Raw genomic sequence first — 139,050 nt, forward strand, 5'->3', positions numbered from 1 at the left:
AACTGTTTGTGCAGAGGCAGACACTACATTTCACCCTACACATGATCCACCGCCTGAAGACAAACTGATGAAGTTTTTAAAGCCTAAAGAGACTGTAGTTTGAGAATCATGTTGATTCAGATTGTATTCACTGCAGTGGATTCCAGCATTTATTTTCTTATGCATGTTTAAACAAGCCTCAGTACTTTATATAGATAGATAGATAGATAGATAGATAGATAGATAGATAGATAGATAGATAGATAGATAGATAGATAGATAGATAGATAGATAGATAGATAGATAGATAGATAGATAGATAGATAGATAGATAGATAGATAGATAGATAGATAGATAGATATGAGGAGGTGAGAAGGAAGCAAGCAAACCAGACCAGAGAGTCTTACAATGCCAACGGAATACATCAGGTTCATGAATTTATCAATCTTGAATCCAAATTTAAGAAAACAATTATCCGGAACATCTTTCCTAATTGGGATAAAAATAGTCCCTCCAAATTGCCCCTACAAGACAGCTGTGACAGAAAAGAGCAGGGTAGAAAATTTCAGGTGAAAGCACCATCTCGAGATCCTTCATTATCAGGACGCCGCAAGGAACAGAGCTACAGTGGGGAGGAGGAGGGGAGGAGGAGGACGAGGAGGAGGAAGAGGAGGAGGGGAGGAGAGGGGGAGGGGGGACTCTGACAAAAACATTGAATCTTACAACCAAGGAGAGACAGATGGTAAAATTTCAGCAAGAGCCAGAGCATCGCTGTTCTCAGAGCAGACAAGGTGCACAGCAGTCCTCAACAGCACCGTCTGTCACCCTGAAACATGCGCTGGTGTCAGTGACTGCAGCTCCCACGAGACGCAGAGATCCTCCATGCAGTGAGAACAAGGAGGTCACAGACCGCAAAGACTTAAAGGACATACTGCTCAGAATACTGCCGGCCTTACAGCAGCATTATCTGTGTGACCTTCAACACTGTAAAGCACCCTGAATGGACAACACTCATCTTCATCACAGACAACGTCACTGATTGGATAGTGTGAGATATGATTAAGATCAAAATACCTTCAGCAATATAAGACTATAAGTTATAGATTAATATAGACATACCAGCCTGTACTACCGACTCAATGATTTCTTTCTTCTGAATATTTTTTGTCAGTTTCTCTCATTTTTAATAGCTATTTACAATCAATTTGGATTAGGATTATGTTACTTTCTCATCTCCCTTGTCATTGCAGATCTTTCACATCTTTTTATGGTGATATCTTAGCACTCGTGCATCAGTATCCCAGACTTGATTCCAAACTTTGGCGTCTTGAAGTTTGCTCACTCTCCCTGTTCCTGCCTACATTTTCTCTTTACACATTACAGATTGAATAGTGTCTTTAAATTGGTTGTAAGTGTGAATGGGAGTCTGTGTGGTTGATAATCTGTGTTACACAGACAACCTGTCCAGGGTGTACTCTGTGTTTTGTATATGCATTGCTTTATGAAATTCAGGGTCACAGGGTTCTGCAGCTGGTCCCACCTGACCATGTGTGAAGGTCATGTGACAGATTATTACCAGTCGATGGCAGTACAAATACAGAGAGACAGACAACCACATACTGACATTGATAACTTTGGGCAAGTTAGAGTCAACAATTAGACTCAAACACATCCTTCCAGGGTGTGGGATAAAAGGATGGTACCTGGAGACAATCCATCTAAGTACAGCAAGAACACACTACAGAGAGAGGGCTGGTCTGTCTTTGAAACCATGTGCTTCTCAATTGTGGGCAGAGAACCAATCACAGCACCACTATGCAGCCTTTGCAAAAGTACTTTTCTTAATTCTTTAAATATTTAGCGTATAGGTGAAGGAAATGTGTGTGTGTGTGTGTGTGTGTGTGTGTGTATGTGTGTGTGTGTGTGTGTGTGTGTGTGTGTGTGTGTGTGTGTGTGTGTGAATGAGAGAGAGAGAGAGAGAGAGAGAGAGAGAGAGAGAGAGAGAGAGAGAGAGAGAGAGAGAGAGTTGTATGTTGTATGTTGTGTAGCTACTGCAGAAATCGATACTTACTAATATCCTAATATTGTTGTATGTTTTTTTATTTAGCTTTCTTTTAAAATGTAGATAAATTTTCTTACTGTTAAATGCTATGATTATTATAAATACAGTATTTATTCATACGGTTTGGTTGGTAGTTAATATGTCCTTATTGTAACCCAAAAGACAGCCATGATTATTATCAAAATTGTTATTATTGTTCAACCTTTAACACGCAGTTATAGTTAAACTTTGACTGTAGCAGACCAAAATGCATTTAGTCTATTTGATTGTTCTGTTTCTTTAGAAATGATCACATGTATTATTTCACGTGTATTACGACGAGTGTACTGCACATTGCACACGAGGGAGAAAACACACCCATAACGAGTGTGAACACACAAACACACACAAACACACACACACCGTCTACCGGAAAATTACTGGCATCTTCCCCTTACGTCACTATAATAGCTCTTTACCGTAAAATCAGTTGTTCTATTTTATTGGTGTTTCACTTCCTCCAAACCTCATTTTTAATCTCATCTCTTTACAGCAAGGCCACCTTTTAGAGGGGGGTTGCAGTTTTGACTTTCATTTGGGTTGATCTTCTCCACATGAGCGTGTATCTCTGGGTACTGGACAGACGAAACTCGCGGGATTTACGGTAATAACGGGAAGTGACGTCGCAATGACGTCATGGTGGCAGCCGATATAAGGACGTGGTTTGTTCCGGCGAAAAGTGGATTTCGCTGCTTGAAGACGGTCTCCTTCGGACGGGGTTTTTATCATGTTTTAATTTAAAACATGAACACATCCGGGGCTTGGATGGTTCGTCGCGACAGTACGATGTAACCTCGGTGTTTCTCCTGGGGGATCTCGGCGCCGCGACGCTTCCTGCTGCTGCTCGCCTGCCGTCGACCGAAGAAACAATGCAGGCCTAGCTAGCATCGGCTGCTAATCGGATAACGCTGCTCCAGCAGACTGCGGTGGGATTTAAACCCGGGACCACACCGCTACGACGCCGTAATAACGCCAACCTCAGTGAGTCGAATCTGTTTTTGATATCCATTCTGGGTTTTCTGCACCGTATTCACGGTGCGACCGGAGCCGGGAAGTGTTTGACGTCGTATTTTCAGAAAGTTGTTGTGTTAGCATGTTAGCTTCAGCGAGTTGGATAATACTGTTGATCCGAGGGGCGTTAATAACCCCGAACAAACATGTAATTACCATCCTTTATTTATGTGGCTGCAATGTGTTCATATTTTATTAACAGTGTTAGTCAGCGATGTAACCCAACAGTATCCAGAATGAGGCCTGTTTTCAGCCACTGTTTCCGTGTCGAAACTTTCCTTGTGGAAAAGGAAACTGGAGCTCAAGAGTTTTTCGGAAAATACAGTGCGTACATTAGACTCTTACCCTAAAAAGACATACTACCCGAGCAATGGATTTCTTTAGGCGTTGTTATATGGGAGTCATTCCTCCCTGTATAAAATCGGTGCCCATCGAAAGTTTGAACAAAACACATTTAGTGATTTTCCCCCTCGGAGATATTTCCATGTCTTGTCCTACATCTTACTGAAGAGATAATGTGAAGCATTGTATTACCTAGTGCTGGGAACTAGCCTCTTCGCTTCATGTGTTTTCCAGTTATACATACTTTATTCTCTGGGTGCAGCCCTTTCCTATTGAAGTAAAATAGGCTGGTTATAAATAATTCTGTAGAAGGCTTCGTCATCCAGAGCACACCCAAGCTGAGCATGTTAAAGAGTTCATAGTCAAACACCAAATTTGCCTAGAAGAAAACTAATGCACCCTTTTGTATAGTTTTTAATGATTAGTTTAGACTTTGCACTAGTTTGAACTCACTGATATTGACGATGGGGAGTGTTTGACAATATTTACTCACATCGTGTCGATGTAGGTGTTTGCATTGTCTGGCCATTTTCACAGTGGAGAAAGAAAAGCTTGTTTTATTAGGGTGGAACAGTGGGCTTTGAGCTAACCTGTCAGCAGTGGGCTTTGAAATTGCAAACCTTCTGGGATTTCAAAATTAGGGGAAATTACCATATCTTATCAATTAATCAAACTACATTTTCCTATCACTTTAAAAGCTTTCATTTGTAATCCTGTTGAAGTCTTTGACTTTATATTGTGACGTTTTCATTAAGATCTAAGCTTTGGTTGGTCCGTGTGTCTAATCCTCCTCAATTTCTTTACAGCGATGAGTTCTCAGCTGCAGGTCTTCTCTCCGCCTTCCATCTCCTCCAGTGCCTTTTGCCGAGTTAAGAAGCTCAAGGTGGAGAGCAATGTGTGGGACGTGTCCACCACTGAGGCTTACAGCTCCATAGCGGGTCAGCCTGCATACACTTTCACCCCGGCCATAGCTGTGCCGCCCTTTGCACCATCCCTAGTCTTTCCCCCGACTGCACCCGTCTCCAGGGGGCAGGTGGTGGTGCGGGCCGCCGATAGCACCGGCAGTCTTCCCCGCGGATCCAGTCGACGCATCTCTGAGCAGGCGACTTCCTCGTCTTACGCTCATGAGACCGTCGCAGAAACCAGGGGGCATCGGCACGGCCAGAAGAGAAAAGTGGAGGAGGCCAGCGAGGGCAGTGGAAGCGGGTGTGGCAGCGTCCAGATATTGGAAGAGCTCTCGGCTCCTGCCGCAACTTACTCTACCCGGACAGGTGGCGGTGGGGGAGGGGGCACCGGCCAGTCCATACCTCACTCAGCTCCCACCACCAAGAGCAGCAGCTCCAATGGAGAGGGGGATTATCAGCTCGTGCAACACGAGATCCTCTGCTCAGTGTCCTGCAGCTATGAAGTGCTGGAGTTCCTTGGAAGAGGCACGTTTGGACAAGTGGCCAAGTGCTGGAAGAGGGGCACCAATGAGATTGTAGCCATCAAGATTCTGAAGAACCATCCTTCCTATGCTCGTCAGGGCCAGATTGAGGTAAAAAGGCATTCTTTCTGTATGTTCAGTCCATGTTTTATCTGAGGCGTTGGCTTTCCAATCAGTTAACCTCAATGAAGTAATAGAGATGTAATGAATCCTCCATAAAATCTACACTACATATCACTGACTGTCGGTATTGAAATAGCGCCCAACAACTTTCAGATCAACATAACACGTAACACACAATAGTGGGGATTACTTTACAGAACCTGGTTGCAAAGGTGAACTCGGTTGTGTGATAACACGGGTGAAGCATTTCACTAAATTGCTGTGACTTGATGAAGATTGATTTCTGCAGTCAGTTGTGATGTAATCTTGCTGCATGTTATTTGTCTTTTCAGGAAGTTTAGTTGAAGCGATCACTTGCTATGATAGCAATCATTACAAAGGTAGCTATACATTTATGGTTAATGGTGCTCAGTTTTATCAAAATATGCTGAACAAATATTGAATGTTTTTCTTCCAGCTGAAAATCAGTTTTATTACCACATATGTTTTCAATGTCTGGTCATGATATTATTTAAACCCATTTCATTTTGTTTGATTGGAACAAAGAAAAATGACACTTTGTTAGAACTGAGCCAGCCTGATCTGATTCTAGGTTATTACTTGGTACATTAAGTGCCAACAGCTTTATACTTTATACCAGAAAAGACTGGGATTTTATGACCAAATTTGCATGTACAAATAAGTACACTAAAGTGGCTGAAAAGAATGTTTCAAGTGTTCTAAAGTAGTCAAGATTAGGTAAACACGAGTTGATGGATTATCACAGGATGGTATCTGGTGAATGCTGTGGTGTTCTGTCTAAAGGCGACGACACACTGCAATTTTAGCCTGGGAGGACAAAAGATGAACAATCGCGACTTTATCTTTGTTGGTGGTTTGAAATCTGTGGGACAAATTCATAGATGACTGATGTTCCAGTCATGCAGCCACAGGCTGCCTGAGATTATTTACACTTTTAGAAATGACCAAAATCCCACTAAAACACACTGCCTGACTGCTTCTGCACGTTAACAACTAATGTAATGCAGCAGTAAATAACATGACAATAACATTGACACCATAGCTGCCTACAGATTACCACAGAGGTAACATTCTCAACATTCCCCATTGTATTCCGAATCAAGTATTTCCCCTGTTTGTAGTTGCTCCCTGAACAAAGGCTTAATCCTCTGTGGGCTTCATTTATGCACTTCCTGAAGGCCCCAGTCGTGTATGTAGATTACGTACAATTCAATAAAACACAACGTGAGACAGTAATACTCTTTCTAAAGCTCGAGAAATCAATGGAAGTACTCTGAATACTACAGGATTTCTTGTAAAAAAAACAACAAAACAACTGATCTGTTTATGCGTTTAAAATATTCCATTCACTCGTGGCCTTTAAGACGAGTGACAGGCTAGTTGCCGCTTCTAAGTCGGATGTTGCAGAAGTAAAAGTTGTAACGTTTTACATGGTAGCCACATTCGGGGATAGCACCCAGGTCGCAAATTACTCACCAACTTCTAAACTCGTCAATGTACAGTAAAAACCACAGAGTAAAACTCCAGTGAACTGCGAAGTCCTCATACACATCTTGTATCTTTAGTTTACTTCAACTGCTTTTTGTGGTGTGAATGTGATGTTGGTTTGGCAAATTCTGCTCAACAAAGGTTGAGAGTATCGTTGGTGAGCGGCCAGAAGAGTCTGAATGGTTATTGTGTATGTGTGTGTACGTGAGTGTATCGGAGCTGTTTTGGGGTTTTGGTTGAGTTTTTTCAGACTTTTGTCCGTTTGGAAGGGCCATAGTTGTTGTGGTTCCTCACAAACAACTCAGTTTAATTGAAAACTGATTATAAATGCCAAGCTGGTTTCAAGACAGTCCACTAACAACACACAAGTTTGAATCAAGGACGAGTTTTTATTTTGTTTTTGTATATTGTTATTTAGCCACAGGGCAATACTAAGGGATTTAAAGGGTTCATCAAATCATCAAGAATCAAAATGACAATAGAGGAATGTTAAATTTGAGTTTCAGATTGCTCAAAAGCAAGGCAACCTAAAAGAAAAATACAGAATTTGTGTGGATGTTTATTAGCTGAATGCACCCAGAATGATCGCACACACACACACACAACCCCTGATTGGATGATATTCTTGCTTCATCATTTATAAACTCAACGTACCAGCCAATGCGATCGAAAAGGAAATGTTTGTCTGTCGGTGTTGTTTTTGTGTCGAGCAAATTGCAGGTTTTTCCCTTCCCTTTTTTGTATAACAATTATAAAACAGTTTTTCCCAGTATTGCCTCAGAAGTAAAATGTTATTGTGAGTTTGGGAACTTGAAATCAAATTCATCTCACTTTTTGTTTTTTCCTTCATACCAAAAGGTAAAAAGATTAGCCGTTGTATTTTGGAACAGCAATCCTATTTGTACAATATGAAACAGAAGTTAATCTGCCTTTATTATCACACTAACGTGGCGCTGTTATCTCTTTTTAATAGGTGGGCATCCTGAACAGACTGAGCGCTGAGAATGCAGATGAGTACAATTTCGTGCGGTCGTACGAATGCTTCCAGCACAAGGGTCATACCTGCCTGGTGTTTGAGATGCTGGAGCAGAACCTGTACGACTTCCTCAAACACAGCAAGTTCAGCCCGCTCCCTTTACGGCATATCAGGCCCATCTTGCAGCAGGTATGTCGATCAGAAAGTCCACCTGGAAAGAAAACATGGCGGTTTTTTCATTCTCTGTGTTTGTGTGTTCGTCTTATCAGGTGGCTACAGCACTGATGAAACTGAAGAGCCTGGGACTGATCCATGCAGACCTGAAACCTGAAAACATCATGCTGGTCGACCCCCTCAGGCAGCCGTACAGGGTGAAGGTCATCGACTTTGGTTCAGCAAGTCATGTGTCCAAAGCAGTGTGCTCAACCTACTTACAGTCTCGCTACTACAGGTGGGCTACAAGAAACAACCGTTTTCGATAGATAAATGTGTGTTATTCCTATGAGTGAGTGGAAACAAACAAACTCATTGCTCATCTTTGTGTTTTCCTTCCAGGGCTCCAGAAATCATTTTGGGCCTGCCGTTCTGTGAGGCCATCGACATGTGGTCTCTGGGCTGTGTGATTGCTGAGCTGTTTCTTGGTTGGCCTCTCTACCCTGGAGCTTCGGAGTATGACCAGGTCAGTACAAACAATACAAACAGTGATGTCTCTGGCCTCCTATCTGCCAATCAAGTGTGGCTGCAGCTGATCAGTGAGTTGGAACAAAGGAACAGAGTGTGCTTTCAGCTAAGAGATTCTGCAGCGCTGAAAGAAAACAACTATAATTGCGAAGAGTAAGCAGATTGTTTTGGAGTTTTTGTACTCATTGAATTTGTGCGCTTTCTTTTCTTTTTCTTTTTTGTATCCAGATCCGTTACATCTCTCAGACTCAAGGCCTGCCTGCTGAGTACCTCCTGAGCGCCGGCACCAAAACGAGCCGCTTCTTCAACCGGGGCCCTGACTCCAGCTACCCGCTCTGGAGACTTAAAGTTAGTGTATACTCTTACAAATTATGCTGAGCTTCAACTCATAAGCCTGTAGAGCAGTTTACTCCAAACTGTGGAGCAGGCCTCCTCTTGGGAGCGATGGAGAGCTTCATCTGCAGTAAAATCAGGAGGAGGCCTTTTCTGAAGTCTTTCTTCCACACTTTAAAAACCCTTGCTGTTGAAGATTATGATTCAAATTGTTCATTTATGAAGCAGCCTTGCTTTTTAACATTTTTTTTAAGAATTGGATGACCGTCTTTAATGTGTAGGAAAACAGCTTTTCCTGAAAAAGTGAATATTGTGTCTTATCAGACCCCATCAGAGCATGAAATGGAAATGGGCATCAAATCCAAGGAGGCCAGGAAGTACATCTTCAACTGTCTGGACGACATGATGCAGGTACATGGCCACACTGAAAGGAGGATTACTGCGACTGTACCTCGTATTGTTTTTAAACTTTATGTCGTGTACTTCAGGTGAACCTGTCCTCTCACTTGGAGGGAACAGACATGCTTGCTGAGAAAGCTGATAGACGGGAGTTCATAGACCTTTTGAAGCGGATGCTCCGGCTGGATGCTGACAAGAGGATCACGCCTACAAAAACTCTGGGTCACCCCTTTGTCACAATGAGTCACCTCATGGATTATCCCCACAGCTCCCAGTAAGTGTGTGAAAAGAAATTCTTGTGGTTGTTAATTTGAAGTAGAATTGTTAAAATTGTCATTTCTGGATCTTCCTCAGCGTAAAGTCGTGCTTCCAGAACATGGAGATCTGCAAGCGCAGGAGTTCCTATGACAGCGGGAAATCCCTGTACTCCACCAGCGCCGTGCCCAGCGCTGCAGCGGGAAACCTCACTGTCACCTTCAGTAGCCAACTCAACCAGCATAATCAGGTGCCACCCCTCCTTCATCCACACACAATCCCTCGCAGTGTCTTAACCTCGTTGTTCACGTCATTAACCTGCGGTGTAATCTCTAAAGGTGCCTTCTGCGGGGGGTGCAGTGCCTTTGCTGAACTACCAGCCAGCTCTGTACCAGCAGGCGACCATTAACATTCCTGGACTGGCTCAGCAGAGTGTCCCGATTCCAACACGTCCCGCTGGGCTGTGTAGCCAGACGGAACCCTTCCAGCAGACCCTCATCGTCTGTCCTCCCTCCACTATACAAGGTAAAGAATGCAAGTGTGTCATCTTCATCATCTTCATCATCTTCTTTCAATGAGAACTTTGACACGATAAACAAATTGATCTGTTCTTGACTGTGTGACGTCACACACAAATTGGGGTTTAGTAAATTGTGGAGACCTGGTTAAGATCTTTTATAACCATCTGTGATTACTGATATCAAACCTCTCTGAGGTCATTTCATTAGTGTTTTAACCTTTTCTTGTGGGTTTGTTTCCAGGGCTTCAGTCATCCAATAAGAGTTCCAGTTTCCCAGTGAGGGTGGAGAACTCTGTACCGATAGTACCTCAAAACCAGTCTGCACAGTCACTGCAGCTCCAGCCAAGTATGCTCACACAGGTAAGCCTCATCACATCCCAGACTCGGGTTAATTAATCTGAAATACTTTCATGTCATGAGTTCATAATGTAAAGAAAACAGATGCAATGTTTTTCTATTGTTGTGCTCTTTCCCTTTTCCTGTTGGTCGACGCCGTCTGTGGCATCACGGTGGAGATTTGCTGACCTTGTTGGAAAAATGATGCATCAAATGTTTGACCGTTTGAACCCTTTTCGGGCTTTACCTGATAATCTTGCTGCTTTTGTGTTGGCAATAGCTGGAGCTTAAGCCTTATGTGTAATCACTTGTGAAAATGGCAGGAGTTCCCATTTGAACAAACGAAAAGTACAATTAATGCTTTCATATAATTGAGTCCCTTCAGTCTTATTTTTGAGCTCGCTGTGGCTTATGAGGCTCCGAGTGATAGCCATTTTAAATTTATGTAACACTCATTGATATATGTATATATATATATATATATATGTATTTATTATTATTTTATTTTTTTCTAGCTTTTTCGTGTTGAATTAAATTCTAAACTAGCGTGTGACACTACATGTTGACCAGCTGTTGCAAGTGAGGCCTCTTGGAAGTGAACTAGGCAAAGAAAAGTGGAGTTCAGAGATAGACCTTGAACAGACTGAGGCTAAAAGGTAGAGTGTCAAACAAGATAAATATGGAGTTTTATGGGAAGCCTGTCCACTGGAGTAGCTTTTAGAACTTCTGTAAGGGAAGTAAAAAGTATTATCCTGCTGTGGACTTGATATATCAGCAATGACTTCCTTCATTGTAAATACTGACATAATATAACATTCATCCACATGCGACCTATACAGATCTCTGGATCCAGTGCACATGGGCAATTTTTCTTTTTTCAAGTATCTTCTAACGTTGAGTCACCTAAACTCCACCTTTCTCAAAAATATATCAGCATTACTGTATCGTTATCACCAAGATGAGAGCAGCGATGCCCTCTGTTGTTCATTTCTGATACTGAGAGCCTTCAGCACTCTCCTTTCATGCCCCTCTTGTTTTATTGCCAACAGAGCAGCTCATGTTTGATAGGGGAGAAAGGAAAATTATGACAGTGAGCTTTCATATTTAGTGACAGTGTAGATTATTTAAATGCAAAATTAAATATTGAAAAAATAACTGAAGACTTGGTGTACCATGCCCTCTGTTCCAGATGATTGTATCTCGGCTTTAATTCGCTTTCAGAGATGATGGGGACTCCACCATTCCCCGTCTCTAGTGTGGGATGGCTGCCAGATGTTTAGTGAGGGAGGCTCATCTGGCTCAAAAAGCTAGTTAATTGTCGTTTGTGAAAATGTGGAATGATTGGTGCGCACTGCAGAGGTCTGGGGTCCAGCTGGACGCCGGTGTGGATCACTTCCTGGGTTTCTGCTCCCTTCCTTGGTCTGCATCGGCCTCCGAAGCCATTACTCTTCATCATGACCTAACATTGCCCTTCGCTATCCTCCCTCCCTCCCTCCTCCAGGGTTCCTGCACACCCCTGATGGTAGCCACCCTGCACCCACCCCCAGCAGGCATAGCCTCCCAGTATTCTCTGCCCCTCGGGCTGGGCACCGGGGTGGGTCGGCCCACCCTCCTGGAGCACACAGCCACAGTGCTGGTAAAGCAACGACCACATCCCGGAAGAAAAACATGCACCCGCATTTTCCCTCTACCACTAACATTACCATCTTCCTCCTGGCACACCTTTCTTTGACTTTTTTTGTTTTCATTTGCAACTTTCCCCTCTCCTTCTGTGCCACTTGTTCTTTGGGGCTGGTTTTTGTTTTGTGCATCGTACTTCTACATCTCCCGGTTCCACGTGTGGACTGGTCATGGCTGTCAGAGTCGCAGGGCGAAACTTGGGAAATGAAAGCGTTTGCTATTGGTCTGGCATTATGGAAATCCTCCTTTTTGAGATTGGGTCATGATAAACAAACAACACAAAACAAAAAAATGGTTTCCCGCTCTTTCTACACCCGGGAACTCCTTCTCCACACACTCTTCTCACTCTTCCATCTCCCACTCTCTCCCACATAGGTGTGCTGAAGGCATGGAGCGCATGTGGTGCTGAGTTGGTCTGCGCTTTGCTTGCAGCTTCTCTTGTCCCGTCCCTCCCTTGGTTTCAGCTGAGGAGGCTGCAGCCACCAAGTCTACTAAAAGTCCCTCTCCGACAGCCTGCCTGACTCTGACACACATCTTTTTGTTTCAGCCCCAGAACTTGTGGCATGCCTTTTCCCCGGTGCACATTATCAACAGACTGTTTGGCATCAGGGAACCAAACTAATCTCTTTCTTAAGTGTTTCTTCTTTAACAGGCACGATGGCCCTTTTTGTATACTTGTCTTTATACCTGATCTGACTGTTGACAGTGCTCCATTGTTTGTGCTTTGCATGATATCATCTCGTGGATTTGTTGCAGGGCTATGCTATAATAAAAGAATGGCTTGGGGAAGGTTGCTCGCTTATCTAGCTCTGTGCTTTTGCCTGTAGAGGAGATTGGCCACTGGCTTGCCTCTTTTGTATTCAGTCTTTGGATTTATTTCTCAGCATGGCTCGATTTGTCTGACCCATTTCAGCAATCAGATGAGTTGTGTTGCTTTCGACATATCTGATTCCTCTTATTACTTGTACTGGAGTGTGTCTTTCTTCTTGTTGGTCTCTCAGCAGGCCTGGCCCACCGGCACCCAACAGATCCTCATACCGTCATCATGGCAGCAGGTCCCGGGCGTAGCCATCCACAGCTCCGCTCACCAGTCCAACGTCGCCGAGTCCTCGCATGAGGCGCCTCAGTCCGACGCGGCCCTGCAGCAGGGACACAGCTGGCGGTGAGTCAACACGCACATACATCAATTTATGTCTTTTTAAGTGTGAAGCGGCAGATTTCCGTTTTTGCACTGCCAGCAGCTGCACGTGAGGGATTTTGAATATCGGACGTTTCATGGTCATTATTTAAATGTTCTTCCACACGTTCACCTTCACTTGAAGACAAGCTGATTAGATTCTGATGGTCAGAGGTCAAAGTCACTTTAATCTTTCTAGTAAAACTTTGTGAAGAACGCGAAGCCAACCTCACATCCATCCCACTTTAGTTTTCATATCTCTTAGTGTCTTTTGTGTTTTGATTTTGACCCTAATAGGAGCATCACTCAAACCAGGACTCAGCAGGAGAGAAAGAAAGTGAAAGCTCGGCGCGGAGAGAACAGAAACAGGTTTGTGAAGTCGGGTAGTTTTCTCCAGATTTTCTCTTGATTTCATTGTTTTTATTATTATTATCACACCAAGTAGCAAAGAGGTTACAATTTGAGCAGTAATGTAGAAAAACAACTTGTATTTCTTTTTAATTTGTGCTTATAGACATTTGTCATTACTACGACAAGTACAATACCTAAAGAGATAATGTATTGTTAAGTAACAGCGAGGATAAAACCCATCTCGTTTTCACGAATTAAAAATGTACAGATTTTCCTAGTTTGAGTGCCGCATGACATTTACACATGCTTTTATATTTGTGTTTCTTGTTTAGGGGTACATCGTTGCTCGGCGGTGTCTGTGCGAGCCCACCCTCTTCCAGTGCCGCTTTGTCCCAGCCAATCATCATCTCCGACACACCGAGCCCTGCGGTCAGCATCATCACGATTCACAGCGACACCGACACCGAGGACGAGCGCAAGTTCCATCCTGCCAGGTGAGGAGAGCGTCTTCACTGCACCGCGTCCGTAGCGGCGGCTGTCGGGCCTCCCTCCCAACATTTCTCATGTCAGGAGAAAAAAAACATGATTTGGTCGAGGACTCTGTCTTTAACAGAGACAAATGGAGTTCACCTTTGATGCGTCTCTCAAATCTTCTGTTGTTCTTTCCCTCTTCATTGTCCACTTAGTGTTGGACTGAGCCAGCGTACGAACGTCATCAGCTGTGTGACCGTCCACGACTCGGACTCCTCCAACGCCAGCCCCCTGACACCGCTGCCTCGCACGCTCAATGCAGGCAGCGCTGCGGCGGCGCGCCAGGCCAAATCGCTGGCGGTGGTGGCGCCTTCGGTCAAAACGCAGGCGGCTGACAGGGACGCTTCCCGTGGGGCCGGTGAGATTTTAAATTGTGCTGTTCAAGCATCAGCCATAACTTTGCTTCTATGCAAAAGCAGCTTAATTGAATAATTGTTTACTTTGAATCTCCAGTGAACTACATGAAGCCCAAGAGATCGTCCAACAGACAGCCCTGCAGCTCCGGGGAGAGCCTGGAGCGTCATGGCCTGGCACCCAGCCAGTCTCACCCTTTAAACCTCAGCCAGGTGTGCTTTCTGTCAGCTTTAAAAAGGTTAAATTGCGCCTGCTTAACCGCCTTCAAAAAAGGACATACCTAATGCTTTGTTTAGTTTCAACATGCCGACAGAAGATTTGCATTTCTATTCTCTCTGGGAGAGCCTGTCGCACTCGTCAGCATGCCAAGCACAGCGACTCACCCTGCTGGGAAAGTGTACCCTGGCAGCAGTGAGGAGCAGGTCAGACGCTGAGCGACTCCATGTCAACAATACCAGAAAGTTGACTGGGCTCCAGCTGTGTTAAACATCTGTTTTCAAACTGCAGACACAGTGGAACGACAGTCGTGTCACAAAATATCTCTCCCAAAGGATAAGGGAAGTCATGAAATGCTGCCTTTGCTTATCCATTAAAAAAAAAAAAAAAAACGATTCTCATCAAGGGCAGTGATGGCAGTATTGTTTGAGTGCAGAGCTCCCTGCTGGACATACGGTGTAACGACAGTCACAAGTTGTTTTTGCATAGTTTGTAATAACCATCCACAAAGCGACCACACAGTGTAGGAGGAAATGATTTGTAAAGCAGAGATAAATACTTGTTTCGAATGTGTCACGAGTAAAATCATGATTACACTCCATTAGATTTGATTTATGGTGTTAATTAAGATACAAATCCAAAAGTTTGAACTTGTGATGAAGCTGTTGTGTCTGGTGGGAAGATTGCATCTTTGCCTTTTACAAAGAAAAGAGAACATGTCATATAAATAATCTACAAGTTAATCTCTTTAAAGTCAACAGCTCTGACCTTCAGCATTATTCACCGTCTAGCCAAATGTCATTTGATAATGATCAGATAATAGTTATACTGTTATATAACGACTGATGGGATATTTCAAATTCATCTGACTAGCACAATAAAACAGTTAATACCTTAAAATGTCACTGATGTGTAGAAGTCGGCAATGTTGTTCAAGCTCTGAGAGGGACGCTTTGAAAAGTCTGACCTCAGAATATAAAGGCAACTTGGACTAATGGAATGTGTTTTGAGGAGGAGGAGGAGGAGCTATTGATGCCATTGATGCCTAATGGCTTTCACAGGTGAAAGGTCATGCTGAGAATAGCTGTATAGCGACTCAGAAAAAACGTATAAACACTGGGGAAAACATTTTTCTTTGAACATCTATGAAACTAATTCTGAAAGTTAAAGTGTGTTTTGTTTTTATTTCTCCTCCAGGTTCAGCCCGTAGTTTCTTCATCTCAGGAGCGTTCGTCCCACAACGACTCGTCCTTACGCCGCCAGCAGACGTTCCCCCCGGTGGTCTCTGCCTCCCACTACAGCTTCCCAGAAGTGTCAGCCCTGGCTTCGGGCGCCGCCCCCGCCCCCAGCCTCTACACCTACCCTGCCTCCACCGCCCTGTCCTCAGCTTCTCAGGCCATGGAGCAGCTACTGGGCCGCGGCCACGGAGGCCACGGACACTCCCCCTCCACCTATGCAGCAACGTACACCTCATCGTCCTCGTCCTCGTCCAGGAGAGACTCGGCCAGTCGCAAGGATTCGGTCAGCAGCCTGCTGCACGGCCTCCCCACTGCCTACCAGCACCAGTTCGCCACCGCCGGTTCGTCCTACGTCAGCGTGCCGCCCCGGGCCGAGGCCTACAGTGCCTACCAGCTGAGCCCGCGGCGCCTCACACAGTACCCCTACTTGTAGAGAGTCTCTCACTTCAACTAAGATGTAAACATCTCTCTTCCCCACATAGTGGCACAAAGGGACATTCAAACTGTAGAGTAAGTCGGTCACTCGCTCGTTTGCTGCTTTTAACTACAGAACAGCATTTCACCTCCAGCTCATTTATATGCTCTTCTGGACTGTGTTTTTAGTGTTTCTAAAAAGTTCTTCGGTATTATTTGTAATGTATCATTTAACTTTATGTTTTAAAAAGTAAAAAAAAAAAAAAATAACATAGTTTAAGGCCCATATTTTATCCCCAGTGTATCCGGTGTAGGCGTCGTGGTAATTGTATTTCCCACTTGTTTATCTTGAGGTTACTGTGTGGAGAGAGATTTTTTTTTTTTTTCCTTCTGTCACAAGCTGCGGCGCCTCTCAAGGTGAGCTTTTTAGATGCCTGACTCTTAAGACTAGTGAAGCTGACAGTCCTTAGTATTTAATGAGCCTTACGACTACGTTGTCACACTAATCCACTGAGGCCCCGTGTTTTTAAGACTTATCTTACCCATGTCTGTTTACCTGCAACTATGTCTCCGACTACGTTTTTGAGTTATGTGTCGTCGGTGTGAGTCCGAGGAAAAAGGAAGGTTCCATGAAGAGGCGTGGTTAAAAACTGTGATGGATACATGTTAATTTAAAGTGCACATGTGATGGTCTGTTAATGTCGTGACAGTGTTTAGACAGGAGTGAGCATGTCCTTATGCAATAGAAACCATTTTTGTTTCCTCTTTTTGACCTCCATTAACTTGAGTGCTGAATGTATTTATGAAGTGGGATCTCCATCCTGAGGAATGACGTGAAAAGCTTTTGTTTTTAAATGGTTTACTCCCTCGCATCTTAAAATATGAGTTTCACATGAGCCGGGAAAATATTCTATAGATATATATGTGAATCCTGACAATGTAGGACCTGCTATCATACTGAACTCATGGCCAGTCTTTATTTGAGTTATTTAAAAAAAAAAATAGAAATAAGAATAATAATAACATTGCAAGTTGCATTTTAATCTATTTCCTCCCTTCAATACTTTCGGAGCTGCTCATAATGAGTCCGTAACAAACTGTCTGTCATGCTGGAAAACTGATGGAGTTTCGTGTCTAAATACTGCAAATGTGCATTCGTATCAGTGTATCAGTTGCCCTGCGTCTGATTAGACAGCTTGTCAATCGTTGGATGGTTTCTGAGGGTTATGGAAGCTTTTTTTTTTTTCTTTCTTTTTAATTGAAATCTTTGCTTGTTGTGTTTGCATCCATTTTGTGTTATGTCTAAATATTTAACTGTATCTCATCTTAACATAGTATAGTTATGAGGCTGTTTGGTAGAACTAATTCAGGGAAAAGGGTTTCAGCTCAAAAATAATCCACGGTCACAATTTCCAATAAAATCACCACAAATCCACGGCGGCTCCTTTCATTCTTTTACTAATGAACAACTGGGAAGTAAATGCGCCGCTGCGATTCTACCTGTTGATGTGTGTGCAGGAGCTGACATGAGCCGTCGTTACACAGAAGACTATATTTAGGACTTCGGAGGTACATGTTTTGTTGTGTACTACACGGATGAAGAAGAGCTGCATGGCTGCGACAGAATGCAGAGAGGAAAGACGTGCACAAAGTCTGGATATCTAATAGCCACTTTATAAAATTAGATATCAACAGGTTGGATAGCATTTACACAAACAGTGTGTGTGTACAGGAAAACATCTTAACACAGGAAGTTAACGTGGCTCAATCAATGGACTTCACTAACTCAAGTATGAATATTTGTGACACATCTTTTGATTTGTGTACAAATAGAGAAATTGAGCCAAACATGAATAGAATTGAAAGGAGATTTAACTTCATCAGTGTCTCTCTAACGTCTTTGGAAGTCATCTCAGGCGCCACAGAGACACCCTGGAGGAAACCGGATGAGAAATTAGCTGTCAGGGTTTTGTTTTTGTGTATCGATTGTAAATTAACCAATAGATCATTTTGCGTAACAACTGAAATGATGTTGATGAGCTCTGAATGATTTTACATCTTAACTGTTTGAAACTAATTACTCAGTTTTGTCAGTGAGCCATAACTATTCAGAATGGACAGTTTTTTGTACTTTTGGGTTTTTACTGACCCAATCAAGAATACTACATAGTAGACATACTAAACAAAAATTTAATTTATGAGGCAAACCTTTCGGATAGGTGCAACACCGAAGCAAAGTCACTAAAATATATGATTCACGTTTTAATGGTTTTATGTCATTTTATTCCTTCTGCTCCACGTGCATGTCTACTAGTCACTGTGTGTTTGGCTTTGACCTCTTATGAAACGGACGTTTTTGGAGCCAAATAGGAAAAGATTAAAAGTCTGCATTCACTTTCAGTCTGTGAGGTTAAAAAGAAGTGAAACGTCAACGTGGCCGCGGCCTCCGACCTGAGTCTGAACTGCCATATGGAAACTATGACAAGGACAAACTGTATTACAACCACCTGAAGACTAGAACAGGAACTGGAGAGCTGCTATCTTAGCAATTCCTTTTCTCGAGGGGGCCACATAAAGAATTACAGTATTAGGAATCCAGCCTAGGTTTATACTCAGTTCTGCTCAATGTGAAAATACTGTATTTCATGAAAAGCAGTCCGACGCACGGATCTGAATTAACAGGATTTATAGAAACTGATTTTTGTTCAGACCGGACTCCTGTAAGGATCCTCGCAGGTCTAAAAGATCCATCGGATAGCTCGACTCGAGTGTTCTCAAAGAGCAAGAGCACTGACCACGTCACTGCATTGGCTTCCTGTCCCAGAGAACCGACTTCAGGAACTACTGATTCTACTGAATCTCTTTGGTGAAATCTGCTTTTCAGATCTTTCTTGTGAACCGAATCAGTCCCGTTTCTGTTCCCAGAGTCACAACAGAGTCTGCTTTCAGCTTTTATGCACCTGGATATTCAGATGTATACTGCATTCATCCATAGTCAGCCGGGATCGGCTCCAACCCCCACCGAGCTGGATGAAGTGTAAGATTGATGAATTGAAGAACTAAGAAAATCTATGTGGCTGTCAGTTTTTAAAAAGGTTAAAATGTTTACCCACCTGGCAGAATTCAAAATCAAGTTTGACACCCATTACAAGTTTTTGTTTTTTTTTAAAACAATTTCATTTTATTGAAATTACATTTTTGTTCATGTGTAAATATTGCTCATGCAAAAAAGAATAAAATATAGTCAAACTGATCCAAGCATCTGGATTTCACAGTATGGCGTACACACACATATATATCTATATATAAATAAACAAACATTACAATAGTTTACAGAAGTTTGAATCACAGCAGGCGTAGTTCCAGCTTGTCCGACCGACAGAAGAGCTGAGGTGTGGACTTCACAGTATCTCGGTCTGCAAGCTGCAGCAACATGTGGCCCTTTGGAGTTGCTCCCTGAGGCTTTCACTAAATTACACATCGAATCTTTTTTTTTTTTTTTCCATTTACACACTCTTGTCATTAAAAAAGATTTAAAAAAAATAGGTATGATTAGTTTCAAGCCCTTTTTCTTTCAAGTTCAATAACTAAATTGGGGAGGAAAAAATTACTTTCACAAAAAAATGGGAAATGAGGAAAAAAAAAAAAAAAAAGCTCAAATATTTAAAATGACTAAAATGTCCTTCGGTCATTAAATTCTACAACTCCTCCCTGTAAATAGCGTTTGCTGTGTTTTAGTTCATTTCCTCCTTTCTGTACTTATATTAGTCACCGTTAAGCCTCGCACATGTTACTTGAAATTACTCTTGATTTTTTTATCCTGTCTTATTTGATATTCAACTCTTTGTATTTATTCTGTGCGGGGCAACGGCTACAGAAACTTCTCTTTCCACTGTAAAAAGTCCCAATTGTCTGAAACCTGCTGGAGCAGAAGATAAAATCGTGTTTGGACGAGTTTTAAAACTTCGGAAGCAGCATGTGTCAGCCGAATTCGAAAGGTTAAACGTGTTTCGTGGCTCCAAGTTAATTTGATTTAGTGGGATAAAAAAAAAAAAAAAAAAAGTCACAAGAGAATGTCCGTGTTGGTGATGGAGGCAGCAGACCCCTGGTCTAGGAGTGCACCGCCGCACAGGTGAAGAGCCTCTGGAGGGCGCATCTGAAGCCGGAGCGCTTGGAGTGAGATCTGGAGGGGAGCGGAGGGACAGAAGTGGCTTTAGTACCGGGACTCACGGAGCTCCTCTGGAGCGGCTCGCGGTGGGAGCTGGACTCACAGTTCGGGCTGCCGCCGCCGCTGCCGGCGGAGCGGACACGGATCGTCCGCGCGCTGCTCCTCCGAGGCGGCGGCGGTCCCCCCAGTCTCCGCCTCCAGCAGGTCCCAGATGTCCGTGTTGACCCACAGGGCTCCGGGCAGCGTCAGGCTGGCCCGCGTGCAGGTGATCCAGCGGCACAGTGGGCAGGACACCGTGCACACCACCCCCTCCAGCCGGGACACCCGCTGCAGACACGGCGAGCAGAAGGTGTGGTTGCAGTGCAGGAGCCTCGGGATGCGGTCGCTGCGGGTGTACTCGTTGAAGCACACGACGCACTCCAGCTCGCTCAGCGTAGAGTCCATGTCGTCAAGGAGAGAGAGAGAGAGAGAGAGAGAGGGCGCGAGACCTGCAGCGGGACGCAAACATCGTCAAGGACAGTCCGAACAAAGTGCAGCAAGTCTTCAACAGATGACTGAGACTTTGTCTGATCCGATCCGTTTTCAATGCTACTTACTCGTTTGGATGTGTTGGACTGTCGTAGAGTTCAGTCTGCCTGTACTCAGCTCGCCCTGCTGCTCTTCATTTATTGAGCTCGAGAGTCTCTTGTCACTCGAACGGCCCAATCATGGTCACTTCCGCATTTTCACGTGACGTCAGCTCTGCCGCCGGTTCAAGCAGGGGTGATTGTTTTTCTTTTTTGTTCTTCATCCTTTTTGCTTTACATTGAAAAAACAAAGTGATCGGTGCGTTCACCTTGAACACAAGAAGAAGAAATAAAACGCAGTGACTCTTTAACTGATCTCGAGGTGCAAAGTTCACTTAAAGGGGACATATCATGCTAAATCCACTTTTTTAGCCCTTAAATGCATTTTGTTGTATATTTAGAGTGTTTAGAAGTACAGAAAAGTTCAAAGTAGTCTCTTCAGGTGCTCCGTTGATATCTTTATATTCTGTTTTGGTCATATTTTGCGATCGGTTTCGATTTTTCTATTCTCTATTACCTTTTTTGAACAATGACGTCACAGTATTCTCAGCGGAACTGCCAAATTAGGACATCGACATTTCGAGCAATCCGCCATTTTTGTTTCTCGCTGCGATTTTGTAGTTCAACCTAAGTTACGAGAGGATAAGTCGAAATGTTCGGTTGTTGGATGTAGTAACCCACAAACTTCGTTACACCGTCTCCCAGCATCAGAACCTTTTCGAAGTGCCTGGTTGAGTTTTATTTTTCACAGAAATGTACCCACATCTGTGGGTAAGGTCATTTTTGTGTGCGCGAATCACTTTAAGGACGACTGCTTCAGCAACCTCCGCCAGTATAAAGAAGGATTTGCCGAAAGACTTGGTCTGATTGAGCGGTCAGTTCCTTCTATCTATGGAGACGACGAACAGAGCACTTCGGTAAGCTGTATATAACGCTAAAAAGTGTGATGATAAGACGTCCCTGTCATTGTTTTGTTAGCATTAGCAGTTGCACCGTCTTCATATGTTAGCGCTGTGTGCTCGTTTTAGATTATAATGTAACTTCTGTGTTAAATAGTCGTTGTAATACAGGCAGTATTGTAGTAGTGGGCATGGATGGAGAAGTTAGTGTAAATATAGTAACACACTATTGCGTTACATCCATATGAAGACGTTGTTCTGTAGGTGCATCATCGTCATTTTCATCTCGCTCCGCCGGGTCCGACTCTGGCTCCAACATGTATGGCTGGATGGACAAATCTTCCCTTGTTGACATTTTGTAAATAATGTGTGAATATAAAGTTTCTGCGCCGCTAGATAATTGTATCTGTTCTATCAAACTACAAAGATGGCCGAACAGGGTGGAGTTGAACCGAGTATCACCTCTGCAACCTGGAGAGGAGGCGGGGTATGAAGTGTCTCATTTGCATTTGAAGAGACCGCCCCAAAACGAGTTGCTCTCAGAAGCACATCAGAAAAGGGGTAGAAAAGGGGCCTGTGGAGCTCTAATAATGAGGAATTCAGACCCAAGCATTGCAGTTCCGCGTTGTATAGACCACAACTGTATGATTTATATGTAAAAAGGAAGGATTTAAAAGCATGATATGTCTCCTTTAAAAATACAAGTTGACAACATTTCCATCAGCATTCTATACCAGGGGTCTGCAACCCGCCGCATGTGGCGCCACTGGCCGTTTCTGGAGGATTGGTTCCATTTGATAGAAATAAACATATTTACACAAGATACTTATTTTCAGAATGACGCACATCTTAAGATAAACATTTTTCTAAGGAGCGGAACTACTATAATCCAGCAACAAAAACATTTCGTAATCTAATGTTTATCCTTCTATTACGGAAGATTTTTAGGGCCACTGAAGAAAAAAAAAAATTCGGAGGCTAAAAAAAACAAAACACCTTCGTGGCCCCAGAAAAACTCGAAAATCAAAGTCGAGATTTTTTTTTTTTCACGGAGAGACGTCTATCTATCCCTCATCATTTGCCCGTAGATGTGAATCCACATTAAATCACTTAATTCGGACTATATCGGGTTGCTTACTGCTTATGGACATGTGATTTTACACAGGATTTCCTTGATTAATAAGAACATTTAAATAAGCAGCCCGGGATCCGTGCCTTTGTCCTTCGTACTCGACGAACTTCCGCGACGGAACAAGGCAGCAGGCTGCTCTGTCTCTTCTAGCCCTGATACTGATGATAACTGCACCGTGTTTATGAGCGAGATTCTGTCCTGAAGCATCTTTTCATCACTTCATTAAACTGCCTGATTTGCATTTTGAGGAAGCAGTCACACGCGCTGGCATGTGGATGGACGGACTTTTTTTTGCACCGTGAAAAAAAAAAAATAACTCGACTTTGAGTTTCGAGTTTTTCCTGGGGCCACGAAGGTTTTTTTTTTTTTTTTTAGCCTCCAAATTTTTTTTTTTCTTCAGTGGCCCTAAAACTCTTCCGTATTCTATGTTGTACTAATAAAACTTCAATGCAACATAAGACAGTTTTTGTAGATGTGGCAAAAACTTCACAACTTTGTGCAACCCTGTGTTCTCTGCAACACAAATGCTGAACATGTTTTGTGGCTCCACATGAATTCTGAGAGAAGCGGCTCTGCGGTTCTGGGTCTCGACACCAAGAAGTTTGGCGTTTTATCAATACAAAGGCTGATGACAGACAGATGCTGCTGCCGGTGACCAGACGTGACAGAACTAAAGAAAACACAGAATAGTGAGCGAGTGCAGGAAACATTTGTGGCCTGGAAACATGATGGCACCGTGAGTCATTTCTCTTCACTAGATAAAGTCTCTTATGCAAAGCAATTCAGGTTTTAGATGAATAATTACAGTGAGGAAATCTTCCCTGAAGCTCCCAACATAACAGCTCCTTGGGAAGTGACGTTAAAGAAATATCAAATAGAACGTGTGGCAGCGGCAGAGCTTTGGGCACCGATTGAATTCAGATTCTCTAACGCTTGAATGCTCTATAATTTAATCTAATCTGTTGTGAGCAAGTTTCTAGTCATGTGAAAGGATTAGGACAGCCCATTAAACGTTCTTTATCAAGAAATGTTCACATATTGATGTCTAATCTTGTTTTTAATTCATGTCTCGAGAAGAAAGTGGCTTATTAGAAGGTAAACAACAAAAATGCACTTTATTTACATTTTACAGAAAGTTGTAAAAAGTATTTTCTTCCGTTTTAATTGTATCATTAGAATTTTTCATCATTGTTAAAATTAATATTAAATATCCTTGTCAAAATATGTAAAAAAAACAAAAAAACAACCCCAGGCAACCCAATTCTTCCTACTTTCTGCCTGGTGGAAAATGTGCACTTAAGTACCACTAGTGTTACATTGCTTGAATCGTCCTCACGTCTAAGTTACTACTCTTCTTAACCACAATGTGCTTTGTCAGACGGACATTTGATTCAATTTAAAGTATCTATGCTCAAATAAATCCACAAAACAAAAGATGTGTTAATTGTATCACTTAAGTTTGTTTTGCTTACAAATGGAGGTATAAAGCAAAGCTTTTCTCACTTAAAGGAACTTTAAAAAATAAAGTGACTCAATTGTCGATCGGCGTTACGCCAAATTGTGGGAGAATTTAAGTTGCATTTTATAATAAATATAATTCTTCCTAACCTCTGACACCAACAACAGCTTGAAGAAAGGTTTTATTAAATGCCCCGTCGAGCGGGGTAATTTATTTGTATTTACTATGAAAACATACAAGGTCACACGAGATTAACTGAAGCATGGAAAATGTAGGCATTTGCTGCATCGTCACACAAACGCACTCCCATCATCAGTTTTTCTTTTTTTTTTTTAATGGTGCTGAGAAAAGAAGAGCAACAGACAAAGGATGTTTTTTTTTTCCTTTCAGACCGTTTTCTGTTGAAACATTAGATACACAATAGAACCATTTTTACTAAATGCAATGCACAACAGTAAATCATCAGCAATTATGTGAGACGAGGCCTCAGCCTGCCTGTGAGTTTGACCGCCCTGCTCAGCAAACACTACGTGTGTCCTCAGAACCACCACAGACAAGTCGGTTGCTTCTATAAATAAAAGAGAACGGGGAAAGAAAAAAAAGAAAAAGAAAGAAATGAAGTAATATACAGAAATTCAATGTAGGTTCTCTTCATGTGTCTCTGTAATTGGACGAGTATAGAACGGGGCTATACTGGTCAGCAAAGCCAATTGGAAAGAGTTCTGGTGTCTTGGTGCTTGGCTCATGGGTTGGCTGGAGAACATCGGGCCACCGATCAGCACATTTTTCTCAAACCTGATACACCTGGGATGTGTTGTAATGCTGAAAGAGGCATCAGGATTGTTGTCGTTGGACTATTCCCAGCACGGACGGGGATTTTTTTTTGATGCCAAAGAGCTGCTGACGTGTCAAAGGCGTTTTTGAAATCCACGTAGCTGAACACTGATTGTCATCTTAAGTGAACATTTTGGCTGCTGCACATTTTCTTCCTGTTGGACGGCAGCAATGCATGAACTCCAAAGTTAGTTAGAAATCGCACCATCAATTCCTAAATCTTCTTACCTTATCATGATGATTTGAAGCTTGTGCTACAAAAAAAACAAAAAAAAAAAACGAATATATTTGTGGCAAATTTAGTCTGTCTGTGTGACTCCGGGGTTTAACACTCACAAGGTTCAAGAAAACAGACTAAAACAACATACGGTTGCATTTGCTCCTCGGTGCTGCCATCGTCTGTCGCATTAAAAAAACGGAAGGAAACGTGGTTTGATCTGGTGAATCATCATAGTCTGAAGCTGTACAGAACTCGTTCAGGTTGGGCCGTGTCATGGGCTCATCAGAAACAATCAAACCGCTCTGTGTGCCTCTGCTTCTCCTCGGGTTGGGAACTCTGCGGAGCTGCAGGACGTCATGAGGTCCTGCCTGAGGAGCCTCGGTGACGCACTGCAGGGACGATGGGCCACGGAAAACAAGCTGTTAAAAGCACTTGGATGTTCACAGCATTGCAGAAGGGATTTTGGAATTTTTTCTGTGGTGGCCAGCTGCCCGGCTCAGTGGAACCAGCTTTGACCCGTTTGCCTGCACGCAGTTCCACAACCCATGAGCCAACTTTGTTCCAAATATCGATACAAACTACTGGAGCACAGAGTGGATCACAACCATTTTATCAAACCTTCAGCCCTCAGCCCGGCCCTACTGCCACTCCATGTTCACCCCCAACCCCCCGCCCCCTCACCCCCCCTACCCCTCCTCCCCCTCCTCAATTGTCCATCAGGAGAGGTGGGCTTTGTTTTGGTCTCCAAAATCCATGGATGTTGTGGTTGTTGTGAAGGGGCTTAACCCAGGACTGAACACCGCCCTCCCCCACATTGTGTGTTTTTAGAATGTGGAGTCCACTGGCCGGCTCGCCTACAGGGGGAGGGTGGGGAGGGAGGGGGGCGCCGCCCTAGCACACCAGCTCCTCTCACTCCTGGGCTATGCTCCTCAGCACGTACTTGACCGTGTAGGCGAACGCCGCAAACCCTACAATCACAAACAGATTGGCTAAAGCCCCACCCAGAAGTCCATGGTTGCGATTGGCCTGCTGCTGGCCAGGGGCGGGGTTGGCGCCCTCCAGTGGGACAGCACCCCCATTGAGGGCAGGCAGGCCGTAGTGGGCATGTTGAGGGTCACCGTCAGGCACCACGTCGGGTAAAGGAAGAGGCTGAGTGCGGGCATTTAACTCCTCCTGGGCCCTCTGTTTCTGCTTCATCTCCTGGCAGAGGAAACAAAAGCCAGAGGACAAGACTGAGACAAAGGAAAGGTGCCTTTTCAAAAAACAGTCACAATCCATATCAGCGTTACAACAAACAAACATGCAGAAAGGAATAAATCCAGGTCGGTCCTTCGACGAGCACCGACACGATCCTCCCCTCATACTCACATCGACCACGTCAGGAAACAGCTCGCAGAACACTTTGTCATTGAGGTTAAAGGCCAAGCTCTGGGCCGACAGCTGTCGTTTCTGTTAGAAAAGCAAACGCACGTCAGATGTTTGAGGAACCACTGGTCACCGGCGTTGCGGGACGAACGCTTCTCTTTGTTTGACTTGCCGTGTAGTCGGAGGTCTCGATGCTGCCCAGGGTGGGGCCCTTCTCCACCATGAAACTGAGCAACCCTGTGAGGATGGTGGAAACGGACCAGGCGGGGTTCCATGTGTCTGGATGAAAGTCTGTGATGGACAAACATAACCTGCAGAGAAACACACACACATTAAACAGAGGCAAGGCAAATAATTCAGTTTAAAAGAAGGAGCCACATTGACTTCTTACCTTGTGTTACATTTAAATCTCCCATTTGGTGTGATCATGTAGATACTTGGTGGTTTAAAGGGAAACTCTCGAGGAAATATCAGCTTTCCATGATAATATCCACCTGGGAATCCCAGCAGAAATTGGTCAAAATAAGGCAGAAAATGATTTTTTTTTTTTTTTAAAATCGGGCTACTTGAAATCCTAGAAAAAGAAAGAGAGTCAGTGTGTTTTACCTTCGTAAGGAGTTTTCTCAGGACCTCTGACCACATAGTGCCTGGAAAGAACAAGACGTCTTTGTTAGTGGCCTGGCATGACGTGACAGACAAAGATTAAGTATTCGGTTCAGTATTTCCATGTTTTTGTGCTCGATACAAAAAAAATCATAACTTTTACATTTGCATCAACTTTATTGCATTTTGGTTCATTGATTTATTATTTAAATCAAGTCTTTGTCAAATGTTACTTCTTATATGTACATATCTATAAAAATAAATCTAGTTTGGGGGCAGACGTCCACTTAATTGCTATTTATCTCAATCTTTTGCCATTTCAGTCTTGCATTTATCTGGAAAGGAAGCGACCGGTCTCCAGATTTTGCTGCAGTCTTTTACATTATGAAGTTTTGAGAGGGAAGTCAATTTAGTACAAAATCACATTAGAACATGGTTGTAACAATCAAATTAATCAAATCACTTCAGTTGTTGTTGTGAGTATTGGCAGAGATACAGACAAAGTTCCTTCCATGTGGGTGAAATTCCAAAATGCGAAAGAAAAAAAAGCAGACATTGGAGAAAAGATGGTAATCTAAAGTATTCTTCCAGCTAAAATTCCCCTGTTGTAAGTTATGGGGTAGGGCTTATCACTTATCTTAACAGTCACGTAACATCTGACAAAAAAAGACTTTCAATATAATAACATTGAAAAGAAGCTTCAACAGCGAAGTCACCATGAAAACTTTGTATTTATTTAACGATGCAGTTTCCCTCACAAAAGGGTGTGTGTGAATGTGTGTGAATGTGTGTGTGTTGCCTGCCGCTGAAACACAATACAGATATAAAGTGAGGAGACGGATAATCCAAAGATATACGTTCTCCTAAAAGCCTGTATAGTTCAATATTTTACTTTCACTATTTTTGCACAAGGTTGTTTTTTTCCCAAGCGCAGACAATAAAAGCTTTCTGGTTTTTCACGGTGTGGGACTAGAAAACTTCAATGGGGAGAAACGCAAAATTTGAGCGTGGGGATAATTGATTCGCCCTCTTTGACATCTTACCTTTTTATTTTTTTACTCTATCATCTATCTATCTGGTACAGAAGAAGATTGCCGATTGGCAGACGATCAGTCAGGATTGAAGTACAGCAGCCTCATTAAACTTTTCAGGTTTTTCAGATTGCCAGACAATGTTTGCAGGTTATGCAACGTTCAATTCACAAGAAGAGTAATCCACTCAAAAGAATGTCAATGATTACCCCGTCAGTGTTCCACTGAACATGCCCTAACCTGCTTCCATTGAGACGAACTCGATTCTGCCGAATTGTACACAAAGCGATCACAGCGATCGTTGACCGATTCTGGAGTGACGCGTCGACACTGATCGTTGAACTCTTCCTGGCAAGTGTTGTGGTGCAGCGTCTGCTGCTCAGTCCTGGCCGATACAATTCAACCTGTGCCTGAGTCATTAGTGGAGCTTCAAAACAACATAAGTGTGGCTAATTCTGGGAATTGTTTCAGTAAAAGAGGAGCCCTGCAAGTGTGGGACGGTGACGTGACGGTGATATTTAGTTAAGGGCAAACTTACAGCGCAGTTTGTTTTGATTGAATGTGTGTAAATGAACACATTTTAGGAGCATATAGGAAAGATTTATTATCAATTTATCAAGTTAAATATTTTCTTAGTCTTGCCAACGACTTCTTTTTACGTTCCACGTCTGTATTGAAGATCGTCCTTCAGATGAGGTAAAACAAACTTTACTGTAACGTCACCAGTCCTACTGTAGAACATTAAAATCCACTTTATCGGATCTGACTGCTTGATGGGATGATCTTACCATTCTAGGATGTTGGAGGGGAGAGGCTCTGCACAGATGTAAGGCACAGGGTCTTTCTTTATCCTGAGGTAATCCTGTTTAAGTCGCTGCGTGGCTGTAGTTGGAGCTCTCTTATTCCCGTTGTTGTTCATCTGTAGATAGAGAGAAAACATTAAAATCTACCCTGGTATCTTCTCATTAAAATGTGCAACTGTTTCAGCACCGTATATATACACTTACACGCTGATCTAATCCGTCCTACTCAAAATCTGGATACACTAAGTAGGATTTATAATTGTAATTGGCACACTGAATTTAAGCGAGAGAGTATAATAAAGTGTTCAGACAATAATTAACACAACTTTTGCCATTCACTGCATGTCATTACATTGTAACAACGTTGAATATCTGGCTTACCGCAGTGGGGGCTGCAGGGTACGCGTCATGTATTATTTGCCCAATAAGAAAATAAATGAAGCTCTGACAAACAGATTTACGATTATTTGGGTGCAGCCAACCACAGTCACGTGACTACCTGGGAAGACTGGCTTCTTGGGAAAGACGTGAAAACTAAACCTGCCGACGGTAATGGGAAATTGTGATCACATGGCAGCAGGTAATTCAGAGGAAATCTCAACTGTCTTCCATGACTTCACTTTGAGAATGTAGCACCATATTTTTTTTCCCACGGTATTGATAATCGGTTGCCTGAAAACTATGTCACACAATATTTTTTTCATCAACTTTTTACTCTTACTTTCAACCTCTTTCATTACCTGGAAACAGATCTCAAAGCTTACTTGGTAACAAAGCAACTTATTACAAGTGTACTTTTTAACCCCCATTTTGTTTTGGTATTTATGTGTACATAAAATGCAGAACTTGGCAAAAACAATCATTCAACAAAAGTTTGTGAATGTGGGGTAGTTAAGTCCTCTTAATTTTGAATAACAATCGAGTCTCTTTGTTGCTGTTCTCATGTAAATAATCCATTTGTCCTCGTTTCTTGTCTTGTCTTTTTAACTTGGAGGTGAATCTCTCCATTATACAAATGTCTCCTTATATTGTCACCCAGTTATTAAAATTGGGTCCCTCCATCTTGAGCCAAGAGATTCCTTATCAGGTATTGGTCCGCCATTCAAATGGTCCCTTACAAGTGTCCCAGATATAAATTAAGCCGTTTGGGGTACAATAATTGAGATAGTGGACTCTTATAAGTAGCTGGGTGTTCACCTGAACAATAAACTGGACTGGTCGGACAACACACAAGCTCTCTACAAGAAGGGCCAGAGCAGACTCCATCTACTGCGGAGACTCAGGTCCTTTGGAGTGCAGGGAGCGCTCCTGAGGACCTTTTATGACTCAGTGGTGGCATCAGCCATTTTCTATGGAGTGGTCTGCTGGAGCTGCAGCACTCCGGCTGCAGACAGGAACCAACTGTACAAACTGGTGAGGAAGGCCAGCTCTGTCCTGGGCTGCCCCCTGGACCCTGTGGAGGTGGTGGGAGACAGGAGGATGTTGAAGAAGCTTTCATCCCTGATGGAGACCGTCTCCCACCCCCTACATGGTACCGTCACATCACTGGGCAGCTCCTTCAGTGACAGGCTCCGCCACCCGCGGTGTTTGAAGGAGAGATACCGCCGGTCCTTCCTCCCTGCTGCAGTCAGACTCTTCAACCAAGCCTGCTCCCAGTAGACCACTGCACACCACCACCGGACAATATCACTCCACTCCAACTGTGCAATAAGTGGTGCTATAACTATAATAATCTATAAGACCGTATTTACTATGTAACATACATCCAACCCCATATTCTGTACATGTCCACACTTATAGGCACCGTGTGCATATTTTTCTATTACATTGTATTTTTATCTGCTTTTTTTTTTTTTTTTTTTTAGTTCCTGTTATGTGTGCTTCTTTCTCTTTACTATCCTGTTGTACCACTGCAAATTTCTCCACATGCAAGATAAATAAAGGGATATCTTATCTTATATCTTATCTTATAAACACAAATTCCATGGCACGTGCCCATTTTTAGAGCAATACTGAGATGCATGGTGATCATAACAGTGATCAGATGATCTCAACCTCAAAGAAAGAATTTGTTTGATTTGAAACTCGTGGCAAACAGGGCCCGTCTTTATGGAATTTGCATGTTCTCCCCGTTTCTTAACTTCAGCTTTCTCCCACAACCAAATTGCATGCACATTAAGAAATAAGTCCATTTTTACTTAGATGACTTTTAAATGGCAAAAAGTGCCTTAAACTTTCACGCTCATAAACAAAATGTAGATTCACCTTGTCCTCATGTCTTATCTTATGTTTCACTGTATTTCAGTCGGCTGAATCTGTGCCGACTCGACATGAGTGATTACGCAAGAAGAAAACATCATAGGTGCGCCATCCATGAAGGAAAAATAAAAGGTGCTAAACATGGACAGAACTCTCGCCCCTGCGGTATTCTTATGTTTGGAGCAAAATCCCCAGAAGAGGAGAACATGGCTCGGAAAGAGAGGCGATGACGATTTTGCAAAGAGAGCTTGAAGTAAGTACTTGTAAGCATTCTTCATTAGCAATCCGGTGTCGCGTGGATAACTACGTCATGCCAAACTGCACTTCTATTGGTTTGTTTAAGCTGACGTGACTGCAGCTGCCGCTATGACTCCCTAAATATCAGACACAGTTCGATAATGTTCGCGGGCTTAAGACCATTACCTCAACCGTCCTAGAACTGTACACAAAGCCTGCATGATTTGTGCCGTGACTGCAGATGTTGTACGATTCTCCCACGATCCAGTCTTTCGTCTCAGATGGCTGAAAATCGTGCTGTTTGTGGGAGTTTTTATGCTGCCCGATTTAGCTGATGTTTCAATATTAAATGAACAAATCACAGAAGAGCATCGAATTTGAAGTAGGGTGATCCGAAATATTTCATGCATTAACCAGATTGTGGGTTTAAACATCTGTCATATGGATCTAAAGTGTTAAGTACCCACAGCTCCGGCTGCGATTCAGGGAAATTCTTATGAGGTCCACGATGAATCAGCTCATCCTTTAGTTGGTTTGTAAATTTAAAACTAGAATATTCTAGAGTAGATTTTGGGCGCCTGCTTCTCGCTGCCGACGCTCTTTGATGACACCCTTAACTGTTAGAACAATGGTGTGTCACCAGTAAGTTTGTCCGGTGGTGCTCCTGTCTGTCGGCTGGAGCGTGGGTCTCCATGGAAACAGACACTGATCTCCATGAGGTGCCTCTCCTATCTCTTTTTTATGGGCTTTTTTTTTTGCAATCCCCCCCCCCCAAAAAACCCCATTTGGTATTGGGTTCCGAAACCAACACAATTGACGGATTGGAAATTTCCGATCCAACCTATGGCGATTTCCGATCCATGAAGCTGTGCCATCTGTGCTTTACTGTTGATGAAATGACTCCACAAGTGTTTCCCTGCTGCTGCTCTGCTCGCTGGCTGCAAAATATGGAATGGATTTCCTGAAGGAAGGCGGGTCTCAATGAGACGTAGAGTAATGAGTCAGGAAATCTATTCCACAGTTTGCAGTCAGCGAGCAGGCTAATGTAGCAGCACTGGGCTATCCAAGTTTTCATGACAACAGGTCCGCTGTTTGGATGCATTTTACACTCAAAACACCGCAAAGCAACATACAATGTTTGCAAAGTCTTTGTACAGCGAGGCAGCCTCTGCTGCCAGGCGTCACCGTTTTAAAACGTAGGCTCGCCAAGGAGAACAGTGCTGACCGCGGCATCAAAACAATGAAAAGCCACTCAGCAGGCATTCAAACCCCCGTAAAGCTGCGTCCTACTCCACGCAAAACTCAGTGAAAATAGTACCAATCATTTGTGCTGTGTTAGGGCTGTAAAAATTGCTGTTTGTGCTGTGTTGCTAAATAATTTCCCCAGGGATTAATAAAGTGATTTTGAGGTTTTAAAAACAGATCTAGTTTATTATGAGATGATGACGTCACGCAGACCCCCACATTGTTCAAAATTAACAGAAATTGTTTGTACTGCTTCCTTTTCTGTCCTTATACGAACCTCAAGTTGCATTTCGAGAGAAAACATGCATACATTCGTACATCTCATACTTGCCTGTAGAGAGGAGTTTATTACAGCCTCATATAAAATCAACAATAATGATAATATTAATATTAAAGCAAACAGAGTGCTGGTATCGTAATAATATCGGTATCAGCAGATATCCAAATTCAGCTATCACAATCGGTGCATTCCTTGCAGAATCATGAACAAAAGTCATGGCAACCTATTCCTGAACGTTCTGCATGTGTTGATGTGCGTTTAGTGTCTGTGCTGGATGGGAAAGGCACCACATGGAGGCAACCAAAAGAGACCAAAGGAGAGGCAGGCATTTACTCTAGTTTAGTGGTGTCCAAGCTCAGTCCTGGAGGGCCGGCGTCCTGCAGGGTTTAGCTCTCTCCCAGTTGTAGCACACTTGATTGCAATGAAGGGCTCATAATTGGGCTTTTTCACAACCTTGGTGATGACATCATCATTACATTCAGGTATACTGAAGCAGAGAGACAATTAAAACATGCAGGACAGGGGCCCTCCAGGACAGAGTTTGAACACACCTGCTCCAGAATATTCTAGTAATAACAACTAAAAAAAATTAAATGGCCTCCTAGGATAGTAATCTTTGAGCCTTGCCACCAAGGCAGCCACAAAATTTAAAGGCCAACTAGGATTGTAATCTTTGCACCTTGACACTGAAGCAGACAAGAATAAAACAGTATAGCAGTAATGACGGGGACAACGCATTGGCTGTCTATCAATCTTCCCTCTCACTTTGCTCAACTTAGAGTGGACTGAAGCTTCTAACGTGGCCTGGCTGCCAATTCCAAAGGAACAGAGAAACAGACACCGTCGATTTATAGACGCTTATCCATCCAACTCTGTCCCGTGGTAGTAAACTGGAGTAGAAAACCCTCACAAGCACAGGGAGAACATGCCAACTCAACACAAAAAGCTCCTCAGCTCATGCATTTCGTTTGCAGTTCACAATTAAACACGATTTGTTTAATCTTTCTTAGTTTTATCGTGCCTTCGGTTGCATATTTTAAAATGACGTTGTCTTTAGTGAATCTGTTAAAGAGCAAAAACGTCCATCAAACCCAGTGGTGTGGGAGGAAACAGTGCAATCAGACATTGATTTGTTACAATTCTGGGTAAAATGAGAAATGTACTTGCATATGAAGCAGTCTTTTAACAGCAAGTCGGCTGAAGCCAAATTCGGGGAAGTGTTCAGCTGACGTGATGTCATGTGTTGAACAGCTGACATGGAACGAGCTGCAAAAACGACGTTACGAAGAAGCGCTTCCAAATAAACAAGAGGCTACTTAACGCAACTTACGTAGCCAAGGCTAATCCGGCTAATTTAAATCGAGCTGGGCTAAAGTTAAAGCTCTGGCTGACGGAAAGGAATGATCAGACAGCAGCTCGACGTCGGGCTGTTACTCGACTCAAAAACTTCACAGAGCAACTCCAAACTGTCTCAATGAAGTCGGGTGGATTTAAATCACAGAATCAATGTTGTTTGCTGAGGTAGCCAACGGCTAACCTCTGCTAACAGGCCCCATGCTAACTGTGTGTAGCCACTTAGCGTTAGCGGCTGCTAGCACGAGTAGATGTCTTACTAACATGATCAAATCCTTCATACATCTCACATTGACGAACCAGAAGGCGTGGAGTAGAGACGTACCTCTCCAGAGACCCCAGTGAAAACAGGTATTCGTGGCTGGACACGAACTGAAGTCGCTGTTTGTGTTGACAAACCCACAGCGATCAGACGGAGACACCAACGTAGCTTCAGCTATCGCCAGCTTCCGGCTTTTCTTCTTCGCCGGTGGAAAACAGGTCAAAAAGCACAACGAGGGGCGCTACACTGACACCAGTGGATCTGGAATATATATTTTTAGTGCTCCATGCTGCTTTATAAATCTTAGGTACATCCGAATAGTCCCTCATATTATGGAAGTATATATATATGTGCCATCAGAGTCTGAATTCGAATTTCTAACTCTGATTTATTTTTACCATCGAAATTAGACTTTGAATTTCAAGCACATAATTGTTTTTGCGTCTCATTTTTTTTTTCAACGTCTAAAGAAAATTCAGTGTATAAAAATTCAACGTTTTTAAAAATTCAACGTTTTTAAAAATTCAGCTGCAGTATATCTGCGCCATCAGGAAGACGCAATCGATCCCTGTCTCGTTCACCCAACATCCAATCAAGGTACGCTCTGTTGGTCACGTGACAACTGCAACAGGAAGAAGCGCGCTCTTAAACTCAGCCGAGACCACCAGCGGGAGTGTATTTACTCTCTAGTTGCCATTTATGTCTTACTTCGTGTCTTTAAAGGTTTGAATGGTCTTCGGTATAAATACTTATCAGATTTACTAGTTTAATATGAAACATCCAAACCCCTGAGGTCCTCAGGAGAGCTTTACAAATAATAAAAAAAATAGTGTTCCCAGTCAGAAGCAAACAAGGTGAAGGAGCATTTAGTTCCTACTAAGTTCCTACTATTTCCTGAGCACCTGAGGACTGCTGACACACTCGCTTCCTTTAAATCAGACCTTAAAACATTGTTTTTTGCTCAGGCTTTCCAGTAAACATTAGATTTCACAAATTGTATTGACTTAATAAACCTTTTTTACTTTACTTTATTTCATAATCATAATCACTTAAGATTAAGATTCTTAATCATGTTGTTTTAATGTATTCCCTTGTGAAGGGCTTTGAATTGCCTTGTGTCTGAATGGTGCTCTTTGCCTTGCCCTGTCGCTACAACCAGCTGCAAAACAGTCCCTTAATTGATTTATAAGAAGACAAACAACATTTTGAATGAACATCAAAGATCAAGACAAGAAGTCTACTCATCAAAGAGAGTATGTGGAATCATTTATGTGTCACTGATAGATGTTTTTCTCATTTTCTTTGACATGTTATAATGACTCTGCTACTGATACGATTGGCGTCACATCAAATGATTTTGACGCCTTGTCCAATTTGCAAGAGTGGTGAAAAACAATTACAAGCTTGTTAGAAAGTAGCTTCATCAAATGTCTGCAGGGTTTTGAATCATGTTAATATGCCTGCACCATCTCAATGTCTTTTTCAGTGGTCTTTCTTCTGACTGAGGAGTGGCTGGATGAACTGGAGGTTCGTGACGGTCACAGCGGCTCCCTGCAGCGGCTGAACAGCATGCTTCTTCTCCTCAGCTTTTCGGGTTGGAGAGATGCGAGGACAGAAAACTCGTGAAAGACATCAGCACAGGAGAAGTCACCTGCAAAGGGGATACTGAGGTCAGGGGCTGAGTCTATAGCGTACCACAGCAAGTGAGGGATTGCACTGGGAAAGCCTCTTCAAAAACACCCAGAATCCACAGTATAGAAGAAAGAGTAGAACATTTGCTTTATGAACCCATTAAAGAGGAAAACCTTCAAAGCAAAGCTTGAGTGAAGTTCCATGAGTAAAGATAACATCCTGAGTAAGTGCCACTAGGGAAAAGTTTGATACATACAAGCAAACTGAAGGTTTTTCACTGGGAGTACTGACGGGTTTGCCGCAAATAACTTCTTGTAAGTAGCGGTGAACGTCCTGTTCTTTACTTCTTTATCTTGGATCAGGGGCTTCTTTCTTTTAGTACTGTCAGACAACCTATCACTAAAAAACACCAAATTATAGCTTAACTACTCTGACTATGGTGCAATGTAGAATCCCTGAGTATATTAATGGGTGTTTCTTTCCATATGGGCCAAAACACAGCCTGAGGTACTCTGCAGGTGTCTGGTAATGATTCCAAGATTTAAAAAAAGAGTGACAAGTCTCACCTTTCATAGTACTATTGCTCTGGAAATACCTTCTGAAGGAAAATAGCGGAGCCTCATCCATTTTAATCCTTTTTATAAATATTTTCATTGGTGACTCTTTGTTGTAATGATTCGGCTTTAATGTGAAGCAGAAAAATGCAGTATAGATAAAGTCATCATTATTTTGCATCATACGAGTCTGCATATGTTGAATTATCTAATTCACACTCATTGATAAGAAATATTGTGTTTTCAACTATTCTTTGTAATACTCACGGGTGCCGTTAGAGATCAAACCTGCAAACCAAACTGACATTCCGCCGTGTTACGCCAGCATATACTAAACACCTTTCACTGAGGATACTTACAATTGTCTCGTTGAGTAAAAAGAAAGTGCTCACAACCTTAAAATGGTTCAACAGATCAAGACACCTTTAACATCAGCCCAAACCACCAGAGCAGACAGAATAAGAGTGCCAGACTAGTTTGCCACCGAGACGGCCCAGGATGACTCACTCTATTCCGAACCTCCTTGGATTTAACCCTCCTGCTGGTTGTGGCAACCCCTGTGGTAACAGAAGCAATGATATGATGTCAGTTGCTGATTATTTCTTCGCATGGACATGTGTTGATTGCTTTTAGTGTGAGTTGGGATTTTAGCTTTTTTCGGACACATGGGGAAGTTTTTTAAACGATGGCGTAACAATGCTTGTGAAATAACGGAAATGTTTCACACACAGGAGACACTGAATTATTCAAGGCAGTGTTGTTGCAGGTTAGAAAATGACATAATTTAATATCGAGAAGACTAAACAACATAGTGATCTTATATCAATGTACTGGCTGTGTGTGTGTGTGTGTGTGTGTGTGTGTGTGTGTGTGTGTGTGTGTGTGTGTGTGTGTGTGTGTGTGTGTGTGTGCGTGTGTTACTCCGCTCTACTTTTCAGTTTATTGCTTTGACTAAGCCAAGTGCTACCCAGAATTATGCCAATCACCAAAAGAAACACGAGATCAGACTGTGCATTCCCCCAACATCTGGGAACTTGTATGATATTTGAATGAGTTGTATAAATTGATTCTCGAGCCTTTTCCTCCTGGAGTATCGCTAGAGTGCCTGAATGATTGTGATCTTTATTTTGCTCGAACTTTTCAATGAAACCAAACACCGGTGGGCACACTGACACTGAGAGAAATCTTTTTGTTTGCACTCTAATGTTGGGAGAATGTTTCACAGCAGAGTATGAGACAGGGAACAGTAATGAGGGCAACAAGCAGGAAGCAGGGTTAGTTCATCAAGAGTTTCTCAGTTTTATTGTATGCATTTTCTTTTTTTTTTCCCTTAGTGCTTCTAAAGACAAGGAAGAGAGTATTCCAAAAATATCTAAATGTCATGAAACAGAAGAATGCGTCCGAGTACTTCAGAACTGCGTTACGGTTCTGCTTGACAGGTCGTTTTGTTTGTTTTGGGAAAATAATAAGAAGACACATAAAACAAGTCAGACAGTCAAGATCTGTGATTGAATGTAGAGAGGCAGGAAGTTGGCATTGAGTTAAATACACAAGTGTACTATTTACAGCATGTTTGCTTTGAACAGCACCTTTCACCACTCCTTTAAGTCAACACACACAATGGACACAACATTTAATACTTCCCAGGGGGGGGGGGCAGCCCCTTCAACAGTTTGGTCACAGTAGCTTCACATCACCTCCTAGATTGGTTCTACTCAAAGTACAATGATCTATTGCAGAATCTCACCTGCCATATCAAAATCTGTCAAGTAAGTTACATCTCTGTAACCTCTTGTGGACGTGTGAGTACACTAACAGTGTTTCTACCACTCTGTCACTTCAGAAAGGATGGTAAGACGATGCTGTATCTATTCTGAACAATTTCAGTAAAAAACAAACAAAAAAGTTACACAACAGTGTCAGACACTTTCCCTTTACAAAAAAAGTCTTTGGCAGAGGAAAATAAAACCACGACGAGAAAAAACAATCATTGAAAATATTGTTGACAGAAATGGCGACATCACCACAGATTTGGTCTGCGGATGGAATAATGGCACAGAGGTGCAAAAAGGAAGAAAGTCCAGACGCCAGCGGGGGGTCATGGTGGCTCATGCTAATTCCACAGGACTGCACTGCACAAAGTGATCAAACGATAGCAACACATTTCATCATGCTCAGAATGCAAAGTTGAACCGCCTGAAAAATAAATACCTGCAGCTTTGACCAGCGAGGGAAGCCAGATACATGAGTCTGTTTAACACACAAGTGTTATAAGAAGAAATGTGCTCCATAATGGCCCCGTAAATACTGCAACAGGGATGAGTATTTACAGGAAACTGGAGGTTTGCCTATATATCCATGACTCAGCTGAGGTTAGACCCAATTGACTCCAACCACTGAATCACTACAATTTCTCAATCTATGTTTTATAACTAGATTTCTCAATGATCAGCTTGTGAAATCCACAAAAAGTGGTATGCTTGAATGTCAGTATTTGTCCTGCTAGCAATCTAAGGCCATTCCAAAGAAAAAATAAAATAAAACAAAAGCTATATGACTCCTATGAACGCTAATACGTTAAACCACTGAAAGACTTCTGAGCTAAGTTCCAAGTAATGCTTTCAGATTAAAATGACAATCATTACCAAACATGCAGATAAAAACTGCATCCATAAATGCATTGCACTGGTCCTCTGGGGAGATACACATAAATATAAAGACCAAAAAAAAGTAGACGATAGATAGGCAATAACTTGACGAGACAAGGACAATGTAAAAAATTAACTGAAAATAAACTAAATGATAATACTGTAAATGGGAAAAGTGCACAGTTTAATTTTTTTCCTTTACACAATGTATCATAGTATTTAACCCTCGTCTCTCAGTAATCATGGACACATGCACTCGTTTCCTTTCCAGGTCATTCACTCATTCATCTCGTCACAAAGTATCTTACAAATCGAGCTCTTCCGGGGCCAATTCACCCACAAGCCCTTCAGTATTTTAGTCACAGTTTTACATTACATTTCCCTTCCTGACCCCTCTCTATACACAGTAAACTACGCTGCCCAACTCCATTGTAGCTTGTTTACCCTTACAATGTTTAGTAATGGATCAAAAACCATTAGTTGTCTTTTTTTTTTTTTTTCACCTCATGCCACAGTACACAGTTTCTAAACTTCTAAATATGTATATTTACATCTCTGATCGAGAAGAGATGGCTACGTTGGACGTCACACAGATGATCTTAGATAGATATAAAGTGTGGAGGGTTAATGTCGCTAGATTTTCCAGAGGTAAGAGCTGTTAGGCGACAATAAGCCCACATACTCGTCGAGGAGCTTACACCACATTGTGATAAGTTAAGAGGACAACCCAGTTAGCAAAACACCAAAAAAAGAAGCAGATGTCAGGTTATTGTGTGTGTGTGTGTTGTGTAGCTAGCGATAGCATGGGTGGTGCCAAGTCATGGCAAGCAGAAACAAAGTGGTGATGCAGGAAAGTGGAGGTGGTGAATGTATAGTCAGTAGAGTTAGACAGGTCCATCAGGGGTCCCCCTACTGCACGATGCAGGCCACAGCCAATCTCTCGCCTCAGACAGCCGGCGCGCAGGAAAGTTGCCGATAAGCCTAGATCTGCAGAAGTGACGCACTGGAGATCGGTGTCTAGGGGCAACTCTGGTGCGGTTACAACATGTTTTCAGTCAGAAGGAATACATATATAAATAGAGCTGGGCTACGCTCCCTGGTGCGGAGGTGACTACTAGCACTCCTCTATGTTGAGGCAGATGAATTCCTGGATGCACTTCCTATACTGCTGCTCAGTGGGGCTGCTGCCGGGGTATTGACCTGGTTGACCCAGTGGAGCCTCTGCTTCTCGCATCTCCTCATTCATCCGTGCCAGACGCAACCTGGAAGAGAGGCAAGAGGAGAGGGAGAGCCAACGGTTTGATGAGACACAAGGAAGAAAAGAATGACCTCAGGTGAGAGATGAAGGGACAGACAGTGGCAGGTAAAGGGTTAAGACGGTGAAGAGGAGGGCGATTGTGATTGTGAATTCATTGGGAACTTACACAGATGTGGAATGTGACCAACTGACAGCCAGGTCATGAAAACCTCTCCCAACACTAAAGCGTCAGATCAACTTACAGGGTGACGATGTCGGCGTTGGCAGCCTGAACAGCGATACTCAGAGGATCGTGACCCTGCTCATCCACCTCGGTCTGCGACGCTCCTCTCTTGAGAAACAAACACACCTGCCTGTTCAAACCGAGAGACAGAAAAGAAAGCGCTTCAAACAGCCGTACACAGCAGAGAAAGAAACAAACTTCCTCTGAGAAATACCTTTAGAAAATAAGAAACTGTTACCATGGTAGCGTAGAAGTATGGAATCATTTGTTTTGCAGCAGCATAGTTAACACTGGTTGTTGTTGGTGTCTTCCATTAAGTGCCTTGGTTCATTCTGACTTTAAAGTGTATAGATATATCGAGTGTGGGCTTTTCTTACCCAGTGTGTCCCAGGTAGGTGGCGTGATGCAGTGGGCCTCTTCCTCTCATGTCCCTCTGGTTGACGTCGGCTCCATTCTGCAGCAGGAACTCGCAGGCTATCAAAGATCCCTGAAAGAGACACAGATGGAGGGTTACTTAAGTCTAACAGCGAACTACGTTCCTAGACTTGGGTTTGTTTTCTGCAACAGCAGCGAACATGATTGGATGGGAAATCTTTCTTAATGATATTGTTCATAAATATGAATATGTCAACAAAGTATCTGAGTTGAGCACCATCCACACCTCTGAATACGGTCATGATTTAGCAGCAATATCAAAACACTAGAAGTATGAATGTGCTGCTTTATATTGGCCTCACTGTAACCGAGACCTAACAGCCTGAACAAACTGTCTCTCACCCCAGCCACAGCCTGAATGAGCGGTGTTCTCCCCTCCTCCTCCTCACTTGCAGCGTGTACGTCGGCACCGTGCGCCAACGCCTCCGCCATGAGTGGCAGATTATGGAGGCGGGACGATCGGTGGAGGAGTGCCCCAGGGTGGAGCTCTCTCGGGTCCTCTGGGTCTGACGGCACTTCCTGTTCAATCTCCACCTCGCCACTGGAGGACTCCTCTGACTCCTCCTCTGTGGGCGCCAGCACAGTGTCAGAGAGTCAACATCAGTAAACATTTTATAGACATAAAACTCCTCTGAAGAAAAAAATATATATTTATAGGTCACATTAGCTGATCTTTTACAACAGATTTTTTCGATGATGAGCTTGAATCACACTGTGCCTCCTCGGCCTCCCAAACTCTAATGCGGCTCATGCTTTCATCAATACCAGGTGATCAGATCCAACAAAGCATTACCAGTGGAAATAACTTTTAATTCCACAACCTTTATATATGATCTTGAACTGTCATGACTGTTCCAGTGAGATTTTTGCACTAAAACTCTAGATTCTGTTCTAACTTGTGTTTCAACTGAATTATGATATACAAGCAAAATATAAAAGACCTTTGACATGCACCTTTGAGGTATTCTTGCTCGGTATGCTCCTTAACCATAATAACGCCAGGTGACGGCCTATCAATCTGCCATCATACTGACCTTCCTCTGTTACACTGTCCACCACCGAGCCACCAAACACCAGGATGTCCGTGCTGCCGTCTGTGCTTCCTCCCAACCCGCTGTCACTGCTGAGACCTGCGGGGCCAAACATCGCCAAGCCACGGACACGTTAATCATTACTGAGTGCAGACAGCACTCCACAAACACGCGCCCCCGGCAGCGGTGAGGGCTCCACGGGTAATCAAAAAACATGTCAATAAAGACAGAGAGTTATTTTGTCACAGGTATCAAAGTCTGTACCTGCACGACCTAACTGTGTAGCGGACTTACTGCGAGGACCAGAGCCAGTGTCAAAGTAGGAAAATAATGAGTCCAGCTCATCTGGACAGAACAGGGAGTCTCGGCGAAACTTTGCTGCGGCTGCTGCAGAAGAACAAGACAGCAGAAAGACATTTAGGCTGCGTGGGATTTAGAGATTATGGCACAATCTCTGTATTCACATCATATGACTGCAGGGAGATTACAAGTCTAAACTCACCTGCTGAGAGGTTAGCAGGCGAGGCACTGCCAGGCTCATAGCGGTGGTATTTCCTGCGGACCTTATTTGGGGCACGCACAGAACTGCTGTGTCGCTGGCACTTCTTCACTGTCCAGGGGCGGGACTTCCTTTCACCCTCTGCCAACGCCTCGCTCCCGCTCATCTTCTTCAGGAAGCGTTTCTCCACATATTTAGACTTGATCCAGGCCTCTTTTTCTTGTCTGAGGGGAGCATGTAACGATGTCTCAAAAAAACAAGTTGCCATATTGTCTGTAAAGTTTTTTTTAACTTAAGATAAAATGATCAAGAGTGACACACTTTTTTAAATCTCATGACCATCAGAGTACTGTTAAACCTAGGCCCGATACTGTTTTAGAATGGCATCCGTGATAGAGGTGTATGGATGTTGTTTCAGGGCACATCTGAATACTGACCTTGAACTGGAGGGCCCGGGTTTCTTTGCACCTCGCTCCGCGCAGCCGCCCTCATAAATGTGGTTGATCACAGTGTTCCCCAATTCACACATCAGCTAAATACAAGAACAGAAAAGAAGGGCGCCACAATGAGCGAGATGGCACACAGAAAGGTAATTAAAATTCTAGGAGCATTTCTCTCATGAGTAAAGAAAAGGCGGTACGGCGATGAAATACCTTCAGTAATTCTGGCTCCCATGAGTCGAGTGTCAGTGAACGCACTTTAGAGCAATGCACGCCTAAACTCCTGAAAGAGAAAAGAAATAAGACATTGGACAAAGTGTAAGAAGACTTTCTGTCTCACCACCTGCTTGAGGCTCATTTTTACTTTTGTCATTCTCCATCTTTGTAATCTTACAGGATATATTTCACATTTTATTTGATGAAACCTAGCGAAGGTCTTAACAACTGTTAGTGCATATTTGTCATGTCAATGGAATAACTGGGACTGCTTTGTTTCAATAACATAATCTAGAAACCTTTCACTCATCTGGGTTACCTGTGGATCCCTGAACACTCAATGCAGAGCAGCACTCCCAGGTTAATGGAGGCCCAGCAGGGGGCCGCCTGGCCGCAGTCACTGCACAGCTCATTGCCCGGCAAGCTCTGTACCCTCTGAAGGAGGCTGTCTCCTCCTCCTCCTCCTCCTCCTCCTCCTCCACCACGAACACCCTTATCAGACCTCTCTCCCCTCTCTCTGGGTTCACTGGCAGAGTCGATGCTGCTGGTGGAGGGCGAGGCTGTTCGGTCCAAACGCTGCAAAGAGAAGACATTAGGTTAGAGATTCTGTAACGTCGAGGAACTGATTCGTAATAAAGAAATGACATTTCAAGTGCTGTGCGAGAGCCACAGGTTGAGTCCATACCTCAATGTAATAGTGGTCAGTGATGTCTTTGTAGGCAGAAGCAATGCTTGCCTGGACTGCCTGGATCCAAGCCTGCCGCAGCTTTTCAGACTCAGCCTGCAGCATACAGCTCCTACAGGGTTTCAAATCCAGTTATTACATAGCATTTATGTCTGATTTTAATGGTTCTGCTTTAGTTCAGTTAAAATAACACAGCTTATCATATTGCAACTAATCGGCAGAGTGACACATGGTGTAAAAATAGATTAAAAACAAACCAAAACAGTGTAAGACACTTAATTCACACTTACTTTGTGGGTGAAACCACCTCAAAACAAAACCTCCTCTCATTATCTTCACATGGTTTGACAGAGCACAACCTCAGATCCTCAACCACCACTGTCAGTGAGTCCTGTCACAGGCAGAGAAAAGTGTCACAACAATGACCTACTTACTGTAAATTACTCTCAACAGACAAAGACTGCTCCTAACTGTCAGAAAGACAAGTCAGAGCACGACTCATTTTCTTCTTCAGGGCACCTTGCAAATGAGGATTGACTGCATCAGTTATTACTTTGCAATAGTTGGATAACAGGAACGCAAATCAGAATTTCGTGCATTAAATGAACCCACAATGCATTTCGGGTAAATATATTAAATCAAACCGTACCTTCAGCTTCTTTTGGTAGACCAGCTGGCTGTTCTGTATAGAAAACCATCGCCTGGAAGGAGCAGAGAATATGGTGTAAAACTGTCACTGTGAATTTGTGAAATAACGTGACACGAGAGTTTGCTCTGCTCATCATCACGAGGGGAAGAAAATAGGTCTTTGGCGTCAACTTCACCTTATTCCTACATTTTGTACACAAACATCAGAAACCCTGAGGGTAATTAAAAGTTATTTTTGATCGCCATCAATCCCTTAAAAAAATCTTTTTACGTCAACTATCTTCTAAACAATAACTGCAAATTTGAGGTGACAATATTAAATTTTGCACACGTATTTGTTACTTCAGAATCATAGACTGAACCTCATGCAGTTCTGTTCCAATTACCTGTTCCAGGTCTTGAAAGCATTGCTGGCTCTCTTGAAAAGGTAGCCCTCCATGACCACACCATTCGGTGCATCCACATTAAATTCCAACTTTGGGTCATCGTAGGAAAAGTCCTGTGAAGACAACAGAAAGTAATCGTTAAGTTCTGTTAGAGATTAAAAAAACAACAACCTCCAGTGTCATGTGATGTCAGAGCTGAACAACCTCAATAAATTCAGTGCAAACTGATTTCGTAAGGCGATATAATCGAGGAGAATTCAGGTGAAAATGAGCTTTATCAACCCAACGTACTCTGGCAGAGAACAAATATGCTACAATTGAAACGTATATGCGTGGACTTCAACAAAGTGCAGGCTTTTCTTTTCCACAATGGCAAAAGATGGTCAGCAGGTCGTCATCTATCATCTAAAACCATCTCTATTTTCTTATCGGTATTGGATTTGAATAGGCAGGCCAATAAAGCGGCAGATACCACTTGCTCAGACGAGTGAAAAACACAGGAACACAGATTGAAATGAATGACGAGGCTGAGGTTACTTTTCTCTATTGTTAAGGAGGTCTTTGGTTTCGGGTAAGGTAATACTTGGCATATGGCAAGTTGAGCATGTGCGCGCGCGCGCACACACACACACACACACACACACACACACACACACACACACACACACACACACACACACACACACACACACACACACACTTTCCAGAAAACTCATGTAACGTGTGATTGTCCTTAACTAATTGCATAAAGCTATTTTATAGACCAACACAAACACCCGAACCAAATGTATTGATCAGCCTGAACTTTTAAGAGAAGAATAAAGAAAGAGCAGAGACTTAAACACACTAAAATAAGTGCAAGCTCGTCTCTTTTTTTCACGTTTATATAAAAACATCAATCCCAATTCAGTAAAACAAGTTGTTTTTCTTCCATTTGAAATCTGGAGGTGTTTCCACTAGGTTCAAGGGCCTTATTTCCAACACAAATATGTGAAAACAAACAAGTAACAGCAGGATAACCTCTACATTTTACAACAGGGGCTGTTTTATTGAAAAACTTGAAAAAAATGCATCAAAAATTCTTCAAATAGCAATGTAATATAGATGGGCTCTGCATTTTATTTACATTTTAATCTTGTCTGTGAAACACAGGAGATGGTAAATCATAGTTACCCCTCATTCAAAAAAACATTTACTATAGTGAACTATGTGAAAATTGAAGAACTCTCATCACAAATTTCAACAATTAGAGAGATGTGGTCTTGTGTTCAAGTGACACCATCTATATGATGTTAACATTGATTTCAGAAGATCAGAGTTCAAATAATATTGATTGATTAGTATTGACATGAAGCATGATTCGTGTGTACAGTGCAATATTTTCAGGAAGTATTCAAAATACTAGATAAGAAGTTCATATGTCACAATAATTTGTAGACCTTGTACAGCTTTGTTGAGCAATAATAAGGTATTTACATGTGTAACGCAATGCAGGTAAACTGTTTTGCTCTTCTTTTTTTTTTACCCCCTACAACAAAGTGACGTGCCTCACCAGCATGATGTCCAGCCTGCTGTATATCTTCATCTTTACCACCGCGGCATCCAACAGCATTTCAAAACTGATAATAGGTTAACAACTTAATGAGAAATAGATAAACGGATGGACCATTAGATACACCTGCATCCCACGCGAGTTCACACGAGAGACTGTGAGCGCGCTCGTGCCGTTCCGTCACTGCCCGGGCCACGTGCGCCAGGCGCGAGCGCTCATTACCATACAGCTGTCCGCGCGACCCGCTGACCCGTGCCGGCTGGGGGAGATCAAACGCTCCTTCCCCGCCCGACACCCCCTACCTCCACTCTCCTGCAGCCTGGGCAGTCTGAGGGGGAGTCGGCTCTCCATCTGTCCGCGCCTCTCAAAACTGTTCCTGCTTAATGGACCTTGTCTTATTGCTCCCCAAACACCCGCACGGACCCCCGCTTCCCACCTTAAATCACCGGGTGCAGCGCAAAAATGCGGCCCGCGCACAAGTGGCCAGAGGCGGAGGCCGCAGCGCGGGCCACCGGCCCCACGTTTGCAAATAAAGTTTAGTAAAACAAATGTCTCCTGTTGCTGGAACTTTTTTTTTTTTAATTTATGTTTAACTACAAGTTCAGGTGGGAGCTATCTTTAGATGACTGTACTAATAAACAACCACTTTACTTTGGACTCAATGTTGCTTAGTTGAAATGTTGCGGGTTCGATTACAATGCAGCCTTCGCCACTTATGGGTGAATGTGATGGATCAGGTAAAGCCTGTTGAGACTCCCGGAAGTAAAATACAACCTGAGTCTATAAGCATTTACTAAACTACTGTGAGAAATTCCTTCATGTTTTTGAAGCATACTTAATGAGCAATATAGATTACTTCACGCAATATAAATACACTATTACAAAGTGTTGGGTAAAGACACTGTAGCTTCCTTGGTTTCTTCCGTGGAGTTTAAAGTATTGTATAACCAAAAATCGTAACAGTGGAGGAGGGGGACCACTGAGACGACAGCTCCCACGGGAGCCACAATGAAGTCCTGCACACAAAAAAGACTGCTGTGACAGAATAGAGAGAGGAGAAAGAAGGAGTGCGTGCTCTGTGGAGCGAGACAGGCTGATATAAAGACGGGGAGGTGGGCAACCAAGGCAAACAAATCAAGAGTGAGGTGCAGTGGTGGACGCAAAAAAACCGGAAGAAAACTGATGAACTGAAAGAAAGGATAAAAAAACAGCTCTCGACTGGTGACAATGAACTTGTTATATTTGCAGGCATGTTTACCTGAATTAATCCTTTAGAGAAGCACTTCTGCCACATTTATACATCAGCCTACAGCATACTGTTAATTGTAGGCCCCACAACTCCTCAATTCTGTACTAAATCACTGAAATCCTACTTTTTGGGTAACAGGAATCTTATTTAGACCATCTCTCATCAATCGTATATTTGTGAGTATATGACTACCTCAGTGTTTTTTTTTTTTTTAAAGAACTATTGATAATTAATTATAGTGTTTATTATTTACAAAAGACTGATTTTTCGTGGCTGAATTACATATAAAGTAAACGGCCTGAAAAAAGCCAGTGGACTAAGTGATAAAGACTGAAATAATTCGGAGCAAAATTTTCTCCTTAATCTATTGATAAAGTGAACCTTATCTTTTGGTTTAATGACTTGTTCTTTTGTAAGCCTGAAAGAAAATTCTAAAAACAGACAGGATATCTTCCTATCTGATTTATGTTGATATCATCAGGTGCAGTGTCAGCGGCGGGTTCTGATTGTGATCTGATCACGTCTCTGACCTTCAGTTTGATTCTCTTCACATTTTCCCTTCTGTGTGTCTTATTTATTTACAGTCGTTGTCCTTCTGCTATTTGTTTTCTTTTTTTCTCATCACATTTAGCCCACTGCTGTGCTTCCCAGTGCCATCTGTTGACACTGGTTTGAGCTGGCAGAGAAAGAGATGCAGGCTGGCACCGCGCAGTCAGACCTCTCCAGTGACCGGTGATATACAGTATTGACCTCTCCTGCTCGGTGATGATCAGGACTGGACCCGCAGCTACACAGACCCAAGCCAGTGATGATATATTCCTATTGCTGTTTCCTAAAAGCCATGAGCCACTATCTGTGAGATCCCTGCTGTAACAAAGACTTTTAATTTGTGAAAACTTGAAAACAAAAATGTATTTGGGTCACTAATTTTAGAATATCGGAGAACAGATTCTTAGGAAACCCTGACAGACATTAATTGGCTCTCCCACACATGCTTCCAGAACAATAAGGGTAAACGTTCATTTATGCCCGCTGATCATTTCAAGGAAACATTGACGCACGCACGCCCAATAACAATCTCTTTACATACTTAAAGAAGTGTGTGTGTGCTGCTGCCGTGCCTCACAGCAAGAACTTTCAGGGTTCAAATACTGCCCGGGGCATTTCTGTGTGGAGATCGCATGATCTCTCGCCGGGCATCCATCAAACAGTTTGCTGTTAACATGTTTTAAATGCAAAGTTATGTTTAGAAACAAAATAACTCACCTGCATCAGAGTCTGGAAGAGCAGGAATCAAGTCAAGAGAAGAGAAAGAGAGAAGGTCATCAGCAAAACATCAGCAGTACATTCATTTAATTAAACTCAAAAAAAAAAAAATTTGTTATTGTGTGCAACAATAACAGATGCGCCCCCCCCACACACACACACAGTGTAAACATGAGAGACAGCCTAAAAATCCATACATGAAATAATTTTAAAACAATCAATAAGTATGTGAATAAATAAGATAAAATGCAATAACACTCAGCAATGTTTTTATTTTTAATTCACCAACTTCTCTAGGTGATCTGTTCTATTGTGTTGCTTATATATTGCATTATTCAATTATTGTTTTTCTTTCTCAAAAAAAGATTAACTTTTCATCTGTAGCACCTTGAAAATGAAGTATTATTTTTCACTTTCATCTTAATAACTGTTTTTGATTGGAATAATCAGAGATGAAGACACGTGGAAGCGAGCCTGGGTTGCTGAAGGATCATTAGTGAGGACACAAAACTGTCTGGCAGGATTTCTTCTCTTGGCAACTAAACTCATCTGGCAGAGAAACTGACACATTTTTGGCAACTCTTTAGGCAACAGACGGATGAGTTTTATACGTCTGTGCACAAGTGGGTGGTAGGATTTAAAAGAAGTGTGCTTCTTCAGCTGAATGACCCAAGGAGTAAATATATGAAACTCTGTTTGTGGGAACTGATTTCAAATTGCTTCAAAATTTAAGCCCCAAAAAATCTATTCCACAACCATGTTTTAGTTCTTTTCTCAATATTCAGAGCCATGCTGATACATAACAAAAGGTGAACGACGTCACGAGCCAGAAATACGAGCAGGCTTCTTTGGAAATTCACCTATCAAGCTTCAATTAGAAATACTTATAATGCTGGCGGAAAATATCTTGCGGAGCAACTTCCACAGAAGTGTTATCTAACCCTGACAAGCATGTTCAGATTGCACAACAAGATCTGTCAGGACGAGACAGTACTCGCATGCAGCTGAAGAGGAGAGGGCATTCGTGGAAAACAGTCAGTGAAAAGTCGGTCATGTTGACGTAAGACATGGGGCCTCTTAATAGATGTAAAACATTCTGATGTGTTTGACTCTCACTCTCTGCTGGATGATGGCGTGTTTGTGCTCCAGCTCCCGCTTCTCCACGGCCGAGTCGATGACCAGCTGATCCAGCTGCAGAGGACAGAAGGCAAAGAGACTGTGTGAAGGAAAATACTGACGTTGGAATGCCCTCTGATTACAATCACAACTAGCATGTGTGGCTAAGCTCACAGAGTTATTTCAGCACGAGTGGAGCATTTGTTAGGAGAGCTGCTGCTGTGTGTAAACACAATAACAGAGGTAATGTGAGAAGATTGCTTTTCTCTTGCCTGTGCCGCCAGTTTTTTCATGTAGGGGTCAATCTCATCCAAGATGTTAAAGCCTTGTTGGAATAAAGTGTACTGGGCTCGCATGAAGGACAGCATCTGCAGAGATGAAACCAGGAGAAAATCCCGTGATATAACTGCGCTTAACCACTCACCACACATAGACATACATGTAAAAACATGTAAAATATTGAGGTTCACGCGACTATAAAGAGATACTCACCGCATCAAGGATTTCAAACTTCTTCTTGGCCTGAAGCACATTTATCTGGCAAATACAGATGGAAAGATTATTTCAGATTTTAGGACATAAACAGGAGTAATTTGATGACTCAGTCACTTTCAGAGTGTCAGTGGAACACAGTATTTGCCAGTCATTGTTGTACTTAAATACACTTTCAGGTATGTGTGCTATATTTATTTCTCCGATTTATTTCTCCGTTTTACTTTTGCTTGATACATTTCAACACAAATATTTGTAGATTTTTCTGCTTCTGAGCTGCTTCCGTGAAAAGATTGAAGCAGCTGACTGAAACAGTTATCCCGACTAAAGCTGCAGAAGTTGAGGAATATAAGCAGGATCAAGGTACATCAATAATGTTTCCAGTTTCAAATGTTTTTGCAAAAATCTAATTTTAAAATGGAATACATAGTGTTAGACGTAAAATGTATCCGTGTTTTTAGCTGTTGATAGAGAATCAAAATGTTTGTATGTTGATTTACAACTATGAAACGGGTTGAACCAACGCTCCCTCCCTTTAACCCAAATAAAACTACTTGTTATTAAACGAGCATTGTGGGTCCATGTAAGCAGCAGCTGAGTGTCAGTGCCACCTACTGGAGAAACCCGGTGCCACAGCTTGCAGCTCGTGCAGGTTTGGTTCCCTCACCTGAAGCACATAATCCAGAGCCAGGTGTCTGAAGGCTTTGCGGCTGAGGATGAGGGCCTGCGTCGCCTCCTCTGCCTCGTGCACCTTGTTCCTGGGCGCCTGTGCGTTTTTCACCTGAGCCAGCTCCATGTCCTCACGCACTCGGTCGAACTGCTTCTTGGTGTCCTTGAACTTACGGACGTCCCTGATGGAGACAGCATGAGGCGGAGGAGAAGGTTGCAATGTCTCGTTCAGGTCACTTCAGCTGAACCACAAAAACATTTAGGTCTGACAGAATTACGGTAAATGTAAAACGTCTGTCATGGAAGGGAAATTCCGTGCAGAGATCTACCACTGACACCTTCTAAAACTAACAGCCTCGTAATTTCATGGCCAAAATCCTTTTTCCCAAGGCCTATTTTAAGAGTGACATTTAGCCTAAATCAATAAGCAATGTTGTTGTTTTTTTTCTGTTTCTTTGAAAATTCAAAAACTGATATTGGTCATTAGTTAATAAGGCTATTAAATGGTGATTTTATCAGTTAAATAGTGTGTTTCCGCAGCCCGCAAGGTGCTTTACATTGTTCATGACGTTCCCCCACTCACATTGTGGGTGCTATGCAGTCCATCCATGAGAAGAAGTTTGAGTTTTAGCATCTTGCTTAGGGACACTTCAATATATGAATGGAGGAAGATGACCTGCTCTATCAACTGAGCCACAGCCAGCCCCCAATGTGAATCAAATGAGATTTTTCTAAAGACGCATGCAATGAATTTGCATCAAATATGTACATTTCCAAACTTTAGAAATGTATGATCCATTTTCTTTTTCTTTACAGTCCGGATTAATTGCCCTATGACACACACTGACATCACATGTCTACACATATTGTCATTTGTCCATGTGACGGGCGCCTCAAAGTGATTGATGTGAGGCAACATATGACTAAGTCCACTTCATCAGATTCCGTTGCTTTGGGAAACTATCCCATATTTATGTTTAGCAGAAGTATAAATCAGTGGAAAATAAATCATTTTTCTCATAATATTTCCAGTTTATTAGACATAAAGAGACACATTTTAAAACTTTTTGGTATAATTCTTGATTTTAGCCGACAGAAGTAATGAAAATATTTTGATATTTCATAAGCTCCGATACATTTTCTTGGAATATGACGGTAACTGCTAAAATGAGCAAGTTTACACAGGTTTTTTTTATTTATTTTTTTCCTGATGCACCGTTATGATTGATAAATTGAGTCAGACAATTCAAACAGAAAGATGATCTGTCTCTGATTATCACGAGACACTCACTCTTTAATGAAGGTGTGCAGCTGCTGTTTGATGGATCTCTGAGCCTGGTCAAACAAAATCTGTGGGCAAACAGAGAAAGAGAGGAAGGAACATCACTTAATATCTCAACCACAGAAAAAAGTAGGCGAGTGATTGTTTGCAGTACATCTGCAGGTCTATAGCTGCGACATGTCGCCACAAGGTGGCACTAGAAGCCCTGTCTTGCCGTGACTGAAGCAGTCGATGCCACAGGCAGAGAAAGGAGTAAAACATGAGGATGCCAAACACACACGTGCAGACATTCAGCCGCTGCCTCAACAGATTTGTGGCCTCATAGGATCCCACATTTCTCTTCCTGTTAACTTTACGATTCCCACTCCTCCTCTTCCCTCTCCTCCCGCTGCCTTGTTCTCTCTCTCGGTCCCTCGTTACGTTTCCTCTTATTGCTTGCAAAACCCATCAGTCTATCTGGAAAAGGTTCCATTACTCTATTCTTTATTTCTGACATTTAGAATGAATACACAGTGTCTGCTGCCAAACAGATCATCCGTCTAGAATAAGGAAGGCACACCTAATTGATTTATTCATCTGCATGGACAACAGCACACACAAGTACACACAAACATCAGACAATTGGGCACACATGCACACACACACACACACAAGAGGATATGAGACAATTGCTATTGGCAGCTTGTGGATTAAAACTTCCTATAGCAATCTCTAGTTTATAAACATACACATCGAGGATTAGGGGATTAGTTTAGGTTTAAGCCTTCAGCCACAGGACGTCCTCGTACAGGCTGATGGCGTCAGCAGGTCTGCCCATTGGCTCCCAGATTTATTGCTTGAGGTGGAAGTTCATAAATTTTAAGTTGGCAATTCAACTCAGTGTGGTAACCTGGAGCACGTTTAAACATGTCTGTACACTTACAGGTACTTTGATCGTGCAATATACTGTTTAATTGAGGAGGCAAAGACTGTAATACAATTAGAGTTAAGGTTAGTCATCCACATTTTCCATTTCTGACTAGAATGGAAAAGTTACAAATTACAAAATAGTACAAAATAGTACTAAATAATACTAAATAGTAGGATACGCATAGCAACTAGAGCCACTGATTGCTTTCTTCTTGAATAAAATCTGCAAATCTACAAGCATATATGATGTGGACATTTCTCCAAAATAGAAGAAATACACTTTTCTCTAAGATAAGTATTCTGGTACCAATGTAAGTGAAGTCCTTGTTCTTCTCGGACTACTTGTGTATCCCAGTGAGTTGAATCTGCTCTGCAACAGCTCTCCAAAAAGTATCATAAAGCTTGACTCACTTAGATTTTTGTGAACCTGCTGACAGACCAAGAAACAAAAACATAATATGCACAAAAAAGAAAGCTTTCAAAGCTGCATCACTAATCTCTCGGCTCACGTCTCTGTGTTGTGTCTAATACTGTCTAATACTCTTTGAAAGCAGGATAATTTAGGGAGTTAGAAGCACTTTGTAAGTTCCTGCTGCATTGGACCCTCTAGTGCAGGGGTGTCAAACTCAGATCCTCGTGGGCCGCAGCCCTGCACGTTTTCAATGTCTCCCTCCCCTGAATGTCCTGATGGTTCATCATCACATTCAGCACAAAGCCAGATAACGAGCTGCTCATTGCAATCAGCTGTGTTGAAGCTGGGAGACATGCAAAACGTGCAGGGCTGCGGCCCTCGAGGCCTGGAGTTCGACACGTGTGCTCTAGTGGGTCGCTTTAAGAATGTGGCCTGTATGTTGGACAGCCTCAGATATAGACTGGTGATATTGGTGCTGGTGTTGCTTTTTTATGTATATTTCCATAAAAAATAATAAGTAATAAGTAACTGACTGTGCTCATACAGTAGAATAAATTGTTAGTCCAAGTATTTTTAGCACATCTGAACAGCGAGAATATTTTCTCTGTTATCAAACTGTGCAAAGGAGCAAAACTTGGATGTATTTTTTATTCTATATCTATAATCAAGTGTGCCTAAAGTTTTTGAAGACCGTGGATAATCAGTGTTGGGAAAACTGGAGGATTGGACCCGTTTCTTTATTAACTCCATCAGATATAGATTGGACACACATGGAAACCAATCCAAAGGTTCAAACCCAAAACTGCTCATTAATGTGCTCAGCCTGACTCAACCAAACCTGAACTGCAAAGAGTCTCTGCACCTGCGAGAAGCTCTTAAAGCTATCTGCCCTACAGCTGCACGATATGGAAGTGCACTAAAAAAGCAGAGAAGCACAGTTCCCAGGAAAAACTAGACAAACAATTTAAGAGAAGTCTTAAGAAACATTTGCTGACAGCCACACCGTTGTGATTCCTCGTCTTTTAAGACTTGGCAGGATTTCTGCATGTTTGACAGTAAACACGTCGGTCGATCATGCGATTTAGTGCAAGATTTTTTTTTCCTTTCCTATTTCAGTGCTTTGATATCTGTCTCACTACTGCTGAAAAGATACAGAAATAAGCAGCAGTCAAACAGACAAACACAGACGAGATTTTATTTGACTTTATCTCTCTCTTCCCTTCCTCCATTTATACTGTCTGCCGGAGGAGCTCTTATTGTGATGTATGGATGGATGGATTGATGGATGTATGTTTGGGCTGCAGACGGGTAAAGAAAAGAAGCAGGTGGTGGCACAAGCCGACATAATGAACCTGCGCAAAGCTACATCGCCTGACACCGTTCTCAAAGAGGTGAGCTATCTGCTAATACTGACCATCTAAAAATAATAACATGTCAGGACAAAGAAAGAGAAGAAAAAGGAAAAGAAATCCCCTCTGTGCTTTGCAGTGGTTTGATTAAATCTGAAAAGGTCATGGTTAAGCAGGATGTACGTTAGTGGAACGGAACGGTCGTAGGGGAAGGACATTAATGAAAATGACAGGGAACGGTCGAGAAAAAGTACTTCACGTCCACTTTTTGTATCGTATTCACTTGTGAGTTGCTCCTGCTTTTGTCCAACAGACTTACTGAGAAAACAGCGCTGCTGTCACCATCCCTCAAACACAGACGCTAAGTCAACCAAAACGTTGAATAAGCACCCTTCACACAAGGTCCAAGACTGTAGTGGACAATAGTAAAACGTGGTGATACACATATACAAGGCCTGAATCTCAATTACTGAAACAAAGTACAGAAGTCAGTGAATGAGAAGGGGAAGATACAATGACCTGATGAGATATAAATACATTATAAAGAGGAAGATGTTGCTAAAAATCACTGGCAGTGTGACAATCTGCACTCAACATAGGACCCAACTGGAAACTAGTTGTGCAGCTTCGCTGGTGGCTTTTCTCACCTGCTCACAAATGTTTCATACAATTTTATTTGATCTTGATGCATCTAGAAGGGAATACCTGTTAACGTCTGTGCTCTGAAAACACCACTACATAGATGAAAAGCTAAGCACGATCCCACTGCATTTAGCAGATGGTTTCATGTTAAGGTTAACATCAAGGATTGATTGGGTTTTTCTCTATTAAAGTGCCTTGAGATGACCACATCATTTTTGGCCCTATATAAATAAATTGAATAGAATTGCATGTGGTGGGTTTGTGAGGAATACATTTTTGTGATGACCCTCTCAATAATAACACCCACCCCTGATCCATCCACCCATACATGCATCTTCTATATGGCCTAATCCTGTGCAGGGTCGCTGGGCACTGGAGCCAATCCCAGCTTACTGTGGGCGAGGGCAGAATACACCCTGGACAGGTCACCAGTCAATCACAGGACAAATCATCACTGGCGTCCTGGTTTAGTTTAGCAGATCTGCGGTGCAGAGATTGTCATCAGGCAGTGACACGGACCTGCGAATTGCTCAAACATGCCACAGTAACCTTGTTGTAATCACAGTATGCTTCTTGGAAATGATCAAACACATGTGGCAGTAAAGGTGAATCATTTGTTGAACAAAAGTAATATCTGTATCTGATGAAATGCAAAATTAACTTTGGGCTTTCCAACCCTGAATCAACACATCTCATCGCCAGCGGCCAATTTTTGAATCACACTTAGTCACGAGGAGAGATCACTCTGAAGTCATGTGGGTAAAACGTGGTGTGTGTATGTGTGTGTGTGTGTGTGTGTGTGTAGTTATGAATATTTGCACATTATAGTTGCACAATGCATCTGGTCAAACATGTGGCTTGAATCAGACACACACGTTTGTGCTGGTCAGCATGAACAGATTCGCCATCACAAAGGGATGTCACAGTTTGTGTGTCTGCTGAGAGAGAGAGAGAGAGAGAGAGAGAGAGAATTCACCCGGGGGGGGACGACTAGATGTCTGAAAGATGTTAACATGCCAGGAAGACCTGGGCGTGTCCAAACCTTGCTCTGCCTCAACCTCTTGCCTGTGGCTTAAACTGTGTGTGTGTGTGTGTGTGTGTGTGTGTGTGTGTGTGTGTGTGTGTGTGTGTGTGTGTGTGTGTGTGTGTGTGTGTGTGTGTGTGTGTGTGTGTGTGTGTGTGTGTGTGTGTGTGTGTGTGTGTGTGTGTGTGTGTGTGTGTGTGTGTGTGTAAAAATGTCTTACTGTGTGGTAGTTGACAATCTCCTGGAGGCTTTCTCCACACTTTCCAAGGCATTCCTGCAAGTTGACAACATGTAAAAACAGTCAAACATTTAAATCGTAATCCTACTTCTTATTTCACAGATATCTTTCAGTGCCCTTCACAAAATACATCAAACCTCAATTCATATTTGTCTGAAACAGCTTCAAGACTCGATAGTGGTAGAATTAAGTTTAAGTGCTGCCCACCTCCGTTAAAAAGGTGACACACATGCGGCCCGGAAATTCAGTCCGAATGTTCGCCATAAAGTAGGTTTCAGACCTCTATGCTCGCAGCCATGTAAACTACCGCACCTGCATGTGGCCACTCCCCTCATGCTTATAACAGCTGTATGCCTGTGTCTGGACAGCGCTGTGTATACTGCTTTACTGTTACTATTCATGTGGGGAATCGCTGGAATGTCCTTGAAATGATGGATGATTTGTTGAGAAGCTGATTTCTTTCAGACATTCCTCCGTGGGTCACTCCTGGACTGCAGCTCAGTTTTGAGGTCATTGTTGCATCTACTTACCGATATCATCTCCTCTTTCTTGCATTGGTGGGACAGGTCTTTGATGCCGTTAACGAAGAGCTTGTTGGCACTGACGTAGGCCCGGCCCGCCTCAATCATCCCACTGCACAGCTTCACAAGCTAATGGGGCGCATAAAAGAACATCAGTTTTAATACCCAGCAAGAAGACGGTCTATTTAAAGAGTCGCATGTTGTTATGCAATGTGATGTAAGTTTATTATTAGCCACAGTGATGACGCGAATCAAACAACGCTGAAAAGAACTGAGGCACGGGCACGATATGAGAAGACACTTCAAATTTAGTATAATCCTCCTGTTGGTATTGAGGCCAGTGTCGGCCTCAACAACACTGCTGCATCTGCAAGAAGAAGAGCGTTTTAAGAGAAGGTAGAAAGGGGTTCAAAATAAAAGATGAGATTTAGGAGGCAATTTTTGTGGCACAGTGGTACCCTCTTGATATCACAGCTGCTTACATGGATTATTCACTCCCTGTAAATGGAGATTTTAAACATTTGAAAAAAACATCTTGATTCATGTTCAACACCAGCAAATAGAGATTTGTGTGACAGGATTGTGTTGCGAGGCTGCGCTGGATCTGAAAATGTGTCCTGAAATGTCTTCAGGACGACCCAAAGAAGTGACAATTTCTTCTTTTAATGGCATTGGTCAACACACTGAATTATCAGAAATGTACCTGAAAAGCATATTTTCTCATTAACTATATAGAGCAAAAAAAAAAAAAGATGAAATTTGCATAAAAGGTTCAAAATTTCAATGAGGCTCTCAATTTCCACAGAGGAATGATATTTAAGAGACGTGATGCAGAAGGTGCCTCGGCAACCTTTCATTTGTTCAGCATGAACATTACACTATAACCATGTAGAGGATGAGCACGCCTCTATCATCTTGGTCTTTGCATGGATAAAAGGATAAAAGCTGTACTTTGACCTTTGCCACTTCGGATTTACCCCCACAACACAAAGAGCACACCAGCATTACCACTTACTTCAATCCCTTTGCCCCCCCCCCCCCCCCCCCCCCGAGTAAGAACAGCAGCATCTGCTATTAGTGACAGCTACAACAGATGCCTGTTAGCACCTAATTGCATCGCTGTTGTTTCAGTGTTTTTTCCAGCGGTACAGAATGCTTCAAATATAGCAGCTAAATTACAAAAAAAAAAAACACATACACAAAAAAAACAAAACTAATTTACGTCCATCCACCATCTGTTAAATACGTTTTAATGTCTGGAGGTAAATGTTAAGCAAGTTATGTTCATATACACAAATTTGTCTTGACCTGAAAGCTTATTGGTGTCAAAAATAGGTTGATAAAGGACTTTGGACGTTGATTATCTGTTGGGAAATGTAGAAATGCTTCTGCGTCTACCCTATTCTCTCTTTACATGTAAGTGTTCACGGGTTGTGTGTGTCTGTGGGTCATGTGCTTGGTGGGTACACTTCATGTGATGCGAATCTCGGTGAAAGTTCAGGCTTGACTTTTGGCCTTTCGCGACCTGTGACATGTAAATGTTGGACACTGTGAATCACTACTGATCAACAGTGAATGCCCTGGTGGTGAAAACAGTGTCCTATACCCATTAACTTAGATTTCAGTGTCTGTCCAAAGTACAAATAAAGTGTGGTCTGGCCTGTGACATGGTATCAGCTGGTTTAGGAAGCCCAAGGCTGTTTTCTGCTGAATGAGTGAGGGATATGAATAACATCCATTTCAGCCGGTAACAAAGTAGTGCACAGCTCAACTAACTAAGGATGGCCAGTGTAAATCAACAGTTGTGCCCGTAGCATCTATTAAATCCTATTTGATATGGAAGGTAAGTGTGAGACTTGTTGGTTGTGATTTTAGACACAACCACGTTGGGAGGGAAAGCGGTATTGCAAATGCACAAGCGTAAACATATTTCCCCAAAAATGTAGCCCGTTCACACTCATGGTAAGCAAGCTTTTAAACACCACATGAAGTGGTGACTACGCTACTTCCCCACTTTATAGGGAAATATGATAAGCTACAGTGGGTACACTATCATTACCACTGTCATAACGCAGCTGTGCGCACCACAGAGTGAGAACATGTGAGTCCGTTGGCGAGGGGTGTGCGGAAGAGAGAGTGCAGCAAACCTTTAATTACCTCGTTTGGTGCAGGAGTTCCCGAGCTTGTCGGTATGAGAATGTGGTTTGCAGGGAGTACTTTTCTCTATCTAACCACACAATCTGCGACAGCGTGGACATTGCGACAATGAGCTGCTGACTCCAAATGTATGAGCTGTATATGCTGAATGTAAAGTTTGCACAATCTGTAGCCCTCTGTCTGCGTGATGTTAAGTAAATGTTTATATGCATGTGTACGTGATCGACCTTATTCTCAAGTTAAAAGGAAAAGTAAGGGGCCCACGAGGCTGCTGGATCCTCTGACAGCACAGTGTGTTCAGCCGCTGTTACAGATTGGAATCTAAACTCATCGTGTAATAGCTGCACTGACCCCAAGGGTCCGAACATGAACAATAGGAACACAACACATGTTTGGAATTGGTAATAAATGAGGTGGAAGAACAACAGGGGTCCACTTGATGCCAGAAAGCCACATCTGGCAACAGATGACAGACCTTATTGCGTTAATTGGTCGAAGCATTGAAAGTGTCATGCAGTGTCTCTGCAGGGGACTTTAAACCACTTTTCATTTTAAGTGCTGAGGGGCTCAAAGGACAATGAAGGTCCTGACCTGTTAAAGGCATATAGAATATATATATTTGCACAGGCCTTTGCAGGATCAAGAGAAGTCTTAAACATTTTTATTTTAATGTTTTTTTTAATTGTTGCATGTTTACAAGCTGATTCATACCAGATAAAGATTGCACTGTGGGACATATTTCTTGAAGCCTGATGAAAAAGATAAGGTCACCTTCAAGGAAATGCATTTAATTCAAACCCAGTTTCACAATCTAACCAGCTGCTGCTCCACATGGAGCACATGACCAAAAGGATGAGAATAGATCCAAATGAATTCTGTGTCTACATAGAAGTGTGTTTATTCCCATGAATTGACCAGTTGTTTGTGTATGATTTAGAAATCCACCATTGTAACACTATATGATCCACAGGGAAAACAAAGTGTATGGTGTAGTATATTAGTAAGAATAACAGTCTATATTTGATCTGTTTTGTTATGCAGTTTCACAAAACAACTGACAGTAAAATCAGCAGATTCACTCAAGTACAGAGAAGGGAGAGGTCATCCCGCCACCACAATAACACTATCTCCTCTAAAATCTGTCTCCTGAAAGTTTATTAGTTTATCTGAAAAGTGCATTATCTCATCTTGAGACAGGGCGATCCCTGCCTGCTGGTCCTCCTTACCGATTCTTCTTCTAATAAGGTGAAACAATGATTTGTGCAACCAATTTAAAGTCTTTTATCTTTCCCTGCTCCACAAGCACCACAGACCACTGACAGACAGTGCGATCAAAATCCATCAAAATAAAAGTAAATACTATGCTCAGTCTCTTTTTAAATCATTGTGGCCATTTCTCATCAGGAATCTTGAAGAAAAACATGTTAGTACAACTAAACCTTTAGAAAAATGGTGCCTTGAGGGAATTAAACTGACTTGTTTCATACCTCACACACAATAACAATGAATTGAAAGTTGCTGTTGTGCTTAGAGGACCAAAAGCAATCACATGTTCAGATGACTCACTGGACGAGGCTTTTCCAATACAGAGTATGAAGCTGCATCCAAGAAATCAATCAAGGTTTGTCCACTGTAATAACAACCGTGTGTGTGTGTGTGTGTGTGTGTGTGTGTGTGTGTGTGTGTGTGTGTGTGTGTGTGTGTGTGTGTGTGTGTGTGTGTGAGAGAGAGATCTTGGAGAGTATTTCCTGACTTAAATAGCTCTGACATTTAAGTGAGAGGACCACAATAATACAATAACAGAAAAAATAAATGTAAATGGCCTTTTGAGGATGAATGGAGATGTAGCACCAGAATATTGTTTATTGGTAACATTTAGCATTCAAACAATGCAAATGAAATCCAGAACGTATCGTAAAAAGCACCACTATAGACTATACAAATCACTAATGCGTCACATGATGGTAGACAGGCAGGTTGAAGGGCGGGTGGCTGAGAAGTGATACTCTTGTGTGCAACTAGTTAATAGAAACACCACAATGGTTCGTACCTTATCAAGCTTCGCTTCGATTTCTACCACATCTGTCTCCACATCATCAATGCCAGCCCTGTGGAAGGAAAAGAAAGAGTTAATCACACTGAGTAACACCAACTGTACACAATGATGCGAGCAAAATCACAGCGACGCATAAGCATTAAGTGGTAAATATAATATAACAACATCTGAGCATCAAAAAGAAAACAGCCAATAGCCAAGAGAGTTAGTATATGTACAATTACCTTTATTTATGTGTATTCATTCATGAGCTGCAGGATCGTAACATTTACAGTGTCTGTTTATTACCACAAATTAAATTAAGCTGCAATAGGTTAGCACACATCACAGTCTCACAAACTCCAGCATTAATCCCAATGATTAGATTGACAAAGGCATCACTCCAGAAGATTAGTGGCCACGCGGCCGAGCTGCAAAAATCAATGAATGACATCATGCAGAGCCAGCTAAGTAGCTACAAGGTGAGCTGCTTCAGGACAAAGCAGCAGCAACAGGGACCGGTTCAAATTTGGTATCTGCAAGTCGTCCTTTCATAAACAACAATATCAAAACCGCTTTTGACGTAGCAGCATTTCATTTCTCAGATAAATGCACATTAATTGTTTAGATAATATGAGGCTTTGGCTCTCAGCAGTGTGTGTGTGTCAGGTGGTTCGAGCAAGTGAGGAGGCTTTACAATCCTCCCCCCGGGGTTCATTAGTGTGCACGCAAATACACGCAAGACCACACTGACGGGGTCAGTTGTTATGGCAACTCCTTGATTGGGGGCCGCAAAGGCGGTTACTTGAGTTATTTTTTTTTTCTTTTTTCTTTTCTGACACTAGCAAATAAGCATTAATCCATAGAGGGATAAGCAAACCTATTTCGTTGTGTCAGCTGAAGATAACAGAAACTACAGCGTCACACCCTCTGGATGTGCAGGAACACAACATAAATCGTCATATCGTCTTAAACCCACCCGGGCATTCAGTTTGACAGCTGATCATACACATCCTAAAAGAAACACTGCATACAACACCTGCCAAGCCGGTTTATTTTATAAAAGCTGCCTGTGCCCGAACTAGAGGGGACATACACAGCAAGGGGGCTTAAGGAACAACATTCCCAGAATTCCTTTCTGCTCCTGAGATTGTCAGTAAAGGCCGGAGATGCTAATTCTGGACTTGCATCTGTTTTGCGCTTGTGTCCTTTTGTCTCATCCAGAAGACACCGTTTGTACAGACTCAAGTTTTCTCTATCACAACATGACACTGACACAGCAAACAGATGTTCGTGTGTGTGTGTGTGTGTGTGTGTGTGTGTGTGTGTGTGTGTGTGTGTGTGTGTGTGTGTGTGTGTGTGTGTGTGTGTGTGTGTGTGTGTGTGTGTGTGTGTGTGTGTGTGTGTGTGTGTGTGGTCCTCAAAGACAGACACTTATGTTGTTTCAGTGAGTAAGATGGAAAGCAGAGGTGTTGGGGCGCACTGACCTCACCAAACTGTCCGAGTAATTTGTTGCATGCGAGCACAGTTGCTGTAAAGATTTCTGGCACGCGTTAGTTTCAGACACAATGCACTCCAACACTGTGCTCAATTCAGCAGCATCATGTTCTCCATCAAGTTACTTTGAACCAAACACATTCAATGTCAAACAGCTGTTCAATCTGCAGGATAAGCTCATTACAAGCGTGTCGCGTCTCGGGCGGCACACACTGCCAATAAACACTGACTGACACCCGATGACAAGACTGCAAGGACAGCATTGAACGCAGCAGCATTTCATACCTTATTGATCACAGCTTTTAGGCCAAGCACAAGACGTGCTGAAGGTTTGATGCATTTAGCATGTTGTCCTGCATCTTGCACGTTGTCATGCACGTGTAAGCTTTGATAATCAATTTATTTGGAACAGTGTTTGATCGCTGTAAGCTCTGGCAAGGGAAATACCAAACACAACCACTGAGATAAATATTTGTCCTTATTTACCCCCTTTCCCTAAACGCACTATATATTGGCCATTAATGCATTTCCTTCAACTGAGCTCACCGCAGAGTTATGGGATTAAAATGAAACGGAGTAGGACTAACTCCCAAGTAGGATTATTGGTTGTGCTGCAAAACACAACGCCTGTATCAGGATGCAATGACACAGGATAAACCGTGTGTTTTAAGCATTTCCTTACAGTGACACAATTCATTTGTGTTTGCTTTTTGCTGCTTGTGATTCTGAGTTGAAGCAACACCACAAAGCAACTCCACTGATGATGGAGTCCACTCACAAGGAGGAGGAGGTGTAGGAGGTGGGGGGATGGGCTCATACGTACTGCCAGCGGTGGCATACTGTACACGGCCCGCCATCAGCAGAGACGGGGGGGAAGGGAAACTCACGTGCACAAGCTCCACGTGCACTCCTGTCAGTCTCAACAACTATCCACACTACTAGTCTACGGAGTCTATTCTGGTCTTCCATGCCTTTGCTATGTTGTAGCATGAAGCTTGTGTGGCGATCATCTTGCATCTCTTCACAAGACACACACACACACACACACACACACACACACACACACACACACACACACACACACACACACACACACACACACACACACACACACACACACACACACACACACACACACACACACACGTCTTTAAGACTCTGCATGTCACACAGCATCACATCCATATCAGCATCTCTTCATGGACCAGAGGGACAGAGGCAAAGGAAAGAAGTTATCCGATACCAGACAAGGTCTGACTCAAAGCCTCTTAACATAAGGTTTTCTTTAAAAAGAAAATAATTTTCATCAAACTAACACTGCATGGACTTGGTCTTTGTTTGTCCTTATACGGCATCTCTAATACCTGGAACACACACGACTGAATGACAGATTACATAGACAGACACAGACACACACGTGTACACACACACACACACACACACACACATTTTACCAGTAAACTCTTCACCCTGCGAGGAAAGCCAAAGTGGGATGTTAAACCTGTAACCTGCCAAATTTCATTCTGTTCACGCAAGCAGGTGCTTAAATCTCTGTTCAACAACAATGATGAATAAGTCATGTGGGCCCTCTTACTGCTGTGAGAACACATGCTTTCTGCAGGCTGTAAAAAATAACATCTTGATGTCTCAAAAAAAAAGAAAAAACTTTAGGGGGAGCTGCAAGTTATTTGAAAGGATCAGTCTGCATGGCGCACTGTGTCACACATACGTGCTTAATCATGCTCATGCTCTTGAGTGCTCATCACACACTAATTAGCACACCACTGGGATTAGAGGTGTCGGACGTGGAAGTGCTGGACGGATGCATGTTAATTTGTCACCTGTCAGAGGCTTTGACACTGAGAGCACTGTGAGTGCCATTAGGCAACACAACAAATGGAATGCATTTTGACTTCAGCGTAATAAAGACCATATCTAACAGTTACTCAGTCTAGTGGATCGAGAAAGCCTATTATCTTCAATAATATGGGAACTCATTTCCCAGAAAATTCTAATTATCCATATTATAGACATTTGTAGGTGGAAAGCTTTGATGTGCATTAGAACTGGATCATCTTGAAGTGCAGCATGGCATGTCGCACCATAAATCAAACAAGAGCAATCAGAGATTTCAGATGTCTGCCTAAGGTTGACCTGGACCCGAAACAAAATGTTTCCAGATCACCTCCAAAATTTAATGGACTCTTCCATGGCCTAAAGGAAGAGTTGTATTGTAGAATTGTGGATACAATTTTGACAAAATCTGTGCAGTAGTTTTGATGTAACCTTGCCAAACAGACATACAGACAAACAAATATACGCCAATGATTTCATTACGTCCTTGGCAGACGTGATAAAAGCATTAAACAATATGGCTGCTTATTACTTTGATACTTTTGTTTTGGCTTGGGTGGCAGCCCCAGTGGTCTTGGCTGGTGCTTGTTTGAAGCTTGTTGAGGGTGTTGCGGGTTCTAGGCTGGATTAAACATGAATCAAATCCAAGACCAGCTTGTCACTGCCTTCGAGTCTCATAAAACACACCCCATCTCCTGGATCTCCCATCTCCTCACCTGATGTGATCTTATTTTGTGTCCTGGATTTCTATTTGCACAGTTTACTTAGAAATTTCCTAAAAAAAAGGTATTATCATGACAATTTGCTTGCTTTGACACTTTAAAAAGAAATTTAGTTTCTCCCTTTTTTTTCTCCTAATAAAATGTGATTTTGACTTCATCTTTTTGAGCACTTCCTGTTTGACAGGTTGTAACTACACACACAATCAGACTATATTCTCATTCATAATGCATTTATGCTATTATTATCCCCCACCCACATGTTTAGATGCACACAAATGCACACCAACATGAAAAATATTTCCTCCTAGAATTACAAGCAGTGGGCTCCATGGCAACCAATCATTGACCCCAATCACCATGGCAACAGGCATCAGCATTACTCACGCTTTTTTTTACTGACCAATTTCCTCTTTGTCTGATGTGTCTGCTCTTGTGCATCTCCCTGTCACTCTGCTCAGCTCCTTCCTGTTCTGAAATGCAGATAAAGTCGCTCGTTCTCCTGCATCTGCTGATACAGCACTTGTCTGTAAAGTCAGGGTGTCTTGACAGTGAGTTAGTGGCTGGAGGGCAACTGGTGATGCATCTGCAGTGCCCACTGCCACAGAGGAAGTGCCCTTGAGTTGCATACTGATCCCTCAAAATCCACAAAGGCTGTGTGGTCCGTCCCGCTCACTACAAGCATTCATCAGAGCCAGGCCATTCTTCTCTGATAACTAGACATTTGTCCGATTAAAAATCACATCACTTCTATCAAGTCGACTGCTCCTGAATTAAACTATTTTTATTAAATTCTTTTGTAATTATTGAACTGCAAGAAATGTATCCAAAAAGAAGATGCATCATTAAATTGAGCTCACACAGATCATCATCTTTGTTGATGGGCCGACGCAGGTGGGGTTTTTTTTTTCTGGGTGGGGACAGAAACTACAGCCCATCCCTGATTTCTTTGTTCTTCCATCCTAACCCACATTCAGCTCTTTACCATGTTAAAACCAATGTAATCACATTAAACAAACATCTCTGCCCTGGTCTCCAACTGTGCGTTATCAAAGTATTGTTTGTCGTCGTAGAAGTCTTTGTGCTATAATCTGAAATAGACTCCTGCTCAGATTTTTTTTCTCATTACACCACTCTCCCCCACAAAAATCATACCCCCACCCATATCTCTTTGTTTCATTTGTGCATGCCTTCGTCAGTCTGTTGACAATCTGTCTGTCTGCCACCAGCCCCAGTCTGTCTGCAACACCACATTTGTTGGCTGATGGCACAGAGCGGTGTGGTTTTCCTTTGTTTGCTGTGTTTGAAAGAAAGACTGTGAATGAAAGGATGAATCAGAAATGCACCAAGCATTTATTTATGTGTAAATTACTTGTGCAAACTCAGCTTTTCTCTACTCAAATCTGAGTTTTCATGGCAGATCTGCACAGTCACACACATTCAGGGTGCCACTAAAAGCACACGCACGTGCTGGGACTCCATTAAAAGAACCTCCAGTAAATGATCCCCATACAAACACACACTATCTCACACACACACACACACACACACACACACACACACACACACACACACACACACACACACACACACACACACACACACACACACAGAGTTGCCTAAACAGACTGCCTTTTCACACCAATAACAAGTCAACCCAAACACTAGCATCTTATATGTGGTGAACAAAGATGCCTTCACGGCTTTCCCTTAAACGCTCCTCCCAACACACAACAAACATCACTCTCATTCCCTAAGAAAACATTTGACTGAGCTGATGGCTGACGGGACAAAGAGACCAAACATGATGCTGACAAAAAGGACAACCCTCATCCCTGGGACTCGCTTGCTAAAAGATAAAATAATCCGCTCACTCGCTGCTCATCAGCAAAACTCCAAACCAGAACTGCAGCAGCTATTCAAACACATTACATTAACAATTGGATAACCACTTCCTCTTGCCAAGAGTTAGAGGAAATAACAGCTTTTCTTGGTTTGTGCAGTTTGTATAGTTAATCCGCAAACTATTTGAATTAATATGGAATAAAGACTCGAGACAGGAAGAAACAATAATGGTTCTGCCCAGAGCAAAGAAAACTTATAGCTGACAAGTTAAGTTCTAAGTGGCAAACTGTGGTGTTCATTCAGAGGCATTCCGGTTTGACTGACTGTCAACATGAAGTTTAAACTGTGAAGCAACACTGGAAGATGTTTCAAAAATGATTCACTCTCTCATCCTCCTTTGGATCCAAGCACAATTGCAATAAATGAACAAAAAGTCAGCACACAGCCGTCGGATTCCTCTTTAAATATGGTGGATTAAAAAAATATTGCAGATAGCCCTCCAATCAGTGCAGTGCTGCAGACCCTGTCCAAAATGTTTCTCTACCTTTAGGTCAAAAGGCAACTTTTGTAAGTTCTGTGTGTGTCTGTGTGTGTTTAAGGTTTTTATGAGTATTCCCATTTCCCCACACAGTCTAAACACATGGCTGTGTTTCTAGATTGCATTAAGGTGTGAATATGAGTATATGTGTGTCTCTCTCATGTTCGTTTTGTGATGTTCTGGTGACCAGAAAAATCTGCCAATCAAATGTGTTTTTTGGCCATATTGTAGTGAAGTTGCATTCATTCTCTTCAGGATGGTGGTGGGAAGCTTGTGTTGGCTTTCCAAACTCAGACAGGATCTTAAAAGCAGCAGACGTTGAAGACCAGTGACGGTAAAACCACTTCACTCCTCGCACGCATATTTGTCTGTGGGGTAGCGACATATCTCAACAAGACTGTAAACTCACTTGTAGTGAGAAGATCCAGGCTCTGTGCTTCCCACCAGCTGTCAGACCACCTGCCTGTGAGTCTCACTAACAAAGAATATACATCCAAATACCATGTATTGTTGTTAAGATTACTCATAAGCAGTCGTTCTGTTTGACACTAGTTATAAACACAGAGGAGCCCTCTAAAATACTTCTGCTGAAGCTGTCTGGGATGTGGAAACGTCATTATATCATTCCAGAGTACATTCCAGCGGCAGGCCAACAGGAAGTGTGCTGGAAAACTTCTCGTGCTCGAGCAAAGCTGAGAGGAATAATTCTCCTCTAATGTATTGTAACCGCAAATCGACCCAGGTGGAACAGTTTTTTGTTTTTTTTTCCTGGAATATACAACATTTTCTCTCCAACCGTTCCAAGTGCAGGATGGTAGGAGGAAAAACAGCAAAAAAAAAAACCTTGGCCAAGTGTTTTCCACAGGAAGCTGCTGCGCTGACATGGAGAACTGCTACCTGGGCTATATCATCTTTGAGTGAAAGTAAAATCAAATCAGTAGGTTACCAAAAATCAGTATGTAAGAAAAAAGAGACAAATATTGAATTACAGAGTCAATTAATCCATTCAAACAGACGTGCTGTGATCTCCTCAAAATGTCTCTTTCATTGAAATGAAGGAAAACTACCATTTGATTTGAGAAAAGACTGCTCTACCAAGCAATCAAGACAGTAGGAAATTCCTTTATCCAGCTGAGATGTTAATGTATTGTACAGCTACATCGGTAAAAATTGTAAAAAGGCTGCAAATTGAGTGGAACGCTGTTTTAATTCAAGTTATGACAAAATTGTGCAGTAAAAATATGATTTGCATTTATGTTTGATATATGTGTCAGACTTAACATTACAATCTAACTTAAGTTGTAACTAATCCCTCCTGGTGCAAAAAATACAGTTAAATGACTGAAAATCATGTACTCAACCAGAAACTTTGAATTTGAAGGCATGGCAAAAATATAAATACTGTATTTGGTAAATAAGCTGAATGCTCTGAAATCCTGTCTGCTTCAATCCAGTGTAGTCATCTCGATTTCTGCAGCTTGTAGCATGCATGTTTTTAGCGATTCACCCTCAGAGGATGACTCTGGGATGGGCGGGGGTCGGCTCAAGCACCCTGCGGCCCTGATGTATAGAAGATGGATGGAGTATGACTTTGAGAATAATGGCATTATGCTCGCAAAAAGTGCGCTCCCTTTTACTGCTGCATCGCTGATCTCTCTGCTCGAGTCAATTCTTTTAGAACAGCAGTTTCCTTTATTGAGAAATTGAAGGGACCAATATTTACATTGTGTGATGTTATCTTATGGGCCTGAACACACACATTTTTAGATTTATAATAGTGGATAAAGATCTGTCAAAATACAAAAATGGATACTGACGCCAAAAAAACATGACAGTTCAGTACCCAATAGTATTATTGTTTTTCTTTACATTTCTCTGAAACACAGGAGTCTCTGAGGCCTCTACCCGTCATGAACACACAGTTGCTAGTAGCACACACACTCCAACAATCCCAACAAGTTTTAAATGTGTGAATAGGCAGCAAGAGCTGGGCCCACTTACCCTTTTGCCCTTCATCTATGTGAACGGGTTTTGTGCCCTTGGTGGAGTTGGGTGTTTGGTTTAATGGAGCACCTCTGAGGATCTGAACACAAGTTCGATCATGCGCCAGTCATCCACAGAGGAATGTAGAGTTCTTAAATTACAACCTCCACATTGATTTGACAGCCCATATTCTCAAGGCTTTAATAGATAGAAAGTCTTTCCATGACTGACCAACCAATGAAATGTCAAGATTGCATAAGTGAGGACAAAACTGTGTCTCACAGAAGTTTATTACTCAGGTCAAGTAACTGTAAATGCACAGCTCCACAAAACATGAAGACACACAGTTAAGCTGACCTAAAACAGCAGGAAGCCAAAGAAGTAGAAAAGAAGGACTATGTGCTCATCCAAATCTGTAACCTCTTTAACCTTCACTGGCCAACCAGTGGGATGGAGGCAGCGGCCGACACGCACACAGATGCAGCTTGCATGAGAAAGGCAGGGGAGGAGGACGCGGCCCCCTGTGGTGTGTAAGCACTTTGTTCCCAGGAATCATTTGCTTCAATCCTCTTTGCATCCTCCCCACAAACAGCCAGTCCATAGTTACACAGGACAGAGGGAGCAGCAGAGCAGAGAAGGCCATTAGACAGGTAGTCCATCTTCGCGTGAATGACTCTACATTTAGGGTCCCGTGCTGAAGATACAGCTAAATGTTTACATCACTCATCTGTCTATTAGTCTGCCAGGCATGATGAAGTGCATTGAATGCAAGCAGGAAAAGCACTATTCAGTGGATATAGTAGCTGACTGTTAGCAATTGTAGAAGGAAAAACAATCAGTACTGTCAGGCTGCACGTCCAATAAAGAATACTGATATACAGTTATAGGAACTTCAAGCCACTGAATGATGGGACTTTGCACATCTATCCCAACAACACCTCATGTTCGCTGTTATCTCTTTGTAGCCAGCGACTGAAAATAACTTCAGAAAGCACAGCATGATGCTGTAAAAACGTGCTCAGTATAATATTCATACAGTCATGACTCCACAGCTTCAACAGAGTGTGATGCCAGTGACTAACCAAGCTATGCATCACCACCACCCCCACACGCCCGGAGCAGAGGGATAGAAAGAGAAACTGAAATCAGAAATCAAAGTGCATTTTGTCCTCTAGGTTATTTCAGCCCTTTACTTTCCTCTAAGATCTCATTTTTCAGGAAGGAGTGCATTTGTATTGCGAGAAAGAGAAACTGACAAAAACAGCAGTCAGCTCACAACCTGACTGAATCATGCAGAAATATACAGAAAGATTGGAGTCATCACTCAAGCATGACTGGAAGAGAGACAAAGATATTACCAAACTGATCAGAACATGTTCACACATAGGGCTGCATTCATTTGGAATTGCTAAGCATGAGGAGCCACTTCACACTTCTTTCTTCAAGAATGTCTGACACAGAAAACGCTCACCTTTTCTTTCAGCCCCGAATCGAACAGACACATCCTTATCTGCCCAGATGGATAAAACAGCACCAACACACTTCAAACTACATTTAACACACTTGGTCTTTTACACATGCACACACCCAAACACACACTTGGCTGACTACCAAGGTCAGAAATCTGATCCCATTCATTGACTACAGGGCATCCAATGGGGTTTAACTGCCAGGATGTAGCTCAATATCTTGATTTACTCCATGTCATTAACATTAAAATTGTGACTTTCTAAAAGATTACCTTTATGCAAATACCATTTTCCTCAGAAATGTTGGGAACATCGCTATGCTCAGTAGGAAAGCAAAGCATTGTGACCGTGCGTGTTAATATTTGATCAGCTCTCTGCTGCCACACTGGCCTAAAGGAGCAGGTTTACGCTCTGCATTATGGTATTTGTTTATGGAGTCGCATGTATGTGCATTTTTGATGAGAACATGTATATGATAGAGAAAGACGCTGCCTTGAACCAGCTGTGCGCCAGTGGAAAGAAGTGCATGTCCCTCCTGTTACTGTTGGCAGCTCTGAATGAACAGTACAATAAGCCTCCTGCTGACTCCACAATCAGACCTGCCAAAGAGGAAACATCCACAGATTCTCACATCTAACCCTATAAGAAGATCCATCCGAGAGTGCCAAACATAGAGAACGCTGTCAGTTACCATTTGTCTATGGACAACCCACTCACATAAATCCATCATATCCTAGCCAAAAGACACCCTGAGGTCTGGTTTTGCTTTCCTGGAAATATTTCCCAGTGAAAACTGATATGTGTGCGAGTGTCTGAGGTATTTCCTTATTTTGTGTTGTTAGAGCTTCTGGAAAACAAATTACTGATGAAGATTTTTTTTTTTTCAAAGTAAAAGTCATCTCAGTTAAACTTTATGAGGCACAAACTAATTTTTTAAACTCTCTAGGCCCACAGATAATCTCCAGTCTGCTGTAGATGCACTAAGAGGTGAGGTCTGAAGATTCCTGTTGAGAGTGACTTCTTATTAAAATCATAGCTATCTGACCATGATTGCCAAGCTGTGCTGTTTATATGTTGAGGTTCGATGAGGTCTTGGGTCACTTCAGGCTGTCAGCAAACAGAAAACTTAAGATTTTTGGAGAGTTATGTGAGAACTAAATGCAGGAAAGGAAAGGGAATCTGCTGAGGAGGATGGGGAGACAATGTGTGCTCACAGACCAGGAAAAAAGTAGTTTTGGACAAACATTTATCCATATAATGAAGCCACACAACAACACCACTATTTCAATCATTGTAATTCAGATTGTCGACTATCATTCAGACTTGACTGGGGTAATTCATCCACTCTGGAGTTCAGCAGTTATCTCTGAATGTTGGTTGAAGGAGGTAGAGAAACCACATGAACGACGGTTTGCATTTTCTATCCTTCAGCTCAGCCACTTTATGACATCTATTACCAACTGGTGTTTCAACATGTAATGTGATTGCATTGCTAATGGCTACGCGGGATGAATGGTGTTGTGGTGGGATTGATGTGTAAGTGGATATCTAATGGAGGAGGGGTCCAGGTGTTGAGACAGAATGGATAGATCGGTTTACATCAGCACATGGGGCAGTCCAAAAGGCCCCAGGGGCAGCTCAAGAAACAAAACAGGAAGAGGACAGCCGAGGTGTGGGACATGCGTCAAGGTTTCCTGTGTCATCATGTAAGGCTGACGAAGCTCAGCTTTCAGCTTTTTAATGATGTTTAATTCATTTTGGGGGAAATTCAATTATAAAATGAAGGAGGCAGAGGAAAAAGCCGATGAAATGACTTTATTCCATCAAATCAGTTGCAGGGTATTTTCTGAAGAACCAAAGTTAGGATAAAAACAATTCTGACGAACTAATACAACCTCCTAACTATAATTCGCAAATTATAGCTGAACCCCGCGACGATGAACAAGATAAAACGGTAAAGAGGATGGATGGATGGATGGATGGATGGATGGATGGATGGATGGATGGATGGATGATAGAATTTCAATACTTTATATTCCTGACAGTACAATAAAGAACATTTAAAATGTCACAGAATTGTAAAAAAAAAAAATAATAAACTAAGAAAGAAAAGGCAGTAAATCCAGTCTAATTCCACAGCCAATTCACACTGGCTTTCTCTAAATGACAAAAATTAGAAAACATTCATATCATGGAATTTGAATGAAAAAAATGGTTTAAAGTGAATTAATGATCAATAATAATAAACATATGAAGGTAGATTAATGTTTTTAATGGCTGTTACAGTCCTGCTCGGTAAGAATTGCTAATTATTACATGAAGCAACTTGTATTCATATATATTATTGATCTAATCAATTTACAGTAACTTATGAGTTCATTTCATTCAATAAAGCCAATACTGGTGTGTAATTTATTGAATTAGTTAGAACCTCCCCAAAAGTAAAGTGAGAGTATAACTCAGTCTGTGACGTGTCGTGTGTACCTGTTGACACACTGACTGTAGTTTCAGCTGCTTTCTCGTTACCGAGGTGATCAGAAATCTTGGATGTTCAATTCTTGGGATAAAAATTACTTTGACACACTAAAAACGTCTCCGAATTTAAAGGTCTCTAATGGAAAGCCACATTATAATCAATTCGACTGATATTACATGATGTAGCTTGAATTAAAATCAAAGGCATACTGGAGGACTGTGAGAAAATGTCCCAGCATGAACAGAAGTTCACCAGCAGCCCAGTTTCCCCAGACTTTTTAAATACTATGGGAAAAAGGAAAAAAAGTGCTTGTCTCTGGTGAAAACAAAGCCTTATGTGTCCAACGTCTGATCTGATTTGTTACTTTCGTGTCTGAAAGAAAAACCTCAAGCAAGAGCCAGCAGGGAAGTTTTAGTTTGCTGGTTTCATATAGGGTAAAGCCTTAATCTCCTTTCACTGCAGCCAAAATCTCTCATACAGAAGCTGCTTGTTCAGCTCGCCACATCTGTCTACTCCTCAGCGACATATGTACACACATGCACATGCGCGCGCACACACACACACACACATACACACACGCACGCTAATTCCCGCCATATCTCTGCACCCACATACCAAAGCAGTGGTGTATATATAACATGGTCATCCTTCCTGCTCTAAGAAGACATATTGTTCATTATCGACCCGTGACTGTGGTTCAGCTGTTCTGGTTTTTCCACTTGTTTGCAATAGGCAATCCATCCAACAAATGGGAGGAAGTGCTTTACTTTTTTGAAGGAGTGCATGTGTGTGTGAGTGTAAGATTTTATGGGGGTGGGAAACGTGGATCCGAGTCACTGTGGGACTGCTGACACGGCAGATGGGAATGTTTTCACTTGGTTACAGGGAATTCCACGGAGATCCGTGGCCGGGATGCAGACTGAATAATGGGAGGAAAACGTGAAAGGAGAATCCATCAGTTTCTAAGAGAGCAATCAGTGTTCCCGTCTCTGCTCGTGCCACAACTGAAGATTGGCCTGTCCATCACTCCTGTGGCCGCAGCACTGGAGGATGTTTTGATTCATTGAGGATCAGGACTGGTGGGCTGCCAAACACACATCTCGCCCAAATCAACGGCCTGTGAGGCGAAGATGAATGTCTCAACACGCTGTAGCCAAGAATACAGGGGAAGAGCCGAGAGAGTGAAACAGAAATGCTTTTACAAGTAATAAATGGAGGCGTCTACGCAATACACCGGAAGTTAATGTCAGCGGTCCAAAAATTGTGACGCAAACTGATTTAGCTTCCTCCATATGGCGTCACGCATCGCCCAAGGCAACACAGACGTGGGCACAGGAGGAGTGAAACAGAGAAATGGAGGGAGAAGGAGCTGAAAATACCAAGAGAATAAACAGGGAACACACACAGCACATTAAAGCTGAAAATCTGAAAGTGATGGTAAGAAAAACTAAAAGAAAGGCAGGGAAAGTTGGAAGCAAATCTGAACCAGCTGCTCCAGATGTACACGCACACACACACACACACACACACACACACACACACACACACACACACACATACACACACACACACACACACACACACACACACACACAAACCATCTCCTCTCATAGTTTGCGTGTGAGCCAGAGCGGGCCGCATGACTATTTCTGTTGTCACCCCAGGGAAGCTGCGTCCGAGCCGCCATTTGACAAGGCAGCTGTCCGATCCCTCCTCTGGACCCCCACCACACTGGTGTCATTCTGGGAAGACTGTAGGTTCTCATTCATGCTCAGGTGCCTCGACATGTGGCCAGCCCACGGTGCAACTCATGACTCATACAGTGTATAAATGGAAGATCTATCGGGCGGGTAACCAGGACAACAATGTACAATAAATGGTAACGATGGAGACGAGTAGTCCTCCATTTTCTGTCTTCCTTCCTCTGGCATGTGTGGCCCACGACTCCTCCGAGTCCATTCATCCCCCCCAATCAACCCACCATCCTCTCTTGACAGTTTCCCTCTCCCACGAACATCCGTCCATCAATTACCTCCCCGGCACTGCTCCTCACTTATCATCCCTCCAGCCATACCATGCTCTGTTCTTGCTGTCTGCTTCTAGCACAAAACAGGCGTACAAACAGCGGGGAAGCAGCGAAACTCGATCTGCCTGGCTGCTGCAGCCCTGACACTGATTCATATCTACCCCACACCCACATCAACAATAAGGGAAGCAGGGAGGAGAAAGAAAGGGCAAAAGGGTAAGAAAAGGACAGCAAACCTGGATGCGACAAATTATACGAGAGAAAAGAGATCTTCCGGAGTCAAGCGGATGATGGATGTTGACACAATAGACATCTCACTCTTTCTCTCTGTCACTTGGTTGAACCAGTTAGGGGGATTTTTGGAGGCAGGCAGGAGCTGGAGAATGCTCGAAAAGTCCCACATTGTTTCTCAATGACAAACATCCACTGGTGACTTAAATGTTTCTTTTTTTCAAAACGAGAACGGAATTGCTAGTCATGCAGGCACCAGAGACAAGGGTTGTCTTTGATAAGATATGTTATTGAATTATACTCAGATTAACATAGATAAACAGCGGAAGAATGTATGTGTCTGACAGACTTGCCTTGTGGGACCGGCTTATCATAATATCTTTAGGTTTTGACAGGAGTCCCCTGAACAGGATGTGCACACTGGCAGCTACTGCAAATAGTTCATGGACCACTTGAAACTAATCTGCCGCGGTGAGATATCATTGACTCATCATTCAACTGTATTGTACAAGAAAAATCTCAATTGTGTATGTAAAATGCAAAACAACCAAAAAGCCACCATGAAGTTCAGAGTTCTGTTTGTTTTGATAGAAAACCTCACCGTTTTACGGCAGCTCAGAGTCATCCCGCTCTCCTCTGGGACCTTCTGATTTACAGTGTGAGAAACCATTGACCGACTGACCCTTTCACCCGCCAGAACATGACCTGATGGGTGGCGTTGTTCCACAGTGACACCATAGGCCGCTACGTCAATCTTCATGTGTGTTAACATACACATTTGTGCTTTTATCTGCGCATAACTAACTGAGTAGCAGTCAGGACGTCAGTGTGGCCACCATACATACATTCCACATATTACACACCGGCTCGTCCTGCTGGTTTCTCCATATTCTACGATTTAACGCCTTCACAGGGAGCGATAGTTCAAAGAGATCTTTCAGTTTTGGGAGCGCAAAATATGTACAACTAAAGCAACGGTTAGGCTGTGTGTTTGTTGGTTGTGACAACACCATATCTACTAACCAACAACATCCAAAACACCAACCAACTAACACCTTTTGAAAACCTTAGAATCTGCAGCTTTGTTAGAAAAGTGCCTGAACTGAGCAGGCCAGTGAGGAACAGAGAAGTCTAAGTTATTTGCTGTGAAAAACAACTCAGGAACAAGATGTGGGCAATTTACTTAATCGTTTTGATTCTTGTTTCAACGGGCTTTGGCTGGATGTTTCACAAACTCCCCACCAAGGTCTGATCTCAATGAGTATGAATGATTACTCAGATACAAAGAGGTTGTTTGTAATTCCCTTTGAGACGGCATGAGACAACCGTGAGACTTCTGTCGCCCTTTGTTCACTTTTCACAAAACGAAATCAAATTTGTTCACACTTGCAGGGTCAGAGTTAATTGCTGGAGTGAGATGCCTCCCAATCCAAATGCCGGTAGTTTGACGTTCCTTGATCTTGGCCTTTGGACAAGAAACTAAACTCTACATTGCTCCCAGTGGAGGTCGGCAGCGATGTGCCAAACTACGTGAGAAAGTGACTCAGTCCCTGCTTACGCGTCGTTAAAACGGTAAACACTCATTGCATTTCAGCTGTTCGTTTACAAGACAAGAGTGCAAAACGCTACACTCTCCGTCTCCATGGAAACAGGGAAAATGCAACTCTTCTCAATTGCTGGTTCCCGCGAGTAAATAGTACAGTTTACAGGAGTGATGAAGGCCTGATGCAGTGTTTCATGTAAATATTTCAAATCCCATTTTGACACTGTCTGATGTATTTTTGACGGAACAACAGTCTCGTCAGAGGTTGTTTTTTTTTTTTTATTTCACAGTGCAAGTTTTAATTGGGAGGTTTAAATTAATTGCCACTTACTCTTTGTCCACCAAGACATCAATCATAGCTCACTAATTTGGAAAGTGATCTCAAGAAATCAGCTATTATTTTATTTTATTTTTTTTTTTTTAATAAACTCCTGTCACGAAATGGAATTGTTAACTCATTACTGCACAAGCTCGAATTTGGTTGATTATTCTGTGGTCCAATGTTCGTCTCAAGCTTCGCTCATCATGGAACTTGTAGTTACAGTAGTAACCTTTTCTTTGTATTTTTGCCTACTGTTTTTAAAACCAGTCAAACCTGTTACCTCATATCCATTTATCATCTTCTGAACCTTGTCCTGACTGTCCTGTCAGTGAGGCGGAGCCTGCAGTGCAGAATACACCTTTGACAGGTGGGATGTTCATCACAGGGCGAACCGCCACACACATTCATATCTTGAGGCCTCTTTGAGACATTGATTATCCAAACAAGCATGCCATTGAATGACGGGACAAAGACAGACTACCTGGTTATAATCTAGCACGGGGAGAACATGCAATCTTCACAAGAAAGCCAATGGCCATGCATACAGGAGGTTTTTGTCTTTAATCTTGACTAGTTAGATTGAATGGCACCGTAGTTGAAGAGTGACAACATTAAATATCTCGAAAGGTCAAAGGTTAGTTTGGCTAAAACTAGAAAACCACAGCGAATTATGGTCAAAGTGGTAAAACAAATAGATTTCCCCACGAGCAAATACATCCACTGAACAACAGATTGAAGACTCATACAACCGTTGAACCAGTCAGACATTAACTGTGTCAAACCCATTCCTGTAAGTCTATATCCTGCCCGTTGTGGAAAGGAGAAATTGTATTGAAGTTCTCTGGGTAAAAGGCGGGTAGTGTGTGAGCTTTAATAGGGTGTGTTGGCTATCCAGTTGATTTAATCAGAGAATGTGGTTACTGATAATCCTATTTCATTTATGGGTCCCACACTAAGTCCCCCGGCAGCACGTGCAGCCCAGTGGCAGAAAATCTGCTGCACCGTGAATTGAGTGGGAGTGTCCATGTGCAGGACGGATGCTCTGCCGCGAACGCGTCAAACCACTGCGTGCTCAACAAGCCAGTGCAGAGAGGAATACGGGGCTATGATGAGCCTCCATGCTACAACTGCTGCACACACGGTGAGATAGGAATAAAGAAAACCACAAATAGGCTACAACTATACCCCACTTCATCACTTGAGTTTAGGTTTGTTTCCTTTAATGTTCTCATAACAGAAGGCTTGGATTTCTTTGTGGATCCTCCAATTAAATCCTGTTTATTAGTAAATATCTAACGTGAGAGGAATGCGGGCAAACAAGCGGGAACGCCAACATTGTGAGCGGAGGCGCAGCAGTGATGTGCTCACATTATGCTCCCGAGCAAACGTCCTCCAAGTGCTACAGCTTCAGCATTTCTTGACAGGCAGTCATGTCAGCTTCTCTTTCCACCTTTTGCCACGTGAACATCATCATAGTTGTGTTGTCAACGTGGTCAACTGGTTTTTGGTGACTTGTGTTTTATGTGGCGAGAGAGAAAGTTGAGTGTTTTCATGAGATGGTCAGAAATACACACCACCAAACACCCCAGGCTCAGAAACACGTCGAGGACTATGCTGCTTTGAAGTTACCACAAATTTTCATGCTTCTGACAGGAGAGAGTTGGTTTTTTTTTTACAGGTCACAGTCGGAGCAATCCACCGAAGCGTCTACCTTTACAAACATAGAGGGAACTAAAATATTTATGTGAACTCTTGTGGGGATGTCAGATATTTTTATACGCCCAGCTTTCCTGCACTGTATTTTTGTGACACTTAGCAGGTTCAAAGAGTCTAAAAGGTCAGCGGGTAGTTAAATGCCGGTTACTCGAGGGGCCGTTACTGATTTTTTATTTTTTTTTTAGTCTGAGGTGTCAGAATATACTGAACCAGGAGTCTGCCGTCTTCCACTGGGCATGATGCACTTGTGAAAAAAAGAACTACAGATAACCAATCAAGCTGTGTTAGCTGAAACTCTCCCATTTCACATGCAGGTTGTTTTGTGAAAGCTGCACAGAGCCACGATGGACAGACTGAAGGTTGCAGCCCTCCAGATCAAACTCAGCCTGGAGATAATAAACCTACGTAGACACTTTATAATGCATCTATTTGAGGCAGTTATTATGAAATGGTTTGAGTTTCTTTTACATTCAAAGGAAAAACTATTGCACTGAAGGGAGATCCCTCAGGATTACGGCTAAATGCAGGAGATTTGCTGGTGTGTGTGTGTGGGTGCAATGTTTGCAACAATGCAGCTTGAATTTATGAGAAAGTTCAAATAATTGTCAGTGTTTTTTTTTTTTTTAAATTCAAGTCATTGTCATCATTTAAACCAATAGCACCGATAAAAGCTTTAAAATGAAAATGGAACTTATCTGTGAAGGGATTTAAGGCATGCAGGGCTGTTTCCGGTCTGTCTGTGCACATGGATGAATTAAGGAAAGTGGTTGGGAATGTGTGTCTTGACATGAGCAACCTAATGTGAGTGGTCTGGAACTGTTTTAAATGTTCTGCTGAGCACCAGGGATCTGTTTCTGGTGATGTTCACAGGGTCACGGTGCCTCTAAAATGTGTTTTCTCCCAAATATGTAAAAAAAAAAAAAAGAAAAAAAAAAAAGAAGGCAGACAAGGTCATCTGGGCGTTCACTGAAATACTGACACCTCATACTTCTGTGGCATCTGGATATTATACAGGCAACGCTGCAGCAGCATAGGCACAGTTCGTCGACGTCGGCCCGCTGTGGCAACAGGTAATCTTATTCAGCACTCTAATAAATTTCCTCCTGGATTGCAAAATTCTCTGCACTGTTCAAGGTCACCGTGCACTGGTCCATTTACTCTGCTGGTGATACATCTGTGCACTCCCGACTGACACACATACACACCTGGTTGTTGGCACGCACGCACGCACGCACGCACGCACGCACGCACGCACGCACGCACGCACGCACGCACGCACGCACGCACACCAAAAAGCTGTGTTTTTTTTACTGAAAACTCACTCTCCACTGTTGAGTGACAGGTCGCTTGCCTGTCAGCCAAAGCTGCAAGCCGCAGGGAAATGTGCAAGCAGAGGTGTCCGTGTGGTGCATATTTAGACATTTCACAGGTGAATGACCAGTGAGAATTCATCATTTCAAACAGACAATATGATGTGTGGAAAAGAAGGATTATAGGAAGTGAAAAGAAACCAGGGCACCAGACAGATATCTACAGCTTCAGAAAAAAAGCATTGAAATCTGTCCAATAAACTAATCCATGCTTTTACAATAATGCCTGAAATCGCAAATAAGATGAACCAAATCCCTCATTTTTAAAAGAGTGCCTTCAAATCATTCACTAAATCTCACCCACTGATAACTATGAACTTAAAATACTCTTCAATATTCATGTGGTTTGAACTCTGTGAGAGATTACTCACCCACTAACACTTTGTAATCCACTGGACGAGATATTTGTGATTTTCACTCTCAGGAATCAATGAGACTATTGTTACCGGTATATCTGTGACATGTAGCAACCTGAGGACTGTACGCAGCATTTAAAAGTGAAGTACTACGACATACAGGTTTGGCAACTTTCACACAGAAAGATAAATGATGAGTCTAACGTAACCCTGTCCTGCCTTAGAATAAAGCATGAATAACTGATGATTGTTGGGGCTCTGTTGAATCGTTTTAGTATATATCGGAGTAGTTCTATCGATTTAAATGGTAAGCTGGTTTAGAAATTGTTTTTTAAGCAAGGATAAGAAACTTTGATTACTGTGAGAGCCACAGCAATGTCATCCTTACGACCAGAACATCCAAAACATGACAGAACCCCCCTGCCACAGGGACAAAGAATAGTGAGTAACTTTCATTAAATCAGCATGTCACACAGTAGTTTAGTGGTTCGCAACATCACTTTATTGGAAGGACACTCAAAAGTCTGAGCCCAGGTTAGGTTTGGGAACTCGTGTGAGGTTTGCAAGTTCTGCCAGTGCATGTTTTAGCTTTTGTAAAATTGTGTTCTTACTAATTGCGTATAAATGACAACTGGTCGAAATTTGCAAAAACAACGACTCCATGCACGGTCCCCTTTGCTCTAGTTATCCGTGATTAAATCTGGTTGACCCACTCACACAACCTGTCTGCCTGCCTGTCTGTGTGGGTGGGATGAAAACAAAAAAGCCAAAGAGGGAGACATACAGGTGCGGTTGGATCATTCTGCACATTTGTAAATTCCCAGCTGCACACACAAACACCTGAAAAAGGCATGGCTGCAGGCAGCATCAGCCGTTTTATTTTCAGTGCTCTCTCTGCTATCGCACTTGACACAGACACCAGTGGAGGCAAACCTACAGTGCGCTTGACTTTTTTTTTTTTTTTTTTTTTTTTAATTAAGCTTTCAACAAAAGACTCTACCACCAACGACTTACAGTTTACAGTAATTGCACCCACCGTTTTTTCATTTTGACTTTTGGTGTATTGAAAGAGAAAGCAGATACAGATAAATGAACAGACTCAGATCACTTGCAGAGGTGAAAACAATTGAAAGATAAGTACATATCTGGAGAAAAGCCATTTGTAACTATGCTTTTTTTCAATTCTCCCAAAGTTAAACTTTAAATGACGATGAATTTTCAGAACACCCACTCTACTCTTTCATTCTTAAACTTACTGTCCTCGTTTTCTCCGAGATCTCACTTACAGCAGCAGTTGCTAGGCAACAGCTAACACCCACCCATATGCATATTTAAATCTATATCGCAATGATACAGTCATAGACATGACTAAGTGGAAGGTATACGTGGAAGCAGTAATGGATTAAATGATAACCTTTACATCCAAACTATTACAATGTTGTCTTTCAACTGTTTAATGAGTCGGTATGATAAAAACACAGGCGTGTGTGATTCGGGGATACTAAGTACTGCATAACACTATAATATGTTCACGTAAGTGAGTTTTAGAATACTTTATTATAATGAGGTTGGTTTGCATGTTCTCCGTGTGTGTGTGTGTGTGTGTGTGTGTGTGTGTGTGTGTGTGTGTGTGTGTGTGTGTGTGTGTGTGTGTGTGTGTGTGTGTGTGTGTGGGTGTGTGTGTGTGTGTGTGTGTGTGTGTGTGTGTGTTTTCTCCCAGGCTTCCCAAATGTAAATATTTATCTGTTTACAAAAAACAAACCACAAATAAGATCACATCGACAAACCAAGTGCAGACAAGCAACAAACTGAAGTCAGTCACCAAAACGTTCTGTGCTTCAAAGAAATGTGATCACAGTCAGTTAAAACCAGCAGCGGTGGGCAGGTGTCCACTGCCCAGGCTCCACCGCATGCTTTGTTAAAGAATGAATGAATGCAGCAGGTGACTGAAAAGGAGGGAGGGCAGCGAAGGAGAGTTTGGCATATATAGTACAACAGAAAGAACAGAAAGATGTGTGTTACAGATACACTGGCATACCTTGTTTAATTTAAAAAAAAAAAAATTGGAACACCCAATCATTCATACACAACTACACAAGTTTGGACCTGCAGCAGGAGGGTGTGTGCAGTTTTAGTACCGTGTGTGTGTGTGAAGACACACCGGACTGGTTCTCTGCTCCCATTTCTCCAGAGTGACACAACGAGGAGAAGGAAGAGGAGGAGGAGGAGGAGGAGGAGGAGGAGGAGGAGGAGGAGGAGGAATACAGCTGCATCGCAATGCAATCCATTATAATGGAAAATTCTGGAACGGCGGTTTGCAATTATCTGTATAAGTCATGCAACACCAACTATGGATCTGCATTCTTAGAGGAAAGGTTTGTTTCAAAACATGCCAATGTTTGGGATTTACTCAGATTGTGAAAGCATTAAATATTTACAAGGGTCTCTTGGGGACTTCCTCATGATTTTCACTCAAAATGTCTTACAGACGGGCAATTTGCCTTGAAAGTCCACAGTGTCGTTCAGATTACTGCTTCTGTCTTCACCATGACTGGAGTTGTTTTCACAGTTTGTATAGCCTCGGCTTTGTCACATTTAGCCTTCTGGACATGGCTGCCTTTTGCATCATTGTGTTGATAAAGTGTTGAAAAATAGAGGAGCCACACACCACTTTTGCCAAGCGACCCACATTTAGTGGTAACTGGCATCTCATAAGTACATCTCAATGAGCTTAAAATAGAAAGAATAACGTAGTTTTATTGTGTAAAAAGTACAGAGAAATGATGTGAGAGAGTTGGAGCCAAATCAACATATGTGGACTGTCACACCAATATCATCTCACGAATGAACGGGCCAAACACATGCACATTAGATAAATGACTCTAAATTGCCTGTCAGTGTGGACGGACAGATGGAAATACATACAGGTGCATCTATAATACAGTAACAATACTACTGAAAATATCTGCTCAGTAATTTCTAGAACATATCAACTAACAACATTTCAGGCGTCATTTTTAATTTTCAGTGTATTTAATTAGCATTCTCTGGTTAAAAAATAGAGAAAACAAATCACTATCTCTTAATGTGGCATCACATCAAAAATGTACACCCAAACTTTATAAATGAATACAATGCTTTAAAATCAGAGCTCGCGCTGCCCGTGGAACATGATCACAGTTTTCCATAATAATAACGTTCTATTACACAACTTAACTTGTTTTCTAGGATCTGAGGAAACATTAAGATCAGCTCCCTTTGTCAGAGTAGGAATGTTCCACATAATACTCTTTATGAGACCATGGGAACATGAACCAGGAAGAGAAAAAGGGAAGTGGAGTCTCTCTATGTGAGCTGCTCCTGCCTTGTCTCTTCCTAACCTTCTGTCTCAGCCATCCATCATTGCTGGAGTGGGACGGAAGAAGCAGATTGGATGCCTGGAGTCTAATTCTTCCGTTTCAGAGTCTGCTTGTAAAAGACTATCTGATAGTCCGAGGGCATAGCACATTGAGCAAGCAGAGTGGGTTATGCATGAGAGAAATAGAGAGGAAGGAGGGAGAGAAGCAGCGAGATGACAAACAGAGAAAACAGAGAGCAAACAGGCAACAGATGCTGACATGGAGAAACTCATGGGAACACTGCCCAATGCAATACTTTGCTCTGAATATGATGAATAAATAATAATTATGCTCCCTTTTCAAGCAAACCTTTTACACAGACATGATGAGCAAGTCTACATGATGTTATAATCAAATTTACAGCAGTGCAGCCAGGCTAGCACGTGGACTGAGCAGAGAAACAATGCCTCCAGCACAGGCAAGGGGCAGAAAGAGCTGGATCTGTGCCCAGGATGCAAGCCCCATTCCTGCAGAGAGTGTGTACTGCTCTCCCTGCTGCATCTTTGCCAGCACTCGCCACTACTGCCGCTGCAAGAGCATCTCCTCTCACATGTGCAGACAGACAGAGAGACAAGCTATAGGTGACTGCAGGCCCTGTTTTAAATGAAAAGACTGCAAACTCCATGCCATGCTGCAACACTGTCACACAAGATGGTCCTTCTGCACCCTCCCAGGCCACATTGGAGGAGTGTCTCTGGTGTGCTCATTAAGGCATGATATCTGGGCTGAATATCATCTCTAATTTTACATAGAAGCAAAATGGATCCTCATTGTGCGTGGCAGTGAGTGTCCATCCCATTTCTGAGCGCATTCCCACTCACCCACCACACAGGATAAATTCCCATCAAAGGCATCATCATTTTTAAACAGAAATTTAAAGGAATGCAGCCTTACAATACAATTTTTAAAAAAAATTCAAGCAATGGCAGGAGAGAGGTGCGTAAATGAAAGGGGGCGAAAAAAGACTAAAATGACCGAACAGACGCCCTCCTGTTGTAGGACACATGTGCAAATCACACATTGACCACATCCTTCACCCTGTTGATGCCCGAAAAATCCCGCATGGGCAAAACTTGTCCCACATCTCTTAAAATAAATAAAAAATAAAAATCATGTAAAAGAAGGCGTGCCATTTTTGCGCACCGCTGTGATGCGCCCGAGGGGAGCAGCCTTACCTGAATCGGGGGGAATCTTTTATACATTCTTCAAAGTCCACCGTCATTTTTGCGTTTTCTCGTTGTTATTCCTCCTTCAATCTGCCAATGTCATTGCCCTGCGGCGGGATGTGGCTTGAACCGAGCGGACGGTGACTGGTATCCCCCTTGACGCGCAGCAGTCTGTCGCCCCTCTCCCGGTGGCACCGTGACACAAAATGCGAGCTCGGAGAGCGGCGGGCGGATTACTACCAGAGGCGTAGCTGCGCCGCCGAGACTCACCGGGCAGAGGAGAGCGCCGAGCGGAGGCGATGTGCCTCAACTACACCGTGGAAACACGCGGAATCATGGGAGCGCGACACAGACACAGATGTCACATGTTGTTCCCAATTATTCAACTATATCCCCACAAAACACCACTCCAAATAAATACTTTCTTTTTTTTAATAGCAGCCTCCTGACAATGCAGCTCCATTTGTTTCACAAATGATTGACCAAAACATCAAAAGGACAAATATTTGCATCATGTAAATGTGGATACCCACGCAAACACAAATATCCAGAGCTATAGAATTCAATGTGGAGACAAATTCATCCTCGAAACAGTTGAATAAAATAAGCCTATAAAAATGTAGGCGATTATTAAACTGCAATGGACACACGCGTTTTGGGTTAAATCATGAGTGAGCGGACCCAGGTTTGAATCCTGGCTATGACGAGGAGGGCATCTTTTGTAGAAAATAGCCTGTGTCAAAAACACATATTAGGTAATAAATGTACTGAAATCAAATGGGGAAAGAAGGAGTGAAAATCATTCATTTATATAGTAATTTCTAAAAGAAAGCGATACATATATAAAACCATAACAAATATGTAAACCCTTGTAAACATTCATATTTCCAATCCAGATGTAGCTATTTGAAAGAAGATCTAGGATGTTTATCAAATTATAATTTAAAAGCAAGAATTCCTTTTGAAAATGATGATTTTTGACTGACTGAATGAATGAATGCATGAATGATGCATCGAGATGTCAGATAAATAATAATGTCAATCAATTCTTAATATGATTTTTAAAACAAGGATTGAAGTGACTGAATGACTGAATGACAATAGAAGGATCTGTAACGCCTCTTTGTGGTTGAAACAGTTTCCCTCCACTGGTGACGAACCAGTTGATCACGTTGACCGTTTGTCCCACCTGCTGCGGCCCCATCTTCTCGTGCACAGGGTATCTGGCTCCACTCAGTGAAAGTGGGGCTGATGATGATGATACTGATGATGAAGCTCTGCGGCTACACGACACACCTCCTCCGCTCGCTGTGACGTCATTTTCAGGCGACCGAAGCTGATACAGACTCAAACATCGCGAAAAACTCGTGTTTTTGAACAGGATCGTTCAATTTGTTGCTCTTTTTCTAGCGCCCATAGTGACGATGTGTCTGCCTCAGCAATGACAGTATTCATGTTGATCGCTCACGCGCGTTAAGACAAAAAGAGGGGCGTGCACGTGACTCTTAGGTCCCATTCCAATGTGACTCTCATGTCTTTATCTCAAAGTTAGTACTGTGACTGCACAGACAGAATCGTCAGGGAAAGCCTCGATGTGTGTGTGTTTTCGTTGTGCATTGCAGACAACATGCACGAGCTTGCACGCTACCTCGTCTTCTTTCAATACATCGGAACAAAATACAGGTAAGGTCACCGGGCAGAGGCTGAGCCATGCTGCTTTCTGGGTCTCTGTTGATGTTGATGTTTTTGTTTGTGCAGTGGCGTAGTAAAAGGGCCTCCACACCAGTTGTGGAAGAAAGGAGTTCAGGACTACGTGGAGGTAAATCTCACACTTTCTTGCACTCATTTGTTTAAGTTAGGAAGAAAACAAGCCATGGAGTAGTAATAGTGATCCTGACTTGTTTGTTTCCCCCTGACTGTCAATCCTCAGCTTGTCTCATTTCCTGTCCAAAAGCAGGACCATTTTACCAAAAAACACAAGACTCGCTCCTGAAAAACCAGCTGAACTTTCCCTCCATTGGTTTGACATCCATCCATCTTTCATACCGCTTTATCCCATGTAGGGCTGCATGGCACCAGAGACAATCCCAGCTCACTGTGGACGAGGGCAGGGTAGACCCAGAACCCTGGACAGATCTCCAGTCCATCACAGGGCAAACCCAAACATTCACACCACACAGCACAAAAAGTGAATGTGCAATTTCAGTCCATCTCTTGTTACAATAAATCTATTTCTGAGTCGTGTGTAATAATAATATTATTAAAACGTTTAGCCTCCACTTATTTCTCATCATTTGGATTTCTTCTTAAAAATTATTGTGTACACACTGTGGAAAATACAAATGATATAATATCAGTTTTAAAAAAAATCACATGAATCTCCCAGTCTTCATAATGACAGAATACAAGCATCTTATTAATGATCCCTAAATACACTAGAGGATTGTTGAGGCTTGAAGATCGCATGATGATCATGAAACACAGAGCAATGTGCCTGGTTCACAGGAACGTTTCCTCAGTAACTCAGTATTATTCCTGTCAGCCCTGTGCTACCTATTTAATTTTTAATGGAGCCGCCCTCACATACATGCAAAGGAACACAAATAACAGCGAAACAGCTTTTGTTGTGAGATCCTGCTGCCGTTTTCTGCTCTGTTTCATTTCCTTTTCTTTGTGTTGACGTCTATCAATTTGTTTCATGTGTGCAGGATGCAATCCAGAGGCTGAAGCCCATAAATCCAGTGTCACTGTACGTCTCCAGCAGAACCGACGCTGGAGTCCACGCCCTCTCAAACTCCGCGCACTTCGACCTCCAGCGCAGGGACAACAAGCCCCCGTTCACCGAAGACGTTGTGGTACAGGCTCTCAATTTCCACCTCAACTCTGAACAAATCCGGTGAGTCTGGGCTTCTGATATTAATCTATAATCACAACAGGGAAAATATGACGGAGTTGATAGAGCAGGTTGTTTTTGAGCGAGACACTTAATCCGATATTGTCCCCCAATCGAGGTTGAGCCTCTTACTTGGCAGCCTGTACGTTAAGACTGCAGAAGCCGTGAGAACGGACCACATAAATTAAGTCTAGAACCCACAATCACCTCAAACAGCAGGGATGCTCATTTCTGCAAAGTCTTCCATTTTTACCAGGGAATTTCTTGTGTTGTTGTGTGTCACATTTAATCACACTGAATCATCACATTTCTCTGTTAAACCCCAAACTTGTTATTTAAGCGTATCTTCGACGTGATTTACTAAAAGCATTGCCTTCATGTTTGATAACATAATTGAACACATTATTTCATGTGTATATTATTTTACAAAAAGCATGGATTCTCATAAATTGTTCATGGATTTTTAAGTTAAATGCAATTGCATTATACAATTGTCATGAATGTTCGATTATTAGTTTGTAGGAAAAAAGAATGCGATGAGAAGTTTTGCACAGTTAAAACATTAAAAAGGTTTGTGTGTGGTTGAGCAGTTTAGAGACAACACTAGAGAGGCCGGGCCTAGACGGCTTGGACATGTGATGACTGAGGACAAATAGTGGCTTTATTGGACAAGTGATGATGGAGATAGAGATGAAGATCTGTTGGAGTAATGAAGGAGGACTTTGGATGTTTGGTGTAACAATGATTGAAGCAGAGCCAATGTAGTGACCCCTGAAGTTAGGTTGCTCTTTTTCATAATATCAGTTTTACCTGAAAAGTCAAATGTTGGTTTTAAAGGGACTTGTAAAACATCTTGCTGGATTCAAGTTTGACAAATCTGACCAGCTTATGTTATTTTTCAAGTGCATGAATGCATCTACACTATTGGCTGACGGATATCTCCATCTTGGTGTACATTTCTGGGGCTTGAATAGTATAAAGAAACATTTACTGGACATGTGTCAATCTACTTTTCGCGCTCGTAATATTTGGACAACAAAAATAGTGGACCGTAAACATTTCTGTGTGAAAGTAGAAAGACTGGCTATTTAGATTGTTATTTATTGTTATTATGAGCCTAAAGGTGCCTGTTTCATCCATTGCTGAAACATGGAGTCCGAGAAGAGATGATGACCTTCAGCTGTGTGCAAGTAGACCTGGGAGAAATACATCTGTCCACCCAATCATCCTCTATACTGCAATATGCCAACTGGGGTCGGAGGCCACTGGAGCCAATCTCAGCTGATATGAGCAAAGGTTCATCACAGAGGAACAAAGCAGACAAATCACATAGATTCACACGTACAGTCAAGATAGAGATGTTTTAGGACTGTTAGGGGGAAAACTAATGGTAGAATCCAGAGAAAATGCACTGCATTTGGCCTGAAGTTATAAAATGAATCATCTGTGGAGTTGTGCTTCTCATAGATAAAATTGTGTTCCATTTATTTACTTGTTGTGACTTCTAAACCATATGAGAAGCAGAAAAGTCAGAAGGCAGAAAGAAAAACATGCGTGTATGTAGTGATTCTAATATTCATGTCGCATGTGGCCTGAGGACACAAACAGAAGCATGACTGAGCTGGAAGTCTGTGGTAACAGTTGGTGTGTGCAGAGCTTTGGTCGAATGCCACCAGTTGACCTGTTGAGCATTTAAAGAAAAAATAAACAAACGTATCTTCAACTGGGCCTGCATAGCATCTTAGAATCCATTTGTCTGTCCTCCTTTTGTCTGTTTTCGGCTCGTTTTTGTAATTCCTTCATAGCTCCTTAGTGAAAGCCATATGGAGTTCTGCCTGCCTCTGTGCTTGGATATTGATGAGGTCAGCAGCTTTGCTCACCAAAGAGAGAAGAACCCAGAAATGAAGGGACACAAACGGCAAATACAGAAGAACAATGTGCAGCGTCGAAGTGGGTGAGAGTACGCGATAAAAGGTAGAAAGTTGGAGTGGATCATATTACCGCCTCAAAGAAGACGGAGTGTGTGAAACAAAGTGAGCCAGTTGGGAAACAGGTGGAGGGGAGGGGAGAGAGGAGAGGGAAGCTCCCAGCATCCCGCTAATCCACAAACCTGCAGAGAGAAGGTTAGAAAGGATTATCCCTGCTCTGCTTTTTGTGCTGTAGCATCCATTACCCCCCCCCCCACACACACACACACACACAAATGTAGCTAAATGCAAAACTACAGCCTCTTTGAATTACAGTACAATTTTTATGAAAGAATCTGTTATTTATCAGCTCATAATGGATTTATAGGACAGTTGCCAAAGTATCTAATCAACACATGCATAATTGAATTGACATTTTGATTTTGAATCTGTCGTGAACAAAAAATAGTGAGACATCACACACCAAACCATCTTTTTTAAGATGTTGAATGTTTTTTTGGTTGTTTTTTTTTGCAACAACAACAATCACAATAAGAATCCTGGCGTGTTTCTTTGGTCTGCTGCCTCCTGAGTGGAAGTGCCAAGGCAAGATTTAAACATTGCATGTCCACACTAAAGGATACATCTTTGACCGGACCTCACCGGCTGTGAAAATAAACCTCAATTAGCCTGAAATGAACAGCAACTCTTCCCATAAGGGGGAACTGCTGAAAAGCAAAATGATGCCATACCAAACAATACCCCAGTTCCCAAATGTGTGAGGCCATGCTTTGTACACCGCTTATGAAAATTTTATGTGTGTGTTTGTGTGTGTGCGTGCGTGGACCAGGCGAAGGATGTCACGTCACATTGGAGCAGCCGCCAAAAGCAGACACAAGGGTTTCCTCTGCCACGTGTCACACCCAATCTCCTCCCCTAGAAACGTAACCTAGTTTCTGCTTGCGCACACACACACACACACACACACACACACACACACACACACACACACACACACACACACACACACACACACACACACACACACACACACACACACACACAACTTAGATACATATACACGTGCCCTCACATGTGGTGTGTATTCGGTCACTATTATTCTCATACTTCCACTGTACACCTGCATCACCACTCGTCGCCTCTCACAACCGACACATGCATGAATGGCCTGACTCTGCGTACTGTGTGTGTGTGTGTGTGTGTGTGTGTGTGTGTGTGTGTGTGTGTGTGTGTGTGTGTGTGTGTGTGTGTGTGTGTGTGTGTGTGTGTGTGTGTGTGTGTGTGTGTGTGTGTGTGTGTGTGTGTGTGTGTGTGTGTGTGTGTGTGTGTGTGTGTGTGTGTGTGTGTGTGTGTGTGTGTGTGTGTGTGTGTGTGTGTGTGTGTGTGTGTGTGTAGCCAGCACTATGGGGTGCTAATGTGCTTTGTGTGCTCACAATCACACTGGTCCAGCCGGCTGCAGCTCTTTGTTCTTTCAGTTTACAAATGTGAGCATCAAGGATTTCCCACACGTCACTGTGTCATTATTATCACGTTATTGCTCTATTAATGCACCTTTAAGTTTGACTTTATTTGTCAGCTGTGGAAATATGAGTATAGGTGATAACATGAGCTATTGAATAGTGGTTTGTTCAGTGATTTTAGGTATATATCAACCATTGTGTATTTAGATTTTTCTTCTGGAGGTAAAACTTCAACCTTTGTAGGATTCGATGATATTAAATGAAGACCAGCTGGAGCCCATTTGCGATGTTTACTAGCACATATGAACAAGGTAAAGCATCCAAATGTAATTAGGGGATTCATAAATATGTTCATGTGGTATTCAGAAGATTATTTTTATGTAAGTGTAGCTTGTGTATACTTCTTTGAGAACAATGCACATGGTCCATAGGGAATTGCAAACATCTTCAGCAACAAGTGCGTGTTATAAACATACTATATGACATCTCCCAGCCAATCAAATGCATTACATCACAGTCATTTACAGCCACTCCTGCCCTCATGTTTTGTGGTCACCGAACGAAATGACACGTTCTGTGTTGTTTTGCTGGAATCGCATCAGAGAGGATGCGAGTCTGCTGTGACGCGGACTGTGTCACCACATGCGCTCGGCTTTTCAGGGCTCCTGGGAGCCTTTTTAGCACTTGGACAAACGGGTGTTCTTTTGTGTGAAAAGCTGCAATGTTGGCATTTTGGACAATGAGTAATTCACAGCATTTCTTGCTGGCAGCACACATGGGGGAGTATTAACACCATCTGTGTTCGGTGGCCGCCTCGATCAAAAGAAGAAACTGAGCGAGATTTGTTGTTTTGCTTTTGTCTCAAACATTCACCCAGCTTCAAATGTTTAATGATTTCCGCCAGGCTTTTTAGATGGATAGAAGAACTTCCCTGTAAAATAGTAGCTTGTTTAAAAATGTGCCTTTGTCTCTACAAAACTTTAATTGCTCCTGTGTGTGTGTGTGTGTGTGTGTGTGTGTGTGTGTGTGTGTGTGTGTGTGTGTGTGTGTGTGTGTGTGTGTGTGTGTGTGTGTGTGTGTGTGTGTGTGTGTGTGTGTGTGTGTGTGTGTGTGTGTGTGTGTGTGTGTGTGTGTGTGTGTGTGTGTGTGTGTGCGCCGTATGAAATTGAATGTATTACTATATTCAATTTTAATTCTATGTAGTTTGATATATATATATATATATATGTGATTTTGTGTTGTCATAGTATAGTAATTATCATAGTAATTAGTAATTATAGCAATAATAGTAATTGGTAGTAGTGGTGTTACCGTAATGACTATAGTGTTACTAACAGTAGCTATTGTGTCATCAGTACTGAAATGGTTTTGCGATATGATAACGGTGGAGTTGTCATTGTTTTTGAACAGATATCCTCTTATTGTATCAATATGACTCATCCAGCAAAAACACCAAGCCCTACTACATTGATCATTTCTTTATGTTGCATGGTTATAAAAGTTGTATTTTTGTTATCAAGTTATTTCACAGATACTTTGAAAGTAAAGAAAATTAATTCAGACTCATTAACATGAAGTAAGGTTAGGGGGGTGGAATCTGAAATGTTCTTTTTTCAATATAAAAATGATTTATGTTTGATGGAGTGGACTTTGATGATTGATTTTAAAACTCTTATTTTATATATGGTAAATTGACTTCAGCATGTGGAACCTGCAACCTTCTGATTGGGAGACGACCGCTGTTCTGACCGAGCCATGCCGCCATGTTACATACCAATGCTACTAATGCAATGCATATACAGTAATATAATATAATATAACACGTTACATACAATGTACTCCATCGCAAGACATTGTGTCCAACATGTGCTGCAGTTTGTATTAAAGAATGCTATAAATTAGGGATTTCAGCATTTCAGGCCTGACTGGATCTCCGCTCTCACTCCACTGCACTTCTGCTCTCCGCTGCAGGATCACTCGCGCCTGCCGTGTTCCTGCTGACTTCCATGCCCGTTTCCGTGCCCAGTCCCGAACCTACGTCTACCGATTGGCTCTGGGTATCTCCCAACACACGCTGCTTCCACTCACAGACAGCGAGCTGTGCTGGAGCCTCAGAAGCACGTGAGTTACTGTTTACACATCTTCACCCCCACCTTTTAGTGAACCTCACATTATTTTTCTTTTTGTCTTGCGCGCAAGCCCTAAATCTGACTATGTACACACACACACACACACACACACACACACACACACACACACACACACACACACACACACACACACACACACACACACACACACACACACACACACACAATAAGCTCAAGTCAAGCCTTGCAGAAACAATGGCATGTTAAACACATGAATAATCCACATGTGCCATGCCGGAAGTGCAAATTAGGGCCAGTCAAGCAAAGTGTTTTATCTGAGCTGACATCCTAAAAACAAACAGAGGGCGTGGAGGGCGAGACAGGGGGACATGGTGAGGATTGGTAGGAAAAGCTTAGATCGTGTCCTTATAGTTGTGATTGGTAGGGGTGCGCATGAAGAAAAAGATTTGGCCGTGTGTGTTTGAACAGTTGTCTACTCCTCTCGCTTCACTTTTTTGGGGGAAAGTAGGGCAAGATAAGCTGCGGGCTTATGCACATGCAGAACAACACCCACGCATTTTACCCTGACTGTGTGTGTGTGTGTGTGTGTGTGTTTCTTTTTTTTTCCTTCCCACATCCCACTTTCTCACTCCGTCCTTCTCTCCCTCGTCATTTCCCCCACACCTCTCTCCATTCTCCTTCCCTCATTTCCTCACTCTGACGTCTCTGCCTCGTTATCCCTCTCACATGTTCGCCATTCATCTCGTCCCTCCGCCCCTGAGCGTCTCGGCCTCGGCAGCGTCTCTGCGCTCAACTCTTTTGATCTGCCTCTCCCTCGTCATCACACCCGCCTCCTCTCTCCCACTGCAAGAAATACCAGTCACAATATTTTCCCTTTTACAAGATGGCTTGAATGTTCGAATGCTGCGATCACGCTGCACAAAGGGAACGATTGCATCACGCTTCATATGTGAAGTTCATATGCACAACAAACCATCTGATAGTTGGACTTTTATACTGTTTTGGAACATAGTCGCCATTGCAGCAGTTTCATGTGTGAAAAATCGTTCTATAGAGAGAGAAGGCTTGAAACCAAACTTCTCCACATATATGTGAAACGCTCACATTTTAAATTCTGAAGTTGTAACTAACATGACGTGCTCATGTGAGGTCACATTGACCCCGGATATTAACCACAAAGATCTGATCAATTCATTGTGGAGTCTATCTGAATATTCGACCCAAAGTTGTAGACAACATATTACTGTATTTATCCAACATCTTTTAAAGCATGTGATGTTGTTTACCCTCTCATATGCGACAACACATCATCAGTAGGGTAAAACTGTCTCACAGCGGTCTAAACTCGGTCTATAATCAGAAGAACCGTCATCCAACGATTAGAAAGCGATGGACATTCAGCCAACACAAGCCCGTGGTAACTTTTCTTGCACCTCCTGCCGTGATCCACATTTGATTTTGAACAAATCTTTTACGCCGGGTTTAAGGTTCGAACGGACAAATTCCCAGTGCTATGCTCGCTCGCGTCATATCCTGGCCACCACCGCCCCCGAGATAAAATCAAATGAAAAATGATAATAAGTGGAGCAGAAAAGTTGAGAACAGAATATGAAGTGCAAAGATTCCACAGAGACAACCAAAGCAATGTAAACCTGTGTAGGGATGTACTTATTCTCTGAGCTGTGTCCAACGTTGCTATAAGAAGTAATTATTCTCAAGTCCCAACTTTGGAACAACCTAATGAGTCCCAGGATCTGAGGCTGTGCACAAAGTTACCAGGGGTCAACGTTTCCTAAATGTATGCTGGTGTGTGCGACTCAACCTTGGCATGCTCTAACTGTGATCAGATCATTCTTAAAATCCAAAAACGCACCAGGAGATAACAGGTGGAAGGTAAAGATTTAGTTATTTGATCACATTTCCTCCTATAAATTGGACGATTAAGACATAAACGTTCTACAATCTGCCATTAAATGTTAGCAGTTTATTATTTGACTCTATATTAACATTTGTGTCACAAATGTGGAAATTTCCTTTAAACTTGTTGACTTCACCCATATTATCTCCTGATGACATTGACCTTTGACCTTTCACACTCAAAAGTCAACAAAAGTCAATGTGCTGCTTGCATGTGCCGGGCTGCCGTCCAAGTAGAAACTATTAACAACTCTACATCTAATGAGTTGACAGGAAGAGAAACCTTCCTGAATTTCATATAGAAATCCAAAAAAGTGGCCTCCAGTTTGATAACGTTGTAACAGAGGAAATGCATGGGCTTTCCTGCTAAAGGTTATAAAATCATTTCCACTGGAAGGATTAAAAAAAAAAAAAAATTAATTAGGCCCTTATCCTGGAGTTAACAAGGTATTTAGACATTTTTGGCACAGCTTCATCATGAGTGACTCTCATGTTGAAGTTTTCTAATTAAAACATTAAGAATTTAATTAGTGACTCAACACATACACTTTAATTTTCCCTCACGCTGCACCTCTCTCTCTCTCTCTCTCTCTCTCCCTCTCCCTCTCCCTCTCTCCCTGTCAGTTCATATTGAAGCAGTGGGACTGTGGAGAATCGGAGTACCACGGCCACTCTCGCTCTCTCCTTTAAATGAGCCGGTCGCTGACATGCTCTGCTCTCTCACGTGGCATTGTCCCTCACATTTTTCACATTATATAAGCCTGCCAATAAATTATTCTGCTTTGAGAACTAGAACATGGAGGCCTGACGTAACGTCATACTTAACGTTGAAGCCTCGCCTCGACGTTCAGGCAGGTCACTTTTGGGCCAGTCTCAATGTACTGACTTCACACCGGCCCTCCACCTTCACAGTTGTTGATCCAATCACCAGTAAACATGTGGTTTCTTCCTTCCTTCTCTCCGCAGGGAGCTCGATATAGACGCGATGCATGAAGCCGCGGCCCTGCTGGTCGGGACTCATGACTTCAGCACTTTTCGGGCTGTCAGCTCTGACATGCCTTTTAAAAACCCAGTGAAGACGCTGGAGGTGGTCGCCATTCAGCCAGGAAACTCTTTTGTGCAGTCACACTTCCACAGGTAGGTTACAGTTTCCTCATGTTGACGAGACGCGCTGAGAAAAATGTGTCAATGTTGGGGGGCAGTAGAGCAAGCTGTATCTCCGGTGTTGGCACAGGATTTATGAATTTTTTTTTTAATCATGTTGAAGAGTTTCATCAGTAACAGTGATTAGTTCACTATAATTATTTAAATGTGATTTTATAAACACCGGCATGCACAGCTCTCATATATACATTTGATCCATGCAGGATTGTTTTGCATTTATGTGTGTAGATCACTGATTTTTGCATATTTTTTGCAAATGCTGGCATTGACCCTTTCATTGGCCAGTGGCAAACTAACCCAGCTGGAGAACTAACTGGTGAGCTCAGTGGAGAGGAAAAGAGCCAAATGTCTCTGTCAGAAGTCTGGACGCCGCATGGGAAAACCAAAAAGAGAGGAAATGATGGACTTTGCCAACACAAGACTGCATGCTACTCCTCAACTGTTTGGTTTGTGAAAGCCAGAAAATACATTGCGTATCAGATGGCTCGGAGGAAATCGGTCAAATCTCACAATGAAAATAAATACCCAATGAAAATTAAATGTACTGCTATGATTTGCTTGTACTGAAATAACACAAACATTGTGCGAAATACTTAATTTCAGCATCGTGGAAAGTCACCAAATATCACTTTTGAACATGCTTGCTGGTCATTTAGGGTTTGAAATTGTATCCGCCCTGCACTGCAAACTGTTTTTAATATCGAGAGCAAGAAACATGGATCATTATGAGCTATTAGATCACACAGGTGGAAGCTCTTCTTGTGTTAACCGCATGTCAGGCAGGTTTATTTACGTCAGACAATGAGGATTCAGTATAATCCACATCGGAGATGGAGGAAGCGGAGGCTCGGAGAGAGAGCGAGAGAGAGCGAGAGAGGGAAGCGAAGCTTTGGGAGATTACACGTCCGTGGGGGTTTCTCTGCATGCCAAATATGACTTCCATGGGCATTAATTATTTGCCCTGAAAATATGGCGCACAATATGGACCCAGACAGACTGTTAGCAGTTCTGAGAGCAAATGTCACACATTCCCTCAACCCCGGCACACGAGCCGCATTACCAGGCTGTGAACGCCACTTTTTACAGATCTGCAGCTCCAAAGTCCCTGGCCGCATTTTAACCAATTAAAAACCTTTTATTTCACCCTGAGTACCCCCACGGATTCACACAATACGTGACACTGGTTTCAGTCTTCAGATCTTGGGCCGATTGAAAAGCTACATCTCAGCAGCATGTTTATTTTTTCATGAGCAACACTATTCTAAGTAAAAGTGATAAAATGAGAAGAAACCGGGATGAATTATTTAAAAAGCTAAAGGTTGAACTAAATTTTTGATCCTAAAACAGGGAAATGTGGGAAGTGCTGTTCGGTTCTCATTCAACAAGGAGAGAGACAAAAAAAGAAATATATATATATATATATATGTATATATATATATATATTTTTTTTTTTCCCCCTTCCTGAAATAGTTGATCTCATTTTCATACATAAGTGAACAGCTCCTCATTTCAGAGCTTTGTGCAGCCTGTGCTGAATTTCTACTCTAGGAACTTTCTCACTTTGAGTCGTATTTACTATAAAATTTATCTGCTGAGTCGGGGAAATCAACCACCCTTGGAGAGGTGGAGAGAGTTCAGGAGCAAGATGTGGGGAATAAGTTGCACTCCATGAAACTCTCATGTTCTTATATGCAGGAGTTGCGGCTTGAGTTCATTTCTTTACAGATTTAATTAATCTGTTTAACTTCAGACTGTTTATTCATTCCCACTCAATGTTGAGCGTGGCATCTTAATGTGGCCTGTTTGCTGGTTTTGGAATGCAACACTGACTCGGCACTGTGGGGACTGACTGATTTGCAATTAATTCTATGTTTCCTCTCCATTCATGCGCTGCATGTCAACATAATTAGGCGATCAGATTCAGTCTGACAGACGACACCGAAAATGTTAAAGAGACACTAATCTGTGTTTTTTTGATACTTTCATCTCGTGTACAGTACACACCGTCCATTGGATATGATTTTGTCACAGATCCATATAATAAAAGAAGAAAACATAAACAACACTCGTGCAATAATTAGAAAAATTATATTTCTGTGGTTTTTTTTTGTTTTTTTTGGGGTGCGAGCTTTATACTCTTCTACACTTGAATGTATTTAGTTGATCATATCGCCTTGTTTACTACTCGTCCGTCCATAGTATTCATGGCTTTGTCCCACTTCGAGTCACGGGGACGAGAGGCGAGCCCAGCTGACTGTGAGGAGTTCTATCTTTCGCTGAGTTTCTCTGCAGGCGGTAGATTCCTGAGCAGTCACATTCTTCATCACTGATCGTTCAGGGATTCATCTTTGAGGATTAAAGTACTTTTCCAGTATCAGCTTCTGTTGTGATCAAATGTAGTTGACAGAACCTAGAGGCATGAAAACCAAAGAGGCCAGAGATTTACTTTTACATTTATAGTTACTTGTGTTTGATTGCTGGAGCAGACATGACAAACACATTAGTCATTCTTGAGAGATTTTAAATTGAACATTTATTAAAAAAAAAAAAAAAAAAGGAACAACTCCATAATTGTTTTCAGTCTGATGGGAACTTTGTCTTAAATTATTATTAAATTAAGAAGGAAGAAAAAGTGTAAGTAAGGAAAAAACAAGCAATTTATATGAATACAGAATACAGTAGAATACAATTTATCAGTTTATGGTCCAAATGAAATAAGATTTGATTGCAGCCGATTTCAACTTTCAACTTTTCTCCACTGTGTCCAGAAATATGCACGTGAGATTCGTTGTATAGTTTCATTAATTTCACAGAATTGGTGTGACTGTGAATCTCTGTGTTTGCCCTGAGAGGATCATCTCCCACAGTGAGCTGAGCCTGAAGACGGCTGGATGGACGTCGTCACTGTGGCACGTTGTTGTTTTACATGTGGTTTAACACTTTGAGGATCCTAGAACTTTCCCTCTGTGTTTCTTCCCCTGATCTGCCCCGGCTTCATCGCACATGATTGAAGTCGATGGTTTTTGATCACGGTTTTGAGAAGGATGACTATTCGCTCCTCCCAGAGGAGTCTTGGCTGTTGTTCGAACCTTGTTGTTCCTCCTCTGGTTCTTCCAGTGACGGGGTTATTGTGCAGCTCGTGGGGCGTTGAGTGTTCTCTTACATGCAGGTTTCACCTGACTCCACAGCTTCCATCGGGACTCATTTAAACAGCTGAAGGAGTGTTACTGTGACTAATGCCCATCAATTATAGGATTTCAATTCCTTTCACACAACTGCACCACTTCCTGTCAATAAGACACCAACATTTCCGTTTGCCAATGTGCTTGCTTTCCCTCTAACGAGCTGGCCACGGGTCCAGGGCGTACCCCGCCTTTGCTCGATGCTGGAGATCGATTGATAGAAGAAGCTTCTTGGAACACGATAAAGCTAGCAACGTCTACGACACTCCACAAGAGCACAAAGCCTGTTCTTCTATTCTCTTCTTATTAAGTTGTGTTCTCTCCGTGTCCTCCTCCTTTATTCCAGAGGAAAGAACAACTTAACTACAAGGCTCCATTATGGTGTTTTGTTACCTCATTAAGACTGTCTAGGTAGTGTTCATGCACCTCACACTGTTCTCTTCCTTTCTCTTGTCCACATCTTTACACATCGGTCACATTTTCATTGGTCGCTGGTTGACTTGAGATATATTTTTGAGGAGATGTGAAACTTGTTTGTCTAAAAATGAGTTGGAGGAACGAATGTGCTTCTAGTATGTGTCTATCGTATTTAAATTATTCAAAAACATGCGCACCATTATACACCGGCTTGCTTTTTTTTGTTGTCATTTAATACACTGTCCCGTAGAGAGTCCACGAGCTAACTAGCCTGCTATAGAAATCTGTCTCTGCATTTCTTACATGTCAAGTGTAATCAGACTGCAAGCGCTGAGTCAAATTTGCATTTGACCCAATTCTTCCCATGTGCCTGCTCAGTTCACTCTTTTCCACCCCCCCCCCCAAAATAAATCCCCAAAAAGTCAGAGAGTTTCAGAGAAAAAAGAAAGCCTGGTTCGACTTAAATGCTGAAATAACAAACATCAGGAAAAGAAATGAAATGTCAGATTGAAAGAGGAAAAAGTAGATTTAGAATTTCAATGGCATTACACGTAATCCTGTCTGGCCTAAGCTGCAGTGCCGTATTCAGTATACGACATTTAAACAAATCTGTGCATGAGAAGAGTCCCGTGCTCCATCTAATGTCTGGCATGAATGTCACATCATCCGCCTCCAACTCCATCCACACAGATGGGAGGAGCGTGGACGCGTCTGATAGAAGAGAGATAAAGGAGAGGTGCATGACAGGCATGAGACTGCTGCCTTTTTTTCCCCAACTTGAATGAATATTTAAATTTTGGTGATTGGTAAGGATTGTACTGGACCCGACTTAAGTCTGGAATATTCTCACTGTGAGGCAGGAGTGCTAACCACTACTCTTAACATGCAGCCAACCTTTACCGATTTCTAATACTCCATTATATTGACTTTCACAGAGAGTTGCAGTTCTTGGAGCTGACATTTACAAGTCGATCTTTTCTGTACAAGCAGGTTAGTTCCTTTTAATCAAGAACTTTTGTTTTAAATGAATGATCATATGTGATTGTGCTGCAGTTCATTATAAGAAAGTAGCACCATCTGCTGGTGTTGACTGAGACCATTGAGTCACTCAGAGTACCGAGTCCAACGAATGCTCTGGATAATAATGCTATGGTCTCTTTACTTAAGTATTCAGAGTTTGTGTAAGTGTTGTGTTGTGTCTCTTTGGTCCAGATTCGGAGGCTGACCGGAGCCCTGGTGGCAGTAGGTCAGAGGAAGCTCTCCATACCCGGGCTGAAAAGCCTCCTGGAGGTCCGGGACAGTCTGGCCTACCCGCAGGGTCTGGCTGCTCCGGCCCAGGGCCTCTTCCTCACTAAAGTGGACTACAAGGAGACGGGTGAGTTTTTTTTTTTTTTTTAGATCAACCCTCTGTAGGAAGGCTTTGAGTAGGGCAACTGACGGACCTGCCACCAGACCTTGCAGCCTAAGAGCCCATTTGAAGAGATCAATCAGATATTGGTCTTAGAGATAATGGTAGGATGGTACTCATTACAACCACATATCAATATTTCAAATGACTGCATCACTGTATTTTTTCATTGTGAACTTCATGCATGTTGTTGAAAATTAAAGACATGCAATCAGTCCTTTTTATTAAACCAGCTCCCATAAGGATATCTAACCATAACATTTAGGTTTAACTGCTTGATTGTGCTAAAAAAAAAGATGCAGCTCATCTTAATAACTTCTGTTGTTTCTGTCCTCTCAGACCTGCAGCTGTTGGAGGAGCAGCGACCTTCCACCAGCAACTCAAAGGATGGATGCACTTGAATACATTTTGACAGATTTTTAAAAAAAACTGTTTTAAGAACTGTTTGCATTGTGTATTTCTCACCAACGTGACTGAATGACTCCACACAGACATGAATAATCATTCGGCTACACACACATGTGAACATCTACGTTCGTTTAATTCAACATAGTGAGAATACAGAACTGTGTCCTTGGAACGCATCTCGGCTACAGACGACTGCACATCTTGAACCTATCATCGTCCGCCTTCAGGTCACAACAACTCGAAGCCCGGTCAGACAACTTGTATATTGATAAGCTGGGTTGTCCAGTTTCTCAAAAATGATCATAGAGGGTATAAAACATGTGCAGACGGGTGTTACATCCTATTGCCAGAACTGGCTCTCGTACAGCGGTGTAACAACACGGGATTAACAAAGTGCTCACACACACTCACTGATATTGTATTACATCCCAATCCCCCCCCCAAAAAAACTGCATCCACGGCTTCTTTCCCCCAGGGTATTCAGCACTTGTGTCTAATCTGGCTGCATTGTTCGATAAGTGGCTTTCAGTACGTTGTCCACAGTCCACTGAAAACGCTCCTCCACAGGCAGTTTTCGCTCTGCCGCCGGAGCCACATGAGGTTTGTATAAGGTTCAGACTGACCAGTCACTGGTCTTCAAGTTCCAGTTCACTAATCAAATACACCACACACACTCCACCCCCCCCCCCCCCCCCCTTGATTTAGCAGGGTCCGCTCATTTAGGCTCAATGTATTCAAAGTGCAGCGACTGCAGAGATTGAACCTCATGAGGAATGTTTTTCTGCACTTCTTAGAAGTGACTAACTCAATAATTCAGTCACACTATTTCTGTAACACAAAATTTTAAATATGTACACAAGTACATGTTTTCAATCCACGTGACCATGTTGGAGCAGACACTGTGAATCTGATTAGCATAGGTCCTCTGGTCCTCACATCAATTCACCATTTGGTTTCAAAAGGATAAGTCACACATCCTAGAGACGCCCAGAATTCAATATATATAATCAAAATTTCAAGTGTTAGTCAGACTTAATAGTCCAATGTTGAATATCAATAACAAAATCAAATGTATAATGCACTTGAGGAAGGCATTGTTTGCTTTTTAACTCACAATCCTTAACGGCACAGCCAGTGACGACCGTAGCTGAGCTTAATTCAAACTGGAGACCCTGACTGAGAAGATTGACACGAAGAAAACAGATCAGACCTGAATGGCCTTGTGAATATAAATGATTTTATGACACAGATGAAGAGTGGGGAGAGAAAAAAAAAAAACCGCTTGGCTTTGACACCGAGTATGTCCTGACGATCGCCCATTTTAGACTCATTAAAAATAACAATGGCATGCGTGAAGAGACGATGCGATCGGCTGATGATCCACTGCTGGTTAAACACAAAACATTGACGACATGACTCGGTTAGTGGTGCGTCATCACTCTAGGCAGCCTTTTGTTTTGGCATTAAGACTACACACCCTGATGCTAGGAGCTGAGGGTTTGTTCCCCCCGGAATAATTAGTGTCATGTGAATACAGGTGGATAGCTTTTGATAAGAACTATCACAGGTTGATAAGTTTGCATAGACCCTTACACCCCCAAATCACCACCGCCGGCTCATTACCTAATCTCGATAATTAACTAACACCTCAGGCAGCATACCCGACTTCACCCTTTGCACTGGTTTTGGTAGTTCAAGCGAAGCACATTGAAAGCTGGAACAGTTGACGTGATAAGTTACATTCAGTTTCACTGTTTCTATTAAACGTGGCACATTTTCTTTCTCGCAAGAGTTGCTGTGAATTTCTTCACGGACTGCATCATGCCACCACTACAGCCAACACCGAGGGGATTCTTGTTAAGCGTACCACCCTCAGTGAAACACGGTCAACTATGTCTGCTTCTATAGCATCACAATACACGGCGATAAATTCAGGCTTTATTTAAAGAAGTACAAAGAGTGAAATGTGGTATGTTCCAGAGACTCCAAAAAAAGAAAAAAAGGAGACATCCACATGTAAACATATGCAGTTTGTTTGTGGGTTTGAGTTTTCTCCAACAGCTAAAACAAAAAAGTAACGTAAAAAGCATTAAAACACTGTAGGAGTGAACAGTCCTTGGAGAGGGAGGAGGAACTTTCTTCTCGCCGTCACACGGCGTCCTTTAGCTGGAAATTTTCTCAATTTCATCCAGATCATCCGTGTCTAACTTTTCAATTTTTTTATCTGTAGAAGGAGACAAAACAGTTTAAAACCTTTGTTCTATTGGGTTTCTAGAAACTGCTATTAGAGGTGTGTGTGAAGCTGCTGTGGGACTCACTGAAATGCTCCTGGATCCTGTTCATGATGTTCATGCTCATCTTGCTGTCCACCATGTTGATGGCCAGTCCCCGTTTCCCAAATCGACCCGTGCGTCCAATTCTGTGCAGGTACGTCTCGTTGTCGGGGTTACCGTCCTTATCGACTGGCAGGTCAAAGTTGATCACCACGGAAACCTGCTCAACATCGATACCTGGACAGTGGGAAAATGAGCAGGAGAGAAATGGGAAATAATGAAATAGAGTAATATCGAGATATACAAAGGACAAGATGAACATCTATCTCACAGGGCGTCTGCAGTGCAGTCAAAACATCATTTCTATCCTCATTTTCTATACTTGGACAACACATGTGGCTGAAATTGAGTGGGTCAGGGCAACGTAGAAGAGAACATGTTGGTGAAAAAGACCACTGAGGGAAATGGCGATATACAGGCTCAGCTACAAAAAGACTAATTAATTACACCGTCATCCATGGCTGTTTTGGCCTTCAGATATAAGTTTGCCTTTATCATACGCATTGCTGTTCATCGGACCATGCATCGAGTAACAGCACAGGTAGAGCCAGATTCAACTACTTCATCACAAAACTGCCTATAGAGTGTGCTTTAAATTGTTTTTAATTTAAACAATAACCTCACATGCACTCATATTTCTGGGTTCAATTCTATAAATCATCCCTGTATCCACTACAAAGCTGTGTACTGTCCCGGCGATGAAAGCACGCAACATGATGCAGGTGTTTCCTGGGAGCGTTCGTTCTTTACCTCGAGCACAAACATTAGTTGTAACCAGGACCTTCTCCTTTCCATCCCGGAAGCGTTCGATGACGGCGGCCCTCTGCTCCACCTGCATTTCTCCGCTGAGCAGCGCGACCTGGTGGCCTTCTCGGGACAGCTCCCCCGCCAGCCAGCCTGCAGTCTTTCTTGTCTGGGTTACACAGAGGGAGCAGTGTGCATAAAGGCTTATCTGGCTTCTTCAGTTTAATGGAAATAAAGATTTGACGTAAAAAAAAAAAGACCTTGTGACAAAGCCCCTGCAGGGATGTCCTTAAATAAAGACCTTATTCATCATAAACAATACTAAAAAAAAAAACAAAACACTGGCTATGTACTCACATGGCAGAAGATCATGGCCTGGGCGATGGTGATGGCTCCATAGAGGTTACAGAGAGCATGGAACTTCTCCTCCTTGCTGTTGCACAACACGTAGTATTGTTTGATGGTGTCTAATGTCTCCTCTTCCCTCTTCAGCTTGATGATGTTGGGATCAGGAACGATGCGCTGAGCGAAGCTCCAAACAGACTCTTCAAATGTGGCAGAGAACAGCAACATCTGGCAGTTCTTAGGCAGCATCCTGCACAGCGAAGACGGAGAGAGTGTTTGATCAGAGGCTGAGGACTTATGAAGTCCTCTAAACTCCAATGTCCAGTCAAGTTATCCTCCGATATTAAAAATGCAGACATCCCTTTGTATAATGAGTCACTCTTCTCATTACCAGATAGCTTTTAGTCTTTTCTGTTGTCAGATTACTCTCCATCTTTAACGCTGTAAAAATAAAAAAAGTTTGGGAAAGTACTTTTTTGATTAATATCGATATGAGACATGCCATTGAGAAGCCATTTCTTGAAATTGTAACTTGGTAGGAGTCACACATTTCCTATAATCTATTACTTCTGATCCTTCACATTTCCACTATCAATGATATTAATCAATTTAAAACATGTATTTTTTTTTCTAGATTTTGAGTAAAGGTATTATTCCAGAGGACATCACCGTTAAATCACAGGACAGTCCTTCCTTATTTCTTACACAAGTTGTCAGTAAGATTAAAGACTCATTTATGCTGAACGTGTGCCGCAAACAGACCAGTCCGCTTCCATTAATGTAAACCAGCCGTCTCAAACCTTTATAAAACATATTAAGTGCATCATATCTAATTTAATTATTCCACATATAATTTAAATATAATTATTATCTCATATTATGGACATTTAATATTGTGCTGTAATTTATATAATGTAACTCAGACTCAGTGGAGCTTTGAGCTCATTTCCACCTGGTTCTGATTGGAGACGGTGAAACCCAAAGAGTGTTCCCTATATCCCATCTACTCCGTAAGACACTGCGCCTCAACGTGCTCTGCCATTTCACCAGTTCATCTCGTTACGGTGACGGACAAAACAGGAGCCTGCGCTACCTTCTTCACTGCAGCCTCTCCTAATAGTTCACGGCAGGATTAGATCGTCATCGATAGCAAAGCACTTTGCTTTAGCCACTAAAAACGGGGCTCTCAGTGCAGACACATTTGATGAAGTGGTGACCTTCAGTAACAGTTATCGTCGCTCCTGTTCTTGTTTTTTTCTTTCAAAAATCTCCAAAGGCTCGACTTTTAAAGCAGGGTGCTCGGTCTCCATGTGGTGAAGCAGTTTTGAGGGGCTTTTTGTGGGTTCATTAGATATCAAGTCACCACATATTATTCAGAGTGGACTGGGAGCATGTGAACGACCTGATGAAACCATAATTTAAGTAGGATTCTAAATATTTTCTTTCAATTCTAACTTTTTCGGTGGCAGGTTGGGAGCCTTTCGGTCATCTCGTTTGTCTCAACGACACATGGAAAAACTGACAAGTGCAAGAAAGAAGCGCTGATGGAAGTAAGCATTTTTCAACATAAAACTCATCACAGACTAAGGGAAATTTAAATGTATATTTTCAAAAGAAATTTTTTGTTGTTGCCTGGTACCAAATGATCCACGGACCAGTACCGGTTCGCAGCCCAGTGATTGGGGAACCCTGTAGGGAAACATTTCCATGTTTCCAGTGAGCGTTTGGCAATTAATCCACCAGAGGGCGCTGCTCTGACTTGACATTCTAAAGAAAATTCTTTTTCAAATAAAAGAGAAAATTCAACAATTAACATTGAGACTGTAAAGGTGTTTCAGGGTTGCAGGCGGTGGTGTGTGAGGCTCTCATTCCATTTCTATTACCCCTTTAAATCCCAAACACTGCCTCCATGACTCCTGGCTGTACTGCAAAGATTAGTTCGTATCCGGAAGCTTCCAGGGGATGGACAGATGGACGGATGGACAGAGACTGGATGACTTCCATTTGCATCTCTAAATTTCTGTTTCTATAGAAATGTTTGAATTTTTTTTTTCTACCTGGTTCTACCATTTCCTCCCTGCAGATGTGGGATTGTAAAGTTTTTTCCTTCCATTTGTACTCCATGTGTATACAAGGATGGACTACTCTGTCAAAGTATTTAAGCACATATCCTGCGTATGCACATCCAGCATAGTTCACACGAGCTTTGACAGATTTTTTTGCAGATTCAGACACCTTTATTTATCCCACAACAGGCAATTAATTTGTAGATTGAATTTCAATCCACCTGGCTAAAACCTGCAACTCCATAAATGATACAAAAGATACCAAACAAATAGAGCCGCACAATCAATTCAGTTTTGGTGATACAATTGTGCAAACACTCCAGCGACTCTGCTTTCTCTAAACTAGGATCTACATTCACATTTACACCAGGTGACAGGCAGAATTTACCCTGTACAGGTCACCAGTCCATCACAGGTCTAACACGAGAAAAAGAAAACAGACTCACAACCACAGAAGGACAACATTACCCAAATACACATGCCTCTGGATGAAGAAAGCCACATTATCTAGGCACAGTAAACTCAGACAGAAAGGTTGCAAGTTCAAACAAACAAGGAACCTTGTTGTTGTAAGGCAACAGTGCTAACCACTGCCTGTAATGCTGCCCCACAGTGTTTTAGTTCTCAACTCACCGCTGGATACGGATACTCTGGTCCTGGTGGCCCTGCGTGGCGATCATGACGTCGGCTTCATCCAGCACAAACACTTTGATCTTCTTGGGGTCTATAAACTTAAATTTACTGCACCAGTCCAACATGGTGCCAGGAGTGCCAATAACTATCTGTTCCTGCAGTTTCATGCCCCGCTGCACTGAAACGGACAGAAGAACAAGTGTTCATAAAGGCAGGAAGCAATCAACCGGAACAATTCAATCTGCCACAGAACAGATGTAGCAAAGCAGAAAGTGGAAAAGCCTTACATTTATTTCCTCTAATGGCGTAGACCAGTTTGACCTCAGGGTAGTATTTTCCCATCTGCTCGATCACCTTGCCGGTCTGAAGTGCCAATTCATAGGTGGGCGAGACACACAGGCACTGATAGAAAAAAAGAGATGAGGAAAAAACAATGTGAATACTGCTGTTGGCTTTTTCTTTTTGACTTTTTCCAAACTACAGAATATCTTTGGAGACATTATACAGCAATTTGAACATAAATCAAAGATATACTTCATTTCTTATGACACTTCGGATTTACTCTGATTTTGTGGATGTGAAATTGTTAAAACATGCTGAGTAAATGCTTATTTCCATTCTGATCCAACAAATCTGGCAGCTATTCAATACTACTGTGTTTTTGATGGAAGTTCCTGTGACACATAGGGGTTAGTTTTAATTCCCTGCTTTCTGGAATTGTTTTTTTGTTGTTGATTTAATTACAAGTCTAGGAGTTTATCAGAAATAGTTAAGTGTTTTAGCTACAAACAAAGTGAGTCAAGTGAATACCAACCTGAGGATATCTGTTGTTGGGGTCTACGTGGCTGAGCATGGCCAGGACAAAGGCAGCTGTTTTCCCTGTTCCTGACTGAGACTGAGCGATCAGATTCTGTGGACTGAAAGAAAAAAAAACCCCGGCGCCGAGATGAGTTTTGCTCATAATACAATGGGTGACTGTCATCCAATTGACCTTTGGCTGAGCCCCGCCCATGAAAACATACGAACCAATAGCATTGAAGTTGGACTTTGACATCCTGAGCTCAAAACACCGAGCTTACCTGCTTACGGGGTTGTGTTTGTCACAGCGGCAGCAAATTACACCGCTTTTCTTCTTTGTCTTTTCATGTAGCATATTGCACATTGCAACTGACTTCACCCTGCCATTCGCAAAAGTTGGGACAGTCCGAATATCTGAAGTAGCTCTGGAAACATGCAGTCATCTACGACAGCTTGTCCGAGTTAGCAACAGTAACTAACGGGGGTGGGGGGGTGAGGCTTCACCAAAGGCCAATTACGTCAAGGATCTAAATGATCCATCAAGCTGAGAGATTATAAGAAAGAACTTTTGTGAAAGAACACTCACGGCTCAGCCAGCATCATTGGTAAGGCAGTTTCCTGGATTTTGGATGGCCGATTGAAGCCCATGCCATACACTCCTTGAAGTAGCGGTTGTTTGCTGCACGAAGGAAAAAACAATGTTCAAATCACAACTTCAATATGTTAAAGTGGAAACCCCCCTTTTTAAAAGTTACAAGTTAATGAAGGTTGAAATAACAGCGTCAATTTATACTATGACACAGACCATCAGAACTACCCCCTTTGATACAATATCAAAAAGGAGAAATAAAACCTCGGGACACAAATTAGAAATGATGGTTATTCTTTGAGCCAACGACCTGCAAATGTTGGTGAAAAAAAAAAAAAAGCAAAACTCTGAAGAAGAATGATTGCACGCAAAACAGTGAAATATTAAAAATCTGCCAAATATGTTTATTTAGAGGGAAAGGTTATTATTAACATGCCCATATTGGAAAAAATTTTGCCTGCTTAGAACATTCAAAGTGACAAGACAGAAAATACTAATCACTACGCTCTTTTAAAGCACCGATATATTCGAGCAGCATGCCACCTCAGCATCTGTCATGTTGTTATTAGCTGTCATAATTTCCCCTTGATAAATTATATTTTTCTGAATCTGATATCATTGCAGTTCATGTCAACAGTTAAAGGCAGACCAGAGACCCTCAGGCCACCTCAGTGCTCAAAACGCACTTCACTTTTGGCTCTTTTTCCTATAGCTTCATCTCACACTAGGTAGAGTGTCGAGCTTCAAATACTTGGGTGACAACATCACACGGGACCTCTCAAGGTGCTAAGAAACTTTCACAACTGCACCATTAACAGTGTTTTGACTGGGAGTATCGCCACCTGGATGGGTAGCAGCACCCAGCAGGACTTCTGGGCCCTGAGGAAAATGGTCTGCTCAGTGAACCACACCATCAGAACCACCACCCTCAACCTGAAGGATCATGTACGACAAATGATCCAGGTTAAAGGCCAGGAAGATGAGCCCAACAACATACTGTTCTCTATGCTGCCATCAGGGCAGCGTTACCACTGCCTGAAGGCAAACTGACAAGAGGAGGAGGAGGACCTTCTTTCCTTAAGCTGTCCGCTTGCTGAATGTGGCACAATAGACTGTGTGTGTGTATGTAAGTGTGTGTGTGTGTTTCACATCTAGAACAGCTGCTAATCACATTTCACTGCATGTTACACTGTGTATAATTATGCTTGTGACAAACAAAAGGTCTTCACCTGATATTACTGAAAAGTATGAAACATATGCAGGACCACTTACAGTCGCAGTTCTTCAAAAGACTTGACTGAGTAGAGAGGAGAGTTGGGATCCTTCTGAAGAACTTCCACTTGGTTCGTTGTGTTGACAAGATTACTCCGGATCAGCTTGTTTAGCAACGATTGTGCTGCTTTGTCCTCTGAAAAAGACAAATGGAGACTAGTCACACAAGAGACAACCACAATCAAATAAAACCAATAAAGAATGCTAAATTACAAAATGAATGAAGATCAATGATTGCAATGTTACAGCAATAGCATTACTCTGCATACTGGATAAAAGCAAATAAGTAAAAATGAATGACTATAGAGTAAATGAAGATGGAAGAAAAATCCCCTATGATACACATAAAAAGCCCTTATGGCAGCAGTCAGGTAAAACAGTACTGTGCTGTACTGTTAATGTGTACACTCTTTCCTAAAACATGCATCATAAGTTGGATTTATACTTCAAACTCGACCCACCTTTGTCATCATCCTCTGCCGTCTTTGCTTCTCCTTCAGCTTCTGGTTTGGCAGATGTGCTGCTGGCATCTGCCGCGTTTGCAACTGTGCCTGCAGGATGTGACACTTAAAATCTACCCTGAATCTGGTGTCCGTGTGATGCTCTGCTGCCTTGTTTAAGGTACATGTACTTACCATTTTCCTCTGGTTTGTCTTTTATCTGAAGACCACCGATCTACAAAAAAAAAAAAAAAAAAAAGAGAGGTCAGATTTGTTGGTGTGAGGTGACTCAACTAGGGTTGAATCGGCTGGTTACTTCCACCCCAGCAGAGCTATTTTGGAGGCTCTTGCATCATTTTCGTGGTGGACGGTTAGCTGCTATAGCTAGCAGCACGCAGCGGCCGGGCGAACTCAACTTAGCCGGGAACAAACCTACCGCGAGTTTCACTTTCGAGTCAGCGGGATTTCAGGTCACCGCTTTAGCCGCTCACGGGGTTGTCACGGAACAATATCAACAGCTCAGATTAAAAGCAGACGCCGTGCCGGAGCAGGCCACAACATCCCACAAGCACGCTAACAACAGGTTAGCTCGTGTTGCGTAAGTTTCATTCTCACCGACTCCGCCGCCGCTTCTTGTTCGTCCACCGCCTGCGCCCAGGAGTCCGTAGCCATCGTCACACAGTTCCTACGGGAGCAACTGTAGTTCAGGGAAATAAAGCTGTAGTAGAGTTGTTCAGACGGAAAGCGCTACAATGTTGGAGTAACTCTTCCCCACAATGGCGTGCCGAACCCAAATCTGGACAGCGGTGTCACCAGTAAATGCGTCCGGCGGAAGACAAGCGCGTCCCTTCCCACATGAATAATATGTCCCACCCTTTATTGAAAGCTCGACGTGCAACCGGTTTTCAAATGTTTCGTTTGAAGGAATTACTAAATAAATTAAGGGCAATTTTAATAAAAACGGGCGATCGTTTTGATTAAAAAAAATGAAAAAAAAAACAGGTGAAAGGATTAAAGAAAAACCTACGGAGTCTGTAGAGGGCGCCACGGCGCTCTGCACGAGTCCTTATTGCTACTGCATGAGAAAATCTGAAAATTCTGAACACTGAAGCACTCGTACATTCAACCTTCAGTCATGATAAAAAGTCCTCACAGTCAAATTATGTTTATAAAACCACCAACCACCCGGACCATCGCATAATGCAACTGTGTCATTGCAATAGTGGGTTACAACCAAATTACTCCACCAAAAGACATGCACAGATTTGATGATGCTGAAACTCTGAGCCAGAGACTGTATAGGCTACCTAAAAATAGAGTTAGGATTACCATGTGTGTAATTGAACCAAGATTGAATCAGGATCCCAGATCATCAAGTCGCCCAACTGCTCCCCTGGGTGGCCCCCCAGCGTCATTATATAATACAGACAAATAAGGTGTCTAGCTATCTGTCTATCTATCTATCCATCTATCTATCTATCTATCTATCTATCTATCTATTGATTGATCTATCTACATGGAGTACATTTCTATCAGTCCCTCTGTGGGTTTCTAAATACTGAAAAAAAAAACTGAGTTAACATAAGTGTCCTTCCATACTCTATGCTTCCTTTGATTGAGAAAAACAATGCGTCATCCAAAGTGCTTTCGGGATCATTACTGACAGCCTTATTAGAATAATGAAGAGGAGACAACAGATATCAGTACCCCCAAAACCTCAGAAACATGAATGAACTGCTGTGATGCAACCGCCGTATCATCATCATCATTAAAAAGTAACAAGGAGTCCAGTCCAGGGAGAAATTGGACTCAGGGATAAAAGTCAGCCCTGAAAGTATGATTTATTGCAGTTTTTCAACCATATGTACACTTCGACCACTCTGACTTTTAAGATGACAACACCAATTATATACAATCATTTTATGGAGAACTCACGAAGCACATTTTCTACTCAAAACTGGGACACAAAGTAAATGTGTATTTTTTTGTGGGAAAAAAATGTGAACACCCGGATATTGTTCTAATGAATTTGACCTTGAATGGAGGTTAGTTGGTACTCTTTAGTTGTTGTTAGTTCATTGTTACTTTTTAGTTACTACTAGTTGTTACAAGTAGTTACTCTTGCCACTTGCTATTTCCCATGTAAAGACTTTGTAGAACTAATCGCTGGAACAAACTTTTGTTTTTTGAATGATGAATGAAAATACTAAGTAGTAGCGGTCTAGTTGAATTTTGAACCTGGAGCCCTTTTATATGCATCCCCTTTAAACAAACGAAGCATACAGTTTTGAGGGGTTTGAAATGGAAAATTCAAATTGTTTTCTAGTTTAACTTAAAATGAAATAGACATCTAGTCTACTCATGTGGTTAAATTGTCACAGAGGGAATAACAATGGATTTTTGCCTCCCATGAGAAGAATTGCAAAAAAAATGAAAGAAAAAAAGGCTGTGAATGGAAGCGACACTGTACATTTCGATGCGTGACACAACACAACCAAACAAAGATAGTGTATTACCCAAAGAACTTTATTTGTTTTAAAAACAAGCGTCAGTCAGCAAGTGACATCACAATACCAACTTGCTTTTCTTTTTTTTCTTTAGTAATCTTTGCTGTGTAGGTCAAAATGATTAGCTGCTTTTTCATGTTTTTAATGTCAGCAACCCTGGAAATGTTCCTCTGACACATATCTCTACTGTGGTCCCCTTTGTCATTGATACTGGCAGCTGAATGTTAGTAAGTGTCACATGTGTTACAGATTAAGATGCCATGAGTTGGTAAAGGTTAATTGTCTAAAACATATCGTCTAAAACACACACACACACACACACACACACACACACACACACACACACACACACACACACACACACACACACACACACACACACACACACACACACACACACACACACACACACACATCATTCCAAACTTATAACAAAAGGATGTAAGTAATTGCTACTCAGGACAAACACAAAGACATGTAGGGAGGAAATTGGAGAAACCCTGTGATTACAAACACGACACAAAAAAGGCCCCATAGCTGGTACTTGACCCTGGTTCTTCTCCTTGTGAGGCGAGTGTACTCACCACCACACCCTTGCCTTCAAATTGGTGCCACATTTTTCAATAGTTATACATGCACAGCACAGAATGGATAGTTTTACACTTTAATTAGAAGAGCAGAACTTTTCAGTCGTACATGTATTGTTGCATAATTGTTCTGCAGCGTCGTCATCCCAGTTCAATGGAAAGTAGGCTATTAACCAGAGTTGGCCTCCACTAAGGACCACGCTGGAGCACTTGGGGTCACCTCTGGAGCAGGGCTGCTGTGGAAGGCTGCTCCTTAATTGAATGCAAAATTGATTTCACACATTTTGTCTGTTCCACTGGGATAGATAGATAGATGATGACAGGTCTGGATTGCGCTGAAGGAGATTACATTGATCTCTGTGCTGCTGTCATCCAACGGTCAACGCCGCCCGCCGTGAGTGCGTCATTTCAAGTTTATCTACATGTAATGTGTGCACATATATTAGTGGGCATGCGTCAGTACGTGACAGAGGATATATAGAGAGCCTCTCACATCGTCAGTTTGGAGACAAATTTGTCAAAGACTTGAAAGAGCAGAGTTTATTGTTGCCTCCAATCAGCTGCCTTGCCGGAGGTATCCATGGCAACTGATAGAGTAAAAGTAAGGTTTGAGGTCTCCAGAGAATTTGGAAGAGACAGAGAGAAGGACTTTGTATTGCCACATAAGGACTCATTTCAAGCTCTGAATATGACAAAAAGGATATCAAAGTGGAGTGGTCATAGTGTGAACAATCTGCAGAAAGATAAACACGCAGCCCACGAATATATAATGTAACATCACACAAACACGACTCCACACTCATGCATTGAGAGTATGTCAGTGTTTATGTAGGCAGTGCATGTTGGCTCTTATCATCCCTCCAAATGTAGACAGGAACACTTGAGCAGGATGCTCAGAGGTTGAACTTGTGTCCTCGGGTTAAAGTTTGAGCTGTTTCTGGTGAATCATATGAAAAATAAAACTGTCGAAAGAGGTTTCTAATCGAATGAGAAGAGAGATGGTTAAAATACATGCTTTTTTTTGTACTTTAACAAAGACACACCAAGGATATGTTATAAGTTGAGGTGTTATTAACATAATTTTAGTGTTAATGGGTGAGCTTGTGACTTTTAACTGAAATTGTTCATGTTATAAGAGAAAGGCAGAAGTTTCAAGAAACACTTCATGTTTTTACATTTTTAATATTATCACTCCCTTTTCCTTTTGTTCTTTTCGATTTCAGTGAGACACTATAAAGTTTATGGTTCATTCTGCAGTTGTTTATTTTGGAATATGGGAGGTTTTATTTCTCTGTGGTGTTACCAAGTGTCATGTAATCCCCAGTGGGCTGGGCGGTTTCAGTGGTGACACAAAAATAAAAAATGTATTTGGTTGTCCATTCAATCATTCATACACTGCCTTGAGGCCGTTCTGAACTGTGAAAGGGTGAATAAGCACCAGCGGTCAAGCTTGTGCTCAGCTTTGGGCCAGAAAAAGGGAGTGCTATATTATATCAAATGATTATTGCTGGACCATCCATCCATCCATCCATCCATCCCATCCATCCAGGTCACTGGTCCATCGAACCCTGGAACCATTTAATAAGAAGCACAATTCATCAAAAGTCATAATTTGAGGACATAATGAGCACAATATCCTGATTAATTTCATTGGATGACAAAAAAAGATAATTCACAATCAGGTTCAAGATATGAACCCAAAAGCAGAAAAAAATTAACTGGCAGAAAACAAAAGATAATATCAATTTCCTCTTTTACGGACAGAAAGTGGCTTATAAGAGGGTAGTCTTCCTATAAAAAGGATCAGAGTGCAGAGAGATAGGCGACAAACAGGCTGGCATCGAGCTGTAACAAGTACAGACAAGCCGAACTGAACAGAAGGTAACAGGCTTAGACGACTCTGCAACACACAATCTGGAAGGAAGAAAGCATTAGCTGTTCTCTGTTTGCACTGAGGCTGAGGAAGGGCTGTGCTCGAAGTGACGGGATAGGTGAGATGGAGACAGGGCATCAGCATCTGCTGGACAGGTGCAGAATGGTGCCTCAGATAGGCAGGAGGCTTAGCAGGATTACGGTCATGTCTGTTTTTGTCAGTTTTGGTGCCTCATTAAATGTTGGAGGCTTCAACTTGAAGTCTGTTTGTCCTTCCAGGAGGACATTAGTGATATCATCAATTTGTTGAGACTCTTGTCTCATGCCACAATATGAAAATAAGTCCAATATCCACAGTCTTTTGAAGTATCATGAATGGATCTTTTGCCAGAAAAAATACATTTTGTCATGATATGCATTTAAAGTATCAGGTATTGGCAATGATGTTGGTGATGACTCCTCTTAGCTTGCAAAACAGTTAGAGCGAGAGCAGAACTCAGAGCTCTATGCAAGCCTGAACAGTTCTAACACAATCCAACGTTCCCGACCTGCATCTGATGGAAAGTTCATGCTTCCCAGCAGGAAAATTGAAGCTTCAGAGGGAAGATAGGGAGAGGTAGTGGACGTGGGCCTGATGTCACTCAATAGGGTAGCAGTTTCCGTGAAAGTTAAGAAATGTCCTTATTAGAAAATTACCATCACTTCAGACAAATAGTCCCACTTGTAGCTATGAAGAAGCTGTATAAAATGTGCATATCTCAATGTGAACACAAAGTGTACATTTCCCTCTTGTTTGACCTGTGTGATGAAGGGTTTGCTTGTCTCTTTTATGGAGTCTGACAGGTGCGTTAAATCAGCTCCTGTGGAGGCAACCATGTTGAACACTGTATGAACAGTGTGCTACCATATACAATTTATTTGATGACATTGCTGAGCGTAAACCAGGAAATCCTTAAATGACATAGATGGCTAAATTAAACAAATTTTTCCTGGGCCTCCTGTTCAATGTGTATGTGTTTCTCACGAGTACTAGATGGTCGAAATAACAGTGTGAATCTAATAGTCACAAATCATTGCTACCTCTAATTAATGCATCCCACCCGATATGGTAACCAATATGGTGTCATTATGCAAAAGAGCTGGCTGTGATATTAGTGAGCAGTAAAGGCAAGGCAGCATGTAAAACTGTGCAGCAGTAGGAGTCTGCCCTCTGCGTTCTGCACGCTTCGTCTGCAACATGACAGCATTGGGGTCCATGGTTGTCCACTGGCGGCTAATTAATCTGAATCAAAGGAAGACAAATCCCATAAACATAGATGAGATTCGGGCACGGGTCCATAGGTGAGAGGGAGACAAGCCGAATGGGGGAAAAAGGAAGATTAAGAGTGGATTCTCCTCAGACCTCCTTTCCCTACTTTCTTCTAGAAGTCATTAAGATTCATGCGCCTGATCCTTCTCTGTGTGTGGCTCCTCACTGCTTACTCCATGCAACTCCAGCAAGAGAGAGAGAGAGAGAGAGAGAGAGAGAGAGAGAGAGAGAGAGAGAGAGAGAGAGGGAGGGAGAGAGAGAGAGTTAGAGAGAAAAAAATAAAACAGAACCTGCACACCCACGCCAGAATTAAAATGGTGATGCAGCACTTGTTTTCTGTCAACAAGAGAAAGCATACTGATAAAGCGAGGGAGAGTGAGATAGCACGAGATAGGGCGAGAAGAAGGGGGAGAGTGAGAGCGAGCACGAGGCTGACAGCTGGTTGGTATTCCTGAGGCTTAACCAGAGAGGCTGATGGTGCAGAGTGGACATCACCAAGAAATTTCAATGTGGATACAACGGCTTACTGTTGTCAGAGCCTTCACAGAGCCTTCACAGTTTATATACAGTCTTTCACCAGTTTGTTTGAATAAATCGACTCATATCAGAGATGAATGACCATATGTTTCCAAAAAATATATAAATGTGGTTCAAGATTTTTTTTTTAATTATACAACTTCCAAACATTGTGATGCTATAGCAAAGAGGTGTTGAAAGCAATTAACATTCGCCCTTCATTAAACAAGTGACCATATTTTCTAACTTTCACATTTCTTCCTGTTTTGTTTGAACTACAACAGATGAAGTGATGATAGTCATAAAAGGTTCTTTAGTTGAAAAGTTGAGGTAAGCATTGAAACAAGGGATGCTTTTGTGTTATTCCTGTTATTTTGCTTTACTCTTCTCCTGATGCCAGTAACACTAATGTGCTTCAGAACTTTGCTCACCCCAAGACTGTGCCCGTGACTGTCGCACTTCACTTCAATATAATAACACATCATATAAAAAAGCTGTGGTAGATTTTCTGCACAAAAAATGTGTAAGTGACGTCATCGTGCGTCTCGCAAAGCACGTTTAAGGGGCTTTTAGTTTAGTTGTATTCAGTATAATAAAAGCACTCCTCTATAGATTTCCAATGAAACATTAATCCAAGCAGGTTTTCTACACCACAAATGTTGAAGTTTTACACTTTCCAACATATTTTCAGATATTCAAATGGCATGGAAGTGGATATTTACACAGAATTTTAAATGGGAAAGAAACAAACCAAACAAGCAAGAAAGACTTGAACCAAGTCTGTCAACAAGTGTCTCCCATATATGTTATATTACAATCGTCTTCACATTGAACATATTCCTGCTCCAGTTGGCCAGCAAATCAATCAATTTTGCCCATTTGCACTTCTAATAAATTTTCCCCTCTCACTTCTTGTTTCACTTCAGTCTGGCAACAAAAGCAGAAGGGACAGGCACTGATAGAAACGTATAACTTACGGAACAGGATGTTTAAACATTAAACGATTCACCATGGAAACACAATGAGAAATACAATAACAAATGTGTCTATAGTAAAACTTTCTTCCTCTAGACTTTTAGCATTGGATCCATTATTGTGAACTCTGAAACCCATTGTTATGATTAGTGAGGCAGCCATGCTCGGATACAGACAATATTGATGTTAGATTATGGTTAAAATTGAACTTTCACACGGGTGTTATTTGAGTCACTTGTGACACCAAAACTGACTGCAGAACTTTCGTTGAAGATGCCAATATCTAGAGTTAGACATCTTAGTCCTCATGGCCAAAGTAAAATGTAGCTACTAGTGTCTTAAATGTTTAAATCTTACCATAGTTGTCTCAGTTGTTCTCATATATAAATAAATATAAACATGAGAGACTTCTGAACTCACTGGGAGGGAAAATAGTCTCAAAGATTTGTAGCCACCTATAATGAAAATCATGATCAATAATGTAATATCTGTAAATTACATAATAATTCTAACAGCTTTTAAATGTTATGAAACCAATAATGTAATAATTTGCCAATGGCATCATTTAATATTTGAAACAATATCCGAACAAACATTTTTCTAATAATGTCATAATGTTATTACTTTGTGGATGGGTTATTACACCTTCTAAGTGGCATTAACATATTCCTTTAAGATGCTTGATTACTGCAGTGAATAATGGAATAAAACAAAATGAATCTCCTTTCTTTGACATTTATTTCTTTTTTTTCTTTTTTGCAGTTTGGTTATTAGAACTAGGGGCAGTGGAAGACGTAGTCAATATATTCATCCGAAGATAAGATACTATGCAACACTCTCTCAACCATATTTGTAAATTAAAAAAACAAAACACGTTTTGTAACATTATCACTTCATTACATTTAAACTTGTGAAAATGTTTACATTATCTGCAAAGTATTATATTCCTGGCACTTATTACAATATTGGTCGCTTCAAGATTGATGCAATTCAAAACCAGCTATAAATTCCAAACATGAACCAGAACAATATATTTTCACTTAAATTTCATTTGCATTGATTTCCTCGTGCTGTGAGTAACTTTGAGTGAGGAACTAATGGGAAGAATAAGATTGACTCAAATGTGTGAAAGTTAAGTTGTAAGAATGTGTATTTTAACAGTCAGAACCTTCAGGACTCAACATCATTTCTGTCCCGATGTTGGAGTTGCGACCACGAGCATCTGGATCCAGCCTTCCTGCTTTCTCCAGGGGTAGACCGGGCTCTCGCTGAACCCAACCAATTCACTCAATAAACAGCTGGATCCTTATGTAATGAAATAGCCTTGAGTTCTGTGGAAAAAATAAAATAAAACCTGGGAAAAAAAGGTGAAACAAACTTCACATTTGTTTTGGCAGTGTGGAGTTCAACAGTCACTGACTATCATGCGGTCATGTTCATTCATCTACTGGGGCCAAAGAGCTCCAAGGCTGTCAAGCTCCGGCTCAACAATTTTCAATTCCTTAATAATTTATTGATGGCAGGCAGTCAAATTGCGTATCAATAATGTAGAAGGGGTTCAGTACAATGTTGATACAAAATACTCTTTCAGTCGGGCTCATTCATGCTCACAGACCTGCAGACATATGTACTATGTTTAGTCCCACGTGGTCCCGTGCTGGCACATTGCATGAATACAATCTGCATCAGTGAGCTGTGTAATGTTAGTGGATGACGGGGCAACTAGAAAAAAAATAAATGTCTTGTGTGTTCGTATAGGATTCTGTCTTTGGAAATGTACACAGGACAAAGCCTCCGTGGGGCTGGGAAAGAACTGTAAGGAACCACAAAGGCCCTTATTGAAAAAGAAAACTAATAAGAAAAGAACGAGGACAAATAGCAGAGCTACTGAATAATGGTTGATATCACGCCTGTATGTTTTTATGTTTCAATAACATGTCATTGGTCTGATTCTGTCACAGCAGCATTTTTGTAATTTTTGTGAAAACATACTTGACCACAACTGCTCTCAGTCCTTTGGACTTTGATATTGTGTGTTTGGATGAGAGCCAATCACGCATGTAGGACAAATTAAGTGACCAATGGCGGATTTCCATCTAGGTCAGCATCTTTTATTCAGGAGGCACGCGTACACAGTTACATGCCATCCCGCCCCGGGGGCCTTGCGAAGGCCCACTCTGCCACAGAGAGATGGCCCACCATTTTGTTCTGTTTTGAAAATGATCTCCATGCATGAGATTAGCTGGGGGGCCTGCAAGCTCTTCCCTTTGTTGTGCATCCCAGTTCGGATATTTCCCCGGCTGGTGTCTGCAAGTGCGAACGCGTGTTCGTTTAGGGTGTGTGTGCATGGTGCCAGGCTGCATTTGTGCATGAATGTGCATACGCTTGTGGGCGAGAGCATGTTTAATGAGGGTCTTGCTCATTGCAGGGTTGACTATGATCTCGATGGAGACATTTGATGCCTATTCTGTCAATAAAACCACAGCGCTCTGCAGTTGAGCTTCAGGATTACACTCATAGCATTTCAATCTGTATGTGGCGTTTGCTTCAATGCAGTTTGCAGCACAAACTATCACTTTGCACATATTGCATATGCCTTTGGAGTACTGAGTGAGGAAGTCTATGATGTTACAACACAGCACTTCGAGAGACTTTGGTGATTATCTTTTCCTTGGACTGTTTCTGACACCGCAATGGTGGACTGTGTTTCAATGCATCCCTACCAATGACTTAAACAAACATGAGCTTTTGATGAGAAATAACCCCATAATTGAAATGATGTTTGCATACAAGCAGACACACATATATGTAAAGTTAAAGCTTAAAATGCCACTGCACCAAATGTAAAATGCTCTCTCTCAGCCATTGGTTTTCCTCCACAGACTTAAAGCAGTAACAAAGCTACTAGACAGAGAGACAGAGAGTGAGAGATAGAGAGAGTAGTGAGATAGGGAGAGAGAGAGAGAGAGAGAGAGAGAGAGAGAGAGAGAGAGAGAGAGAGAGGGAGAAAGAGCGAGAGAGACTGGGGAATGTGGTTGCTATAGTAACCATCTGGTGGGTCTGAACAGTTTCTCCCTGGCATTCATTTCATCATATTGAGCCCCTGTCTCTCTTCCTCTCTCTACCTCTACCCTCACTTTTGTTTATCCCTCTCTTCCCCTCCTTCTCTCCTGGCACTCCATCTCTCTTATCTCCTCATCTCCATCTCGTGCTGCTCTCTCCCACTCCCTTACGAGCTGCATGCCTGCTGCCCTTCCTCCTTCGCCTCCCTTTCCCAGCTCTCCTCACTTTCAATGCGGGGTGGGGGGGTGGGGTGGGGGGGGGGGGGGGGGGGGGGGGGTCTAATGTTAATGCAGAGTGGTCTTTCCATCTCTGTCTTTTTGGCTGTCAGTCCATTTCTATCACCCTGCCCTGGCCCCTGACAGACCCATATGTTAAACCTGGACCTTCCCAAACAACAACAATGGATGAGGACATCCATAGTGCCAGAATTTGAGAGGAATTCAGGTTTTTAGAAGACGAGTAAAAAGCTGGATAGACATCAGAGAGGAAGCTTGCTTGAAAGATTGACGTCATCCGTAATCACGATTTAGATGCAACCAAAGTAGTGTTTGCCCCCATATCATAGGGGGACACAAATGCTTCCATGCTGCACTGCTCGAAGAAATATAAGGTAAAACCTCACTCATGAGCAAAAAGAATATACTGTGATGTAGTATTGAAGGGACTTTTTATTTTCTCAAACAACGACTGCATTTTCCCCCTTATCAGGAGTCGTCCTTGTGAATTCCCAGCAGAGTCTCAATCAGCAGGAGAATACCTGATCCCAATGCCAAATGAGCTTGCCCACTGCATAGGCGCATGCACATACACATTTCTTTATGTGTGCACATGAAAAAAAGGCATAAACCATAAAAAAACGAAACACATTTGCAAAGGTGTGAAATACAAACTCTGCCCCACCATTTGCACAATAAACACAAATTGTTCCCATCATGTAAAGCCTATTGATCTGCATCAAGATGGAGGAACAGCAGTTTTCTCAGAGAGCGGTTCAGGACGTGAGGTCACAGCACGTATTTCCTTGCCAGAAACAAAGGTCAAATTCAGGAGTCTGGTGGAGAAGAGCTCTGGGTTTCCACAGGGACGACCATGTGAGAATCTGTCAGACTTGTGTGTGTGTGTGTGTGTGTGTGTGTGTGTGTGTGTGTGTGTGTGTGTGTGTGTGTGTGTGTGCGTGTGCGTGTGCGTGTGCGTGTGCGTGTGCGTGTGTGTCTGTGATTGTTAGTGACATATGAACGTTCCCTTCTCATTCCTACAGTCTTATCCTTCTGTCGCTCCCTGTCCCTTGTAGTGCCTCTTTTCTTCTTCCTCTTTCCACCTCTTCTTCTACACCTGTCGGAGCTTATGTAACCGAACAGCCACCCAGAGCTTGACTTTCATCTGCCCCCTTTCACAGCGCCTGTGATTATGTTCTCATGAGTGCTCACTACAAAAACCTCCTTGCTACAATATTATTCACACAGTAACTGAGTAAATTAGACCTCCCACTACATGAAAATAGGATCTATTTACAGTAAAATGTCCATCCGAGTATTTTTGAGTTTTTTTGGCTGTCCCGCAAAGGTCAGCACATGAAGTGTGGGCAGCTTCTACCTCATCTCCGAAAAACAAAAGAAACACTCGATTCTTCAGACGGCTGTGCTTATATTTTTGGAAATGTGTTTTAGCGATGTAGGCTTGACTGTGCAACCATATGCAGCACAAAACTATATGATGTTATTGTTACAAATAAAATGACATATTTTATAATAGGACAACATCAGAGTGATATCTTGATAAACGCTTCATTCATTATCTCCAACTGCTTCATTTCACAGAGGGGTAAATGGATCTTTTCCTGGCTGACATTGGGCAGAAGGTGGTCTACCTCCTCCTTAAAATAGATATAAAAGCAGGTACACTATGGGCTTCTGGAGACGTTATTTACCTTTATGTCAGGAACTGTCTGAGGCCTCCTCTGACTCTACATTACAGGATTTAAATTTTAGTTAATCACAAATGAGGACGTATACATTGGCGACTTTGTACCTGAACTGAGTTTAGAGTAGCCTCTTTCATGTTTCAGTTAACTTTTTGCTATTCCTTTATTATTGAATAAATTTGCAAGTGCACTTCACGTTTCTATCATTTATCAAATTCATTGCGTAGCGACACATGTAATTGTATGGTACAGCATATAATACAATGACAAATACGTTTTCTACATTCTAATTAGTTCTTTATTTTGATTTAAGTTTTTGTTTGATTGAAACATTCAGTGTTACTGGAGAAACAGCCTCACATCATCATTTTACTCTTGAAATATGTGAAATACATTCAGAAAACAGAATGAATAACCAAATAGATAAATAAAACTGGCAATTCCTCACGCGGCTGATAAATTGAAGTCGCACTTAATAACTCTGGCAGCAGAGTTTACTGGGCCACCTGTTCACATTTTTTGTCTCTATTTCAACTAAAATGAGTCATGTTTGCAAATCTGTGCTTGCAGTGTGCTTATTGAAGTCTACTGATCCGATATTGCTAAATATTTAAAGTTGTATCTCTGAATCAATCCTTCATCCTGGAAGAGATCCCAGAGGCTTTAGCAGCTGGGGAAAAGATTCTTTCATACCAATAGTATTTTATTTGAAGACTAATCCAGCTTTAAAACACACACAGACACAGACACACACACACACACACACACACACACACACACACACACACACACACACACACACACACACACACACACACACACACACAGATGCATCTATTATCGAAGTCTATCAAGGTTGCATATGGAATTGAATGGTCTTGATATGTTACAATAATGCACATTTTTAATCAGTCATCTTTCAGCTTTCTATAGATTTTATGACACGGTGTAAACAAAAGACTTTGTCCTGAAGAACAGTCGGAATCCCTTATCCTTATTCTCAATTAGATAAAATCTGAGGTAAAACAGTTGAACATGTTTATTGACTCTATAAGAATCTCCAAATAATCATAAAGAAAGTAAATATAAAGCAGAATATAAACCATAATCTCTAAAGTTAAGTGTCTTTTAGCTTCTTTCCTTCTCTTATTTAATTTGGTTGTTGTATTAATAGTATAGGATCATTTCAAGTACCTACTTACTTAAATGTTGCATCTCACATGAAACTAAGATTTTTTTTTTTTTAAAAGCCTCTGAAACATCTAAACTCAACTGGATCACCTGATTATGTGTCGCTCTGCTGCTCGGCTGCTCCTCTTCCATGAAGCTAACTAACTCTGTCATTGTGGCCATTATATTTATAGAAGCACAAAGGGCAAAACTTTTTTTGTTGCTAGACTGATAATTACTGCTTTTTTTAATCTGCAAATTAGTCAGATATTCAGAAGAAACCCTCAGCATTGGGCAGTCTTCCACTTTGTGATAATGTATGTCAATATTTGCAGAGAGTGTTGAAGGTGGTGATTTTATCTGATCTTTTTTTCTACTCCCAAAAAATATTCTGCTGTTGACGTGTGTTCCAAAGTGACACTTGTCCCCTTTGTGCTATAGTGAGTTTATCTGCAGTCCGGCACTTAGTTGATGCAATTTGCAGCTTTCTGGCTGATGCTCCTACCATTTCAGTCACACGGATTTAGAGTCTTGGGTGTCTTTTGACCAGTTCATTCTGCATTGACCATTTATCCTCTCTTTAAAAAGTGTCACTTTATTCTTTTTCTGATAAGAAACAAGCGTGGCTGCATTTGTACTGTGTGTGAGACCTATAGTAAGTATGCATATATCTGGCAATCCATACACTGAAAAACCTGCAAAGTCATTGAAGGTAGTGAGGATGTTTTGAAGACAGAGAAGCTGAACAAACAATAAATAGCTTGATAAAAAAAGCATATTTGAGAACGAATGACTTATTTCGTCCTGTTTCTCTTTTCCGTGCGATTACATGTCTCTGGTTACGTCTTGTGTTTTTAGTTGTATGGGAGTAGTAGAAGCTTGTGTTAACACTGCAGAGTCTGGCTCTCACTGCATTATTTTGGATGAAGAGATCCACCATGCAGACAATCATAAACCATTACTCCCGCCATGGAACATCCTCTCATCCTGTGTGAGGGGATAGGCTGTTTCCGCAGTAGGCACCATTGTCATGGTTGACTGCCGTCTTGCAAGAAGGGACTATTTTGGAAGGATAATACGGTCACGCCACCGAGTGAATAGGGGGTCTTGAGAGAAGACGGCAGAGATAAGAGAATAAAGAAGATTCCATTAAAGCGAGCGATGGTATCAAGAAGAGGCTCAGGGAAGACTATTCTGCACCGAAAACCCAGCGCAGCACCCATCCAGTGCAAGGTGCATCTGTTACCATGGTACCCGGCACAGGCAGCCCCTTTCATGTCTGTCAAGATGGGGGGGGGGGGGGGGGGGACTCGCAATATGTTGGTCTCGCCTGCAGTTGGAGCTGAAACGGACATGTGAGTGCCTGTGTGTGTGTGTGTGTGCCGCACGTACGTGATCCCCGCACACATCACAGGTTTAAGGAGCTGTACGCTGACAGAGGCTCGTCACACAACATGAATCATTTAGTCACCACAGCAGTGCTGGAAATGTCACGTCTCATCACTGTTCCTCATGCCTCAGTGCCCCAGCACCATTTATATCCCTGGCAGTGGACTTAAAGAGGGGACTTGATTAAAGAGAGAAGCTGAGATTTTTTTTTAAATGCAAACAGACATTTATTGCATTGGGAAGCAGTGGTGTACATTTTCCCCACAAAATCATTTGCAGTACTGTAGCACTTGATTAGATCGTAGTCTGTTGTGCAATTGTCCGAGCCGAGTGTCTCAACTTTCCTGAAAACAAATCAAGACAAAGTGCCCGTTTCAGATTCTTGATGGGATTATTTGCTCATCGTTCTTCCCGCTTCTGTATCCTTCCACATCTGATGTTTCCAAGGAATGGGATGCTACGTCCTCACAGTGGAAAAATGCTGACTTCACTTTCCTTGGCAATCCAATAACAACAGGAGAAACTGTACAAGGAACATGTCCAAAAGTTAGCCAAGCTATCTGCTATTTTCTTTCCTTCTGATACAAAACTAGATTTTTGTATTTTTGCTACAGTTTTAAAACAGTTTAAAAAACAAAAAGCAACATCAAATACATCATTCCTTATTGTAAACCACAATCAACACTAACAGTAAATAGTACTTTGTTATAATCTTTATTCCAAGATATTAGGCCACTGTACAAATCAGTGTGAATCGTACAGTACAACGCAGAATTAAGACTGTTTCTCGAGGTTTGTCATTCAAAGCTGTATACGAGGTGCTTCAAGAATACACAAGAGTTTCAGAATTTCTGCCATGCATGCATGATTTTATATTTGCCATGCATGAGTTGGTATTTCAGTGTTTTAAGAAAGAGCCCTAAAAAATGGCAACCCAACAAAACGACTGAACTCAACGAGTAAATGTAGAAAGCACAAAAAAGAACAAGTACTCCGGTACAGTATATCGCTCATGAGATTTGGCACACACAATAATGCACAATGCAATATAAATAGATTTATCAATAGGGTGTGTACAGTCAAGTTACAGTATCAACCAATCCAGGTGAAAGCCTGGGAAGCTTACAAACAGGTGGGAGGTTTACTGTATATAAATGACTCATTAGCTGCAAAGTATGGTAACAAAAAACACTCAGGCAACATCAAGAATTGTTAAGTGAAAAAAAAATCAAATCTCCCAGTTGCTCAGTTTTCTCAACATAGAAAAAAAAACAAAAAAAAAAACAAATTCTGTCCCTTCGGCCTTCAGTCACTGAAAAAGCCATTGTTCCAAAAGATCAACAGTAAATAAAGTCTTCAACACAGAACAAACCAGTTTAACTGTTCCCACTTTGTGCAAGAAAATATGGGCTACCCTTTCCATATTTACAAACTCTGGTATTCACATGCCCTCAATCAAAATGATGAGCAGAAAGAATGATACTATAGGTTTGATTGATAAGATATAGGAGAAGTGTGTGCTTTAGTTTTCATATTAATTTATGTCTGTATCCTGTCCCTGATTTCTGCATTACGACAGCGTTGCCTCCTTATTTTCTCCTCGGCCCCCCCAACCTTGTCTTCCCCCATGTTTGAACTTATGGCGAACCCCTGCAATTGAGGGTGTATATGCATGGCTGTGTGCGTGTGTGTATGTGCACGATGGGAGGGGGGGGGTCCACCTGGGGGTCTCCTCTGCCGCCATCTCCCACCCCTGCCAGTGTGTGTCATCCGGACGGCCATGACTGACTGGGAGAGGCAGGTGTGGAAGTGCTGCTTGCTGCCACATGAGAGAAAGTGCTTATATACAGTGTCTTTGGATTAAAACTGGTAAATATCGCCATAAAAAATTTCAAGAGTGTCTTTAGGGGGGTTGCGATCCGCGCGCTCTAAGCTTCTGCTGGGGTCTTCTCTGTTCCATTTTTCAGGGCTCCATCTTCACCATTCTCATCCTCGATCACAACTGTGGATGACAGGGAGAGAGTTAAGGAGGGGTGCTCATTTTGGTGTGGCGTCTTGAAAGAAATTTACCATTGACTGACAGGAGGGCATTAGACCCCAGCGTCATTAGCACTGCGCTGTATGAGCAGGACTGATGTGAGCATGCATGAGCAAGTGGTTCCAAGCAAAATGAAAAAGATAAGCATGCAGACTGTGTTGCGTCTGATGCGCATTTGGGAACGTGCATGTGTTGGTGTGTGTGCGTCCTTGCTGTCCACCGGTAGGGGCAATGCCCATGTTTGCTCATGTCGCGTCTGTGCACTACTGTACATGCAACTGTGCCTGCTGTCTGTCAAGTCTATGCGTGTATGTACCGCCACAAGAGAGCATCAATTTTCAAGGACGACTTAATGGCTGCATTACAAGAAATGATCTTAAAAAAACAAAAAACAACAACTCAACAAACCTGACTTATTCGTGCAAACAAATCATTCAGAATAACAGCACATATATAACACCACACATTCATCGAGGAGGGGGTATTCAGATAAAATCAGTTAAGCGGCATTCAGTGGGCATTTAACGGCGCGCACTGCGCATCCAACTGGCGTTGCAGTGCGAACAGAATATTTTAAAAGCCATACATTACAACATGCATGCAAACAGCAGACTTCCTCTCTGATCATCAGAGTCCACTGAAAACCTCGTTAAGGCAACAGTGTTATTGCGATCAAGTGAAAACAGCCTTAATTATGGCGCAACGTCAACCTCCGTGCGCATTCACAACATTACCATCCAAGCAAAAAAGACGCCTTAATTATATAATTACCCCGTTTGCTCCTGCCTATTTGTCCGAGTTTCGGCGGACGTTTATTCTGTGAGCCGTTGAAGAAGTTGTTGGTGTCTTGAAGACGACAGGTGAAGGAAAGGTGTCCCTCGTCGCCCTCATTTCCATAATGACTCATATTTTCTTCGTTGAAAGGCAGCACTTCCGACATCTCCAAATGCGTCTTTATCACCAAGGCGCACAAAGTGAAATGTAAAGCTCGTCGCCAAGCTTGAACCCGGTCGTCTGTAACAAACAAAAGAGGGGGGAAAAAAACAAGTGCAATCTGCAGGCACGACCTAGCCCTTTCTGTTTACCCCGAAGACACGTGTCGGTCTCCGCAGGTACGCAACAGAAATAACGGTAAACTAAAATGTCCTTAATTTCCTCGCGCGTGAAGCTTCGGCAACATTATTTTTTTTCTTAAAAAAAGGAGAGAATCCAGAGGCGGCTCTTCTCTGTGCGTATTGCTTTGGAAATGGAGGCGCACGCAGCCTACAATGGAGCCGTGGAGCGCCCGCTGGTTTCGAGCGGCTGAACCCGTCGCACGGAAAATCTCAAGAAGAAATGCAAATTGGGGAGCGATGCAAAACACGGATCCCGGGGAGACCTGGCGAGGGAGTTGTGTGGGGGGTTTTCTGGTGCAGCCCACAGAAGCTTCCAGCTGAAGTCGTGGCGTACCGAACGCTCCACTCTCCGGGATCTGGACGCAATTAAACAAAAGGGCGATTTTGAATTCAAAGATGGCACGCTCATGCGAACCAGCTCAGATCTTTGAAATGCGTCGTTTTCGCGCCACCACTCGACCAGTCGGGGGATATGAAATCCCAAAGCCTCTCTTGCACGATTTCTAAAAAAATTTCCAATGCGTTTGGAGGTTTTGATGAGGACACGGATCCACCTGGTCAGAGCTCACCAGAGGATGGCAGCATCTTCATAGACAGGGATGTGACTTTTGGCCCCGTGTGGCGCACATTCGGTTGCGTGCTAAGGAGCTGTGCTGGGTTTACGCGTTTGCACGACTCAAATTAAAGTGCGTAATATCAATGCGGATGATGTGAACGAGTGGACATCTGCTTCAACAGCAGAAGATCCAGGTTGAAGGAGAGAAACATGGTTCAAGTGCAGTATTCAGGTCCATCAATTGATCACTATGAAAAAGGCTCATGTATGTTCTTTTGTGTATATTGGCATACTTCCAGCTTTTCTCATATGATCTATAATAATACACGTTAAAAAAAAGTCTCTTTAGTATCCCTGAATGAGGCTGTTGTAAGCCCAACATTTCTGATTTTGACCTGCTGGGTAAAGCACTGGGTGAGGTTGAAAATGGCAGTAAACAATCAGAGCTTCCATATTTTTGATCATTCTTTTAACAAACAAACAAACAAATGCGTGTGCGCACACCCACACACAGACCCACACACAGACCCACACACACACACACACACACACACACACACACACGCACACACACACGCACGCACACACGCACACCTAACAAGATCCAGTTGGACCACACTGTGGTGTTATATTGGCGCAGGAGGTGTAAACTTTCAAGATATCAGGCATGAAAACCGGTTTTGCTTAAATTTATCCTCCTGGGATTTTTTTTTTTTTTTCCAAAACAAAACAAATATATGTGTAATTAACACCCATTGCTGTCCAGCCTAGACAACAATGTACATTTATATCATCTCCATAAGGACAAGAGGACAAAGGGATGTGCAGACAGACCTATACAGACCATCCTCTTTCAGATGGACCAAATACAAAGACAGCGAAATGAAAAGAGATGAAGCTGAACTTTGGGGTAAATGTTGTTCATTAATGAAAGAGGAAGGGCTGCCTTTACACACTACTCCAGTTCTTTCAACATGATATATACATAGTTCCATCCAAACAGGTTGGTATATTTAATCCTAATTGAAGTGAGAAGTGAGTTACTTTTTCTTTTACATCAAGTGATGATGTGTTAATTTTAAATTCAGAAACCAGTGGGCAACATTCCACAAAGTGACATATGAGGTCAGTGAGATGAACTAATAAAAGGCAGTCTAAGGATGTGGTACTCAACCCTTTTTTCCTCCTTGGAGACGCTCAGATCGAATGAATTGTTTAAATTATACTTATTTTCGGTGATGCTACTGCTAACAAAAAGGAAGTTCCTAGTACTAGGGATTGCTAAGTCAGTTTAAAGCTGCTGAGATTTCTGTTTCGCACGTAAATTGTGTCTTTAAAACAATAACTACTCACAGGCAAACAGTAAAAACTCATCAGGCATTTGTGGGTTTGGCTGTTGTTTTAATTATATTGTTTATTGTACAGTTGTATTTTTATTGTGATGATAAACATCTAAATGTTCAACAAAATGTTTCCAGACTTCACACATTTTTCTTCTTTTTTTTTACTTTACTAAAATCCCAGTGAAGGAGACGAGTTTTTCATAATATTTGAAAATGAGATATACACATAAGACATATGTCTGTTAGTGATTACATTAGTATTCAATGTAATATCAGAAATATGCAAACATAGTTAAAGTGTGATTCACCAGAATCCCGTCCCATTTTCAAAACATCAACTTTTCTAAAGGGAAGAATATCAAAATATTTCAACTTGATCGCTGTCAGTATTTGGAACATCTCGTGTACGATCCGTAGATGGTGTGATCAATCCACCGACGAAATCTGGAGACCGCCGTGTAGACGCCAGGAAACTGAGCATCACCACACCCGTTGCCCCAGGAGACCACACCAAAGACCCGTCCCCCACACACCAGCGGCCCGCCAGAGTCTCCCTGCAGGGACAAGGCCACACCCTCTATCAGTTACCATAACACAATGTCTTTCACAGAGGAGTTTTCAGTTTCACATAATGTTTCTGTAAAGCTGCTTTAATGTCTTTGATTGCTGTTACTGGATCCAGTGAATTATACAAAGACTGAGAGCCGTGGGGCCTCGGAGGCAAGTGTTTCAAGAAGCAATAACTATCCTTGTGGGTTGGATGACTCAGGCATGAGGTTCGTGTTTGTTGTATGAGAAGAAAAACACTTTTTAAAATTACAGAGTGATTGGATTTGAAGCACATTAACACCCTGTTCCCACAACCTAACTATATAAATACTATAATATATCTAGATTACACAATCAAAAATGTGCCTACTATATTCAAAATAAATACAAATAGAGGGAGCACAAGAGTTTGTGTTTGTCATTGTTTTTATTTATTTCTCCTGATGTGAATGACTATTTCACATGGCGTTAACCTTTAGAATACAATTTCACTACACGCAAAACTGATGATGCCTGCAAAAAGCAAATATGGAAAACTATAATTGGCAATCTAATGTTCTAGTGTGTGTGATGTTATATATTCACATTTGGCTGTATGTCTTTCTAAAATAAAGTTCAGGGCATGTTATGCACAGAACAGACTCATAATTCATACAGAGGAGTAAAATTTAAAGGTGGCCAAATTTACATAAATGTGTGGTGTTATTGTGTTTTATAATTTGAAAACATTGTCTCTTAGATTCGCTCATCACTCACTTAGAAAAGCCAACAGTAAGTTGTCTACTGCAGTGTTAAATATAGCGCTTTTTAATTAGTCATTCAGTTCTTTACCTAAGGCAAAATATAGCCTACTGGTATATCACACATTGGATTCCATGTAATTTCTCGCTCACGCTGAAGGCTGAGCAGAAGCTCTTTTATAACACAATAAAACAACCCAAACCATGCTGTTGTTTGCAGCTACAAATGAGTTTATTTCAAAATTACAGTCAGCTCTTCTGGTGCTTTTCTCTCTCTTTTTTTTAGGGACGGGGCTGCTTTTTTTCCTCTACTCTCATGCTACTAAAACAAAACTCATTCCTGAGGTTGCACTGCCACATCAGTTCAATAGAAGCTGGTAGCTAAACCAACACTGACATGATGAGCTCTATCCTCATACTGCCAGGGAAAGGAACGTCTCCTAAATCCAAGTTATTGTTTTGCGCTATTGTGAGATGATGAAGAGAGGCATCACTTGAGTTATGGGATATACCCTGGAGAATTTGCTGTCCATTGGGTCTTTATCCTAATGTGACAAAACTATGGGTTTGGGTGTTGTTGGATTTGGCATGGGGCACAAAAAGTGGTCTCCTGGGTGAAAATCCCTCTGGTTTATCCACCTAACTCCTTCCAGGACAAGTGATCCTTCGGTGTATTTCTTCAACAGAAGTGTGTTTAACCATTTGTACATATGATGATTTAAAGGGAAATATTCAGCATTTCACAGAATAACTCATCATGCTTATCATATTAGGTTTGATTATATTGGTACTATATTGGAACTTCTGGCTCAAACAACCCCCCCCCCCCCCCCCTTTTTTTTATTTTTAATGAAGACACACTGTAGCTCTGTACCTTGCAGGCATCTTTTCCACCAGTCCTGTAACCAGCGCACATCATGTTTGTTGTGATGTTACCGTTGAAGGAGTCACTGCTGTTGCAACGTGACGCTGAAACAATGGGGACCATGACTGTCCTCAGTGTGACAGGGGCCTGGGATCCACCCCAACTATTGTGGCCCCACCCAGACACACGACACACATGACCCTCGATCACGCCCGTCCCCTGCCTTGGAAGAGCAACCAGTGACACGTATTTGTTCAGGACCATTGGAGCCCGCAACTAGACAGAAAATCAGAGGGGACAGTTCCACAAGTTGAGCACACTGAGAATTAAAGAGTCTTTATAATGGTTATATGTGGTTGTATAAGTAGGCAATCATTAATAAAACACTTTTTTCTCAATCGTTTTTGATTTCTTGGTTTTTACAGCCTCCAAAACACAACTTTAATTAACTCAGTTCACAACAGCAGCAGGGAGCGATTTATAACCCAACACACCAGCATGTTATTTGCTACCTGCCACTCAAACAGCAGATAAACTAATAAAAATGATATATTATTACATTATGTAATGATATGATATTGTTGTATGACAATAACAACATTTGTGCGTGACATAGTCCCTGCAGTACCTTAATGAGCATGATGTCATTATTGTTGGTGCTCCTGTTGTACAGCGGATGGGTGACCAGCCTGTGGGTCTTAGCATACTGCTCAGTGCCCTCGAAGATATTTACTTTGTAGTCGCCAGCTACTATCATCATCTGCTCTGCCCTAAAAGACAAAAGACTTCCATTAAATCTCATTGAAATATTAATAATTGGTAAAAAAAAAAAAAAAAAAATGTGCCACTTGAACACAGTTTGCTGTGCCTCCTCATGAGCTGGTATATCTTATACTGTTTCTTCAGCTTCTTTTCTTCTTAGTCTCCCTCATCAAACCCACCTGGCCGTCTGTATTCCACATGACACCATCACAGAGGAGTAGCTGGTCAGCACTTTAGTGTAGCTACTGCAAACATACCAGAGCTGGCTAATAATGGCAGTGAGACACTGTAAACCCCAAATAAGTAACTGGCTGGTGTGTGGCTCGGAGTTGGAAGACTAGTCTTCAGGAAATTTCACTAATCTATTCACCTCGTCATCCTGACGACATTGCCGGCACATGGAGGTTGAGTATCATGAACAGGGCATGCTACAGTAAAGTCTTAGTTGTGTCTATAAAGTGAAAGCTATACTCTGCTGTGTGTTGGTCAAGCCGAGAGATTTGGGCCGTCGCACTCCAGTGAACAGGTCACTCAGATCACCAACAGCTTGTGAACAAAACACAGTTAGCTTCTTACCCTATGTTGATGGCGAGCCTTGATAGCTGTAAATAGCCTGTGGAGGCTGCACTAAGACAAACTGGCTGGTTAGAGTTTGGTGGAGGTTGGTTGTCGTCAGTTCATCTTCAGTAGTACTTTATTACCTTATGTGGGTCCAATCCTGTGCAGGAGCAGTTTACATGACATGAAGGAAACAATACAGACATTGACTACATCTATTTAAAACTATTCAACAGAGACTCCCATCGATTCATTCAAAACCTTGAAGAGCAGCAGGCACAAAGAAGTTCCTTAGTCTGTTTGTTCTGCATTTTGGCTGCGGAAGTTTCCGGCCAGATGGAAGAAGAGAGAACTCACTCCTGAGTCGATAGCTCATGTCAGCCAGAGAAGACCTGGCTTCACTCAGGGATCTCACCTTGTAAAGGTGACAATAATCAGACTGTGTTATTGACAGTGAAGCTACAAAGTATCTGAATAAAGCTGGGGGGCTTTCTTACAGACTCCATCAACATGAGGAGCAAAACTCACCTTATTGTCTTTTCCTCATCTTCTTTAGTTTTAGTTTTTTTTATACTTGTCTAAGACTCTGCTCTGCTCAGTGTGCAAAAGGCTTATGCTCGTGAACATTTGTGAATTTTGAGAACTCTTTGTGAAAACCATAAACATTAAAACTATTATAAAAGATATATTGACAAATCGAAGTCAGGTATGATGTTAAAAGAAACAGTGATACGTCGTGGTTGTAGCTCCCTACCATTTAACTTCCACTGAAACATCTCTTGTGTTTTGAAAGGCTGGACAAGATAAATATTTAATCCAGAGCATGGAAACAAAAATCCTGAGATAGTGAGATTTGTTTTATTTGCCTTTTCATCAGCGGAGGATTCTGTTTCCCACAGACTTGGATTCATTTGGCCAAGATGGCCTGCTGTTCTAACTGATGATGAGCGGCTGGTGGAGGCACTGAGAATATGAGAATAAAAAAAACATCAACTTCTTTCCCAAATGGCTAAAATCAGAGTACCCTAAAAACACATCATGACAAAAGTAAATTAGGTTTGATAGATTTGTGTGATACAATCTGATGCAGTGTATTTAGTTTGTGATAATATTTGTATTGGTGATATTTTCTGACCACTATGATGGCAAAGTGAAATCTGATGTCACCACAGCCCCAGTATTTTATATTTTCTCTTCTTATTTTTATGTGGAAAAACTATTCCCGGATGAAAAACATGACAAGTACACAAAGTCAAAGATCAGAGTATGCATATGAGTTGACCGTGACCCCTGTGACCCGTTTCTCGGCCAAGGAACAATGACTTACTGTGCACAGGCAGTGACGGGACAGTATGACAGAAATCTGGCCAATTTCCTGGAATCAGACAGGATAACACCACACTGCCTCGCTCTCTCCCCCCCACTCAGTGATGATGCATCAAGGTCAGCTGACTCACCTGCATCTGTGCTGTTTGACTTCTCCATTGATGTTTATTTTATGCTGAGATGAAGTGCAACATTTTGATTTAACCTGCCTGTACCTGAATGGATGTGTCAGTTTTATTTATTTATTTATTTATTTTAATCATCTGTTGGGACCATCTGCTCCTAACATCCTGCCAGGTTTACTTGTATACAGTATCTTCTTGTCCACTGGAAAATTGCCAGTACGACGTCACTATCAGAGTAAACATGCTTCAGAAACAGTTCACCTTGAGCGAAGTTGCAGTTATCAGGTCACATTTAGAGGATAATTATACAAGTAAACACCCCTGAAGGAAACCTTTCACGCTTTCTATAGTTTCTGTCAGATTCATAGCCTCATACGGTTGTGATCGAGTGAAGTAATGAGGTCAGGTGCATATTTATGCACCTCCTTTGGAAAAATAACTGTGTTTTCAGATTGCTATGAATCTGTCTTTTAGACAAGCTGACACCAGCTTGTCACGGTTTTCCTATGTTACAGGTGTCTACTGTACACTTCATTTGTTTGAGAAAGAATGAGGCTGATGTCAAATCACAACCACTGGCTCTTGCTTGTCAACAAGCACAGCACAGCACAGCACAGCACAGCACAGCACAGCACAGCACAGCACAGCACAGCACAGCACAGCACAGCACAGCACAGCACAGCACAGCACAGCACAGCACAGCACAGCACAGCACAGCACAGCACAGCACAGAAAGTTAGGCTCACTGGGTTGAGCCACAGGGAAGTGTTTGACAAGACAAAAGCTAAAACAACACATTTTGAATAGAGAGTAAACCCATTGGGCTGGTACCAAGTAAATAAGACTTAAAGATTGAATGCATTGTAGACTTTCTATTATAAAACGTGAGGAGATAACGGTGCCTGACAAT

General features: G+C 42.2%; 8 protein-coding genes across 12 annotated transcripts in view; 2 read left to right on the forward strand and 6 right to left on the reverse strand.

Annotated features, from left to right (window-relative positions):
- Window positions 1-2,725: 2,725 nt before the first annotated feature.
- On the forward strand, window positions 2,726-17,388 carry hipk1b (homeodomain interacting protein kinase 1b). 3 transcript variants are annotated; one of them, XM_080461024.1, is made up of 18 exons: window positions 2,726-3,062; window positions 4,241-4,971; window positions 7,466-7,657; window positions 7,738-7,919; window positions 8,024-8,147; window positions 8,378-8,497; window positions 8,807-8,893; window positions 8,971-9,155; window positions 9,236-9,386; window positions 9,475-9,661; window positions 9,898-10,016; window positions 11,494-11,628; window positions 12,674-12,834; window positions 13,147-13,218; window positions 13,533-13,694; window positions 13,887-14,089; window positions 14,185-14,297; window positions 15,499-17,388. In XM_080461024.1, exons 2-18 carry the CDS (start codon window positions 4,243-4,245, stop codon window positions 15,970-15,972), a joined length of 3,396 nt encoding a protein of 1,131 aa, XP_080317150.1. In that variant the 5' UTR covers window positions 2,726-3,062; window positions 4,241-4,242; the 3' UTR covers window positions 15,973-17,388. The 3 variants fall into 3 exon arrangements, with proteins under 3 accessions (XP_080317150.1, XP_080317152.1, XP_080317151.1); XM_080461025.1 differs by having other exon boundaries at window positions 2,927-3,062; window positions 12,677-12,834; XM_080461026.1 differs by lacking the exon at window positions 11,494-11,628 and having other exon boundaries at window positions 2,741-3,062.
- A 1,732-nt stretch (window positions 17,389-19,120) lies between these two features.
- On the reverse strand, window positions 19,121-20,801 carry LOC308109107 (uncharacterized protein). The gene is made up of 3 exons (XM_080462479.1): window positions 20,718-20,801; window positions 20,225-20,609; window positions 19,121-20,136 (listed from the first exon to the last, which is right to left on the reverse strand). The coding sequence occupies exons 2-3, from the start codon at window positions 20,563-20,565 to the stop codon at window positions 20,064-20,066; spliced, it is 414 nt and encodes a 137-aa protein (XP_080318605.1). The 5' UTR covers window positions 20,566-20,609; window positions 20,718-20,801; the 3' UTR covers window positions 19,121-20,063.
- A 3,561-nt stretch (window positions 20,802-24,362) lies between these two features.
- Window positions 24,363-34,858, reverse strand: ube2j2 (ubiquitin-conjugating enzyme E2, J2). 3 transcript variants are annotated; one of them, XM_080462026.1, is made up of 7 exons: window positions 34,733-34,858; window positions 29,019-29,149; window positions 27,203-27,243; window positions 26,988-27,090; window positions 26,769-26,907; window positions 26,600-26,680; window positions 24,363-26,419 (listed from the first exon to the last, which is right to left on the reverse strand). In XM_080462026.1, the coding sequence occupies exons 2-7, from the start codon at window positions 29,147-29,149 to the stop codon at window positions 26,141-26,143; spliced, it is 774 nt and encodes a 257-aa protein (XP_080318152.1). In that variant the 5' UTR covers window positions 34,733-34,858; the 3' UTR covers window positions 24,363-26,140. The 3 variants fall into 3 exon arrangements, with proteins under 3 accessions (XP_080318152.1, XP_080318150.1, XP_080318151.1); XM_080462024.1 differs by having other exon boundaries at window positions 24,363-26,431; XM_080462025.1 differs by lacking the exon at window positions 34,733-34,858 and adding an exon at window positions 29,238-29,376 and having other exon boundaries at window positions 24,363-26,431.
- A 5,113-nt stretch (window positions 34,859-39,971) lies between these two features.
- LOC308108688 (arf-GAP with coiled-coil, ANK repeat and PH domain-containing protein 3-like) lies at window positions 39,972-86,956 on the reverse strand. Its single transcript, XM_080461839.1, has 24 exons — window positions 86,756-86,956; window positions 62,253-62,310; window positions 58,055-58,174; window positions 57,507-57,560; window positions 52,960-53,018; window positions 51,667-51,850; window positions 51,000-51,044; window positions 50,780-50,875; window positions 50,508-50,582; window positions 49,392-49,403; window positions 45,325-45,437; window positions 44,940-44,991; window positions 44,581-44,681; window positions 44,291-44,402; window positions 43,925-44,181; window positions 43,603-43,672; window positions 43,387-43,481; window positions 42,953-43,173; window positions 42,715-42,837; window positions 42,454-42,549; window positions 41,762-41,985; window positions 41,362-41,471; window positions 41,004-41,114; window positions 39,972-40,765 (listed from the first exon to the last, which is right to left on the reverse strand). The coding sequence occupies exons 1-24, from the start codon at window positions 86,800-86,802 to the stop codon at window positions 40,618-40,620; spliced, it is 2,583 nt and encodes an 860-aa protein (XP_080317965.1). The 5' UTR covers window positions 86,803-86,956; the 3' UTR covers window positions 39,972-40,617.
- A 1,100-nt stretch (window positions 86,957-88,056) lies between these two features.
- On the forward strand, window positions 88,057-104,066 carry pusl1 (pseudouridine synthase like 1). The gene is made up of 8 exons (XM_080461674.1): window positions 88,057-88,429; window positions 88,505-88,565; window positions 89,455-89,642; window positions 94,999-95,148; window positions 98,022-98,192; window positions 102,754-102,808; window positions 103,031-103,193; window positions 103,566-104,066. The coding sequence occupies exons 1-8, from the start codon at window positions 88,374-88,376 to the stop codon at window positions 103,625-103,627; spliced, it is 906 nt and encodes a 301-aa protein (XP_080317800.1). The 5' UTR covers window positions 88,057-88,373; the 3' UTR covers window positions 103,628-104,066.
- A 1,493-nt stretch (window positions 104,067-105,559) lies between these two features.
- On the reverse strand, window positions 105,560-113,671 carry ddx19b (DEAD-box helicase 19b). The gene is made up of 12 exons (XM_080461673.1): window positions 113,470-113,671; window positions 113,050-113,089; window positions 112,876-112,965; window positions 112,415-112,550; window positions 111,140-111,232; window positions 110,570-110,672; window positions 110,043-110,157; window positions 109,756-109,933; window positions 107,069-107,306; window positions 106,718-106,880; window positions 105,953-106,144; window positions 105,560-105,858 (listed from the first exon to the last, which is right to left on the reverse strand). The coding sequence occupies exons 1-12, from the start codon at window positions 113,524-113,526 to the stop codon at window positions 105,797-105,799; spliced, it is 1,467 nt and encodes a 488-aa protein (XP_080317799.1). The 5' UTR covers window positions 113,527-113,671; the 3' UTR covers window positions 105,560-105,796.
- A 14,709-nt stretch (window positions 113,672-128,380) lies between these two features.
- LOC308108011 (calcium/calmodulin-dependent protein kinase II inhibitor 2-like) lies at window positions 128,381-131,141 on the reverse strand (the record flags this gene model as incomplete). Its single annotated transcript, XM_080460658.1, has 2 exons — window positions 128,381-130,165; window positions 130,973-131,141. 2 exons carry the CDS (start codon window positions 131,139-131,141, stop codon window positions 130,092-130,094), a joined length of 243 nt encoding a protein of 80 aa, XP_080316784.1. The 3' UTR covers window positions 128,381-130,091.
- A 2,457-nt stretch (window positions 131,142-133,598) lies between these two features.
- The window catches only part of LOC308108207 (trypsin), a gene marked incomplete at its 3' end in the record, with an annotated part of 8,167 nt that continues 2,715 nt past the window's right edge, over window positions 133,599-139,050 (reverse strand). The window contains exons 3-5 of the mRNA XM_080460986.1: window positions 135,998-136,139; window positions 135,379-135,645; window positions 133,599-133,769 (exon numbers count right to left, since the gene is read on the reverse strand). Of these exons, the coding sequence (XP_080317112.1) occupies window positions 133,599-133,769; window positions 135,379-135,645; window positions 135,998-136,139 (580 nt within the window). The remainder of the gene's footprint in view (window positions 133,770-135,378; window positions 135,646-135,997; window positions 136,140-139,050) is intronic.

The sequence above is a fragment of the Lipophrys pholis genome, assembly GCF_963383615.2.
Source record: "Lipophrys pholis genome assembly, chromosome: 4".
Lineage (NCBI taxonomy): Eukaryota > Metazoa > Chordata > Actinopteri > Blenniiformes > Blenniidae > Lipophrys > Lipophrys pholis.

Excerpts from the sequence above, each read along its gene's own strand:
- LOC308109107 (XM_080462479.1), bottom strand. The coding sequence starts at position 20,565 with ATGGACTCTACGCTGAGCGAGCTGGAGTGCGTCGTGTGCTTCAACGAG. Across the intron at positions 20,137-20,224 it reads CGGCGGCGGCAGCCCGAACT|ATCTCACTCCAAGCGCTCCG; the intron begins GTGAGTCCAGCT and ends GCTCCCCTCCAG.
- LOC308108688 (XM_080461839.1), bottom strand. The coding sequence starts at position 86,802 with ATGACGGTGGACTTTGAAGAATGTATAAAAGATTCCCCCCGATTCAG. Across the intron at positions 51,045-51,666 it reads CTCTGGATTATGTGCTTCAG|ATAAATGTGCTTCAGGCCAA; the intron begins GTGAGGGAACCA and ends TGTATTTGCCAG. Across the intron at positions 41,472-41,761 it reads TCATTCAGGCTGTGGCTGGG|GGATCTTTGATAGCCTGCGA; the intron begins GTGAGAGACAGT and ends TGTCTCTTTCAG.
- pusl1 (XM_080461674.1), top strand. The coding sequence starts at position 88,374 with ATGCACGAGCTTGCACGCTACCTCGTCTTCTTTCAATACATCGGAACA. Across the intron at positions 89,643-94,998 it reads CTCAACTCTGAACAAATCCG|GATCACTCGCGCCTGCCGTG; the intron begins GTGAGTCTGGGC and ends TCTCCGCTGCAG. Across the intron at positions 102,809-103,030 it reads GATCTTTTCTGTACAAGCAG|ATTCGGAGGCTGACCGGAGC; the intron begins GTTAGTTCCTTT and ends TCTTTGGTCCAG.
- hipk1b (XM_080461024.1), top strand. The coding sequence starts at position 4,243 with ATGAGTTCTCAGCTGCAGGTCTTCTCTCCGCCTTCCATCTCCTCCAGT. Across the intron at positions 12,835-13,146 it reads CAGCAGGGACACAGCTGGCG|GAGCATCACTCAAACCAGGA; the intron begins GTGAGTCAACAC and ends TGACCCTAATAG. Across the intron at positions 13,695-13,886 it reads CGCAAGTTCCATCCTGCCAG|TGTTGGACTGAGCCAGCGTA; the intron begins GTGAGGAGAGCG and ends TTGTCCACTTAG.
- ddx19b (XM_080461673.1), bottom strand. The coding sequence starts at position 113,526 with ATGGCTACGGACTCCTGGGCGCAGGCGGTGGACGAACAAGAAGCGGCG. Across the intron at positions 110,673-111,139 it reads CCAATGATGCTGGCTGAGCC|TCCACAGAATCTGATCGCTC; the intron begins GTGAGTGTTCTT and ends TTTTTCTTTCAG. Across the intron at positions 107,307-109,755 it reads CAGAGTATCCGTATCCAGCG|GATGCTGCCTAAGAACTGCC; the intron begins GTGAGTTGAGAA and ends TTCGCTGTGCAG.
- ube2j2 (XM_080462024.1), bottom strand. The coding sequence starts at position 29,149 with ATGAACAACAACGGGAATAAGAGAGCTCCAACTACAGCCACGCAGCGA. Across the intron at positions 27,244-29,018 it reads CCCTCCAACATCCTAGAATG|GCACTATGTGGTCAGAGGTC; the intron begins GTAAGATCATCC and ends TGTTCTTTCCAG. Across the intron at positions 26,908-26,987 it reads AGATTTAAATGTAACACAAG|GTTATGTTTGTCCATCACAG; the intron begins GTAAGAAGTCAA and ends GTTTCTCTGCAG.